The sequence below is a fragment of the Bos javanicus genome, chromosome 29 (genome assembly GCF_032452875.1).
Source record: "Bos javanicus breed banteng chromosome 29, ARS-OSU_banteng_1.0, whole genome shotgun sequence".
Classification (NCBI taxonomy): domain Eukaryota; kingdom Metazoa; phylum Chordata; class Mammalia; order Artiodactyla; family Bovidae; genus Bos; species Bos javanicus.
This window is the reverse complement of record NC_083896.1, coordinates 39,048,801-39,192,979: the sequence shown is the minus strand read 5'-3', so window position 1 is coordinate 39,192,979 and position 144,179 is coordinate 39,048,801. Positions and strand designations below refer to the sequence as shown.

The window sequence follows — 144,179 nt, the reverse complement described above, 5'->3', positions numbered from 1 at the left end:
ATACATTCTCAGACACATAGTCACACAGACATATACACCACCCTCAACAACATAGACAGGCACACAGACACATAGAAACACACAAGCAGGCACACAAAAACACACAGAGACACATATAAACATGCATAGCTAGTCAGAGACACACAAGCACTCACAGAGACACATACAAACACACATACAAACACATATACAAACTAAAACACAAGCAGATAGATATACAAACAACCCATGGGTTCATAATCCCCAGGCATTCTGACCAGGGCTCTGACATGGGTCCTAAAAGGGTCCGGAGAGGTCTGTGCAGCTGGGAAGGATTGCACTCACTGCACTGTGAGGCGTGGAGCATGGTTAGAGGACTCTACAGTGTGGTGAACAGAGGATCACGGAGAATTTCTCCACCCTGAGCAGAGGTATAAGATGACCAACTGTCCGGGGCTACCTGGGACATAGGAAGTTCTCAGTACAGATAAATGTCTGTTTAAAAACAGGGAAAGTCCTGAGCAAATGTGGAGAACTGATCTCTAAGGGAGAAACTACTGAGCAGTGTAGAGAGATTTGCTGAAGTCATAAGATGTGAAAGCAAATAATAAAAAAGACACCCCATGTTCATGGGCACACAGTGGGGCAGGGGTTATAACAGAGAATCAGGAAGGTGGGATCCAGGAGTGACCTGAGGACAAGAGGCATAATTGATAGGATTCTGTGTGATACCCTCAGACAAAAGCTGACCCGTCTTTTGGAGTTTCTGTGGATTAGTCATGTATTTCCTAGCCAGAGTCTCAGGGTCTGAGCTGGTTGTAGGACCAGTGCTGACAGACACCCTCTCCCAGAGGAGCCCCTCTCTCCTATCACTATGAGAATCTGCTGCCCCAGTGAATCTCTATCTTCACTCTGCGATTGACCCATTATTTGTTTCCCACCAGAAACAGCTCTCTGGATGTTTCTCATTCATTATTTTCACAGTCTTCATTCACTCACTCAACAGACAAGCCTTGGGCATCCACTGTGTGCAGGCACTTTAGGGAGGCAATGAGAATAAAACTTGCCCTCACATCTAAGAAGGCAGATGCACAGGAAATGAAATACACAATGCTAGACATGAGGAAGTGTCTACAGAGACTGTCAAGAAAGGAGACTGATAAACCCAGGGGAAACACTTCCCTAAAACCATGACAATTAAGCTGGAATCTGGAAGATGAGAAGAAATTTGCTAGTTAAAGGGGAGGGGGCTCCTCTAGGAAGGAAGACCAGCTTGTGTCAAGGTGGAAGAGAGCCTGCTGTATTCAAGTCCTGTATTTAAGAATGTCAAGGAAGGTGCCATGTCGAGAGCAAAGGAAAAGAAGGCAAGCGACAAAGGGCTGTTTAGAAGACAGTCGGGAAGGGGGCAGCTCTGGGGAGACTCAGAGTGACCTTGATCCCTGCTATTCATACTGTCTAGCAGCATCTCCATGAAAAGAAAGGTTATTGCTTGTTCTGGCGGCTACGAGGCCCTTGTGAATACCAGGACATCACTGATCCTTGGCCCAAGAAGACTGGTCAATAACATCCAGAAGCGCATCAGTGCCACGCCACGGGGTTCTGAGGTGAAGATCATGCCCCACGGTCACTCCCAGTCTCCACACACAAGAAGGATCTCCAGGGCCAATCTCTCTGCCTCTGTCTCTAACAGCACTACGTTTCATGTTTTGCAGTCAATACCCTGTCCTCTATTATCTTCACCATTGATGGCATTAACTACCCAGTCCCAGCTCAACCTACTTCCTCAAGGTGAGGGGAGAACCCTGAGGGGTGGTTCTCAAATAGGAACTTGCAGGAACCCTTGGGCTGCTGTGGGGATGAGGCTGCACTCTGCACTCCATCTATCACTATTGCAGATGCTGAGCCCTGGGGCTGGCCAGAGCCTCCCACAAAACAAACCACTTGAGAGTAAAGGGCCGTCTGGGACACTGATCATCCTGAAATAAATGTGGAGACACCACGCCATGCTGGCATGGTGGGAGTCACAAGGAGAGGGGAATGCTCAGGTCCTCAGTCCTCAAAGAGCTTAAATTCAATCTGAATCCTCAGATGGATGAACATGGAAAGTCAGCTCTAGCAGTCCTTGAAATATGTCATGTGACAAGGAGAATGACAGCACACACACCCCAGTGTGCTGTCCCACGATAGGGATTAACAGTCTCCCTTCCCTTCTTGCAGTTTTCCTGGCTTGGATGATAAATTACATGGTCACCTTAGTTCTCAGATGCATCTTCCCCTAGCTCTGGTTGGGTGCACCCTTTGTGAGTCAGGCTACCTGACCTGTCTGTGGGGAGGCTGGATCCTAATGTGAATAAAGGGTTCACAGTGACTGCTCAGCCCTGGCACAGGGTGGAGGATTCACGTCAGCTCCCTAGGGGAGGTCAGAGCTGGCTGATGGGCTCAAAGAACTTTGAGGTAGGGAGGGAATTTCAGGAATTCTAAAACTGTAAACTCATGGAGCCATATGGAGGGTTGCTTGGTTCTAGGCAAAACTGCACTGGATTCCATGCAAATGGCATCCCAAGGTGCTCTGCACTGGGGAATTGGGGACTTACTCAAAGTGATGAGGGCTACAGACTGACCAGTGGAGATGGGGAACCAGAGTATGTTACCCAACCAAGCCTGGAGTGGCCAAAGAGGGTGAGTGTGGGCTGAAGGAGGCTTCCTAGAGTACCTGAGTTAAGTCTTCAAGAAACTTTTGTGGGCAGTGCTGTATCTAAGATGGATAACCAACAACGAGTTACTGTGTAGCACAGGGAACTCCGCTTATTTATATAACAACCTGTATGGGAGGGGTATTTTGGGGACCAGGATTCATGGATACATATGTTTGAGACCATATACTGTCCACCTGAAACTCAGAATATTGTTAAACAGCTATACTCCAATACAAAATAAAGTTTTTTAATAAAGTATGAATTGTGGGGATGCAGGAGGAGAAGCAGCATTCTCCGCAGAGAAAAAAATGATCAGGAATCAGAAGGAAAGAAACAGGGAGAAAGAAGAACTATGGACACTCTTTTTGTTTTCTAAAATTTTTATTGAAGTGTGGCTAACCTTCAGTGTTGTGTTAGTTCTGCTGCACTGCAATTTGACTCAGTTATACACATAGAGAAATATATATTCTTTTTCTTATTCCTTTTCATGTGGTTTATGACTGGATAGTTAATATATTTCCTTATGATCTTCAGTAGGACTTGGTTGTTTATCATTCCTCAGTATCCCCAACTCCCAGTCCTCCCATCCCCCACACCCTACCTCATGGCAAATTCATGTCTTGGCCCTTTTTGGTTGTGGATGAACTCTCATATCCCCTGCTAATGAGAAAATCCCTTGACACTTACCAAAAGAGGGAAATAAAACCAAGAATTGTGCTGGGTCTGTATATTTGTGGGAGTCACAGATAAGGGCTCAGGCTGACTGGTGTGTGTCAGCCTCCCCCAGAATTCTAGAGGCCACTGCTATACCACCTTTATAGGGAACAGAGTGAGGACATCTAGAGAGACCTGGATCCTGGGTGATGTCTTCCTGAGGCTGTATTTCTGTCTTTGATTGAGGAAATGACAGGATTGGCCTGGCACAGGCAGTATAAATTCTTGGTGTGGTTCAGGAACCAGTAAGGCGGCTCCGAGCAAACAGTAAATCACACTTAGGGTACTCCTGCCCAGAATGCTGGTGAACTGTATTTGGTGGTCTGCACACTCTGTTCTCAATAAAGATTAAAGGGTTTCACTCGTAATGGGGGTGAAACAATCCAATGTCTCTGTTTCTGTCTGGGAGTTGTACTATGATTGAGAAGGATCTAGAACAAAGTCTGAATCACAGTTGAGAGGAGCCCACCTCCAACTGGCTTCAAGGAAAGGGGAGCCTCATTGAAATGATTCTGGGAATCCAGGACACAAGACTCAGAGCAAATACAAAGATCTCAGTGACTGGACACAAGAAATCAGAAGTCATCAGGTCTCTATTTCACACCTTTGCTCTTTCCCACCCCTCTTCTCTGATGGTCTTAGCCTGAAAACTTTCTTCCTTAAGGCATCTACACTTAGAGAGGGAGTCCAAGCTACCCACCCAAGGGTTTTACATCCTGAAGGCATCTCCAATAAGGAAAGAAAAGATTGAAGACCTCAGAGATCCAGGGTGTTCTCTGAATGACCCACCTCAGATCACATGTACAGTCCTAGATCAGCCATTCTGGCAGGGCCATAGGGTCCTATGTTTGGCTTTACATGGTCTTGTGGCCCTGACCCAGCAGCACACATGATTGTCAATTTCCTCCAGAACTACATTACTGAAGCTTGGGAGAGGCAGCCCTAAAGATAATGCCTGGTGGGTGGTCTAGGCCACGGAAGAGTTTATGATGACCCATCAACTCCACCACATCCTCATTCAGAGGAATTATAAGAGGCAATGAAATAGACTATCTTCATCCCATCTTATATGTACTTATCACTGGGCTTCTCCTCAGGGGAGTTTGGGTGAGGTACTTCATGGAGAGCTGGTTCCCTTTTGTCCCACACCCATTCACCAGCTCTCTGCCACATATGCCTGCTCTGTCCTTTCCAGTCTTACTTGGTAAGTGGTGGTCCCAGTGGATCCCTGAGCCAACCCCTCTTCCAGGGCCCATAATGTCCCTTCCTTGGCCACCATGCTGCTGGGGAGAATGCAATGCATGTGTCGAGAGACATAGGGTACACAAAGCCCTCAGCCTTTCTGAGCTTCTCCATGGGTGGGGCTACAAACTGTTTGATTGGAGCTGCCATGGTTAGGCACTTTTGCAGTGGAAGCATCCATTCTTTCCACCTGGAGGCCCTTAGTAGATGCCTCAGCTGAGACAGCAGGAATCAGAGGTTGATTTCCTTTCAGATTAACTGGTTTGATCTTGTTGTATATGGGACTCTCAAAAATCTTCTCAAGCACCACAGTTCAAAAGCTCAATTCTTTGGCATTCACCATGTCTTATGGTCCAGATAACACATCTGTATCTGATTACTGGAAAAACCATATCTTTGACACTACAGAACCCTGTAGCAAAGTGAGTCTCTGCTTTTTAATACACTGTGCAGATTTTTCATAGCCTTTCTTCCTTCCAATGAGCAAGTGTGTTTTAATTTTGTGGCTGCAGTCAAGGTCCACAGTTGTTTTGGAGCCCAAGAAAATAAAATCTGCCACTGTTTCCACTGCTCCCTCATCTATATGCCATGAAGTGGTGGGACTGGATGCCATGAATGTTGAGTGTCTTTCTGTGAATAGTTATTTGAATGTTGAGTTTATGCTGGGATTTTTTTTTTTCATCTCCTCTCCTCATCAAGAAGCTCTTTAGCTCTTTTTTGCTTTTTGCTATTAGGGCAGGGTCATATTCATATCTATGGATGTTGATACTTCTCCCAGCAATCTTTATTCCAGGTTGGGATTTATTCAGGCCAGCATATTGAATGATGTATCCTACATATAAGTTAAATAATCAAGTGACAATGTATACCTTGTCATTCTCCTTTCCCAGTTTTAAATCTTTCAGTTGTTCCATGTCTGATTCTAACTGCTGCTTTTTGACCTACATAAGAGACTTGTTAGGAGAAAGGTAAAGTGATCTTCAACTCCCATTTCTTTAAGAATTTTCTACAGTTTGTTGTGGTCTACGCAGTGAAAGGCTTTAGCATAGTCAGTGAAGCAGTTGGAAATGTTTTTCTGGGATTCCCTTATTTCTCCATGATACAATGGATGTTGGTAATTAGATCTCTGGTTCCTCAAACCAGTTTGTATATCTGGAAATTCTCAGTTCATGTACTGTTGAAACTTAGCTTGGAGGATTTTGAACATTACCTTGCTAGCAAGTGAGATGAGCACAATGACATGATAGGTTGAACATTATTTGGAATTGCCTTTCGTTTTGGATTGGAATGAAAACTGATCTTTTCCAGCACTGTGGCCACTGCTGAGTTTTCCAAATTTGCTGACATATTGAATGCAGCATATTTACATCCTCATTCTTTAGAAATTTTAAACAGCTCAGCTGGAATTTCATCGCCTTCCCTTTCTTTTCTTGTAGTGATGCTTCCTAAAGCCCACTTGACTTCATACTCCAGTATCTGGCTTTATGTGAGTGACCACAGCATCATCCGTATCCTGCTCATTATGGTGATTTTTGTATAGTTCTTCTGTGCTTTCTTGCCACCTCTTCTTAATCTCATCTGCTTCTGTTAGGTCCTTGACTTTTCTGTCCTTTATTGTGCCCATCTTTGCATGAAGTGTTCCTCTGGTATCTCCACTTTTCTTGAAGAGATCTATACTCTTTACAATTCTATTGTTTTCCTCTAATTCTTGTACTATTTACTTATGAAGACTTTCTTATTTCTCCTTGCTATTCTCTGGAAGTCTGCATTAATTGGGTATATCTTTCCCTTTCTCCTTTGCCTTTCACTTCTCTTATTTTCTCAGCTATTTTTAAGGCCTCCTCAGGCAGCCACCTTGCCTTGTCACCTTTGTTTTATTTGAGGATGATTTTGGATGACCACCTCCCGTACAATGTTACAAACCTCCATCCATATTTGTTCAGTCTAACAGACCTAATCCCTTGAATCTATTTTTCATCCCCACTATATAATCATAAGGGATTTGATTTAGGTCGTAGCTGAATGTTCTAGTGGTTTTCCTTACTTTCTTCAATTTAAACGTGAATATTGTTTACTTATGCCTAAACATTGCTTCCAGATCACCATCCACCACTCCGAGTGGGTGTGGAGCAAAAACACACAATTTTAGGACAGTAACCCTGGGTTTGTGCTTGGCTTTTCACATGCTTAGCTGTGTGGGCTTAATCAAGTCTCTTAACCTCAGTTTTCTCATCTGGAAAATGGGCACCATAATGATTATTACACCTTCTAGATTGCATGTGTGCCTGCTGAGAACAAGTGGCCCTGAGAGGGCTTTCTGGGTTCCTGAGTCTGGAACAAATATGAATTATTCTGCCACCTGGGGAGAAGGAAATCATCTGTTTAGAGGTTATGGCTGCCATCCACAAGGCTAAATATTGACCTGTTTCTGAACCCTGATCCAGAACTCTGACTGAGCCTATGCTTCTGTTTTCTGGGCTTACATAAGAGTTAATGATTACTGTCTCAGATTACTCCCTTCCTCAGCCTTACCAGTCAGCCTTTTCTTGTCAACTGCTTCTCCCCTGAAATCACACTGCAAGGAAAGTTGTAAAAACTCTTGCTCTCTTGTGAGTTTACCACATCTCCAGCATAGCAAGAAGTAGCTGTTATGGCTACTTTTCATAGCAACAACTATGGCAACCTGTACAGTCCAATCTCAGCCTGTTAAGTGAATCTTTCCCCATTTGGCCCCTCATGTTTAAATTACCTATAGTTGCCTTTGTAATCATCCTATGCTTGCTGTTTAATGTCAAAATATGTGTGGACCTGATGGAGTTTTCTTTCCCAAGCATAATTTCAACCATGCAATTAAGTAACCAAACATTTAGTCATCTAACTACACACAGGAACTGACAAAATCAAACCACCAATCATGCATTTCTTGCTTGCCCCAAAACACCATTGAACTGATCTACTGAAACAATGTGATACATTGGCATGCACACTCCAAAAGAGACACTTTTTCTCTGGATTTGTTTTCCACCTAGTGCAGAATGTCTGCCATAAGCCTGGCCTTCCAGCAGGTGGTCACCTAACTTTTGCAGACTCAGCCCACTCCAGATTCCTTCCACATCCCTCAGTAAAATCTAGAGAACAGACTCAGTCAAAGTTCTCACTCCTGCAGAAAGAAGTATTTTTAGGTTTTTTCTTTTTTTTTTTTTAGAAAACAATATTTGGCAACACATTCAAAATCTTGTGCTCCTTGCCTTGGATTCAAGGACCTGTACCAGAGGATGGGAAGCCTCCCCTTCCACCTAAATCTTACACCACTCCCACCAGGGCCACAGGCTTGACTGGACCCCAAAGACTTCTGCCTGCTCCCTGATGTCCTCTGTACATCAGTTCAGTTAAGTCTCTCAGTCATGTCCAACTCTTTTCTATATCATGTGGTGCAATATGCCAGGTTTCTCTGTCCAGCTCCCGGGGCTTGCTCAGACTCATGTTTATCAGGTTGGTGATGCCACCAAACAATTGCATCTTTTGTCTTCCTCTTTGCTTTTTGTCTTTAATCTTTCCCTTCATCAGAGTCTTTTCTAATGAGTCAGTTATTCCCATCAATTGGCCAAAGTATTGGAGGTTCAGCTTCAGCATTGGTCCTTCCAGTGAATATTCAGGACTTATTTCCTTTAGCATGGACTGGTTGAATCTCCTTGCAGTCCACGGGATTCTCAAGAGTCTTATCCAACACTACAGTTTAAAAGCATCAATTCTTTGGTACTCAGCTTTCTTTATGGTCCAACTCTCACATCCACTCACGATTTCTGGTAAAACCATAGCTTTGACTATACAGACCTTTGCTGGTAAAGTAATGTCTCTGCTTTTTAGTATGCTGCATGGTTTTTCATAGCTTTTCTTCCAAGGACCTAGCATCTTTTTTTTTTTTTTTTCACAAATGTGGTCACTATCCACAGTGATTTTGGAGCCCAGGAAAATAAAGCCTGTCACTGTTTTCATTGTTTTTCCAGGTATTTGCCATGAAGTCAGGGAACTGGATGCCATGATCTTCACTTATTGATCTGTACATACCACATCAAGACCATCCCAAAGAAAAAGAAGTGCAAAAAGGCTAAATGGTTGCCTGAGGAGGCCTTACAAATAACTTAGAAAAGAAGAGAAGCAAAAGGCAAAGGAGAAAAGAAAGACATATCCATCTGAATGCAGATTTCCAAAGAATAGCAAGAAGAGATTTTAAAAAAGCCTTCCTAAGTGATCAGTGCAAAGAAATAGAGGAAAACATTAGAATGGTAAAAACCAGAGATCTCTTCAAGAAAATTAGAGATATGGAGGGAATGTTTCAGGCAAAGATGGGCACAATAAAAGAGAGACATGGGATGGACCTAACAGAAGCAGAATATATTAAGAAGAGGTTGAAAGAATACATAGAAGAACTGGACAAATAGATATTAATGACCAGGATAACCATGATGGTGTGATCACTCACCTAGAGCTAGACAATCCTGAAATGCGAAGTCAAAGGCATCTTCGGAAGCATCACTAAGAGCAAATCTAATGGGTGTGATGGCATTGCAGTAGAGCTATATCAGATCCTAAAAGATGATGTTGTTAAAGTGCTGCACTCAATATGCCAGCACATGTGGAAAACTCAGCAGTGACCACCGGACTGGAAAGGTCGTTTTCATTGCAATCCTCATAAAAGGTGATTTTAAAGAATGTTCAACTACCACACAGTTGCCCTCATCTCACATGCTACCAGAGTAATTTCTCCAAGCAAATCTTCAACGATACATGAACTGTGAAATTCCATATGTTCAACCTGGATTTAGAAAAGACAGAGGAACCAGAGATCAAATTGTCAACATTAGTTGGATGATAGAAAAAGCAAGAGGATTCTAGAAAAACACCTACTTCTGCTTTACTGACCATGGAAAAGCCTTTGACTATGTGGATTACAACAAACTGTAGAAAACTTACAGAGATGGGAATAGCAGACTACCTTACCTGCCTTCTGAGAAATCTGTATGCAGACCAAGAAACAACAGTTAGAACTGAACACGGAACAACAGACTGGTTCCAATTCGGGAAAGGAGTACGTAAAGGCTGTATATTGTCACCTTGCTTATATAAATGGTATGCAGAGTACATCATGAGAAATGCCCAACTAGATGAAGTACAAGCTGGAATCAAGACTTCTGGGAGAAATATCAGTAACTTCAGATATGCAGAAGGCAACACGCTCACTGCAGAAATTGAAGAGGAACTAAAGAGCCTCTTGATGAAAGTGAAAGAGGAGAGTGAAACATCTGGTTTAAACTTCACATTCAGAAAATGAAGATCATGACATTTGGTCCCATCACTTCATGGCAAATAGATGGAGAAACAATGGAAACAGTGAGAGACTTTATTTTTGGGGGCTCCGAAATCACTGCAGATGATGACTGCAGCCATAAAATTAAAAGATGCTTGGTCGTTTGAAGAAAAACTATGACAAACCTATACAATTTTTTTTAAAATTAGAGACATGACTTTGCTGAAAAAGTTCAGTATAATCAAAGCTATGATTTTTCCAGTTGTCATGTATGAATGTGACAGTTGCACCATAAAGAATGGTGAGTGATGTACAATTCATGGCTTTGAACTGTGGCATTGGACAAGACTCTTAAGTGTCCCTTGGACTGCAAGGAGATCCACCCAATCATCCTAAAGGAAATCAATCCTGAATATTCATTGGAAGGACCAATCCTGAAATTGAACCTCCAATACTTTGGCCAACTGATGTGAAGAACTGACTCATTAGAAAAGACCTTGTTCCTGGGAAAGATTGAAGGCAGGAGAAAAAGAGGATGATGGAGGATGAGACGGTTGGATGGAATCACCAACTCGATGGACATGAGTTTGCCCAAGCTCCAGGAATTGGTGAAGAACAGCAAGCCCTGGCGTGCTGCAGTCCATGGGGTTTCAAAGAGTCGGACATGACTGAGCGACTCAACTTAACTGAACATATCACATAGCAAATACTATTTGTAATGGGCATGTTCCTCCAGCAAGACTGGGGGCTCCCTAAGGCCCCAACACATATCCCCAATCATTCAAGTTTGCACCCATGCACAGAAGTCAGTGCCTAGCATTCACAAGGCATTCAGTGAGTTCTGATTGCAGGGGGACCTCCATTTTAGTCAACATAAAGGAGTAAAGGACACATTTATCCTCCTGTCTCAAATAACTCCAAAGTAGAAAAGACAAATGAAAGAGCATTGTTTTATATCAAATATCTGGCAGCAGAGAATGGATTCCTGAGGCGGGGAGTAAACAAGGAGAGTTCTTCAATTGCCCCAACTCTAGAAATAGTTTCCAGCACATACATGGAAGGTGTACCTAGGCGGAGACAGACAGTCTCCCTGAGAAGAGAGATTTATGACTCTATATAGTTAGAGTTCACAGGAGAGAGCTACATACAGATAACTGTAGGAAGGTACAGGTGATACCCTTCCAGTTTTCTGCAGAGAGTTGATACTACTAGTCTGAATTATAGGGAAAAATCCTTCAGTCTCAAATTGCACAAGTCTATGCAATTTGTGGGTGGTGTCCCCATCCACCAGCATGGAAATTACTCATTTTTAAAACATAAATTTATTTATTTTAATTGGAGGCTAATTACTTTACAATATTGTATTGGTTTTGCCATACATTGACATGAATCTACCACGGGTGTACACGTGTTTCTCATCCTGAACCCCCCTCCCACCTCCCTCCCTACACCATCCCTCTGGGTCATTCCAGTGCACCAGCCCCAAGCATCCTGTATCATGCATTGAACCTGGACTGCTGATGCATTTCACATATGATAATATGCAGGTTTCAATGCCATTCTCCCCAATCATCCCACCCTCTCCCTCTCCCACAGAGTCCAAAAGACTGTTCTATACATCTGTGTCTCTTTTGCTGTCTCGCATACAGGGTTATTGTTACCATCTTTCTAAATATCGTATATATATGCATTAGTATACTGTATTGGTGTTTTTTCTTTCTGGCTTGCTTCACTCTGTATGAAACTTCACCCAGTTTCATCCACCTCATTAGAATGGATTCAAATATATTCTTTTTAATGGCTGAGTAATACTCCATTGTGTATATGTACCACAGCTTTCTTATCCGTTCATCTGCTGATGGACATCTAGGTTGCTTCCATGTCCTGGTATAAACAGCTGCGATGAATATTAGGGTAAACATGTCTCTTTCAATTCTAGTTTCCTCAGTGTGCATGCCCAGCAGTGGGATTGCTGGGTCACAAGGCAGTTCTATTTCCAGTTTTTTAAAGAATCTCCACACTGTTCCCCAGAGTGGGTGTACTAGTTTGCATTCCCACCAACAGTGTAAGAGGGTTCCCTTTTCTCCACACCCTCTCCAGCATTTACTGCTTGTAGACTTTTGGATAGCAGCCATTCTGACTGGCGTGAAATGGTACCTCATTGTGGTTTGGATTTGCATTTTTCTGATAATGAGAGATGTTGAGCATCTTTTCATGTGTTTGTTAGATTCAATGCAACCCCTATCAAGCTACCAATGGTATTTTTCACAGAACTAGACCAAATAATTTCACAATTTGTATGGAACTAAAATAAACCTCGAATAGCCAAAGCAATCTTGAGAAAGAAGAATGGAACTGGAGGAATCAACCTGCCTGACTTCAGGCTCTACTACAAAGCCATAGTCATCAAGACAGTATCGTACTTGCACAAAGCAGAAATATAGATCAATGGAACAAAATAGAAAGGCAAGAGATAAATCCACACACCTATGGACACCTTATCTTTGACAAAGGAGGCAAGAATATACAATGGAGAAAAGACAATCTCTTTAACAAGTGGTGCTGGGAAAACTGGTCAACCACTTGTAAAAGAATGAAACTAGAACACTTCCTAACACCATATACAAAAATAAACTGAAAATGGATTAAAGACCTAAACGTACAACCAGAAACTATAAAACACCTAGAGGAGAATATAGGCAAAACACTCTCTGACATAAATCACAGCAGGATCCTCTATGATCCACCTCCCAGAATATTGGAAATAAAAGCAAAAATAAGCAAATGGGACAAAATTAAAAGCTTCTTCACAACAAAGGAAACTATAAGCAAGGTGAAAGGACAGCCTTCAGAATTGGAGAAAATAATAAAAACTGATTCAACTGAAAACTATTCTCAAAAATATACAAGCAACTCGTGCAGCTCAATTACAGAAAAATAGATGACCCAATAAAAAAATGGGCCAAAGAACTAAACAGACATTTCTCCAATGAAGATATACAGATGGCTAACGAACACGTGTCTCTTTCAATTCTGGTTTCCTCGGTGTGTATGCCCAGCAGTGGGATTGCTGGGTCATATGGCAGTTCAATTTCCCGTTTTTTAAGGAATCTCCACACTGTTCTCCAGAGTGGGTGTACTAGTTTGCATTCCCACCAACAGTGTAAGAGGGTTTCCTTTTCCCCACACCCTCTCCAGCATTTATTGTTTGCACACTTTTGGATAGCAGCCATTCTGACTGGCGTGAAATGGTACCTCATTGTGGTTTTGATTTGCATTTCTCTGATAATGAGTGATGTTGAGCATCTTTTCATGTGTTTGTTAGCCATCTGTATGTCTTCTTTTGAGAAATGTCTGTTTAGTTCTTTGGCCCATTTTTTGAGTGGGTCATTTATTTTCCTGGAATTGAGCTGCAGGAGTTGCTTGTATATTTTTGAGATTAATTGTGAGATGCTTTATTTGCTATTATTTTCTCCCATTCTGAAGGCTGTATTTTCACCTGCTTATAGTTTCCTTTGTTGTGAAGAAGCTTTTAATTTTGATTAGGTACCTTTTGTTTTCTTTTTGCTTTTATTTCCAATATTCTGGGAGGTGGGTCATAGAGGATCCTGCTGTGATTTATGTCAGAGAGTGTTTTGCCTATGTTCTCCTCTAGGTGTTTTATAGTTTCTGGTTGTACATTTAGGTCTTTAATCCATTTTGAGTTTATTTCTGTGTATGGTGTTAGAAAGTGTTCTAGTTTCATTCTTTTACAAGTGGTTGACCAGTTTTCCCAGCACCACTTGTTAAAGAGATTGTCTTTTCTCCATTGTATATCCTTGCCTCCTTTGTCAAAGATAAGGTGTCCATAGAGGCATGGATTTACCTCTGGGCTTTCCATTTTGTTCCATTGATTTATATTTCTGTCTTTGTGACAGTACCATACTTTCTTGATGGCTGTGGCTTTGTAGTAGAGCCTGAAGTCAGGCAGGTTGATTCCTCCAGTTCCATTCTTCTTTCTCAAGATTGCTTTGGCTATTCGAGGTTTATTTTATTTCCATACAAATTGTGAAATTATTTGTTCTAGCTCTGTGAAGAATACTGTTGGTAGCTTGATAGGGATTGCATTCAATCTATAAATTGTTTTGAGTAGTATACTCATTTTCACTATATTGATATTTCCAATCCACGAACACAGTATATTTCTCCATCTATTAGTGTCCTCTTTGATTTCTTTCACCCGTGTTTTATAGTTTTATATATATATAGGTCTTTAGGTTCTTTTGGTAGATATAGTCCTAAGTATTTTATTCTTTCCGTTGCAATGGTGAATGGAATTGTTTCCTTAATTTCTCTTTCTGTTTTCTCATTATTAGTGTATAGGAATGCAAGGGATTTCTGTGTGTTGATTTTATTTCCTGCAACATTACTATATTCATTGATTGGCTCTAGTAATTTTCTGGTGGAGTCTTTAGGGTTTTCTATGTAGAGGATCATGTCATCTGCAAACAGTGAGAGTTTTACTTCTTTTCCAATTTGGATTCCTTTTATTTCTTTTTCTGTTCTGGTTGCTGTGGCTAATACTTCCCAAACTGTGTTGAATAGTAGTGGTGAGAATTAGCACCCTTGTCTTTTTCCTGACTTTAGGGGAAATGCTTTCAATTTTTCACCATTGAGGATAATGTTTGCTGTGGGTTTGTCATATATAGCTTTGATTATGTTGAGGTATGTTCCTTCTATTCCTGCTTTCTGGATAGTTTTTATCATAAATGGATGTTGAATTTTGTCCAAGGCTTTCTCTGCATCTATTGAGATAATCATATGGCTTTTATTTTTCAATTTTTAATATGATGTATTACATTTATTGATTTGCGGATATTGAAGAATCCTTGCATCCCTGGAATAAAACCCACTTGGTCATGATGTATGATCTTTTTAATGTGTTGTTGGAGTCTGATTGGTAGCATTTTGTTAAGGATTTTTGCATCTATGTTCATCAGTGATATTGGCCTGTAGTTTTCTTTTCTTTTCTTTTTTTGTGGCATCTTTGTCAGGTGTTGGTATTAAGGTGATGGTGGCTTCATAGAATGAGTTTGACAGTTTACCTTCCTCTGCAATTTTCTGGAAGAGTTTGAGTAGGATAGGTGTTAGCACTTCTCTAATTTTTTTTTTACATTTTATTTTTTAACTTTACAATATTGTATTGGTTTTGCCATATATCAAAATGAGTCCACCACAGGTATACATGTTCCCCATCCCGAACCCTCCTCCCTCCCCATACCATCCCTCTGGGTCGTCCCAGTGTAGTAGAATTCAGCTATGAAACCGTCTGGTCCTGAGCTTTTGTTTGCTGGAAGATTTCAGATTACAGTTTCAATTTCTGTGCTTGTGATGGGTCTATTAAGATCTTCTATTTCTTCCTGGTTGAGTTTTGGAAAGTTGTACTTTTCTAAGAATTTGTCCATTTCTTCCAAGTTGTCCATTTTATTGGCATATAATTGCTGATAGTAGTCTCTTATAATCCTTTGTATTTCTGTGTTGTCTGTTGTGATCTCTCCATTTTCATTTCTAATTTTATTGATTTGATTTTTCTCCCTTTGTTTCTTGATGAGACTGCCAATGGTTTGTCAATTTTATTTATCCTCTCAAAGAACCAGCTTTTGGCTTTCTTGATTTTTGCTATGCTCTCTTTTGTTTCTTTTGCATTTATTTCTGCCTGAATTTTGACATTTCTTTCCTTCTACTAACACTGGAGTTCTTCATTTCTTCCTTTTCTAGTTACTTTAGGTGTAGAGTTAGGTTATTTATTTGACTTTTTTCTTGTTTCTTGAGGTATGCCTGTATTGCTATGAACCTTCCCCTTAGCACTGCTTTTACAGCGTCTCACTGGGTTTGGGTTGTTTTGTTTTCATTTTTATTCGTTTCTATGCATATTTTGATTTTTTAAAAATTTCTTCTGTGCTTTGTTGATTATGCATCAGCGTGTTGTTCAGCCTCCATATGTTGGAATTTTTAATAGTTTTCCTTCTGTGACTAAGATCTAATTTTACTGCATTGTGGTCAGAAAAGATGCTGGGAATGATGTCAATTTTTTTTTCTTTTTCATTTACCAAGGCTAGATTTGTGGCCCAGATGTGATCTATCATGGAGAAGGTTCCATGTGCACTTGAGAAAAAGGTGAAATTCATTGTTTTGAGGTGAAATGTCCTATAGATATCAATTAGGTCTAACTGGTTTATTGTATCATTTAAAGTTTGTATTTCCTTGTTAATTTTCTGTTTAGTTCATCTAGCCATAGATGTGAATAGGGTATCAAAGTCTCCCATTATTATTGTGTTATTGTTAATTACCCCTTTCATACTTGTTAGCATTTGTCTTACATATTGTGGTGCTCTTATGTTGGATGCATTTATATTTATAATTGTTATATCATCTTCTTGGATTGATATTTTGATCATTATGTAGTGTCCTTCTTTGTCTCTATTCACAGCCTTTTTTTTAAAGTTTATTTCATCTGATATGAGGATTGCTACTCCTGCTTTCTTTTGGTTTCTATTTGCATGGAATATCTTTTTCCAGCCCTTCACTTTCAGTCTGTATGTGTCCCTTGTTTTGAGGTGGGTCTCTTGTAGACAACATATATAGGGGTTTTGTTTTTGGATCCATTCAGCCAGTTTTTGTCTTTTGTCTGGGGCATTCAATCCATTTACATTTAAGATAATTACTGTTAAGTATGATCCTGTTGTCATTTACTTTATTGTTTTGGGTTCGAGTTTATACACCACTTAAAGTTTATACACCATTTAAGTTTCTATGTTTCCTATCTAGAGAAGATCCTTTGGCATTTGTTTGAGAGCTGGTTTGGTGGTGCTGAATTCTCTCAGCTTTTGCTTGTCTGTAAAGCTTTTGATTTCTCCTTCATATTTGAATGAGATCCTTGCTGGGTACAGTAATCTGGGCTGTAGGTTTTTTTTTCTTTCATCACTTTAAGTATGCCCTGCCATTCCCTCCTGGCCTGAAGAGTTTCTATTCAAAGATCAGCTGTCATCCTTATGGGAATTCCCTTGTGTTCTATTTGTTGTTTTTCCCTTGCTGCTTTTAATATTTGTTCTTTGTTAACTTGATTAATACGTGTCTTGGGGTGTTTCACCTCGGTTTTATCCTGTTTTGGACTCTCTGGGTTTCTTGGACTTGTGTGATTATTTCCTTCCCCAATTTAGGGAAGTTTTCAACTATTATCTCAAGTATTTTCTCATGGTCTTTTTTTTCCCGTCTTCTTCTTCTGGGGCTCGTATGATTCAAATGTTGGGGCGTTTAACATTGTCCCAGAGGTCTCTGAGATTGTCCCATTTCTTTTAATTCGTTTTTTCCCCTCTCTGTTTCATTTACTTCTACCATTCTATCTTCTACCTCACTTATCCTATCTTCTGACTCCATTATCTACTGTTGGTTCCCTCCAGATTGTTTTTGATCTCATTTATTGCATTATTCATTATATATTGACTCTTTTTTTATTTCTTCCAAGTCCTTGTTAAACCTTTCTTTCATCTTCTCAATCCTTGTCTCCAGGCTATTTGTCTGTAATTCCTTTTTGTTTTCAAGATTTTGGATCATTTTCACGATCATTATTTGGAATACTTTATTAGGTAGATTCCCTATCTCTTCCTCTTTTGTTTGGTTTGGTGGACATTTATTCTGCTCCTTTACCTGCTGGGTGTTTCTCTGCCTCTTCATCTTCTTTATATTGCTGTGTTTTGGGTCGCCTTTCCATATTCCGGTAGTTTGTGGAGTTCTCTTTATTGTGGAGTTTCCTCATGGTGGGTGGGGTTGGATGGGTGGCTTGTGAAGGTTTCCTGATTAGGGGACCTTGTGTCAGTGTTCTGGGGGGTGGAGCTGGATTTCTTCTCTCTGAAGTGCAATGAAGTGTCCCGTAATGAGTTATGAGACGTCAGTGGGTTTGGAGTGACTTTGGGCAGCCTGAATATTGAAGCTCAGGGCTATGTTCCTGTGTTGCTGGAGAATTTGTGTGGTATGTCTTGCTCTAGAACTTGTTGGTCCTTGGGTGGTGCTTGGTTTCAGTGTAAGTATGGAGGCATTTAATGAGCTCCTATTGATTACTGTTCCCTGGAGTCAGGAGTTCTCTGTTATTCTCAGGATTTGGACTTAAGCCTCCTGCCTTTGATTTTCAGTCTTATTCTTACAGTAGCTTCAAGACTTCTCCATCTATACAGCATCAATGACAAAATATCTAGGTTAAAGATGAAAAGTTTCTCTACAGTGAGGGACACTCAGAGATTTTCACAGAGTTACCTGGAGAAGAAAAGAGGGATGAAGGAGATAGAAGTGACCAGGAGTAGAAGATGGGGAATCAAAAGGGGAGAGCGCAAGCTAGCCAGTAATCACTTCCCTATGTGCTCTGTGCAGTCTGGATCCTTCAGAGATGTTCACAGAGTTACACAGAGAAGAGAAGAGAGAGGAAGGAGACAGAGGTGGCCAGGGGGATAAAGGGGGGAATCAAACAGAGAGAGACAGTTCCAGCCAGTAATCAGTTCCCTAAGTGCTCTCCACAGTCCGGAACACACAAAGACACTCACAGAATTGGGCAGAGAAGGGGGAGCGAGGAGATAGAGGCCACCTGGTGGAGAAAAAGGATATCCAAAGGGGGAAAGAGCAATCAGGTCAGTGATCTCGCTCCCACGTAAAAATGGCTACTGAAGAGTGGGTTCTTAAAGGTACAAAATTGCTAACAAATACCAAAAAGCAAAGATTAAAAATCTAGAGTAGAGGTTGGAGTTTCAAAAATATAATATTAAAGAAAAAAGAAAGTCACAAAAATATAATATAATATATATTTATATATATATATTTCATATATATATGAAAAATATAATATATATATATGAAATTTGCTTTAAGAAATAGGGTCTTTTTTTTCCAAAGTAATAGTAGCTTATAAAAATGAAATTTAAAGGAGTAGTAGAGGACTTAAAAATAAAAAAAAAATAAATTTAAAGAATGAAAATAGTAAAAATATATATAAGTCTTTCTCTGATGTTGTTGTGGACTATGTGGGGTCAGTTCACTTTCAGATAGTTCCTTGATCCAGCTTATAATTCTCAAGATCTATAGGCCCCTTCCTATGTAATCAGTGCTAACTGGAGGGTTTTAATCTATTGCACCTGTTACTTCCGGGCCAGTTCCCTCTGTTTTAGCTTCTTATGTTTGCTGGTCTCTTCAGTTTCTAATTTCTTCCCTGACCGAAGTGGGTGGTGGACAATTTTTTAGGCTCACTTGTTCAGTCGTGCTGTGGGAAGGGAGGAAGGCTGCAAACAAATATCACTGGTGTGTGTGGGGAATGCTCCCAGTGTCTCGGGCACACTGGGTTTGCCCTGCTCATGAAGTGTGTGCTTTCCCTGTCTACACTGCTCAGGCTTTAGGTTGCTCTGCCGGGAACTGTCTGAGGCGGGCCCTGGGTTGCATGCACTTCCCAGGTCTAAGCCGCTCAGGTTCAGGTACTCGGGTACTCCTCAAAGGCTCAGACTTGGTTGGGCCTGCGTTTTGTGCCCTTCCCAGGTCTGAGCTGCTCAGGTGACCAGGTGTTTGGCAAGCATGGTTGCTCCTACTTATCGCCTCTCCCGTCCCTGCCAGTCGGTTTTCTGGGTTTACAACCGGTGCACCTTCTCAGGTGGATGTTGACCGTCCAGAATCCCAAGACGTCTTGGTTAGCAATGAAGCCTGCTTGCATTTTGGTAGATGATGCCTCTCTGGGGCTGTGATTGCCCCCTTCTGGCTCTGGCTGCCCTAGCTTTCCTCTCTCTGGCAGGTGATGGGCCGGTCTGCAGCCAGCTACCTCTGCTCACTCCTGTGTTCTGTGAGCACACCTGGCGGTGTCTTCATTTGGGGCTTTATCACCGGGGTAGCTACCCTGGGTCTGGTTTGTTATTTCAAGTTACTTCCCTCAGATTGCTCTCGGGGCATTCAGGCCCGATCCTTACTCTAAGCAATGAAGCCTGCACCTCCCTGCCCAGCCCCCACTTGCTAGTGGCAGATGCAGGCGTCTGCGCTGCTTCTCCACTGGGAGTTACATTTGGGCATGTAATCTGTGGGTTTAAATTATTTATTTATTTTTCCTCCCACTTATGTGCCCTCTGAGGTTCCAAGGCTCGCCACAGACTTACCAGTCAGAGTGTTTCCTGGTGTTTGGAAACTTCTCCCTTTTTTAAGACTCCCTTCCTGGGATGGATCTTTGTCCCTACCTCTTTTGCCTCTCTTTTTATCTTTTATATTTTTCCTACCTCCTTTCAAAGACAATGGGCTGCTTTTCTGGGTGCCTTATATCTTCTGCCTGCATTCAGAAGTTGTTTTGTGGCATTTACTCAGCTTTCAAATGTTCTTTTGATGAATTTCTTGGGATAAAGTGGTCTTCTTATCCTATTCCTCCACCATCTTGCAACTGCCCCTGAAATTACTCATAAGTACCATGAGATCAATAGGGCCCTGAAGACAATATTGCCTTGCTAGTGGGGAATAGTAAACCTGGTCTAAATGCTGGTTTCATCTCAGCTTAAAATATGTTACAGCAAGCCTTCAAAAAAGGCAATGGTTTCCAAGAAATTAACTGTTTTGCAAACAGTGAAAGGAATAAATTATAAAAATTTAAAAAATCCATCATCCACAGGTAAAGTGACCACATCCACAATCCAGTTTAAAATTTCCATATAAATTGTGAAAGTATTTGTCTTAGGTTCATCTCAATATTGTAAGGTTATTATCCTCTGATTAAGATAAATAAATAAATTTAAAAATAAAAAAATCCAGATGTGTAAAGAAGCAAGAAAATATCCATGACGAGGGAAAAATCAATTAGTAAAAACACATATTACATAATTAGCAGGGAAGGACATTAAAATGCTTACTACATCAATAATGCTTTTATTCATGAAGCTGAAGAATACTGAGTATGTTAACATGTAAAATAGAAATGCAAAGACTGTGGAAAAAATATTAATTGTGCATCAGAGTGCTTTGAAGTAAATTTAAATGTGCTAAAATATACGTAAATGGAATCCCCCAGGAAGTGAAAGACAAGAGAATAGAGAAAAGAACTTCATAATTACTGGCTGAAAAATTTCCAGGTCTGATGAAAGCTTGAAAACTGTTTATACAGAAGCTCAATTAATTCAAGGACAAGAAATATGACAACTATACAAAGGCACATCATAATGCATGGTTTAAGACAATCAACCAAAGAAATGTAACCAGAAGGAAAAACAGTCACAGTAGAACAAAAAATGGGAATGACAGCAGATTAGGCAAATGAAACAATGTTAGCCAGGGGACACTGGCACCACATCTTAAATGCTAAAAGAAATATAATTGACGCAGAATTCTATACCCAAGAAAAATACATATCAAAAACAAGATAGAGTACTTTCTCAGACATAGAACAACTACAAGAGTGCATCACCACCAACAGACCAATGTAATAAATGATTTTTAAAAGGTCTCAAGTCAGAAGGAATTTAAAACGAAGTGGAAATCTGTATCTACAGGGTGAATGAACAGTACCAAAATGATAAACATGTAATATGTATTAAAATGTTAATATAGGGACTTCCTTGGTGGTCCAGTGGTTAAGGATCTGCTTTGCAATGCAAAGCATTTGCAAATGGCAAAGGTTTGTTCCTTTGCCAGAAAACTAAGTTCCCACATGCCACTGAGCAACTAAGCCTGCATGTCTCAAATAGGGTTTACACGCTGCAATTACTGAGCTTTCCCTCCTCAAAAAGAGTCCCTACCAATAGGAAGATCCTACATGTCACACTAAGACCCAGTACGAAGAAATGATAAATGAATAAATAATTTAATAATTGTCATAGTTAATAATGATAGACTGGCAAGTTAAAGATGCATCCCATGGATCTTAAAACTACTTAAAAAACAGTTACAGTTAATAAAGTGACAAAGGATATAAAAGGGAATCAGAAAAATCACTCAATCACAAAGAAGTCAGGGATAAAAAGAGACATGAAAAGAAAGAACATGGGACAAACTGAAGACAAAGAGCAAGATGATAGAATTAAACCAACTAGAGTTAACCCTTCAGATGTGAACCCAGAGTTAAGATGTAACTCAGGGCCCAGACAATAGTAGATCCCCATACACTGCACTCTGCAGCTGAAACAGAGCCTACCAGGCCCCAGGGCACAGAACAGAACCAAAAGTTTATACTGGACGGTAAATAAGAAGACTTCAATCATACAGAGTACATTCTCTGTAAAGAAATGGCATTAGAAATCAATGTTCACTGGACAGAAGAAGAAGAAGGTGCTAGCATAGTGTGGACCTGCCCTCGTTTACAACTCTAATTAGGCCCAGGAAGGAGCAGATAAATTGACAGGACATATATCTCTTCAACACTAGACATACTTGACATACATAGACAATACTAGACATTCATGTTTGATTTTCATGGTTCAGTCTCCTCTCTCTTCTCCTCTCTTGCTCATCCTGGGCAACAGGCACTGCTCCTCTAAACCACAGCTCAATCACTACACAAAAAGCTGGATGATATTTGCCGAGTCTTTCACATAAACCAGTGAAATCTTGTTTCCTCCTATTTCACACTCTTGGCTCTTTTCAACCAACCACGACTCTTGTCCTACCTCCTGGGATCCTGGTCCTCTGTCACTTGCAGCCATGTTCCCATACACTGGGCCTCAATTACACCCAATGAAATTCCTATTCAGAGTGGCCATCAGATCAGATCAGTCGCTCAGTTGTGTCCGACTCTGCGACCCCATGAATGGCAGCGTGCCAGGCCTCCCTGTGCATCACCAACTCCCGGAGTTCACTCAGACTCACGTCCATTGAGGCAGTGATGCCATCCAGCCATCTCATTCTCTGTTGTCCCCTGCTCCTCCTGCCCCCAATCCCTCCCAGCATCAGAGTCTTTTCCAATGAGTCAATTCTTCGCATGAAGTGGCCAAAGTACTGGAGTTTGAGCTTTAGCATCATTCCTTCCAAAGAAATCCCAGGGCTGATCTTCAGAATGGACTGATTGGATCTCCTTGCAGTTCAAGGGACTCTCAAGAGTTTTCTCCAACACTACAGTTCAAAAGCATCAATTCTTCGGTGCTCAGCCTTTTAACAGTCCAACTCTCACATCCATACATGACCACAGGAAAAATCATAGCCTTGACTAGATGAACCTTTAGAGGTAAAAAGGGAAAGAACAAGCAACTCCTTACTCTCCTCTCTTGTTCCTTCATTACATACATTCACTGAAAACCTGTGTAGCAAGTTTGTTACATACAAACGTTCAAGTAGAAAACTTTCAAACATGTAAAAGTGCATTTGCATATGCCATCACATCAGTTAGTTCACAGATCTGACACACATTGTCGTGGGCACATCTAAGAAAAATTGGTGCGCATTTGTGTACTTTACTGCACAGAATGGTATGGAGTACAATAGTGCAGGACTTTTATTTCAAGCCTAAGCTGTCTGAAAGGAAGCATAAATGCAGTGGTAATGTAGATGGTACTACTATTCTATTTTTAAAGGTGTGCTTTGTTGCTCAGCCGTGTCTGAAATTTCAACATATTGACTGCAGTCTTCCAGGCTCCTCTTGCCATGGGGATTCTCCAGACAAGAATACTGGAGTGGGTTGCCATGCCCTATCCAGGTACTGCAAGATTAAAAATATTTGTTTTATTGTTTGTGTTTGTTTTTTATGTATTATTTGTGTGGAAAGTATCATAAAGCTATTAAACTACAGTACTACATAGCCAATTGTCTTAGTTTGCTACCTAAGTAACTTTGCTGGATTTAGGAAGAAATTGGGATTTTTGAACACCCTTTTCAAATGTAACTTGTTCATATACAGGGGACTTACTGTTCTTCTAAACCTGTGGATTCGAAAGTGAATGCATCCCCTCCAGGTCCAAGGAAGTCACATTCTTGGTTGGGATTTTAGAGGAAACATGAGATCTCCATAATTCTAGCCATTTCAGTCTTTTCAAAAGATCTTGATCAGGACAAACAAATAGTAAAGTAGAAATAGTCATTGTGTTTCTACCCACTTCTACAAAGTGTTGCTAAGTTCTCAATACTGGATCTTGTAATGCTGGTGAACTAGATGGAGAAGTGATGTGAACAGAAATAAGGAAGGTGAGACAGGTAGGTCAGAATATGGGGTAACACAGACAGGTATTTAGAAGCTGAAGAATTGAGAGAGATTTGGGACCTGAGTTGGAAAAGCAGTTTTCAAAACAAATTGGATGATGTGGTATGTGTAATCCTCACTTCATTCGTTAGAAGATCTCTACTGACCAGTCTGCTTCTATTTTCTGGAGCAAAGTTCAGATCCATCTATCTGTTTCTCATTGCTGGTCCTTTATCCTGGCTCCCACACTATGCCCAGCCATTCAGCCTATTCCATTCTTTTGTTGTTGTTTTTCTTTAAGGCAGACACTGCAGGCTACCTACAAAATGATCTATTGTCTGCTTCTCTTTCAAAACTGAAAATAGTTTGTATTATAGCCATGAGCCCAGTAGCTAAAGGGCTGCATTTCCTGCCCACCCGTGCTCTTAGTCATGAGTGGAGACTTAGAGATGCATACAGATCTGTAAGAGGGATTTCTTGGAAGATTGCTTTCAAGAAGCTGATTTAGCTGAGAGGTGTGACTCTTCCCTTCCATACTTTCTTCTTAACTGCTCCTTGGATTTTAGTTGTGATGGCTGAAACTCCTGCAGTTGTTTTGGGCAATTATGTATCCTTGGAGATAGATACCACCCAAGCTCTGGCTGGCCCACCTCCAGCTTTGTTTCAGTGGGAGAGCAAAATCAAGTTTATCTTGCTAAATTATAGTTGTTTTAGTTTTTTGCAATGTGCATCCAAACTAATCCTGATACTACTATGTGTTTAGTATGATATAGTCTTATTATTTTGTTGGGTTTAGTGAATATATTTATGTTTTATATTTCTCTAGTTTTTTATTTCATAAATTGATTCATCAATTTATTTTGAAGTTTTATACTTTCTTTTCTTTCCATTCTTGTTTACTCCATATTTGTACAGCCTGAGCCATGTCCTCTCTTATAACCTCATCCATATCTATATCTACAGGCCAAAACAGACCGAGAGCTGTGTAGAGGGACCAAAGAAGAATGAATACAGGGATATGAAAGAAGAGTGGTGGCCCTTGTTACTCATTGTGAATGCTCTTCAGTAGGATCACATTCTCCTGCCCTTCTGTGTGCCCACCACTGCCAGGTTTGCCATGACCATGGAAGATACTTTTGCCAGTAGATTTGAGTAGAGATGATATGTTACTTCTAAATGGAAGTATTATTTTCTGTCAGACTAGCTGGAATAAAGATATCATGACAGGTGCTGGAGCAGCCATGTAGACCAGAGGTAAGTAGCACAAGTGGAAGATGTGACAAGAAAGAAGTGGGCCCTCATCTCTATGGAGAGACCTGCACTAACATTATATGACAGAGAATTGAAATTGTATTGCATTTAAGACAGTGTTATTTAAGTTTTGATTACAGTCTTTGAACATGTAACCTAACATTCATAATAGAATAACTGATCTTTGTGTTAGCCTTGTCCTGATACTAGGGTCCAAATGAGACAATATCTACTGACGTATACCTACAAGTGAGTCAAGTGACAGCCCTGCCCTCTGGAAGCTGTGGTCTAGTGTGGGATTCAGAAACTCAAGCAAGAACAAAGCCACATGGCAGGACAGCTTCAAGATCCTGTAGGAATCCTTGGGAAGGGAACCTCAATCAGTCCTGATCTCAGGAGGTTGCTTAAAGCAGGGACAGTCTTCTTTCAGTCTCCTCATATATAGGCCATGTTGCCAAGTTTCATGTAAAAGTGATTTATTTCAAATTCCTTCCAGAGTGTTTTCCCTTTCGATCCATTGCTTAAGATATGCGTTTGAGACCTGGTTTGGGAAGACTGTAAATGCCCCAGGGCAACTAAGCCGGTGGGCCACAACTACTGAGCCTGAGTGCCCTAGAGCCTGTGATTTAATAAAGAGAAGCACAGGATTGAAAAGCCAGTGCACCAAATTACAGAGTAGCCCCTGCTCGCTGCAAATAGAGAAGTCCTGAGCAACAATGAAGACCTGCTGCTGCCGCGAAGTCACTTCAGTCATGTCCAACTCTGTGTGTCTCCATAGACGGCAACCCACCAGGCTCCCCTGTCCCTGGGATTCTCCAGTTAAGAACAGTGGAGTGGGTTGCCATTTCCTTCTCCAATGCGTAAAAGTGAAAAGTGAAAATGAAGTCGCTCAGTTGTGTCTGACCCTCAGTGACTCCATAGACGGCAACCCACCAGGCTCCCCTGTCCCTGGGATTCTCCAGTTAAGAACAGTGGAGTGGGTTGCCATTTCCTTCTCCAATGCGTAAAAGTGAAAAGTGAAAATGAAGTCGCTCAGTTGTGTCTGACCCTCAGTGACCCCATGCACTGCAGCCATCCAGGCTCCTCCGTTAATGGGTTTTTCCAGGCAAGATTAATGGAATGGGGTGCCATTGCTTTCTCTGCAATGAAGACCTAGTGCTGACAAAAAAAAAAAAAAATCTCCCAGAGAAACCAGTGAGGTCTCAGGGGAAGCAGGACATGAAAAAGGATCAAACAAGTCTGGGTCTTATATCATGCAAGTCATGGAGAGGGAAGCTACAGCCTGTTTTCATAGGGAACTTGGGATATAAGTTGTGCCTCAAACATGCCCCAACCTAAGGCTGGGAGCTGGGATTTCACTCTCCCACTAGTGCATCCCTCTCATCCTTAAACAAAATCCAGCTGGTGCCTCCAAGCCTTTGTATTAGATCCTCCAAAGACAAATCAAAGGTGACACTAGAAGCAAAAAACACCAAAGCTCAGGAAAATGCAACCTCAGATAATGTCTAGATTTCTGCACCCAGTCTGCCATCTTCAGCATCATATCTGAAATCCTGCGAGTCTAAAGAACTCCATGGGTCTATACATGTAAGCTTTGAAAAAAAAATTAAGTTTAATTTATATAGGGGTGTAGTTGATTTACAGCATTGTATTAATATTAGTTTTATGGGAAATTAATTTCCATACACATACACATGTACCCATTGTTTCTTAGATTCTTTTCCAATACAGGATATTATAGACTATTGAGCAGAATTCCTGTGCTGTACAGTAGGTCTTTGTTGATTATCTACTAAATAAAGTAGTATACATATATAAACTCAAACTCTCAATTTATCCCATTCCCACCTTTCCACTTTGGTAACTATAATTGTTTTGATACAGGGAAGGGTCTAGGCACTTTTTGGATGAGGGTCTGTGCTTGTGAGTGTGCAGTGGCCAGGGAAATCAAGCTTGAGAGAGACTCATTTGAGATGATGGTAAATGTTGAGAAAGACCTGGCCATGCAAAAAGCTGGGAGAAAAACATTCTAGATGTGGGACGTAGACCCCGCTAAGGACCAAGTTTAATGAATGGCTATCTTCCACTGTTAAACCTTCCTTCCATGCTTGGAACTTGGCCTATAGGTCAACCACCATGACCTCATCCCATGCTTCAGTTGTGAGTTAGCAGCAATGAGGCATTTCAGCCTTCCCAAGAAGGGAGAACCTGGGGCTATTACAAGGCTGAATATGCTCTGGACTCAGGGGCATGTCCACAAACTGGTTATCACCTGGAGCATCAGGTGCTGGGGCACCACCAATGCCTCTGACTATCTCCATATACTTGTTCTCAGGAGGAGAAACGCCAAGGAACAGATAGAGCAAGAAACAAGCAATGACTCTTTTTCATCTTGCCCTGTGTGATTCCCACAGCCCTTTGACCACACTGCTTTCTGCTTCAAACTCTTTCCTCTTTTGTTTCTTCAAAGGTGGCTTGTGAATAATATCAGCACCTTACTGTGAAGCCTGGTGGCCGGAAATGAACTCACAGTTATCTGGGACCCAGAGATGTCCAACCTTGTCCTGTGTTTCTGTCCTTTTTCTCCAACTAGATTCATAAAGCAAAGTCCTTACAAAATATAAAGGTGATTGTAATTCTCTCATGGCCTTTGAATCTCCAAGGTCTATTTGGAGCATCAAAGAGGGAACACATCCTGGCATCCAGGCTAATCTCAGACCCTGACCTCACTCAGCCAGTGGTTCCCTGAGGAAACATAAGGCACATATATAAGTTGCCAGAAGGCTGAGAAGAGACAACTTCTCGCTGTGAATGCAGGTTCATGTTACACAGTCAGCCAAGGATCTGTCTTGTGTGAATGAGGAGCAGGAGCTCTGGGGATCTGAGTTGGGAGTGAGTCAGTCACCACCTGCACGAGGGCATCCTAGGGTCACTACAGCTGGGCCTCTCCCACCGTGCCTGGAACCCAGAAGAAACAGCCCTGAATATTGCTTTCCTGCTGCTACATGGAGGTAGGTTTGCTGATATAATCAGAACCAGACTTGAGGGGCGACGGGAAAGAAACTTCCACTCTGGTGCTTGCAGACATCTGAGAGCTACCAAGCAGTGGATGCAATTGAGCTTTCTCTCATCTTTCCCTTCCTGGAAGTATCCTAGCCTGGGAACCAGAGCTCCTGGGTCCCAAGTCTTCACTAACTTACCTGCAGCCAAGGTGAGCCATACCCCCCAGGGTTTAGTTTCCCATCTCTTGGATGAGGGAGACTGGCCTTCCTCCAGAACACTTGTTCCAGACTGAGGCTCAAAGCCAATCAGTGGACAAGTGGATCAGAGGTGGGTGTTGCTGAGGATGCTGAGGTTTCCTCTGGTGGGCAGGGCGATGTAACTGTCTGGTGATGTTCGCGGGTCCTGGGCTCAGGACTGCGAGTGTTATACAACTTGGCACACAGCTGCTGTGACACCGAGGACCTTAGAGGCCTTGCCCGCTGGAACTTACCATCATTTGGGTTCTGTGGGATGAGATCAGGTACTTATAAGTCAGAAGTTACCAATGGGGAAGCTTGTAGATTCCTTAGCAGAAACCCAAATTAGGCTGATGAATCATCTCTCCAAAAAAATCTGGGACCTAGATATGCCAGAACTCTTAGACAAATTTTGTAGTATTATAAATATCATCCAAAGTAGGTCATCTTTTGGATGACCTGCCATTTACTCTCTGGCTTGGGATAATACCCACAGTTAGAGTGAAATCAAAGGGCCTTTGGGGGAGGCTGTCCCTCTCCCTGTGATTCATTAGCAGTGAGTACATCTCTCTCAACTCCACATCTGGAGCAGGGATTCCAGCAGGAAGGACATTACCTCCAATTTTAACCAGAAGACTCAAGAAGGTCTGGTCCTCAGGTGGGCCTTATTCTTTTCCCAGTGCTTCTTCCTTCCCTCCTGGGTTCTGTGCTAGCTGCCCACCTCCTGGCTACTGGGTTCTGCATTTCTTCTCCCTTCACTTGTAGATATCTAGGCAGTCCCACTTGTGGCTCCCTCCCTACCCAGGCCCAATCCCTCACCTGAAGATGGCACTAAAGAAGGGAGAACCTAGACTGGTCTTCCAAGTTCATTCTTTCTGAAAATGTCTGCATTCCTCCTGCTTCCGGACCCTGTCCTGAATCATCCACATCTCCAGCTAGATGACTCAGCTTAGCAGAGGAATGGAGATGCAGATAGGGGAGGGGGACGGTAACGGTGTCAGGTGTGGGGGACAGTTTTCAGATGACAATAGATGAGTTGGAATAAGGAGCATGTGGTCCTCCAACCATTCATACATTGGGGACCTGCCAGAATCTGTTATCTTGGGCTGCTCAGAGTATCAGTAAGACAGAAACTTCAAAATGGACTTTCTATAAACTTACTGCAAAACAATTTCAAACAACAAATACAAGAAAGAAGAGTGTCATGAACCCTATATTTCACCATTTGGCTACAATAACTACAAAACTAACCTCTTAGTCCCACAGGCTGTCATAGACTGGAGACTATGCACCATCAAGGTGGTGGGCAATAGAGTTCCCAGGGAAGACATTCTTGACTTGCGCATCAGTCTTTCTCTTCTTGCTATGTTCTCACATGTGGTGGCTGATGGGAAGGAAGAAGAGGGAGAATAAGAGGGAAAAATAAGGAGAGGCTGATCTCATCATGAGGGACCACCATCAACACCCCGTATCAACCTGAGTACCTCCCAAAGGCCCTACTTCCTAATACCATCACATTGGGAGTCAAGGGTAGACACAATTCAATCCAAAGCAGCTATGCAGATCTGTTTTTAAATCAAGACAGACATTCATTTCACCAAATGTACATAATGAGTATTTGTGGTAGAATAATTGGATATGAAAAAAATGCTCTTTTGTTCCCAAGAAAATGAACATTTTATATCCAGTCAATGTGCAAATTTCCATGATTCTCAAAAAGCAGATGTCTTTTCACAGTTTATTGAAGAATGTAGTCATATGTTGCACTTGGTTGTTCTCCTTTAAGACAAAATAGCTGTTCCTCTCCCAATTTTAATGCCATTTATTTGTTCAGAAACAAGGACGAAGTAGGGTGGTTTGTCTTACAGAATGTCCCACTATTGGGTTTAGAGCAGGAGTCCACAATACCAGCACAGTGGACCAGGACCAGTACCAGTTCTTAGTCTATTAGGAACCAGACCTCCACAACAGGATCTGAGCTGCAGGACAGTGAGTGAGGCTTCATCTGTATTATAGCTGCTCCCCATCACTCTCTCATCACCCCCAGAAGGGAGAGTCTAGCTTGTTTTCCTGGAATTCTTTGTAGTTACATAACATGTGCTTAATAGAAACAAAAACAGCTTAAATATTGTTGACTGTTTTCCTTTCTCAGTGCTCAGAATGGTAAGTTGGTGCCTTAGCAGTCTATCACAGTGACAAATTAGATGTTGCCTATTAACATTTGGACACATTCGGCCAGCTTAAAATTCAATATTAAAAACAAAAACAAAAAACAAAAAACTAATGCCATGGGATCCAGCCACATCCTTCATGGCAAATAGAAGGAGAAAAGGTAGAAGTAGTGACAGATTTATTCTCCTTAGCCTCTAAAACCACTGTGGATGGTGCCTGCAGCCATGAAATCAGAAGACATTTGCTTCTTGGCAGGAAAGCTATGAGAAACATAAACAGTTTGTTGAGAAGAAGAAACATCATTCTGCCCTACAAACTGGTAGATATTTGCCCTTATCATTTGGATTCCTAAACTTTCTGTACAGTCCCCATTGCTCTTTTAAGTCCCTCAGGTTTCTTTTCCTTCCTGATTTCCAAGATTATTTTGTGCACTTCTTTACCCAGTCTTGAAATCAGCAATCTCTTTAAGATTGTCAGATGGGAAATGTATTTAGAAGCTACATGTTAGACCTCAGAATAGTCACTGTTATCAAGTTGTTACTGTTTCTAGGTTTTACAGTGGTCAGAGGAGGAAATACACATTTTCATTAGAAATTAAAATAAAAAACAATATAATTAGTTGGTACAAACTTATGCTTTCAGTTCAAGATTTAAGCAGCAGAGTTTGAATTAAATACCTTTATGTTATGTGTGAACCTCTTTTTCTAGCCACTGAAAGGCTTACTTCAAAACATTAGTTTTAATTATTTTCTTACTTTTACCTGTTAACATACATACGATTCTGTCACAATAACAGAAACAATATGAGGAACAATAAGTTGTCGAATTATTGCTCGCCACAGCTGCGATGGCAGTGCAGATGCATGGCGGCTGCAATGGCAGTGCAGAAGCGTGACAGAGTGGAACTACCCCACGTCCAAATCAGGGGCAGCAGCCGAGTGGAACTACCCTAATTCCAAGGTAAGGAGCAGCGGCTGCACTTTGCTGGAGCAGCTGTGAAGAGATACCCCACAATGTAAGAGAAAGCCAAGTAAGATGATAGGCATTGAGAGAGGGCATCAGAGGGCAGTCAGACTGAAATCACACTCACAGACAACTAGCCAATCTGTCACATGGACTACAGCCTTGTCTAACTCAATGAAATTAAGCCGTGCCATGTGGGGCCACCCAAGATGGATCAGTCATGGTGGAGAGGTCTGACAGAATGTGGTTCCCTGGAGAAGGGAGTGGCAAACCACTTCAGTATTCTTGCCTTAAGAACATAATGAACAGTATGATAAGGCAAAAAGATAGGACACTGAAAGATGAACTCCCCAGGTCGGTAGTTGCCCAATATGCTACTGGAGATCAGTGGAGAAATAACTCCAGAAAGAATGAAGGGATGGGTCCAAAGTAAAGACGACACCCAGTTGAGGGTGGGACTGGTGATAGAAGCCATATTCAATGCTGTAGAGAGCAATATTGCATGTTAACTTGGATTGTTAAGTCCATGAATGAAGGCAAATTGGAAGTGGTCAAACAGGAGATGACAAGAGTGAACATAGACATTTGAGGATTCAGAGAACTAAGATAGACTGAAATGGGTGAATTTAACTCAAATGACCATTATATCTACTACAGTGGGCAGAAATCCCTTATAAGAAATGTAGTAGACATCATAGTCAACAAAAGAGTCTGAAATGCAGTACTTGGATGCAATCTCAAAAATGACAGTATGACTTCTGTTCGTTTCCAAGGCAAACCATTCAATACCATGGTAATACAAGTCTATGCCCCTATCAGTAAGGCTGAAGAAGCTGAAGTTGAACAGTTCTATGAAAACCTACAAGACCTTCTAGAACTAACACCCAAAAAAGATGTAATTTTCATTATAATGGACTGGAATGCAAAAGTAGGAATCAAGAAACATCAGGAATAACATGCAAATTTGGAATGGAATACAAAATGAAGCAGGGCAAAGGTTAATAGAGTTCTGCCAAGAGAATGCATTGGTCATAACAAACACCCAATTCCAACAACACAAGAGAAGACTCTACATATGGATATCACCAGATGGTCGGTATCAAAATCAGATTGATTATATACTTTGCAGCCAAAGATGGAGAAGCTCTATACAATCAGCAAAAACAAGACTGGGAGCTGACGGTGGCTCAGATCATGAACTGCTTATTTCCAAATTCAGATTGAAATTGAAGAAAGTGGAGAAAAGCACTAAACCATTCATGCATGACCTAAATCAAATCCCTTAGGACTATACAGAGAAAGTGAGAAATAGATTTAAGGGACTAGATCTAATAGACAGAGTGCCTGATGAACTATAGACGGAGGTTCATGACATTGTACAGAAGACAGGAATCAAGACCATCCCCAAGTTAAAGAAATGCAAAAAAGCAAAATGGCGGTCTGAGGAGGCCTAATAGATGGCTGTGAAAAGAAGGGAAGCAAAAATCAAAGGAGAAAAGCAAAGATATAACCATTTGAATGCAGAGTTCCAAAGAATAGCAAGGAGAGATAAGAAAGCCTTCCTCAGTGATCAATGCAAAGAAATAAGAGGAAAAAAATAGAATGGGAAAGACTAGAGATTTCTTCAAGAAAATTAGAGATACCAAGGGAATATTTCATGCAAAGATGAGTTCAATAAAGGACAGAAATAGTACAGACCCAACAGAAGAAGAAGATATTAAGAAGAGGTGCCAAGCATATACAGAGGAACTGTACCAAAAAGATCTTCATGACTCAGATAATCACGATGGTGTGATCACTCACCTAGAGCCAGACACCCTGGAATGTGAAGTCAAATGGGCCTTAGGAAGCATCGCTATGAACAAAGCTAGTGGAGGTGATGGGATTCAGGTGAGCTATTCAAACTCCTGATAGATGATGCTGTGAAAGTACTGCACTCAATATGCCAGCAAATTTGGAACACTCAGCAGTGGCCACAGGACTGGAAAAGTCCGTTTTCATTCCAATCCCAAAGAAAGGCAGTTCCAAATAATGCCCAATCTACAGCACAATTGCACTCGTCTCACATGCTAGTAAAGTAATGCTTAAAATTCTCCAAGCCAGGTTTCAGCAATATGTGACCCGTGAACATCCAGATGTTCAAGCTGGTTTTAGAAAGGCATAGGAACCAGAAATCAAATTACCAACATCCGCTGGATCATCAAAAAGGCAAGACAGTTCCAGAAAAACATCTATTTCTGCTTTATTGACTATGCCAAAGCATTAGACTGTGTGAATCACAATAAACTGGAAAATTCTGAGAGGTGGGAATACCAGACCACCTGACCTGCCTCTTGAGAAAGCTGTATGCAGGTCAGGAGGCAACAGTTAGAACTGAACATAGAACAACAGACTAGTTCCAAACAGGAAAGGAGTAGGTCAAGGCTGTATATTGTCACCCTGCTTATTTAACTTATATACAGAGTACATCATGAAAACGCTAGCCTGAAGGAAGCATAGGTGGGAATCAAGATTGCCAGGAGAAATATCAATAACCTCAGATATGCAAATGACACCACCCTATTGCAGAAATTGAAGAAGAGTAAAGAACTTCTTGATTAAGGTCAAAGTGCAGAGTTAAAAGTTGGCTTAAAACTCAACATTTAGAAAACTAAGATCATGGCATCCAGTCCCATCACTTCATGGCCAATAGATGGGGAAACAGTGGAGACAGTGGTTGACTTCACCATCACTGCAGATGGTGATTGCAGACATGAAATTAAATGACGCTTACACCTTGGAAGGAAAGTTGAGACTAATCTAGACAGCATATTGAAAAGCAGAGACATTACTATGTCAAAAAAGGTCCGTGTAGTCAAGGCTATTGTTTTTCCAGTGGTCATGTATGGAAGTGAGAGTTGTACTATAAAGAAAGCTGAGCCTTGAAGAATTGATGCTTTTGAACTGTGGTGTTGGAGAAGACTCTTGAGTGTCTCTTGGACTACAAGGAGATCCAACCAGCCCATCCTAAAGGAAATCAGTCCTGAATTTTCACTGGAAGGACTGACACTGAATCTGAAACTCCAATAATTTGGCCACCTGATGTGAAGAGCTGACCCATATGGTACAGGGAGGGAGGAGGAATGCGGGTTAATGATGGGGAACACGTGTATACCTGTGGCAGATACATGTTGATGTATGGCAAAACCAATACAATATTGTAAAGTAATTAACCTCCAATTAAAATAAATAAACTTATATTAAAAAAAGAAAAAAAAAGAAAATTCCCTAATGTTGGGAAAGATTGAGGGTAGGAGGAGAAGGGGATGACAGAAGATGAGATGGATGGATGGCATCACCAACTCAATGGACATGAGTACGTGTGGATTCTGGGAGTTGGTGATGGACAAGGAGGCCCTGCGTGCTGCCATTCATGGGCTCACAAAGAGTTGAACATGACTGAGCAACTGAACTGAACTGAAGTTGTTGAATATAGTGTCACATTTCTTTCCTTTTTTTTTCTTTGGTTTTGTTTTTGATGGGCAGTATTTTTGTTTTTATTCAGAAGATATTCCCCTCTGAATGTAGACTCTTAAGTCTGAATTTTAAAGCCACTTAAGTAGTGTGTTGTTACAGGTAACTAGTCAACAACTTAATGCAATTAGATTTATTAGTCTTTGTTCTCAATTTGTTCAGTTCAGTTCAGTCCTTTAGTTGTGTCCATCTCTTTGCATCGCCATAGACTGCAGCATGCTAGGCTTCCCTATCCATCACCAACTCCCGGAGCTTGCTCAAGCTCATGTCCTTCGACTTGGTGATGGTATCGAACCATCTCATCTGCTGTCTTCCAGTTCTCCTCTTGCCTTCAATCTTTCCTAATATCAGGGTCTTTTCCAGTGAGTCAGCATGTTTAGTATGCATTCAGTCTCTTTTAAAATCAACCAACATGAATTAAATTTCTCTCTGTCCCCACTGCACTCCCAACTCTAGGCCAGAAACAAAAAACTGCAGAGACTGAAGGCTGAAACCAGCACATCACTGTGGAGATTTGTTCCCACTTTCTTTTCAGGAAAAAAAGAATTAGTTGCTAACATTAAAATCAGTAGATTGTACACAAATATCCAAACTTCTGATTCTCTTGAAAACATGGCCAACTGGCCTGCTTTCCAGCATGACTGAAGTGGAGGAAAGGCTGCTTCCAGTGGTAAGGCCTGTGCTGCCGAGATTCCTACATGGCCACCTAGTCTTAGTATCATATCTCCTGCCTCCTGGGGCCATGAGTTTGTGAGAATTAGATTTCTAGATCTCTTAAGATAAAGACTACTTTTGTCTTGATCAACTTTGATTTTGAAGACTTTAGCCCAGAGCCTAGTACACATGTCTTCCTTGTACAGTTGTTGGATGATATAAAATATCTTGAGGATGCAAATGACATTTCTTCAAATACTGAAACCATGCAATTGAAGTACTGCTCTACCCTAAATTTTTGATGCAGACTGGCATCATAGGGGCCCCTGATGTCTGCCATTAGACCCACTACCTAAGGCAAGGTGTATTTCCCTGGGCTGTCCCTGAAGTCTTCACTTTGCCATTTGACAACTTATCCTCCTAGGAATCTCCTCTCCAATGAACACAGCAATGAATATCTCATGAAGTGGCTAGGAAGATGACATGAAACCACACGTGTCGAGCATGGCCCCTAGTATCCATTTTCGTGATGTTCTTAGCCATTTTTTCTCCAAGTAGGCAAGATTCTCCATCTTCTTAGATGTCCATGAGCATCAGTTTGACTTTCCAACAAAGCTTAAAGGAAGAGATTATGGTTCAATTCTCTGTATTCTGAAAAGTTTCAAAGTCCACTCACCAAGGCCACTGATGAAAGTAAAGATTTTATCAAGAGCTTTTTTTCTTTTTTCCAGAATTTTTAGTGGTCTAAAGGGGAAAACTAGGGTAGCGTAGAGCATGTATAATTAGGGGCTCCTGGTCACCACTACATGCTAAGAACCCAAACTTCCCTGAGTACTTGGAGCCAGGAAAGAAGCATGAAGTGGCTTGTGCTCCTCGGGCTGGTGGCCTTCTCAGAGTGCATAGTCAAGTAAGTATGGGGACTGTATGTCACATCATATTCTTTTCTCAGACTTTTCTTTTCATCTGATTATTCTTCCACCCATCAGGTTTAGAAGGGAATGGAATATTTCCCCAAGAGTCTTAAAGTTCAGCTCTTACTTACTGATAAGTAACTTACTATAGGAACTGTGGATCCCAAGGTCTTGGTGTAGATTTGCATGGTTGCACAAATCTTGGGGTCCAATCATGTCATGACCTATTGAAAATGCAACTCCTTGCAACTGTTCAGTGCACAGTCTAGGAATATATCAATGTGACCCTGCAGAATAGCACTTTTCTACATTTTATTCAACATGTCCTCTTTTTTCCCTGTCAACTTCAGTGTGTATATGCCTATGTCTGCATCTATGTATCACTGTCATTTATCTCTCCATCTCTTTGGAAGTCACTGGGAGTATATTTCTCTTTCTGTTGTTTCTTTTAATTTTTCATTTGACTTGTCCTTCCTTCTCAAGCCTCTGGATTTCCCTTACTTGTTCCCTATATCTTGGATTCTTCTTTCAACTCTCTCTTCTCTGACAACTTGGAGAAAGATACACTGTTTTATATCTGACAAGCAGTGTGACTACAGCCAACTCAGAAACCTCTTGCATTTCAAATTGCTCCCTTGTAAAAGAGAATAAGAGTTCCCCATCTACCTCCTTCCTTGAGGTTCTATGAGAAGGATAGTGTGGGATGGCAACAACAATGTTAATGGCTGTCATTGTTGAGACTTCTTATTTATCAGGTACCTTATATACATCACTTCTCTTATCCCCAAGATATTCTATTTGGAGGGTTTGTATTGTTACATTCCACCATTTTACCGAAGGGGAGACTGAGACACCACATGGTCATATGGCTTATCCAAAAGATAAGAACCTGTATTCAAATCTATGTCTTTGCCATGGTATAGGCATAAAATTCTGATAATAATGTACCTCATAAAAATGATTAGAAAATACACAGGGCCATTACAATGACAGTTATACCTTAACACTGACAGCTAATTGTAGCATCTTCTTTGTTTTCTTTGTCAAATGCTCGGTGAAACAATACCTCTAAGGCGAGTGAAGACCATGAGAAAAACCCTCAGTGGAAAAAACATGCTGAAGGATTTCTTGAAGGAGCATCCTTACAGACGGTCCCATATTTCTTTTCGTGGCTCAAAACTAACTATTTACCCGCTGAGAAACATCATGGATGTGAGGTATTTGGGGAGGATGGCGCTCCACAGCACCCCCTTGTTCTCTAGCCAGGGTGGGGCTCATTTGGAGGTGCCAGGTGGGATGTTGAGGTTGGGGTTCCTGCAGGAGGCAGAGATACTGGAAAACAGGGACCCCAAACAGAGGAGAAGGCACTCTCATCCTCAACTGTTGGTCTTGGTGACTGGACCTGGCAATTACCAGGTGGCAGGTAAATATTTATTTCTCTGTCAAACATGTGTCATTAGTTTGATGGCGATTGCTCCTTCTGAACTACATAAGCCACTCAGCTACAGATGAAGAGTGAGCCATCACTAATCAAAAGGTAGAACCAACTGCAAAGCAATTGTGACTCCACAGGCAGAGGAATTCAGTTTCCACAGATGCAAGAATGACAGCAGTAAAAAGTTACTGAATCTGTATTCCATGTATGGCCATAATGATCACTGTGGTCACTGTTTTGAGATTAGATAAAGGGCTTATTTTGTCTTCAAGAATGCCCATGCCAGCCTGAGACATAGGCAAAGGGTAAATACATGTCAAATGAAAGTGTCACCTGTGCAGTGTTGATTGGATGTGGTCTGAGTTTAGAGGGAGTGGCTGGGGTTGATCAAGAAGGAGCACCTGGAGAAGCAGGTGCTAAGGCTGGGTTTGAAGAGATTACAGAGCTTCTCAAATGAAGGCACCAGGACCTCCTTGGGTGTCCAGCAGTCCTAGAGGCCCAGTGGTTATGCCTCTGGGCTTCCCATGCAGGAGGTACCACTTCAACGCCTGGTCATAGAGTCAATATCCTACATACAATGTAGCACAGGAAAAATATATCAAATGTAGATACATCTGTGACCAAAGTCTGTGAGGTGCACAGTGGTTAGAAAGTGATCTCAAGAGATATGTGACTCCCAGAGGGAGGCATCAGTGTGGGAGTAGAGGGTAGCCAGTTCTGCACTAACCCACTCCCTCTTTCTCCCTGTAGTTGGTCTACATGGGTAACATCACCATTGGAACACCCCCTCAGGAATTCCAGGTTGTCTTTGACACAGCCTCATCTGACTTGTGGGTGCCCCCCATCTTTTGCACCAGTCCAGCTTGTTGTGAGTACAGATACCCGCTACCCAGACCATCCTTCACTTGCCCTGCTGCCCTGTTTTCCACCCTTGGCACCTGATGACACTCATCTCTTGTGTCTGCAGCTACACACATTAGGTTCAGACTTCTTCAGTCTTCCACCTTCCGGCCTACCCATAAGACCTTCACCATCAACTATGGATCTGGAAGAATGAACGGAGTTGTTGCTTATGACACGGTTTGGGTAACAGTGTAACAAATGCTGAGTGGGCACTGGCTATGGTGTGACCACAGCTTGCAAAACAGATGCAGGACCATCTGGCAGGACCCTTCCTAGCCTAATTCCCATATATATTGGCCATGATATCCATAGGATATGTTTCTGGGGAGGCAGTGCCTGTGGTGACACAGAAGTAAACAAATTAGCTAACCCAGAGAGTAGCTTGAGGTGTGGACTTGAAGCTCCTCTGCCCATGAGCAGTTCAAGGTTCATTTTGCTGGGAGTGAGAAGAAAGGATAAAAGCACCCACTTTTATATTAACAGACTGTTCCAGGCAATTTCAGGTGGTAACTAGTTTAATCCTGCAACAACCCCACACAGCAGTTACTCTGATTAGCTCATGAGACATATGAGGAAACTGAAGTACAGACTGCAAGGGCCTTGCTGAGGGCACACATGTGGTAAAATGTGGAGTTAGGCTGGCTTTTCAGGGCTGAAGTTGCTGTGGGGTGTTTGGGGACAGGACAAAACTGATCTGGGGACCCTGGGGGCAGTCAAGGGCTTCAGGTATCCAGATTGGGAAACTGGGGGCCTGAGAAGTCAAGGGGCCTGATAAATGAGTTCTTACTCTAGAGGACCCTTGAGAGTCTAATAAACCTATGGCATGCCTCCCCCAAAATACCTGAGTAGTTCCCCTCTCTCTCTTTCTTTCTCGTACACATTCACAGAAATATACATGTATCCCCAAAAGTGAATTCCTCAGGCGGTAATTTCATAGATCCCGGAAGCAAGATTGTGTTTTCAGCTTCTGTCTTCCTGGACAGATGCAGAATCCACAGTACATTACAGAGAATGCAGTCTATTCCTGTCATTATGTCACAGTGATGCCAAAGAGAAGGCTACCTTGCCCTCATTCATTTTATCCATAAGGTGGCACCAATGGGACCTGGCCTGACTCTTGGTTGCCCCACTTGTACAGAAGCCACGAGGCCAATTTGACTCACTCAGGTGGTGTTTTTCAGAGGGTCGGATGTTTTAAAATTCATAGCCTCTCTCAAGTGGAACCCAGATTCCCCTCCCAGCTTTGTCTAACCGTCTGTGGGTCACCAAAGATAGAGCCCAGCCTCAATTCTTCTCTGAGGATCTAATGGCAAAGCATCCCAGGCCAGTCCTAGCCCCACTTCACATATCTTTAAGTGGGATCACTCTTCTCTCCCACAGGTTGGGGACCTTGTAAGTCCTGACCAGCCATTCGGTCTAAGCGTGGCGGAATATGGGTTTGAAGGCAGAACTTATGATGGCATCTTGGGCTTGAACTACCCCAACATATCCTTCTCTGGAGCCATCCCCATCTTTGACAAGCTAAAGAATCAAGGTGCCATTTCTGAGCCTGTTTTTGCCTTCTACTTGAGCAAGTAAGTCTGAGATGGACAATCACTTTCTCTAAATAAGCTGTAAGTTGCTTTCAGTTGCATGAAAATTATAGAACACTTGCTAAAGAAGTATCCTGAGAGATAATCTAACCCAGGATAACTATGGCCCCTGGGCCCTACCTGGCATCACTACTGGCTTTTATAAATAAAATTTTATTGGAACACAACCCTACTCCTGGGCTCAAGATCAGTAAATTGGTCTCCAGGGGTGAGTGAGGAGGAAGGCTAATGGAAGGCAACAGGAAACAAGTTGAAGGAAAAGGCACTAGGATTTGCTTATAAATTTGATAAGGAAGGAAGGAGAAGGATGGTGGATATCTTTCCTTCCTCATTAGCATTTCACTGGGAGCCCAGGACCAGCTACCCAATTTGTGGAGCCAGTGCGAAATGAAAGTGTGGGACACAAAAGTGTGGGACCCCTTGAAGTGTTTCAAGACAGGGAGAACAGAGTTGGGGTCCCTTCTGAGTGTGGGACCCTCTGGACAGTAGAGGTCACAGGTCAGTAGAGCCAAATCTGGGTGACCTGAAGCCACACCCTTAGAACTCCCAGGCCTTGATTTTACTGAAAAATGACAAGGTGGACAAGGGGAAAGCCAAAACACTTCAGCACCCTGTCCTCTGAGGGTGTCTGAGTACTCAGGTCACAGGAGATCCAGGGCATCTTCAGAAGACATAGTGGGTGGAGCCCAGCCAAGTGATTTAACTTCTAACCTCCTCTGTGCCACTCCTTAGTCAGTAACAGACCTCAATCTGGATCTCAATCTCTCCTAAATGCTATTTCTGCATCTGTACATGGGGACCTTATTAGGGCCTTGATGAGTGGACAAGCACAGCTCTCAGACTGTGCTGTTGTTACTGTCCTCCAAGGATCCCAGCCTGTCTTCTCTACAGAGACAAGCAGGAGGGCAGTGTGGTGATGTTTGGTGGGGTGGACCACCGCTACTATAAGGGAGAGCTCAACTGGGTACCATTGATCGAAGCAGGTGGTGGAGTGTACACATGGACCGGTAAGCCTCTCCCTCTGAGGGTCAGCCCAAGTGGTGTTCCCACTACTGTACATGGACACAGGCAGACACACACAAATACATTCTTAAACATACAGTCACACAGACATATACACCACCCACAACGACACAGACAGACACACAGACACATGGAAACACACTAGCAGACACATATAAACCTTCACAGAGACACATAAGAACATGCATAGCTAGTCAGAGACACACAGCACTCACAGAGACACATACAAACACACATACAAACAAACACACAAGCACATAAATACACAAAAAAACCATGGGTTCATAATACCCAGGCCTTCTGAGAAAGGCTCTGACCACGGTCCTAAAAGGGTCCAGAGAGGTCTGTGCAGCTGGGAGAGGGCTGCACCCACTGCCCTGTGAAACATGGAGCATGGTTAGAGGACTCTACAGTGTGGTAAATAGAGGATCAGGGAGAATTTCTCCAGCCTGAACAGAGTTATGATAAGATGACCAACTGTCCAGGGCTACTTAGGACATAGGAAGTTCTCAGTACAGATAAATGTCATTTTAAAAACAGGGACAGTGAGAAAATGGGGAAAACTGGTCTTCTTAGGGAGCAACTACCCAGCAGTGGAGAGAGGTTGGCTGTAGGCTTAAGACGTGAAAGCAACTAATAAAAAAACATTCTATGTTCTTGGGCACACAGTGGGACAGGGGCTATTACAGAGAATCAGGAAGGTGGGATCCAGGAGTGACATGAGGATAAGAGGCATAATTGATAGGATTCTGTGTGATACACTCAGACAAAAGCTGACCTGTCCTTTGGAATTTCCGTGGGCTAGTCATGTATTTCCTGGCCAGGGTCTCAGGGTCTGAGCTGGTTGTAGGAGCAGTGCTGGCAGGCACCCTCTCCCAGAGGAGCCCCTCTCTCCTACTATGAGAATCTGCTGCCCTTGCGAATCTCCATCTCCACTCTGTGTGCGACCCGTTATTTGTTCCCCATCACATACAGCTCTCTTGATGTTTCTTATTGTTTTCTAAGTCTTCATTCACTCATTGAACAGACCAGCATTGGGCATCCACTGTGTGCCAGGCACTTTAGGGAGGCAAGGAGAATAAAACTCGCCATCACATCTAAGAAGGCAGATGTACATGAAGTGACTCACCTACATAGTGAATTGTGACTTTGGTACATGCTAGACATTTGGAGGAGAAGGCAATGTCAACCCAGTCCAGTACTCTTGCCTGGAAAATCCCAGGGACGGTGGAGCCTCATGGGCTGCCCTCTATGAGTTCTCCGAGAGTCAGACACGACTGAAGTGAGTCAGCAGCAGCAACAGCAGCAGACATAAGGAAGGGTCTACAGAGAGACCAAGACAGGAGACTGATAAACACCAGGGGAAAGACTTCCCAAAAACAATACAATTAAGGTGGAATCTGGAAGATGAGAAGAAATTTGCTAGTTAAAGTGGAGTGGAGTCTTCTAGGAAGGAAGACCAACTTGTGTCATGGTACAATATATCCTGGTGCATTCAAGTACTGTATTCGAGGATGTCAAGAAAGGTGCTGTGTCGAGAGCAAAGGAAAAGAGGGCAAGAGACGAAGGGCTGTTTAGGAGACAGTCGGGAAGGGAGCAACTCTGGGGAGAATCTGAGTGACCTTGATGCCCTCTTTCTTCCATTGTCTCTCAGCATCTCCATGAAAAGAAAGTTTATTGCTTTTTCTGATGGCTGTGAGGCCCTTGTGGACACTGGGACATCACAAGTGAAGCCCCAGGAAGACTGGTCAATAATATACAGAAGCTCATCGGCGCCAGGCTACAGGCTTCTAAGGTGAAGGGTCATGCCCCAGGGTTACTTCCAGTCTCCAAACACAACAAGGAACTCCAGGGCCAACCTCTCACCCTCTCTCTCTAACTGCACTACGTTTATTGTTCTGTGGTCAATACCCTTCCCTCTATAATCTTCACCATCAACAGCGTCAACTACCCAGTGCCAGCTCGAGCCCTCATCCTCAAGGTGAGGGAACAATATTGAGGGTTGGTTCTCAAACCGGAGCTTGTAGGAACCCTTGGGCTACTGCTGGGAGGAGGGCCCCCTCTGCAGGCCATGTCACACCATTGCAGATGCTGCTGAGCCCTGTGGCTGGGCCAGTGCCTCCCACAAAACCAATCACTTGAAAGTAAAGGGCAGTGTGGGACACTGATCTTCCTGAAATAAATGTGGAGATACAACACCATATGGCATAGTGGGAGTCAGGCAGAGGGGAATACTAAGGTCCTCAGTCCTCAAAGAGCTTCAATTCAATCTGAACTCAGAGGTGCATGAACATGAAACTCAGCACTAGCAGTCCCTGAAATAGGCCATGTTACAAGGAGACTGGCTGGGGACAGTCCCAGTGTGATGTCCCAGCATAAGTTAACAGGCTCCTTTCCCTTCTCAAAGTTTTCCTGGTTTGAATGATAAATTACATGGTCAGCCTAGTTCTCGGCTGCATCTTCCCCTTGCTCTGGCCAGGTGCCTCCTTTGTGAGTTGGGGTACCCGACCCCTCTGTGGGGAGGTTGGATGCTAATGTGAATAAAGGGTGCACAGTGGCTGCTCAGCCCCAACAGAGGGTGGAGGCTTCATGTCAGCTCCCTGTGAGAGTTCAGAGCAGGTTGATGGGCTCAAAGAAGGCTTTGAGGAAGAGAGGGAATTTCAGGAATTCTAAAACCACAAACTCATTGAGCCATGTGGAGAGTTGCTTGGTTCTAGGCAAAACTGCACTGGATGCTATGCAAATGGCATCTCAAGGTGGTCTGCACTGGGACACTGGGTACTTACTAGGGGTGATGAGGGCTACGGACTGACCCGTGGGGCTGGGGAACCAGAGTACCTTACCCACCCAAGCCTGGAGTGGCCAAAGAGGGTGAGTGTGGGCCGAAGGCAGCTTCTCAGATTTCCTGAGTTAAGCCTTCAAGAACGTGCTGTGGGCACTGCTCTATTTAAGATGGATAACCAACAACGAGTTTCTTTGTAGCACAGGGAACTCCCCTCAGTTATATGACAGCCTGGATGGAAGGGGTGTCTTTGGGACCAAGATACCTGGATACATACGGTTGAGCCCCTTTACTATCCACCTGAAACTCAGACTATTGTTAATCAGCTATACTCCAATACAAAATAGAGTTTGATAATAAAGTACGGATTGTGGGGACGCAGGAGGAGAACCAGCAGTCTCTGCAGAGAAAAAAAAGAGCAGGAGTCAGAAGGAAAGAAACAGGGAGTGAGGAGAGCTATGGACACACTTGTTCTTTTCTAAATAATTATATTGAAGTGTGGCTAATCTGCTGCTGCTGCTGCTAAGTCGCTTCAGTCGTGTCCAAAGTTGCATAGTGGTCGACTCTGTGCGACCCCATAGATGGCAGCCCACCAGACTCCCCCTTCCCGGGATTCTGCAGGCAAGAACACTGGAGTGGGTTGCCATTTCCTTCTCCGATGCATGAAAGTGAAAAGTGAAAGTGAAGTCGTTCAGTCGTGTCCAACTCTCAGCGACCCCATGGACTGCAGCCTACCAGGCTCCTCCCTCCATGGGATTTTCCAGCAGGAGTACTGGAGTGGGGTGCCACTGCCTTCAGTGTTGCATTAAGTTCTGCTGCAGAGCAATGTGACTCAGTTATACACATAAAATTATATTTTTTTTTATTCTTTTTGATGTGGTTTATCACTGAATATTGAATATATTTCCTTACGCTCTACAGTAGGACTTTGTTGTTTCTCATTCCTCTGTTTCCCAAACTTCCAGTCCTCCCCTCCCCCAAACCCTTCCTCATGGCAACCTCATGTCTTGGCCCTCTTTGGTTTTAGATAAACTCTCATATCCCCTGATGCTGAGAAAATCCCTTGATGCTTACCAAAAGAGGGAAATAAAACAAAGAATTGAGCTGGGTCTGGATAGTGGGGGGAGTCACCGGTAAGGCCTCATGCTGACTGGTGTGTGTCTCTGACTCCCCCAGGATTCTAGAGGCCACTGCTATACCACCTTTAAAGAGAGCAAATTGAGTCCATCTACAGAGACCTGGATCCTGGGTGATGTCTTCCTGAGGCAGTACTTCTCAGTTTATGATCGAGGAAATGACAGGATTGGCCTGGCACAAGCAGTGTAAATGCTTGGAGTGGTTCAGGAATCTGTAAGGCTGCTCCTAACACACACTCACTCACACTTTGGCCACTCCTGCCCAGGATGCTGGTGAACTGTATTTGGTGGTCTGTACACCCTATTCTCAGTAAAGAATAAAGGGTTTCACTCTTAATGGTGCTGAAATAAATGTTGCCTCTGTTTGTGTCAGGGAGTGAAATCTGAATCAAAATTGAGAGTAGCCCTACTCCAACTGGCTTCAAGGAAAAGGGAGACTCATTGAAATGATTCTGAGAATCCAGGATACAAGAATCAGAGCAAATACAAATATCTCAGTGACTGGACCCAAGAAATCAGAAGTCATCAATTCTCTCTCACCCTGACTCTTTCCCTTCACTCTTCTTTGATGGTCTTAGCCTGGCAACTTTCTTCCTTAAGGCTTCTACACCTAGTGAGGGAGTTCAAGCTACCTGCCCTAGGGTTTTAAATCCCGAAGGCATCACCTAGTAAGGAAAGAAGATTGCAGACATCAGAATTCAAGGATGTTCTATGAATGACCCACCTCAGATCACTTGTACAGCATTAGATCAGCCATCCTGGCAGGGAAATAGGGTATTATGACTGGCTTTACATGGTCTTTGGCCCTGACCCCTCAGGACATGATTGTCAATTTCCTCCAAAACTACATGACTGAAGCTGGGGAGAGGCAGACCCAAGGATAACAGCTAGCAGATGGTCTAGGCCATGGAAGAACTTGTGATGACCCACCAACTCAACCACCTCCTCATTCAGAGGAATTATAAGGGATAATTAAATAGACCCTCTTTGTCCCATCTCAGATATTCTTATCACTGGGCATGTCCTCCAGGGGATTTTGGGTGAGGTACTTCATTGAGAGCTGGTTCCCTTTTGCCCCACATCCAGTCACCAGCTCTCTGCCACATATGCCTGCTCTGTCCTTTCCAGTCCTACTTGGTAAGTGGTAGCCCCAGTGGATCCCAGAGCCATCCCCATCCTCCATGGCCCAGAATGCCCCTTCCTTGCCTCCAATGCTGCTGGGGAGAATGCAATTCATGCATCGGGGGACCCAGGGTACACAGAGCCTTCAGCATTTCTGAGCTTCTTTCAGGGATGGAGCTATAAACTATTTGCTTGGAACTTCCATGGTTAGGCACTTTTTCAGTGGAAGCATCCGTTCTTTCCACCTGGAGGCCCTTAGTAGATGCCTCAGCTGAGCCAGCAGGGGTCACAGGTTGATTTCCTTTCAGATTGACTGGTTCGATCTCCTTGTTGTATAGGGGACTCTCAAGAATCTTTTCAAGCACCACGTTCAAAAGCTCAATTCTTTGGCATTCACCATTTCTTATGGTCCAGATCGCACATCTGTACATGATTACTGGAAAATCATGGTTTTGACACTACAGACCTCTGTAGCAAAGTGAGTCTGCTTTTTAATACACAGTGCAGGTTTTTCATAGCCTTTCTTCCTTCCAAGGAGCAAGTGTGTTTTAATTTTGTGGCTGCAGTCAAGGTCCACAGTTGTTTTGGAGCCCAAGAAAATAAAATCTGCCACTGTTTCCACTTTTCCCTCATCTATATGCCATGATGTGGTGGGACCAGATGCCCTGAATGTTGAGTATATTTTTGTGAATAGTTTTTTTGAATGTTGAGTTTTAACCAGTTTTTGCATCTCCTCTCCTCATGAAGAGGCTCTTTAGTTCTTTGCTCTCTGCCACTAGGGCAGTGTCATCTTCAGATCTGTGAATGTTGATATTTCTCCCAGCAATCTTCATTCCAGCTTGGGATTTATGCAGTCCTGCATATCGAATGGTGTATCCTATATAGAAGTTAAGTAACCAGAGTGACAATGTACACGTTGTCACACTTCTTTCCCACTTTTAAATCTTTCAGTTTTTCTGTATATGATTCTAACTGCCGCATTTTGACCTACATACAGACTTTTCAGGAGACAGGTAAGGTGATCTGGTACTCCCATTTCCTTAAGAATTTTCCACAGTTTGTTGTGGTCCACACAGTGAAAGGCTTTAGCATAGTCAGTGAAGCAGATGGAAATGTTTTCTGGGATTCCCTTGCTTTCTCTATGATCCAATGGATGTTGAAATTTTATCTCTGGTTCCTCAAACCAGTTTGTATATCTCGAAGTTCTCAGTTCATGTAGCACTGAAGCTTAACTTGAAGGGTTTTGAGCATTACCTGGTTAGCAAGTGGGATGGGTGCAGTTGCATAAGTTGAACATTCTTTGGAATTGCCTTTCTTTTTTTTAAATTTAATTTAATTTTATATTTTAACTACAATATTGTATTGGTTTTGCCGTATATCAACATGAATCCGCCACAGGTATACATGTGTTCCCCATCCTGAACCCTCCTCCCTCCTCCCTCCCCGTACCATCCCTCTGGGTCATCCCGGTGCAGCAGCCCCAAGCATCCCGTATCATGCATCGAACCTGGACTGGTGACTCGTTTCATATATGATATTATACATGTTAGTGTGGCCACTGCAGTTTTCCAAATTTGCTGACGTTTTGAATGCAGCACTTTTACAGCCTCTTTCTTTAGGATTTTTAAATAGCTCATCTGGAATTCAATCAGCTCTCCTAACATTGTTTGTAGTGATGCTTCCTAAGGCCCACTGACTTCATACTCCAGGATATCTGGCTTTACATGAGTGACCCAAGCATCATCCCTATCCCAGTCATTATGACCATTTTTGCACAGTTATTCTGTGCATTCTTCCTACCTCTTCTTTATCTCATCTACTTCTGTTAGGTCTTTGACTTTTCTGTCCTTTATTGTGCCCATCTTTGCATGAAGTGTTCCTCTGGTAGCTCCAATTTTCCTTAAGTGATCTATAATCTTTACAATTCTATTATTTTCCTCTAATTCTTGCAGTGTGCACTTATGAAGACTTTCTTCTCTCTCCTTGCTATTCTCTGGAAGTCTACATGCCACTGAGTATATCTTTCCCTTTCTCCTTTGCCTTTCACTTCTCTTATTTTCTCAGCTGTGTTTAAGCCTCCTCAGGCAACCCCTTTTCCTTCTCACATTGTTTTCCTGGGGATGGTTTTGGTGACCACCTCCTGTGCAATGTAACAAACCTCCATCCTAGTTCTTCAGGCTACCAGACCTAATCCCTTGAATCTACTTTTAATCTCCACTATAAAATCATAAGGGATTTGATTTAGGTCATAGCTTAATGGTCTAGTGGTTTTCCTTAGTTACTTCAATTAAACCTGAATACTGCTTGCTTCTGCCTAAGCATTGGTGCCAGATGACCCTCACCACTCCCAGTGGGTGTGGAGCAAAAACACACAATTTGAGGACTGTTACCCTGGGTTTGTGCTTGGCCTTTCACGTACTTAGCTGTGTGAGCTTGATCAAGTCACTTAACCTCAGTTTTCTCATCTGGAAAATGGGCACCATGATGATAGTTCCACCTTCTAGATTGCGTGTGTGCCTGCACAGAGCAAGTGGCCCCAAGAGGGCTTTCTGGGTTCCTGAGTCTGGAACAAATATGAATTATTCTGCCACCTGGGGAGAAGGAAATCTTCTGTTTAGAGGTTATGGCTGCCATCCCCAAGGCTAACTATTGATTCAAGCCAAATGACATCTCTCTCTGAACCATGACACAGAACTCTGACTGAGCTGATGCTCCCACAGAGCTAATGATTACTGGCTCAGATTACTCCCATCCTCAGCCTTACCAGTCAGCCTTTCTTTGTTAACTACTTCTAGTCTGAAATCACTCTGCAAGGAGAGTTGTAAGGCTTTTGGTCTCTTTTCAGTTTCCCACATCTCCAGCATAGCAACAAGTAGCTGTGATGGCTTCTTGTCATAGCAACAACTATGGCAACCGGTACAGTCCAGTCTCAGCCTGTTAAATGAAACTGTCCGCATGAAAGGTTGTTGTTGAATAATGACACCAGGATTCTTGGCCCCAAAGGAGAAGAATTCCATCCGGGCCAGAGACGAGGCTTGATCGCTCAGAGCTTTTGTGTAATAAAGTTTTATTAAAGTATAAAGGAGATAGAGAAAGCTTCTGACATAGGCATCAGAAGGGGACAGAAAGAGTGTCCCCCTGCTAGTCTTCAGCTGGATGTTATATAGTCACTAGCAGTCTGTTAATGACAGAAAGGAATGTCTTATAACTCTGAATGGCACCAGGCCCCTCATCCATAAGATGCATTCTGTGATAACTTGGCACCAAATGGTTCATCTTGGGCCATAAAATGATGAACTTGAAGAAGGGCAGATCACCATACAAATAGTTTCATTTACACAGATTGGAGGAACAATATCTGAGTATAACATACTGGTTTGTCAAGTAGGTTCTGAGCCAAAAGGTGGAACCGACTTGAAGACAGAGTTTGCGGTAAATGTACAGTATATTAGCATATCTTAAGACAAACATTTCCATAAGAAAAAGGCATTGGTTATCTCTAGGTTTGAGAATAGTTAATTTCAGGTGATACCTGGTGTCATTATGGCAACACAGTATTTTAAGAGAAACCTCCTTTTATTTATTTATAATTTTATTTTATTTTTAAACTTTACATAATTGTATTAGTTTTGCCAAATATCAAAATGAATCCACCACAGGTATACATGTGTTCCCCATCCTGAACCCTCCTCCCTCCTCCCTCCCCATACCATCCCTCTGGGTCATCCCAGTGCATTAGCCCCAAGCATCCAGTATCGTGCATCGAACCTGGACTGGCAACTCGTTTCTTACATGATATTTTACATGTTTCAATGTCATTCTCCCAAATCTTCCCACCCTCTCCCTCTCCCACAGACTCCATAAGACTGTTCTATACATCAGTGTCTCTTTTGCTGTCTCGTACACCGGGTTATCCAGAGAAACCTCCTTTTAAATTTGTATAGAGAAGGAAAAAATATCATTAGTTTGTTTCCCTCTGTTGCTTAAGACAGATAAAAATGTCTGACACTTGCAGGCTATTTCCTCCCTTTGGAGACCCCTGGCCTTCCTGCCTGTTACCCTTTCACCCATTTATCCCCTCACGTTTAAAGTAACTACCATTGCCTTAGAAACCTTCCTATGATTGCTGTTTAAGGACAAATATGTGTGGAGTTGATCTAGTTTTCTTTCCCAAGCATGATTCCAACTATGCAATAAAGTAACCTGACATTTAGTCATCTAAATACCAACGGGAATGGAGAAAAGCAATCCACCCATCCTACATTTCTAACTTGCCCCAAAACAACATTAAAGTGATCTGCTGAAATAATGTGATACATTGGCATTCACACGCCAGAAGGGACACTTTTTCTGAATTCATTTCCCACCTAGTGCAAAATACCTACAACAAGCCTCGCACTCCAGCAGCTGGTCACCTGGTTTTTGCAGTCTCAGCCTGACCCCAATCCCTTTTAAATCCCTCAGTAAAATCTAGAGAACAAACTCAGTCAAAGCTCTCTCTCCCGCAGAAAACAGTTTTTTTGTTTTGTTTTTGGTTTTTGTTTTTTTTTTAGAAAACAATGTTTGGTAACACATTCAAAATCTTGTTCGCCTTGCCTTGGATTCAAGGACCTGCACCAGAGGATGGGAAGCCTCCCCTTCCACCTAAATCTTTCTCCACTCCAACCAGGACCAGAGCCTTCAGTGGTCTCTGTGTCTTCATTGGTATTGTTCAGATGCTAAGTCATGTCTGACTCTTTGTGATTACATGTTCAGCAAAAAAGCAGGCTTCCCTGTCTTTCACTAATTTGTGGAGTTTCTTCAAAGTCATGTCCTTTGAGTTTGTCATGTCATCTCACAATCTCATTCTTTTATTCCCTCTCCTTCTGCCCACAGTCTTTCCCAGCATCAGGGTCCTTCCAATTAGCTGGATCTTCACATCAGATGGCCTAAGTGTTGGAGCTTCATCTTCAGCATCAGTCCTTCCATTGAATATTGCTCTACCACTTCCAAAACAAAACTCTTTTTTCCAAACACTTAACAATATTGAGCATTGATAAAGTTTAGTAGAGCAAAGATCTTGTCCTCTGGGAAATCCCAGCACTGCTGCCCTGCCTTTCTCTTACCATTCTCTCCACCTGGCATAGACTTGTTTCCCTAAAGATTCTCCAGCTTGAAACGGCCTGCTGACCCAAAATTGTCAGCTATCCAGAAATTGTTCTTTCCTCCTTCCTTAAAGACTTCTGCCTGCTCCCTGATTGTCCTCTGTACATCAGTTCAGTTCAGTCTCTCAGTCATGTCCAACTCTTTGCTATATCATGGAGTGCAGCATGCCAGGTTTCCCTGTCCATCACCAACTCCTGGAGCTTGCTCAAACTCATGTTCATCAAGTTGATGATGCCACCCAACAATTTTGTCTTCTGTTTTCCCCTTTATCTCCTGCCTTTAATTTTTCCCAGCATCGGGGTCTTTTATAATGAGTTAGTTCTACCCATCAATTGGCCAAAGTAATGGAGGTTAAGCTTCAGCATCAGTCCTTCCAATGAATATTCAGGACTGATTTCCTTTAGGATGGACTGATTGGATCTCCATTGCAGTCCAAGGAACTCTCAAGAATCTTGTCCAACACCACAGTTCAAAAGCATAAATTCTTTGGTGCTCAACGTTCTTTATGGTCCAACTCTTACATCCACTCATGACTTCTGGAAAAAACATAGGTTTGACGATACAGACCTTTGTTGGTAAAGTAATGTCTCTGCTTTTTAGTATGATGTCAAGGTTTTTCATAGCTTTTCTTCCAAGGACCAAGTGTCTTTTTTTTTTTTTTTTCCCACAGCTGCAGTCACCATCTGCAGTGATTTTGGAGTCCAGGGAAATAAAGTCTGTCACTGCTTTCATTGTTTATCCATGTATTTTCTATGAAATAATGGATCTGGATGCAGTGATCTTTGTTTTTTGATCTGTATGTACCTCATGAAGACCATCCTCAAGAGAATGAAATGGAAAAAGGCAAAATGGTTGTCTGAGGATGCCTTAGAAATAAATTAGAAAAGAAGAGAAGCAAAAGGCAAAAGAGAAAAGAAACACATACCAATCTGAATGCAGAGTTCCAAAGATAGCAACAACAGATAAAAAAAAAAAAAAGCCTTCCTAAGTGATCAGTGCAAAGATATAGAGGAAAACAATAGAATGGAAAAGACCAGAGATCTGCTCAAGAAATTTAGAGGTAGCGAAGGATCATTTCATGCAAAGATGGGCCAAATAAAAGACAAAAATGGCATGGAAATAATAGAAGCAGAATATATTAAGAAGAATTTGAAAGAATATATAGAAGAACTATAAAAAAGGATATTAATGACCCAGATAACCATGATGGTGTGATCACTCACATAGAGCTAGACATCCTGAAATGTGAAGTCAAGAGGGCCTTAAGAAGCATCACTACTAGTAAAGCTAGTGGAGCTGATGGAACTGTAATTGAGCCATTTCAAACCCTAAAAGATGATGCTGTTAAGGTGCTGCACTTAATATGCTAGCCAATTTGGAAAACTCAGCAGTGGCAATCCCAAAGAAAGGCTATTTCAAAGAATGTTCAATTACTACACAGTTGCACTCATATCACATACTACCAAAGTAATTTCTCCAAGCAAGTCTTCAACAGTACATGAACTGTGAATTTCCATATGTTCAAGCTGGAATTAGAAAAGGCAGAGGAACCAGAGATCAAATTGCCATCATTCTTTGGATCATAGAAAAAGCAAGAGAATTCCAGAAATATACCTACTTCTGCTTTATTGACCATGCAAAAACCTTTGACAGTATGGATAACAACAAACTGTGAAAAACTTACTGAGATTGGAATACCAGACCATCTTACCTGCCTTCTGAGAAATCTGTATGCAGGTCAAGAAGCAACAGTTAGAGCTGAACATGGAACAGCAGACTGGTTCCAAATCAGGAAAGGAGTAATTAAAGGCTGTATACTGTCACCCTGCTTATTTAAATTATATGCTGATCACATCCTGCAAAATGTCCAACTGGATGAAGCACAAACTGGAATCATTGTTGCTGGGAGAAATATCAATAACCTCAGATATGCAGATGACACCACCCTCGTGGCATAACATGAAGAGATACTAAAGAGCCTCTTGATGAAAGTGAAAGAGGAGAGTGAAACATCTGGCTTAAACTCCACATTCACAAAATGAAGATCATGGCATTTGGTCCTGTCACTTCATGGCAAATAGACAGGGAAACAATGGAAACAGTGAGAGACTTTATTTTTGGGAGCTCCAAAACCACTGCAAATGATGACTGCAGCCATGAAATTAAAACTTGCTTGCTTGTTTGAAGAAAATCTATGACAAGCCTAGCAGCATTTTTAAAAGCAGAGACATTACTTTGTTGAAAAAGTTCAGTATAAACAAAGCTATGATTTTTTTTCCAGTTGTCATATATGGATGTGACAGTTGTAGCATAAAGAATGGTGAGAAATGAAGAACTGAAGGTTTTGAACTGTGGTGTTGGACAAGAATCTTGAGTGTCCCTTGGACTACAAGGAGATCCACCCAGTCATGCTAAAGGAAATCAATCCTAAATATTAATTGGAAGGACCGATGCTGAAGCTGAAACTCCAATACTTTAGCCAACTGATGTGAAGAACTTACTCATTAGAAAAGACCCTATTACTGGGAAAGATTGAAGGCAGCAGGAAAAGAGGATGACAGAGAGTGAGATGGTTGGATGGCATCACTGACTCAATGACATGAGTTTGAGCAAGATCAAGGAGTTGGTGAAGGACAGAGAAGCCTGGCGTGCTGCAGTCCATGGGGTTGCAAAGAGTTGGATATGACTGAGTGACTGAACTGAGCTGAACATACCCCATAGCAAATGCTAGTTGTAATTGTCAAGTTTCTCCAGCAAGACAGGGCTCCCCAAAGCCCCAAAACATATCCCTAGTTAGTCTGCACCCATGCACAGAAGTCACTGCTTAGCATTCACAAGGCATTCAATGAGTTCTGATTTCAGGGGGACCTCCATTTTTGTAGACATAGAGGAGCAAAGGACACATTTATTCTCCTGTCATAAACAACTTGAAAGTAGAAGACATAAATGAAAGAGCAGTTTTTTACTTCAAATGTCAGACAGCAGAAAGTGGATTCCTGAGGCAGAGAGCAAGCAAGGTGAGTTCTACAATTGCCCCAACTCTAGAAATAGTTTCCAACACATACATGGATGGGCTATCTAAGCAGAGACAAACGGTCTCCACAAGAAGAGAGATTTGAGACTCTAGATAGTTAGAGTTCATAGGAGAGAGTTACACACAGAGAACTGTGCGAGTGTATAGTGATACACTTCCAGTTTTCAGCAGAGAGTTGATAGTACTGGTCAGGATTATAGGGAACAATACTTGAGTCTCAAATTGTGCCAAGTCTAATGGTGTCCCCAGTCACCAGCATGGAAATTACTCATAATTCACATGATGTCAGTATAGTCCTGAAGAAAATATTGCTTTACTAGTGGGGAACACTAAACATGGTCTAAAGGCTGGTATTATATCAGCTAAAAAACGTGAACAGCAAGCCTTCAAAAAATACCATTGTTCCCAAGAAATTAACAGTGTTTGCAAACAGTGCCAGGAATAGTTTTTAAAAATTAAGAATATACAGCATCCAAAGGGAAAAAATTGCCATATCTAATATCCATTTAAAATTTCCATATGAATTGTGAAAATATTTGTCCTAGGTAAATAAAAATATTGTAAAGTAATTATCCTCTAATTAAGGTAAATACATAAAATTCAAAAGAAAAAAAGTTTCCAATGTGTAAAGAAGCAAGAAAATGTCCATAATGAGGGAAAAATCAATTAGTAAAAACACAGTTAAAATATACATCACACAAATAGCAGGAAGAACATTAAAATGCTTCCTAGAATAATAATCTTTACATTCATGAAGCTGAAGAATATTGAGTATGTTAAATAGAGACATGGAAAATAGGAATGAAAAGACTGTGGGAAAAATTAATTGTGCATCACAGAAATTTGAAACAACTTTAAGAATACTGAAATATATGTAAATGGAATCCCACAGGAAGTGAAAGAAGGAGAATAGAGAAAAAAACTTCATAATTACTGGCTGAAAATGTTCCAGATATGATGAAAGCTTTAAACCCACTAACACAGAAGTTCAATTAATTCAAAGACAAGAAATAGGACAACTATTCAAAGGTGCATGATAAGTCATTGTTTAAAACAATCAACCAAAGAAATGTAACCAGAATGAAAAGCAGACACAGTAGAACAAAAAATGGGTAAGAGAGCAGATTAGGCATATGAAACAATGTTAGCCAGAGGACACTGGCACCACATCTTAAAATGCTGAGAGAAATATAATTGACTCAGAATTCTATACCCAAGAAAAATATATATTAAAAACAAGATAAAATACTTTCTCAGACTTGAACAACTATGAGACTGCATCACCACCAACAGGCCAATGTAAAAAGAAATGTTTTTTAAAAGGTCTCAAATGTGAGATCTCCATAATTCTAGCCATATCAGTCCTTCAAAAGACCTTGATCAGGAGAAACTAATGTTAAAGTAGAAATAGTCATTGTGTTTGTACCCACTTCTAGAAACTATTGCTAACTCCTTCAGTACTGGATCTTACAATGCTGGTGGACTAGATGGAGAAGTGATGTGAACAGAAATAAGGAAGGTGAGACAGGTAGGTCAGAATGTGAGATAACAAAGACAAGATATTTAGAAGCTGAAGAATTGAGAGAGATTTGGGACCTGAGTTGGAAAAGCAGTTTTCAAAGCAAATTGCATCATGTGGTATGTATAATCCTCACTTCAGTCCTTAGAAGATCTCTACTGACCAGTCTGCCTCTTTTTTCTGGAGCACAGTTCAGGTCCATATAGTTGTTTCTCATTGCTGTTCCTTCCACACTGTGCCCAGCCTAATCCATTCAGAAAATTCAGCATAATCCATTCAGAAAAGGTTTGTTCTTTAAGGCAGGTGCTGCAGGCTACCTACAAAATGATCTATTCTCTGCTTCTCTTTCAAAACTGAAAATAGTTTGTTATATAGCCATGAGCCCAATAGCTGTTGCTGCTGCTGCTAAGTCACTTCAGTCGTGTCTGACTCTTTGCAACTCCATAGAAGGCAGCCCACCAGGCTCCCCCATCCTTGGGATTCTCCAGGCAAGAACACTGGAGTGGGTTGCCATTTCCTTCTCCAATGGGTGAAAGTGAAGTCACTCAGTTGTGTCCAACTCTTAGCAACCCCATGGACTACAGCCCTCCAGGTCCTCCATCCATGGGATTTTCCAGGCAAGAGTGCTGGAATAGGGTGCCATTGCCTCAGGACTGCATTTCCTGCACACCTGTGGTCTTAGTCATGACTGGTGACTGAGATGTAAGCAGATCTGTAAGAGGGATTTCTTGGAAGACTGGTTTCAAGGAGCTGATTTAGCAGAGAGATGGGACTCTTCCCTTACCTACTTTCATCCTAACTGTTGCCTGGATTTCAGTTGTGATGGTGGAACTCTTGCAGTTGTATTTGACAATCATGTAACTTTGGAGATGGATACCACCCAAGCTCTGGCTGACCCACCTCCAGCTTTGTTCCAGTGGGAGAGAAAAATCAAGTTTGTCTTGCTAAAGTTATAGTTGTATTAGATGTTTACAATGTGCATCCAAACTTAATCCTGATACTGCTATGTGTTTAATATAATATAGTCTTATTATTTTGTTGGGTTTGGTGAATATATATGTTTTACATTTCTTTATTTTTTTTATTTTATAAATTGATTCATCAACCATTATACCTAAATTGTATAAATGCAAAATTATGATTATAAGCATGTTTTCCTTTAGATTTTGTATTTTTATACTTTCTTATCTGCTTTCCTTTCTTGTTTTCTCCATACTTTACAGCCTGGACCATGTCCTCTCTTATAACCTCATCCATATCCATATTTGCAGGCCAAAACAGACCGAGAGCTGTGTGCGGAGAACCAAAGAAGAATGAATACAGGGGATATGAATGAAGGGTGGTGACCCTTGTTACTTATCATGAATGTTCAGAAATGGGATCACATTCCTCTGCCCTTCTGTGTGCCCACCACCCGCAGTTTTGCCATGAACATGGAAGATACTTCCGCCAGTGGAATTTGAATAGAGGTGATATGTCACTTCCAAATGGAACTATTATTTCTGTCACACTAGCTGGAATGCAGATGTAATGACAGGAGCTGGAACAGGCATGTTAGACCAGAGGTAAGTAGCACAGGCGGAAGATGTGACAATAAAGAAGTGGGCCCTCATCTCTGTGGAGAGACCTGCACTAACATATGAAAGACAATTGGAATTGTATTGTATTTAAGATAATGTTATTTAGGGTTTGATACAGTCATTGAACCTGTAATCTAACACTCATAATAGAATAACTGACCTTTCTGTTACCTTTGTCTTAACATCAGGGTCTGAATGAGACAATATCTGACATGTACTTAGAAGTGAGTCAAGTGACAGCCCTGCCTTCTGGAAGCTGTGCTCTAGTGTGGGATTCAGAAACTGAATCAAGAACAAAGCCACATGGCAGGACAGCTTCAAGATTCTGTAGGAACCCTTGGGAGGGGAACCTCAATCAGTCCTGATCTCAGGAGGTTGCTTGAAGTAGGGACAATCCTCTATCTTTCTCCTCATAAATAAGCCATGGTGCCAAGTTTCATATAAAAGTGACTTATTTCAAATTCCTTCCAAAGTGCTTTCCCTTTTGATCCAGTGCTTAAGATATGTGCTAGAGACCTGGATTGGGAAGACTGCAAATGCCCCAGGGGAACTAAGCTGGTGGGCCACAGCTACTGAGCCTGAGTGCCCTAGAGCCTGTGATCTACATTAAGAGAAGCACAGGATTGAAAAGTCAGTGCACTGCCATAACAGAGCAGCCCCCACTTGCTGCAAAAATTAAAAAAATAAAAATTCTCCCAGAGAAAACAGTGAGGGCTAAGTGGAAGCAGAACACGAAAAAGGATGAAACCTGTCTGGGTATGATATCATGCAAGGCATGCAAAGGGAAGATACAGCCTGTTTTCACAGGGAATGTGGGATATAAGTTGTGCCTCAAACCAAGGCTAGGGAGCTGGGATTTCACTCTCCCACTAGCGCCTCCTTCTCATCCTTCAACTAACACCCAGCTGGTGTCTCCAAGCCCTTGTATTAGATCCTTCAAAGACAAATGAAAGTTGACACTAGAAGGAAAAGACACCAAAGCTCAGGAAAATGCAACCCCAGATAATGTCTAGATTTCTTCACCCAGTCTGCCATCTCCAGCATCATATCTGAAATCCTGTGAGTCTAAAAAACTCCATGGTTCTCTACATGTAAGTATTTTTTTTTAAAATCAGGTTTTAAATTATATATGAGTGTAGTTGATTTACAGCATTGTATTAATATTAGTTGTATGTGAAATTAATTCCCTTATACATACACATGTACCCATTGTTTCTTAGATTCTTTTCCCATACAGGATATTATAGACTACTGATCAGAATTCCTGTGCTGTACAGTAGGTCATTGTTGGTTATCTATTAAATAAAGTAGTATACATATATTAATCTCAAACTCTCAATTTATCCCTCTCCCACCTTTCCACTTTAGTAACTATAATTATTGTTTTGATGGAGGGATGTGTCTAAGCATTTTTTGGATCAGGGTTTGTGCTCATGAGAGTGCAGTGGCCAGGGAAAACAAGCCTGAGAGACTCATTTGAAATTATGGTAAATGTTTAGAAGGACACGGCCATGCAAAAAGCTGGGAGAAAAACATTCTAGATGTGGGAATTACCCCTGCTAAGGACCAAGGTAACCGAGCTTAATAAATGGCTACCCTTCCACTGCCAACCTTCCTTCCATGTTTGGAACTTAGCTACAGGACAACCACCATACCTCATCCCATGCTTCAGTTGTGAGTTAGAAACAATGAGGCATGTCAGCCTTCCCAAGAAGGGAGAACCTGGGGCTATCACGAGGCTGAATATGCTCTGGTTCAGGGACATTTACACAAACTGGTTATCACCAGGAGCAACAGGTGCCAGGGGCAGCACCAATGCCTCTGACTATCTCCATGTACTTGTTTTCAGGAGTAGAAATGCCAAGGAACAGATAGAGAGAAGAAATAAGTAATCACTCTTGTTTCATCTTGCCCCATCTGATTCCCATGGCTCTTTGACCACACTGCTCTCTGCCCCAAAATTCTTTCCTTTATTCTGTCTTCAAAGGTGGCTTGTGAATTACATCAGCACCTAACAGTGAAGCCTGGTGGCTGAAACTCAACTCACAGTCAGCTGGGACCAAGAGATGTCCGGCCTTGTCCTGTGTTTCTGTCCTTTTTCTCCAACCAGATTCATAAAGCAAAGTCCCTATAAAATATAAGGGTGATTGTAATTCTCTCAAGGCTATTGAATCTCCAAGGTCTATTTGAAGCATCAAAGAGGGAACACATCCTCTGCATTCAGGCTAGACTCAGACCCCAACCTCACTCAGGCAGGTGTTCCCTGAGGAAACATAAGGCACTTATCTAAGTTTCCAGAATGCTAAGAAGAGAACGCTTCTTGCTCTGAATGCAGGTTCATGTTATCCAGTCAGCCAAGGGTCTGTCTTGTGTGAAGATGTAGTGGGAGCTCTGGGGATCTGAATTGATAGTGAGTCACTCAGCACCTTCTCAACTACCTCCTAGGGTCACCACAGCTGGCCTTTCCACTGTCCCTGGAACCCAGAAGAAACAGCCCTGAATATTGCTTTCCTGCTGTTACATGGAGGCAGGTCTGCTAATAAAATCGGAACCAGACTTGAAGGGCAATGGGAAAGAAACTTCCACTCTGGTGCTTGCAGACATCTAAGAGCTACCCAGCAGTGGATGCAATTGATCTTTCTCTCATCTTTCCGTTCTTGGAAGTTTCCTAGCCTGGGAACCAGAGTTCCTGGGTCCAAGTCTTCACTAACTTACCTGCAGCTTTAAGGTGAGTCATACACCCCAGGGTTCAGTTTCCCATCTCTTGGATGAGGGAGACTGGACTTGCTGCAGAACACTTGTTCCAGTCTGAGGCTCAATGCCAATCAGTGGACAAGTGGATCAGAGGTGCATGTTTCTGAGAATGCTGAGGCTGCCTCTGGTGGGCAGGGGGCTGTAACTGTCTATTGATGTTCATGGGTTCTGGGCTCAGGACTGGGAGTGGCAGACCGCTTGGCACACAACTGCTGTGACACCAAGGATCTTAGAGGCCTTGCCCACTGGAACTTACCATCATTTGGGTTCTGTGGGATGAGATCAGGTATTTATAAGTCAGAGTTACCAATGGGGAAGCTTGTGTATTCCTCAGCAGAAACCCAAATTAGGCTAATGAATCATCTCTCCTAAAAAACTCTGGGAACTAGATATGTCAGGACTCTTAAACAAAATTTGTAATATTTTAAATACTATTTAAAGTAGGTCATTTTTTGGATGATCTGCCATTTGCTCTCTGCCTTGGGATGATACCCACAGTTAGAGTTGAATCAAAGGGTCTCTGGGGGAGGCCCTCTCCTTGTGAGTCATTAGGAATGAGTACATCTCTCTCCCCTCCACCTCTGGAGCAGGAATTCCAGCAGGAAGGACGTGACCTCCAAGTTTAACTGAAAGACTCAAGAAGGTCTGGCCCTCAAGTAGGCATTATTCTTTCCCCAGTGCTTCTTCTTTCCCTCCTGGGTCCTGTGCAAGCTGCCCACCTCCTGGTTACTGGGTTCTGAATTCCTACTCCCTTCACTTGTAGATATCTATGTAGTCCCACTTGTGGCTCCCTCCCTACCCAGCCCCAATCCCTCACCTGCAGATTGCACTAAAGAAGGGAAAACCAAGATGGGTCTGCCCAGTTTTTCTTTCTAAAAATATCTGTATTCTGTCTGTTTCCAGACCCTGTCCTGAGTCATCAACATCTCCAGCTAGATGACTCAGCTTAGCAGAGGAATGGCGATGCAGATGGTGGTGGTGGTGTGGGGGGGGGGTGCGGGGAGCGTTAAGGGTGTCAGGTGTGGGGACAGTTTTCAGATGACAAGAGATGAGTTGGGGTAAGGAGCATGTGGTCCTCCAACCACTCATTCATTGGGGACCTGCCTGAATCTGCTATCTTGGGCTCCTAAGGGTATCACTAAGACAGAAACTTCAAAATGGACTCTTTATAAACTTCTTACTGCAAAACAACTTAAAACATAACAAATATAAGAAAGACGGGTGTCATGAACCCTATATTTCATCATTTGGCATCAATAACTACAAAACTAACCTCCTAGTCTCACAGGTTGTCATAGACTGGAGACTATGCAACATCAAGGTGGTGGCCAATTGAGTTCCCAGGGAAGACATTCTTGACTTGCATCCGTCTTTCTCTTCTTGCTATGTTCTCACATGTGGTGGCTGAAGGGAAGGAAGAAGAGGGAGAATAAGAGAGAAAAATAGGGAGAGGCTAATCCCATCATTAGGGACTACCATCAAAATACCATGTCAACCTGGGTACCTCCCAGAGGCCCTAATTCCTAATACCATCACACTGGGAGTCAAGGATGGACACAATTCATCCATAGCAGCTATGCATCGTGTAGGAGGTATCTCTTTTTAATTCAAGAGAGACCATCATTTCATTCTCTCTTTTACCCCTTATTCATTTTTCCTGAAGTATTTTGGGAAAAGATGAACATTTCACAAAATATATATAATGAGTATTTTTGGTAGAATGATAGGATATGAAAAAAAATGCTCTTTTGTTCCCAATAAAATGAACATTTTATATCCAGTCCATGTGCAAATTTCCCTATTCTCAAAAAGCAGATGTCTTTTCACAGTTTATTGAAGAATGTAGTCATATGTTGCACTTGGTTGTTCTCTCTTAAGATGAAATAAACAGGGCAAAGACTAATAGAGTTTTGCCAAGAAAATGCACTGGTCATAGCAAACACCCTCTTCCAATAACACAAGAGAAGACTCTACACATGGACATCACCAGATGGTCAACACCAAAATGAGATTGATTATATTCTTTGCAGCCAAAGATGGAGAAGCTCTATACAATCAACAAAAACAAGACCAGGAGCTGACTGTGACTCAGATCATGAACTCCTTATTGCCAAGTTCAGACTTAAATTGAAGAAAGTAGGGAAAACCACTAGACCATTAAGGTATGACCTAAATCAAATCCCTTATGATTATACAGTGGAAGTGAGAAATAGATTTAAGGGCCTAAATCTGATAGATAGAGTGCCTGATGAACTATGGAATGAGGTTCGTGACATTGTACAGGAGACAGGAATCAAGACCATCCCCATGGAAAAGAAAGGTAAAAAAGCAATGGCTGTCCAGGGAGGCCTTACAAATAGCTGTAAAAAGAAGAGAAGTGAAAAGCAAAGGAGAAAAGGAAAGATATAAGCATGTGAATGCAGAGTTCCAAAGAATAGCAAGAAGAGATACGAAAACCTTCCTCAGCAATCAATGCAAAGAAATAGAGGAAAACAACAGAATGGGAAAGACTAGAGATATCTTAAAGAAAATTAGAGATACCAAGGGAACATTTCATGCAAAGATAGACTCGATAAAGGACAGAAATGGCATGGACCTAACAGAAGCAGAAGATATTAAGAAGAGGTGGAAAGAATACACAGAAGAACTGTACAAAACAGATCTTCATGACCCAGATAAGCACGATGGTGTGATCACTGACCTAGAGCCAGACATCCTGGAATGTGAAGTCAAGTGGGTCTTAGAAAGCATCACTACGAACAAAGCTAGTGGAGGTGATGGAAATCCACTTGAGCTATTTCAAATCCTAAAAGATGATGCTGTGGAAGTGCTGTACTCACTGTGCCAGTAAATTTGGAAGACTCAGCAGTGGCCACAGGACTGGAAAAGTTCAGTTTTCATTCTGATCCCAAAGAAAGGCAATGCCAAAGAATGCTCAAACTACCGCACAATTGCACTCATCTCACATGCTAGTAAAGTATTGCTCAAAATTCTCCAAGCTAGTCTTCAGCAATACTTGAACCGCGAACTTCCTGATGTTTAAGCTGGTTTTAGAAAAGGCAGAGGAACCAGAGATCAAATTGCCAACATCCTCTGGGTCATCAAAAAAGCAAGAGAGTTCCAGAAAAACATCTATTTCTGCTTTATTGACTATGCCAGAGCCTTTGACTGTGTGGATCACAATAAACTGTGGAAAATTCTGAAAGAGATGGGAATACCAGACCACCTGATCTGCCTCTTGAGAAACCTGTATGCAAGTCAGGAAGGAACGGTTAGAACTGGACATGGAATAACAGACTGGTTCCAAATAGGAAAAGGGGTACGTCAAGGCTGTATATTATCACCCTGCTTATTTAACTTATATGCAGAGTACATCATGAGAAACACTGGGCTGGAAGAAACACAAGCTGGAATCAAGATTGCTGGGAGAAATATCAATAACCTCAGATATGCAGATGACACCACCCTTATGGCAGAATGTGAAGAGGAACTCAAAAGCCTCTTGATGAAAGTGAAAGAGGAGAGTGAAAAAGTTGGCTTAAAACTCAACATTCAGAAAACAAAGATCATGGCATCCAATCCCATCACTTCATGGGAAATAGATGGGGAAACAGTGGAAACAATGTCAGATTTTATTTTGGGGGGCTCCAAAATCACTGTAGATAGTGAGTGCAGCCATGAAATTAAAAGATGCTTACTCTTTGGAAGGAAAGTTTTGGCCAAGTTGTATAGCATATTCAAAAGCAGAGACATTACTTTGCCAACAAAGGTCCTTCTAGTCAAGGCTACGGTTTTACCAGTGGTCATGTATGGATGTGAGAGTTGGACTGTGAAGAAGGTTGAGAGCCGATGAATTGATGGTTTTGAACTATGGTGTTGCAGAAGACTCTTGAGAGTTCCTTTGACTGCAAGGAGATCCAACCAGTCCATTTTGAAGGAGATCAGCCCTGGGATTTCTTTGGAGGGAATGATGCTGAAGCTGAAACTCCAGTACTTTGGCCACCTCATGCAAAGAGTTAACTCATTGGAAAAGACTGATGCTGGGAGGGATTGGGGGCAGGAGGAGAAGGGGACGACAGAGGATGAGATGGCTGGATGGCATCACTGACTCGATGGACGTGAGTCTGAGTGAACTCTGGGAGTTGGTGATGGACAGGGAGGCCTGGCGTGCTGCGATTCATGGGGTTGCAAAGAGTCGGACACGACTGTGACTGAACTGAAATGATCTGAACTGAACTGTTCCTCTCCCAATTATAATGTCATTTATCTGTTCAGAAACAGGGAGGAAGCAGGGTGGTTTGTCTTACAGAATGTCCCACTATGGGGTTTAGAGCAGGAGTCCACAATACCAGCACAGTGGGTCAGGACCAGTACCAGTCCTTGGTCTATTAGAAACCAGACCTCCACAGCAGGAGATGAGCTGCAGGTCAGTGAGTGAGGCTCATCTGTATTATAGCAGCTCTCCATCACTGTCTCATCACCCCCAGAAGGGTCAGTCTAGCTTGTTTTCGTGGAACTGTTTGTAGTTATATAATCTATGCTTAATAGAAACAAAAATAGCATAAATATTGTTGACTGTTTTCCTTTCTTGGTGCTGAGAATGGTGAGTTGGTGCCCTAGCCATGTATCACAGTGACAAATAAGATGTTGCCTGTTAACATTTGGACACATTCAGCCAGCTTAAAATTAAATATTAAATAAACTAAAATCATGAGATCCAGCCCCATCCTTCATGGCAAATAGAAGAAGAAAGGGTGGAAGCAGTGACAGATTTCTTCATCTTAGCCTCTAAAACCACTGTGGATGGTGCCTGCAGCCATGAAATCAGAGGGTGATTGCTTCTTGGCAGGAAAGCTATGACAAACAGTGTGTTGAGAAGCAGAAACATCATTCTGCCCAACAAACTGGTAGATGTTTGGCCTTTTCATTTAGATTCCTCAACTTTCTGTCCAGGTCCCATTGGTCTTTGAAGTCCCTCAGCTTTCTGGTCCTTCAAGATTCCCAAGATTAATCTGTGCATTTCTTTACCCAGTCCTAAAATCAGCCATCTCTAAGAAACCATGCATTGTCTGATGGGAAATGCATTTAGAAGCTACATGTTAGACCTCAGAATAGTCACTGTTATCAAGTTGTCATTGCTTCTAGGCTTTATAGTGGTCAGAGTAGGAAGCACACATTTTCCTTAAAAATTAAATAAAAAGGAATATAATTAGTTGGTAGAAACTTATGCTTTCAGTTCCAGATTTAAGACAGCACGGTTTGAATTAAACTTCTTTATGTTATGTGTGAACCTCTTTTTCTAGCCACTGAAAGTCTTACTTCTGAACATTAGTTTTAATTCTTGTCTTGCTTTTACTTGTTAACATATATATGACTAAGTCACAATAACAGAAACAATATTGGGAACAATAAGTTGTTGAAATATTGCTCTCCTCAGCTCTGATGGTGGTGCAGATGCATGGCAGCTGCAATGGCAATGCAGAAGCCTGGTGAAGAAGAACTACCCCACATCCAAATCAGGGCCAGCAGCCGAGAGGAGCTACCCTACATCCAAGGTATGGTGCAGTGGCTACACTTTGCAGGAGCAGCCATGAAGAGATACCCCACGTCCAAGGTAAGAGAAAACCAAATAAGAGGGTAGGCACTGAGAGAGGGAATCAGAGGGCAGACAGACTGAAACCACAATCACCGACAACCAGCCAATCTGTCACACGGATCATAGCCTTGTCTAACTCAATGAAACTAAGCCATGCCCTGTGGGGACACCCAAGACGGACGGGTCATGGTGGAGTGTATGTGGTCCACTGGAGAAGGGAATGGCAAACCACTTCAATATTCTTGCCTTGAGAACCCCATGAACAGTATGATAAGGCAAAAAGATAGAACACTGAAAGATGAACTCCCCAGGTCAGTAGGTGCCCAATATGCTACTGGAGATCAGTGGAGAAATAACTTCAGAAAGAATGAAGGGATGGAGCCAAAACAAAGACAACACCCAGTTGAGGGTGGGACTGGTGATAGAAGCAAGATAAGATGCTATAGAGAGCAATATTGCACAGGAACCTGGATTGTACGGTCCATGAATCAAGGCAAATTGGGATTCCCTAGTGGCTCCCAATTTGCCTTGATTCATGGACCTTACAATCCAGGTTCCTATGCAATATTGCTCTCTACAAGGGAAATTAGAAGTAGTCAAACAGGAGATGACAAGAGTGAACATAGACATTCGAGGAATCCGAGAACTAAGATGGACTGGAATCGGTGAATTTAACTCAGATGACCATTATATCTACTACTGTGGGCAGGAATCCCTTAGAAGAAATGGAGTAGATAACATAGTTAACAAAAGAGTCTCAAATACAGTACTTGGATGCAATCTCAAAAATGACAGTATGATCTCTGTTCGTTTCCAAGGCAAACCATTCAATGTGATGGTAATCCAAGTCTATGCCCTGATCAGTAATGCTGAAGAAGCTGAAGTTGAACAGTTCTATGAAGACCTAAAAGACCTTCTAGAACTAAAACTCCTAAAAGATGTCATTTTCATTATAGGGGACTGGAATGCAAAAGTAGGAGTCAAGAAACACCAGGAGTAACACAAAAATTTGGCCTTGGAGTACAGAATGAAGCAGGGCAAAGGCTAATAGAGTTCTGCAAAGAGAATGCACTGGTCATAACCAACACCCTCTTCCAACAACACAAGAGAAGACTCTACACATGGACATCACCAGATGGTCGACACGAAAATCAGATTTAGTATATTCTTTGCAGCCAAAAATGGAGAAGCTCTATACAGTCAGCAGAAACAAGACTGGGAGCTGACGGTGGCTCAGAACATGAACACACTTACTTCCAAATTCAGACTGAAAGTGAAGAAAGTGGAGAAAAGCACTAAAACATTCATGTATGACCTAAATCAAATTCCTTATGACTATACAGAGGAAGTGAGAAATAGATTTAAGGGACTAGATCTAATAGACAGAATGCCTGATGAACTATGGACAGAGGTTCATGACATTGTACAGGAGACAGGAATCAAGACCATCCCCAGAAAAAGAAATGCAAAATAACAAAATGGCTGTCTGAGGAGTCCTTACAGATAGCTGTGAAAAGAAGGGAAGCAAAAATCAAAGAAGAAAAGCAAAGATATACCCATTTGAATGCAGAGTTCCCACGAATAGCAAGGAGAGATAAGAAAGCCTTCCTCAGCAATCAATGCAAAGAAATAGAGGAAAACAATAGAATGGGAAAGACTAGAGATCTCTTCTAGAAAATTAGAGATACCAAGGGAATATTCCATGCAAAGATGGGCTCAATAAAGGACAGAAATGGTATGGACCTAACAGAAGCAGAAGATATTAAGAAGAGCTGGAAAGAATACACAGAAGAACTGTACAAAACAGATCTTCATGACCCAGATAATCACGATGGTGTGATCACTCACCTATAGCCAGACATCCTGGAATGTGAAGTCAAATGGGCCATAGATAGCATCATTATGAACAAAGCTAGTGGAGGTGATGGAATTCCAGTTGAGCTCTTTCAAATCCTGAAAGATGATGCTGTGAAAGTGCTGTACTCACTACGCCAGCAAATTTGGAAACTCAGCAGTGGCCGCAGGATTGGAAAAGGTCAGTTTTCATTCCAATCCCAAAGAAAGGCAGTACCAAAGAATGCTCAAACTACAGCACAATTGCACTCATCTCACACGCTAGTAAAGTAATGCTCAAAATTATCCAAGCCAGTCTTCAGCAGTACATGAACCATGAACTTCCAAATGATCAAGCTGGTTTTAGAAAAGTCAGAGGAACCAGACATCATATTGACAACATCTGATGGATTATCAAAACAGCAAGAGAATTCCAGAAAATCACCTTCTTCTGCTTTACTGACTATGCCAAAGCCTTTGACTGTATGGATCACAATAAAATGTGGAAAATTCTGAAAGGGATGGGAATACCAGACCAATGGACCTCCCTCTTGAGAAACCTATATGCAGACCAGGTATCAACAGTTAGAACTGGACATTTAACAACAGACTGGTTCCAAATAGGAAAGGAGTATGTCATGGTTGTATAGTGTCACCCTGTTTATTTAAGTTGTATGCAGAGTACATCATGAAAACACTGTCCTGGAGGAAGCACAGGTTGGAATCAAGATTGCCGGGAGAAATTTCAATAACCTCAGATATGCAGATGACACCGCCTTTATGGCAGAAAGTGAAGAAGAACTAAAGAACCTCTTGATAAAGGTGAAAGAGGAGAGTGAAAAAATTGGCTTAAAGCTCAACATTTAGAAAACTAAGATCATGGCATCCAATCCCATCACTTTATGGCCAATAGATGGGGAAATAGTGGAGACAGTGGTTGACTTCATTTTTCTGGGCTCAAAAATCACTGCAGATGTTGATTGCAGCCATGAAATTAAAGCACATTTACACCTTGGAAGGAAAGTTGTAACCAACCTATAAAGCATATTGAAAAGCAGAGACGTTACTATGTCAACAAACGTCCATGTAGTCAAGGCTATGGTTTTTCCAGTGGTCATGTATGGATGTGAGAGTTAGGCTATAAAGAAAGCTGAGCCCCAAAGAACTGATGCTTTTGAACTGTAGTGTTGGAAAAGACTCTTGAGCATCCGTTGTACTGCAAGGAGATCCAACCAGTCCATCCTAAAGGAAATCAGTCCAAATGTTCACTGGAAGGACTGATGCTTAAGCTGAAACTCCAATATTTTGGCCACCTGATGTGAAGAGCTGACTCATTTGAAAAGACCCTGATGTTGGGAAAGATTGAGGGCAGGAGGAGAAGGGGATGACAGAGGATGAGATGGTTGGATGGCATCACCAACTCAATGGACATGAGTATATGTGGACTCCGGAAGTTCGTGATGGACAGGGAGGCCTTGTGTGCTGCCGTTTATGCGCTCACAAAGAGTTGGACACGACTGAGCAACGGAACTGAACTGAAGTTGTTGAATATAGTGTCACATTTCTTTCCTTTTTTTCTTTTGGTTTTCTTTGTTTTTGTTTTTGATGTGATGTATTTTTTGTTTTTCCTTGAAAGATATTCTACTCTGAATGTAGAGTCATGAGTCTGAATTATAAAGCCAATTAAGTAATGTGTTGTTATAGGTAGCTAGTCAACAACAAGTTGATGAAAATAGATTTATTAGTCTTGTTCTCAATTTGTTCAGTTCAGTTCAGTCCTTCAGTTGTGTCTATCTCTTTGCAATGCCATAGACTGCAGCATGCCAGGCTTCCCTATCCATCACCAACTCCCGGTAGCTTGCTGAAGCTCATGTCCATTGACTTGGTGATGCCATCCAACCATCTCATTCTCTGTCTTCCACTTCTCCTCCTGCCTTCAATCTTTTTGAATATCAGGGTTTTTTTCCAATGAGTCAGAATGTTTAGTATGCATTCAGTCTCTTTTTAAATCAACCAACATGAATTAAATTCCTCTCTGTCCCTACTGCACTCCCAACTCTAGGCCGGAAACAAAGACCTACAGAGACTGAAGGCTAATTTCAGCACATCACTGTGGAGATTTAGTTCCCACTGTTTTTTTTGGGGAAAAAAATATTAGTTGCTAACATTAAAATCAATAGATTGTACATAAATATCCAAACTTCTGATTCTCCTGAAAACATAGGCAACTGGCATGCTTTGCAGCATGGGTGGATTGGAGGAAAGGCTGCTCCCAGTGGTAAGGCCTGTGCTGCCCAGATTCCAAATGGCCACCTAGTCCTATTATCATATCTACTGCCTCCAGGGGCCATGAGTTTGTGAGAACTAGACTGCTAGCTCTCTTAAGATAAACAGTGCTTTTGTCTTGATCAACTTTGACTTCAAAGCCTTTAACCCAGAACCTAGCACACAGTTCTTCCTTGTATGTTTGCTGGATGATGTAAAACATCTTGTGGATGTATATGACATTTCTTCCAATACTGAAACTAAGCAATTGAAGTACTGCTCTGTCCTAATTCTTTGATGCAGACTGGCATCATAAGTGACCCTGTTGTCTGCCAATAGACCCACTACCTAAAGCCAGTTGTATGTCCCTGGGCTGCCCCTGAAGTCTTGACTTTGCCATTTGACAACTTATTCTCCTAGCAATCTCATCTCCAATGAAGATAGGAATGCATATCTCATGAAGTGGCTAGGAAGATGACCTGAAACCACACATGTCGAGCATGGCCCCTAGTATCCATTTTCATGATGTTCTTACCCGTTTATTTCTCCAAGTAGGCAAGGTTCTCCATCTTCTTAGATGTCCATGCAGATCAGTCTGATTTTCCATCCAAGCTTCAAGGAAGAGATTACAGTTCAATTCTCTGTATTCTGAGAAGCTTCAAAGGCCACTCGCAAAGGAGACTGATGAAGGTAAAGATTTTATTGAGACCTTTGTGGGTTTTTTAGATCTTTTAGTGGCCTACAGGGGAAAACTAGGGTAGGTCAGAGCATATATAACTAGGGGCTCCTGGTCACCACTACATGCTAAGAACCAAAACTTCCCTGAGTACCTGGAGCCAGGAGAGAAGCATGAAGTGGCTTGTGCTCCTCTGGCTGGTGGCCTTCTCAGAGTGCATAGTCAAGTAAGTATGGGGACTGTAAGCCACATCATGTTCCTTTCTCGGATTTTTCTTTTCATCTGTTTATTCCACCCATCAGGTTTAGAAGGGAATGGAATATTTCCCTAAGAGTCTTAAAGTTCAAATCTTTATTATTGATAAGTAACTTGCTCTAGGAACTGTAGATGCCAAGGTCTTATGTAGATTTGCATGGTTGCACAATTCTTGGGGTCCAGTCATGTCATGACCTATTGAAAATGCAACTCCTTGCAACTGTTCAGTGCACAGTCTATGCAGATGTCGATGTGGTCCTGTGGAATAGCACTTTTCTGCATTTTATTCAACATGTCCTCTTTTTTCCCTGTCTACTTAAGTGTGTATATGTCTATGTCTGCATCTCTATATCACTGTCATTTATCTCTCCATCTCTTTGGAAGGCACTGGGAATGTATTTCTCTCTGTGTTGTTTTCTTTTAAGTTTTCATTTGACACATACTTCCTTCTCAAGCCTCTGAATTTCCCTTACTTGTTCCCTACATGTTGGATTCTTTTTTCAACTCTCACTTCTCTTTCAAAGTGGAGAAAGATACATTGTTTTATATACACTGTTTTATATCTGACAAGCAGTGTGACCACAGTCAACTCAGAAACCTCTTGCATTTCAAATTGCTCCCTTGTAAAAGAGGATAAGAATCCCCCTTCTACTTCCTTCCCTGAGGTTCTATGAGAAGGATAGTGTGGGATGGCAACAGCAATGCTAATAACTGTCATGTTGAGACTTCCTATTTATCAGGTACCTTATATCCATCACTTCACTTATCCCCAAGATATTCTATTTTGAGGGTTTGTATTGTTACATTCCACCATTTTACTGAAGGGGAAACTGAGACACCACACAGTCATATGGCTTACTCAAGATTACAGAACAGAGCCTGTATTCAAAGTGATGTCTTTGCCATGGTATATGCATAAAATTCTGATAATAATGTGCCTCATAAAAATGATTAGAAAATACACAGGGCCATTACAATGACAATTATACCTTAACACTGACAGCTAATTGTAGCATCCTCTTTGTTTTTTTTTTTTTTGTCAAATGTTCTGTGAAAGAATACCTCTAAGGTGAGTGAAGACCATGAGAAAAACCCTCAGTGGAAAAAACACGCTGAACAATTTCCTGAAGGAACACGCTTACAGTCTGTCCCAGATTTCTTCTCGTGATTCAAATCTAACTATTCACCCACTGAGAAACATCATGGATGTGAGTATTTTGGGGGGATGGTGCTCCATAGAGCCCCCTGGTGCTCTAGCCTAGCACTGAGGCTCATCTGGAGGTGCCTGGTGGGATGTTGGGGTTGGGGTTCCTGCAGGAGGCAGACACACTGGAAAACAGGGACCCCACCCAGAGGAGAAAGTACTCTCATCCTCAACTGTTGGTCTTGGTGACTGGGCCTGGCAATTACCAGGTGGCAGGTAAACATCCCTTTCTGTGTCAAAGATGTGTCATTACTTTGAGGGCGATTGTTCCTTAGGAACTGTGTGAGCCACTCAGTTACAGATGAAGAGTGAGCCACCACTGATCAAAAGGTAGAACCAACTGCAAAGCAACTGTGACTCCCCCGGCAGAGGAATTCAGTTTCCACAGATGCAAGAACTACAGCAGTAAAATGTTACTGAACTCGTATTCCGTGTAAGGCCATAAGGATTTAACAGTGTGGTTACTGTTTTTAGATTAGACAAAGGGCTTATTTTGTCTTCAAGAATGCCCATGCCAGCCTGAGAGATAGGCAAAGGATATATACATGTCGAATGAAAGGGTCATCTGTGTGGAGTTGATTGGATGTGGTCTGATAGAGGGAGTGGCTGGGGTTGATCCAGAACGACCTCCTGGAGAAGGGGGCACTGAGGCTCGGATTGAAGGGACTACAGACCTTCTCAAATGAAGGCACCAGGACTTTCCTGGGTGTCCAGTGGTCCTGGAGGCCCAGTGATTATGCCTCTGTGCTTCCAATGCAGGAGGTACCACTTCAATGCCTGGTCATAGAATCAATATACTGCATACAACGCAGCACAGGAAAAATATATCAAATGCAGACATCTCTGTGACCAAAGTCTGTGAGCTGCATGGTGGTGAGAAAGTGATCTCAAGAGATATGTGACACCCCGAGGGAGGCAGTAGTGTGGGAATAGAGGGTAGCCAGTTCTGCACTAACCTACTCCCTCCTTTTCACCGTAGATGCTCTACGTGGGTAATATCACCATTGGAACACCCCCTCAGGAATTCCAGGTTGTTTTTGACACAGGCTCATCTGACTTGTGGGTGCCCTCTGTCTTTTGCCAAAGTCTAGCCTGTGGTGAGTACAGACACCCCCTACCCGGACCATCCTTCACTTGCCCTGTTGCCCTGTTTCCACCCTTGGCACCTGATGACACTCATCTCTTGTGTCTGCAGCTACAAAGTCTATGTTCATACACCTTCAGTCTTCCACCTTCCGGCATACCCAAAAGGTCTTCAACATCAAGTACAATACTGGAAGGATGAAAGGACTTCTTGTTTATGACACAGTTTGGGTAACAAATGCTGAGTCAGGACTGGCTATGGAATGACCCCTGCTTGCAAAACAGATGCAGGACCCTTCCTAGCCTAATTCCTATAGATATTGGCCATCTTACCCACAGGATCCTGCATCTGGGGAGATAGTGTGTGTGGTGACACATGAGCAGATGAGCTAATCCAGAGAGTGACTTGAAGTGTGGACTTGCAGCTCCTCAGCCCATGAGCAGTTCAAGTCATTTTGCTGGGAGTGAGAAAATGGGAAAAAAGCACCCAATTTTATATTCACAGACTGTTCCAGGCACTTTCAGCTGATAATTGGCTTAATCCTGCAACAACCCCACACAGCAGTTACTCTGATTAGCTCATGAGACATATGAAGAAACTGAGGTGCAGACAGAAAGGGCCTTGCTGAGGGCACACATGTGGTAAAAGGTGGAGTTAGCCTGGCTTTTCAGGACTGAAGTTGCTGTGGGGTGTTTGGGGACAGGATAAAACTGATCTGGGGACCCTGGGGACAGTCAAGGGCTTCAGATATCCAGAGTGGGAAACTGGAGGCCTGAGAAGTCAAGGGGCCTGATAAATGAGTTGTCACTCTAGAGGATCCTTGAGAGTCTAATTAACCTATGGCCTGCCTCCCCCAAATTATTTGAGTAGTTCTGCTCTCTCACTTTCTCTCTCATACACACTCACACAAATACACACATATCCCCAAAGGTGAATTCCCCAGGCAGTAATTTCATAGAACCCTGCAAGTAAGATTGTGTTTTTGGCTTCTGTCTTCCTGGACAGATGCAGAATCCACAGTACCTTACAGAGAATGCAGTCCATTCTTGTCATTAGGTCACAGTGATGCCAAAGAGAAGGCTATCTTTTTCTCCACTCAGTTTGCCATAAGGTGGCACCAATGGGTCCTGGCCTGACTTGGTTGCCACACCTGTGCAGAAGCCACGAGGCCAATTTGACTCACTCAGGAGATGTTTTTCAGAGGGTCAGATGTTTTAAAATTCACAGCCTCTCTCAAGTGGAACCCAAATTCCCCTCCCAGCTTGGTCTAATCATTTGAGTGCCACTGAAGACAGAGCCCAGCCTTAATTCCTCTCTGAGGATCTAATGGCAATGTACCCTAGCCCAGTCCTAGCCCACTTCATGTATCTGTAAGTGGGAACACTCTTCTCTCCCACAGATTGGGGACCTTGTAAGTACTGACCAGCCATTCTGTATAAGCCTGGCAGAAGTCGGGTTTGATGGTATACCTTTTGATGGCATCTCGGGCTTGAACTATCCAAACATGTCCTTCTCTGGAGCCATCCCCATCTTTGACAACCTGAAGAATGAAGGTGCCATTTCTGAGCCTGTTTTTGCCTTCTATTTGAGCAAGTAAGTCTGAGATGGACAATCACTTTATCCAAATTAGCTGTAAGATGCTTTCAGTTGCATGAAAATTATAGAACACTTGATAAAGAAGTATCCTGAGAGATAATCTAACCCAGGATAACTATGGCCCAAGGGCCCTATCTGGCTTCACCAGTGGGTTTTATAAATAACGTTTTATTCGAACACACCCTGATCCTGGGCTCAAGATCAGTAAATTGGTCTCCTGGGGTGAGTAAGGAGGAAGGCTAATGGAAGGCAACAGGAAGCACGTTGAATAAAAAGCATTAGGATTTGCTTATGTATTTGATAAGGAAGTAAGGAGAAGGATAGTGGATATCTTTCTTTCCTCATTAGCATTTCACTGGGAGCCCAGGACCAGCTACCCAATTTGTAGGTTCCAGTGAAAAATGAAAGTGTGGGACACAAAACTCTGGAACCCTTGTTCAAGAAATATTAGGCATTTCAAGACAGGGAGATCAGAGGTGGGGTCCCTTCTGAGTGTGGGGCCCTTTGGACAGTAGAGGTCACAGGCCAGTGGAGCCAACTCTTGGTGACCTGAACCCACATCCTTAGAACTCCCAGGCCTTGATTTTCCTGAAAAATGACAAGGTGGATAAGGCAAAGCCAAAAGCTTCAGCACCGTGTCCTCTGAGGGTGTCTGATCACTCAGGTCCCTGGAGGCCCAGGGCGTCTTCAGAAGACATAGTGGGTGGAGCCCAGCCAAGTGATTCAGCTTCTAACCTCCTCTGTGCCACTCACTAACCACTTACAGACCTCAGTCTGGATCTCAATACTTCCCAGACACTATTTCTGCATCTCTACGTGGGGACCTTATTAGAGCTTTGATGGGTGACAAGCACAGCTCTCAGACAGTGCTGTTTTTACTGTCCTCCAAGGATCCCCCCTCACTTCTCTCTACAGAGACAAGCAGGAGGGCAGTGTGGTGATGTTTGGTGGGGTGGACCACCGCTACTACAAGGGAGAGCTCAACTGGGTGCCATTGATCCAAGCGGGCGGCTGGAGTGTACACATGGACCAGTAAGCCTCTTCCTCTGAGGGTCACCCCAAGTGATGCTCCCACTACTGTACATGGACACAGGCAGACACACACAAATGCATTCTCAGACACACAGTCACACAGACTATACACTACCCACAATGACTCAGACAGACACACAGACACATGGAAACACATAAGCAGACACATATAAACATACACAGAGGCACATATAAACATGCATAGGTAGTCAGAGACACACAAGCACACACAGAGACACATACAAACACACATACAAATAAACACACAAGCACACAGATACACAAACAATCCATGGGTTCATAATCCCCAGGCCTTCTGAGCATGGCTCTGATCAGGGTCCTAAAAGGGTACAGAGAGGTCTGTGCAACTGGGAGAGAGCTGCATCCACTGCCCTTTGAGGTGGGGAGCAGGGTTAGAGGACTCTACATTGTGGTGAACAGACCATCACGGAGAATTTTAGCAGCCTGAACAGAGTTATGATAAGATGACCAACAGTCCAGGGCTACCTTGGACATAGGAAGTTCTCAGTACAGATAAACGTCTGTTTAAGAACAGGGAAAGTTCTGAGCAAATGGGGAAAACTGGTCTCCTTAGGGAGCAGCTACCCAGCACTGGAGAGAGGTTGGCTGCAGTCTTAAGACATGAAAGCAACTAATAAAAAAGACACCCCACGTACCTGGGCACACAGTGGGGGGGGGTCTATAAGAGAATCAGAAAGGTGGGATCCAGGAGTGACCTGAGGACAAGAGGCATAATTGATTGGGTTCTGTGTGAGACCCTAGGACAAATGCTGGCCTGTCCTTTGGAGTTTCTGTGGGCTAGTTATATATTTCCTGGTCAGGGTCTCAGGGTCTGAGCTGGTTGTAAGAGCAGTGCTGGGAGAAACCCTCTCCCAGAGGAGCCCCTTTCTCCCTCTACTATGAGAATCTGCTACCCTGGTGAATCTTCATCTTCACTCTGTGTGCTACCCGTTATTTGTTCCCCACCAGGTACAGCTCTCTGGATGTTTCTTATTGTTTTCTCAGTCTTCATTCAGTCATTGAACAGACCAGCATTGGGCATCCACTGTGTGCCAGGCACTTTAGGGAGGCAAGGAGAATAAAACTTGCCCTCACATCTAAGAAGGCAGATGTACATGAAGGGACTCACCCACATAGTGAATTGTGCCTTTGGTACATGCTAGACATGAGGAGGAGGAGGCAATGGCAACCCACTCCGGTACTCTTGCCTGGAAAATTCCAGGGATGGTGGAGCCTGGTGGGCTGCTGTCTATGGGGTCACACAGAGTCAGACACGACTGAAGTGAGTTAGCAGCATCAGCAGCAGCAGACATGAGGAAGGGTCTACAGAGAGTGACCAAGACAGGAGACTTATAAACATGGGGGAAAGACTTCCCGAAAACAATACAATTAAGGTGGAATCTGGAAGATGAGAAGAAATTTGCTAGTCAAAGTGGAGTGGAGTCTTCTAGGAAGGAAGACCAGCCTGTGTCAAGGTGCAAAATATCCTGGTGTATTCAAGTACTGCATTCGAGGATGTCAAGAAAGGTGCTGTGTCAAGAGCAAAGGAAAAGAGGCCAATAGACGAAGCGCTGTTTAGGAGACAGTCAGGAAGGGGGCAGCTCTGGTGAGACTCAGAGTGACCTTGATGCCCTCTTTCTTCCACTATTTCTCAGCATCTCCATGAAAAGAAAGATTATTGCTTGTTCTGGAGGCTGTGAGGCCCTTGTGGACACCAGAACAGCACTGATCAAAGGCCCAAGAAGACTGGTCAATAATATACAGAAGCTCATGGGTGCCACGGCACGGGGTTCCAAGGTGAAGGGTCATGCCTCAGGTTCACTCCCAGTCTCCACACACAACAAGGATCTCCAGGGCCAACCTCTCTCCCTCTCTCTCTAAAAGCACTGCGTTTCATGTTCTGCGGTCAATACCCTGCCCTCTATTATCTTCACCATCAACGGCATCAGCTACCCGGTGCCAGCACGAGCCTACATCCTCAAGGTGAGGGGACAATACTGAGAGGTGTTCTCAAATTGGGACTTGCAGCAACCCACGGGCTGCGGTTGGGAGGAGCGCGCCCTCTACTGGCCATCTCACACCATTGCAGATGCTGATGAGCCCTGTGGCCGGGTCAGTGACGGCCAGAAAACCAAACATTTGAGATTAAAGGGCCGTCTGGGACACTGATCTTCCTGAAATAAATATGGAGAGGCCACACCATGCTGGCATGGTGGGAGTCACAAGGAGAGGGGGACACTAAGGTCCTCAGTCCTCAAAGAGCTTCAGTTAAATCTGAACCCTTAGCTGTATGAACATGGAAGTCAGCTCTAGCAGTCCCTGTTACAAGGAGAATGGCTGGGGCCATGTTACAAGGAGAATGGCTGGGGGCATTTCCAGTGTGATGTCCCAGCATAAGTTAACAGTCTGCCTTCCCTTCTCAAGTTTTTTCTGGTTTGGATGATAAATTACATGGTCAGCTTAGTACTCGGCTGCATCTTCCCCTTGCTGTGGCCAGGTGCCTCCTTTGTGATTTGGGATACCCGACCCTCTGTGGGGAGGTTGGATACTAAGGTGAATAAAGGGTGCACAGTGACTGCTCAGCCCTGGATAGGGTGGAGGCTTCATGTCAGCTCCCTGTGGGAGTTCAGAGCAGGCTGATGGGCTCAAAGAAGGCTTTGAGGAAGAGAGGGAATTTCAGGAATTCTAATCCACAAACTCATTGAGCCATATGCAGGTTTGCTTGGTTCCAGGCAAAACTGCACTGCATTCCATGTAAATGGCATCTCAAGGTAGTCTGCACTGGGCACTGGGGACTTACTAAGGGTGATAAAGGCTACAGGTTGACCAGTGGGGAAGGGGAACCAGAGTACGTTGCCCAACCAAGCCTGGAGTGGCCAAGGAGGGTGAGTGCGGACCAAAGGAGGCTTTGTAGATTTCCTGAGTTAAGTCTTCAGGAACGTGTTGTGGGCACTGATCTATTTAAGATGGATAACCAACAACAAGTTACTGTGTAGCACAGGGAACTCCCCTCAGTTATATGACAGCCTGGATGGGAGGGGTATCTTTGGCACCAGGATGCACGGATACATATGGCTGAGTCCCTTTACTGTCCACTTGAAACTCAGAACATTTTTAATCAGCTATACTCCAATATAAAAAAAAAAAAAAGGTTTTTTTTTTTTTTTGATAAAGTATGGATTGTGGGCATGCAGGAGGAGAACCAGCATTCTCTACAGAGAAAACAAGGAGCAGGAGTCATAAGGAGGAAACAGGGAGTGAGGAGAACTATGGACACACTTGTTCTTTTCTAAAAAATTATATTGAAGTGTGGCTGATCTTCAGTTTTGCATTAAATTCTGCTGCATTGCAATGTGATACAGATAAAAAGTGTGCTATACACATAAAATTTCTTTTCTTATTCTTTTTCATGTGGTTTATCACTGAATATTGAATATAATTCCTTACACTCTACAGTAGGACTTTGTTGTTTTTTATTCCTCTGTTTCCCCAATTCCAAATCTTCCACTCACCACACCCTTCCTCATTGCAACCTCATGTCTTGGTCCTCTTTGGTTTTGGTTGAACTCTCATATCCCCTGATGCTGAGAAAACCCCTTGATACTTACCAAAAGAGGGAAATAAATTGTGCTGGTTCTGGGTATTGGGGGGAGGTGCCGGTAAGGGCTCATGCAGACTGGAGTGTGTCTCTGACTCCCCCAGGATTCTAGAAGCCACTGCTATACAACCTTTAAAGAGAACACAGTGAGGACATCTAGAGAGACCTGGATCCTGGGTGACGTCTTCCTGAGGCTGGATTTCTCAGTCTTTGATTGAAGAAATGACAGGATTGGCCTGGCACGGGCAGTATAAATGCTAGGAGTGGTTCAGGAATCAGTAAGGCCTCTCCTAACATACACTCACTCACCCTTTGAGCACTCCTTCCCAGGATGTGGGTGAACTGTATTTGGTGGTCTGCACACCCTATTCTCAGTAAAGAATAAAGGGTTTCACTCGTAATGGTGCTGAAACAAATTGGTGTGTCTGTTTGTGTCTGGCAGGTATACAATGATCAGGAAGGTTCTAGAACCAAGTCTGAATCAAAATTGAGAGGAGCCCTACTCCAACTGGCTTCAAGGAAATGGGAGACTCATTGAAATGATTCTGGGAATCCAGGACACAAGAATCAGAGCAAATACAAAGATTTCAGTGACTGGACCCAAGAAATCAGAAGTCATCAATTCTCTCTCACTCTCGCTCTTTCGCTTCACACTTCTTTGATGGTTTTAGCCTGGCAACTTTCTTCCTTAAGGCTTCTACACCTAGTGAGGGAGTCCAAGCTACCTGCCCTAGGGTTTTAAATCCCGAAGGCATCACCTAGTAAGGAAAGAAGATTGCAGACATCAGAGTTCAAGGGTGTTCTCTGAATGACCCACCTCAGATCACATGTACAGCCCCAGATTAGGCATTCTGGCAGGGACATGGGGACTTTTCACTGGCTTTACATGGTTTTTGGCCCTGACCCAGCAGCACACATTATTGTCAATTTCCTCCCGAACTACATGACTGAAGCTGGGGACAAGCAGCCCAAAGGATAGCGACTGGCAGATGGTCTAGACCATAGAAGAGTTTGTGATGACCCACCTACTCCACCACCTCCTCATTCAGAGGAATTATAAGAGGTAATGAAACAGACTCTCTTCATCCCATCTCAGATGATCTTATCACTGGGCTTCTCCTCCAGGGGATTTTGGGTGAGGTAATTCATGCAGAGCTGGTTCCCTCTTGTTGCCACACCCCTGTCACCAGCTCTCTGCCACAAATGCCTGCTCTGTCCTTTCCAGTCCTACTTGGTAAGTGGTGGCCCCAGTGGATCCCTGAGCCATCCCCTTCCTCCAAGGCCCAGAATGCCCCTTGCTTGGCCTCCAATGCTGGGGAGAATGCAACACATGTATCGGGGGACCCAGGGTACACATTGACTTCAGCCTCTCTGAGCTTCCTCCAGGTGTGGAGCTACAAAATATTTTCTTGGAGCTGCCATGGTTAGGCACTTTTGCAGTGGAAGCATCCATTCTTTCCACCTTGAGGCCCTCAGTAGATGGCTCAGCTAAGACAGCAGGGGTTAGAGGTTGACTTCCTTTCAGGTTGACTGGTTTGATCTCTTTGTTGTATAAGGGACTCTCAAGAATCTTCTCAAGCACCACAGTTCAAAAGCTCGATTTTTTGCCATTCCCCCTTTCTTATTGTCCAGATTGCATATCTGTACCTGGTTACTGGAAAAACCATAGTTTTGACACTACAGACCTCTGTAGCAAAGTGAGTCTCTTCTTTTTAATACACTGTGCAGGTTTTTCATAGCCTTTCTTCCTTCCAAGCAGCAAGTGTCTTTTAATTTTGTGGCTGCAGTCAAGGCCCATAGTGGTTTTGGGGCCCAAGAAAATAAGATCTGCCACTGTTTTCACTTTTCCCTCATCCATAAGCCATGAAGTGGTGTGACAGGATGCCATGAATGTTGAGTATATTTTTGTGAGTAGTTTTTTAATCTTGTGTTTTAAGCCAGTTTTTGCATCTCCTCTCCTCATCAAGAAGCTCTTTAGTTCTGTCTTGCTTTCTGCTATTAGGGCAGTGTTGTCTTCATATCTGTGGATGTTGATATTTCTCCCAGCAATCTTTATTCCATCTTGGGAATTATGCAGCCCAGCATATCAAATGATGTATTCTATATAGAAGTTAAATAACCAGAGTGAGAATATACACATTGTCACAGTGCTTTCCCACTTTTAAATCTTTCAGTTGTTCTGTGTCTTATTCCAACTGCTGCTTTTTGAGCTACATACAGGCTTTTCAGGAGACATGTAAGGTGATCTGGTACTCCTATTTCCTTAAGAATTTCCACAGTTTGTTGTGGTCTACACAGTGAAAGGCTTTAGCATAATCAGTGAAGCATACGGAAATATTTTCTGGGATTCCCTTTCTCTATGATCCACTGGATGTTGGCAATTTGATCTCTTGTTCCTCAAACCAGTATGTACATCTGGAATTTTTCAGTTCATGTATTGTTGAAGCTTAGATTGAAGGATTTTGAACACTACCTTGCTAGCAAGTGAGATAAGAGCAATTGCATGATAGTTTGAACATTCTTTGGAATTGCATTTCTTTTGGATTGGAATGAAAGCTGACCTTTTCCAGCACTGTGGCCACTGCTGAGTATTAAAAATTTGCTGACATATTGAATGCAGCACTTTTACAGTCTCATCTTTAGGATGTTTAAAACAGCTCAGCTGGAATTCCATCACCTCTCCTAACATTGTTTGTAGTGATGCTTCCTAAGGCCCACTTGACTTCATATTCCAGTATATCTGGATTTACATGAGTGATGAGTGCTTTACCCAAGCATCGTCACTATCCCAGTCATTATGATGGTTGCATACAGTTCTTCTGTGCATTCTTGCTACCTCTTCTTAATCTCATCTGCTTCTGTGCCTTTTCTGTCCTTTATTGTGCCCACCTTTTTATGAAGTGTTCCTCTGGCAGCTCCAGTATTCCTGAAGCAATCTATACTCTTTACAATTCTATTATTTTCCTCTAATTCTTACAATGTTCACTTATTAAGACTTTCTTATCTTTCCTTGCTATTCTCCAGAACTCTGCATTCCGTTGTGCATATCTTTCCTTTTCTCCTTTGCCTTTCACTTCTCTTATTTTCTCAGCTGTTTTAAGGCCTCCTCAGGCAACCCCTTTTTTTCTCACATTTATTTTTCTTGGGAATGGTTTTGGTGACCACCTCCCATACAATGTTACAAACCTCCATCCATAGTTCTTCAGGCTACCAGACCTAATCCCTTGAATCTATTTTTCTACTCCACTATAAATTCATAAGGGCATTGATTTAGGTCATAGCTTATTGGACTAGTGGTTTTCCTCACTTACTTCAATTTAAGTCTGAATACTGCTTGTTTCTGCCTAAGTTTGGTGCCAGACCACCACCCAGCACTCCCAGTGGGTGTGGAGCAAAAACACACAATTTGAAGACTGTTACCCTGGTTTTGTGCTTGGCTTTTCATGTGCTTAGCTGTGTGACTTTGATCAAGTCCCTTAATCTCAGTTTTCTCATCTGGAAATTGGGCACCATGATGATAGTTCCACCTTATAGATTGCATGTGTGCCTGCTGAGAACAAGTGGCCCTGAGAGGGCTTTCTGGGTTCCTGAGTCTGGAACAAATATGAATTATTCTGCCACCTGGGGAGAAGGAAATCTTCCGTTTGGAGGTTATGGCTGCCATTTCCAAGGTTAAATACTGATTCAAGCCAAATGACATCTATCTCTGAAACATGACACAGAACTCTGAATGAGACAATGCGTCTGTTTCCTGGGCTCCCAAAAGAGCTAAAGATTACTGGCTCAGATTACTCCCTTCCTCATCCTTACCAGTCAGCCTTTCCTTGTCAACTACTTTTAGCCTGAAATCACACTGCAAGGAAAGTTGTAAGGCTTTTGGTCTCTTTTCTGTTTCCCACATCTCCAGCATGACAACAAGTAGCTGAGATGACTTCTTGTATAACAACAACTATGCAACCTGTACAGTCCAAACTCAGCCTGCTAAATGAAACTTTCCCCATTTGGCCCTTCATGTTTAAATTACCTGCAGTTGCCTTAGAAACCTTACTATGCTTGCTGTTTAACAACCAAACATGTGTGGACTTGATCTAGTTTTCTTTCCCAAGCATGATTTGAACCATGCAATGAAGTAACCATACATTTAGTCATCTAACTACTCACAGGAATTGACAAAAGCACACCATCCATCGTCCATTTCTAGCTTGATCCAAAATGACATTGAAGTGATCTGCTGAAATAATGTGATACATTGGCATGTACACGCCAGAAGGGGCACTTTTTCTGGATTCGTTTTCCACCTAGTGCAGAATGTCTACCACAAGCCTCGCCCTCCAGCAGCTGTTCACCTGGTTTTTGCAGACTCAGCCCGCCCCCGATCCCTTTCAAATCCCTCAGTAAAATCTAGAGAACAAACTCAGTCAAAGCTCTCTCCTGCAGAAAACAGTTTTGTTTTTTTTTAGAAAACAATGTTTGGTAACACATTCAAAATATTTTGCTCCTTGCCTTGGATTCAAGGATCTGCACCAGAGGAGGGGAAGCCTCCCCTCCCACCCAAGTCTTTCTCCACTTCAACCAGGACCAGAGCCCTTAGTGGACTCTGTGTCCTTATTGGTATTGTTCAGCTGCTAAGTCATGTCTGACTCTTTGTGATTACATGTTCGGCAACAAAGCAGGCTTCCTTGTCTTTCACTAATTTGTGGAGTTTCTTCAAAGTCATGTCCTTTGAGTTTGTGATGCCATCTCACAATCTCATTCTTTTATTCCCTCTCCTTCTGCCCACAATCTTTCCCAGCATGAGGGTCTCTTCCAATGAGCTGGGTTTTCACATCAGATGGCCTAAGTGTTGGAGCTTCATCTTCAGCATCAGTCCTTCCACTGAATATTGCTCTACCACTTCCAAAACAAAACTCATGTTTCCAAACACCTAATATTATTGAGCATTGATAAAGTTTAGTAGAACAGGGATCTAGTCCTCTGGGAAATCCCAGCATTGCCACCCTGCCTTTCTCTTACCATTCTCTCCACCTGGCATAGAATTGGTTCCCTACAGTTTCTCCAGCTTGAAACTGCTTGCCGACCGATCATTGTCAGCTGTCCAGGGATAGTTCCTTCCTCCTTCCTTAATGACTTCTGCCTGCTCCCTGATTGTCCTGTGTACATCAGTTCAGTTCAGTCTCTCAGTAATATCCAACTCTTTGCTATATCATAGGGTGCAGCACACCAGGCTTCCCTGTCCATCACTAGCTCCCAGAACTTGCTCAAACCCATGTTCATCAAGTTGGTGATGCCATCAAACAATTTGGTCTTCTTTCTTCCCCTTTGCCTCCTGCCTTTAATCTTTACCAGCATCGGGGTCTTTTATAATGAGTCAGTTCTACCCATCAATTGGCCAAAGTACTGGAGGTTCAGCCTCAGCATTGGTCCTTCCAATGAATATTCAGGACTGATTTCCTTTAGGATGGACTGGTTGGATCTCCATTGCAGTCCAAGGGACTCTCAAGAATCTTGTCCAACACCACAGTTCAAAAGCATCAATTCTTTGGTGCTCAGCTTTCTTTATGGTCCAACTCTCATATCCTCTCACCACTTCTGGAAAAACCATGGCTTTGACTATACAGACTTTTGATGGTAAAGTAATGTCTCTACTTTTTAGTATGCTGTCAAGATTTTTCATAGCTTTTCTTCCAAGGAGCAAGCGTCATTTTTTCCCCAGTTGCCGTCACTATCTGCAGTGACTTTGGAGCCCAGGAAAACAAAGTCTGTCACTGTTTTCATTGTTTCTCCATGTATTTGCCATGAAATAATGAGACTGGATGCAGTGATCTTCGTTTTTTGATCTGTACATACCTCATCAAGACCATCCCCAAGAAAATGAAATGCAAAAATGCAAAATGGTTGTCTGAGGATGCCTTAGAACTAACTTAGAAAAGAACAGAAGCAAAGGCAAATGGTAAAAGAAAGATATACCCATCTGAATGCAGAGTTCCAAAGAATAGCAAGAAGAGATTTTTAAAAAGCCTTCCTACCTGATCAGTGCAAAGAAATAGAAGAAAACAATAGAATGGGAAAGACCAGAGATCTACTCAAGAAAATTAGAGGTAGGGAAAGATCATTTCATGCAAAAATGGGCCAAATAAAAGACAGAAATGGTGTGGACCTAAAAGAAGCAGAATATATTAAGAAGAGGTTGAAAGAATATATAGAAGAACTATACAAAAAAGATATTAATGACCCAGATAACCATGATGGTGTTTCACTTACAGCTGCTGCTGCTGCTAAGTCACTTTAGTCGTGTCTGACTCTGTGCGACCCCATAGATGGCAACCCAGTAGGCTCCCCTATCCCTGGGATTCTCCAGGCAAGAACACTGCAGTGGGTTGCCATTTCCTTCTCCAATGCATGAAAGTGAAAATTTAAAGTGAAGTCACTCACTCGTGTCCAACCCTCAGCGAGCCCATGGACTGCAACCTTCCAGGCTCCTCCATCAATGGAATTTTCTAGGTAAGAGTACTGGAGTGGGGTGCCATTGGCTTCTCCACATTTAGAGCTAGACATCCTGAAATGTGAAGTCCAGACAGCCTTAAGAAGCATAACTACATCAAAACTAGTGGGGGTGATGGAATTGCCATTGAGCTATTTCAAATCCTAAAAGATGAAGCTGTTAAAGTGATGCACTAAATATGCTAGCAAATTTGGATAACTCAGCAGTGGCCACAGAAATGGAAAGGTCATTTTCTTAAAAAAAAAAAAAAGGAAAGGTCATTTTCATTGCAATCCCAAAGAGAGTCAATTTCAAAGAATATTCAACTGCCACAAAGTTGCACTCATCTCACATGGTACCAAAGTAATTTCTCCAAGCAAGTCTTCAAAAGTACATGAACTGTGAAATTCCATATGTTCCAGCTGCATTTAGAAAAGGCAGAGGAACCACAGATCAAATTGCCATCACCTGTTGGATCTTTGAAAAAGCAAGAGAATTCCAAAAATATACCTACTTCTGCTTTATTGACCATGCAAAAGGCTTTGACTGTGTGGATCACAACAAACTGTGGAAAACTTACAGAGATGGGAATACCAGACCATCTTACCTGCCTTCTGAGAAATCTGTATGCAGGTCAAGAAGCAACAGTTAGAACTGAACTTGGAGCAGCATATTGGCTCCAAATCAGGAAAGGAGTACGTAAAGGCTGTGTATTGTCACCCTGCTTATTTAAATTATATGCTGATTAAGTTATGCAAAATGCCCAACTGGCTGAAGCACAAGCTGGAATCACAGTTGCTGGGAGAAATATCAATAATCACAGATATGCAGAAGACACGTGTCAGAACGCGAAGAGAAACTAAAGAGCCTCTTGATGAAAGTGAAAGAGGAGAGTGAAACATTTGGCTTAAACTCCACATTCAGAAAATGAAGATCATAGCATTTCGTCCCATCACTTCACGGCAAATAGATGGGGAACAATAGAAACAGTGAGAGACTTTATTTTGGGAGGCTCCAAAATCACTGCAGATGATGACTGCAGCCATGAAATTAAAACTTGCTTGCTTATTTGAAGAAAAGCTATGACAAACCTAGCAGCATTTTTAAAAGCAGAGGTATTACTTTGCAGAAAAAGTTCAGTATAATCAAAGCTATGATGTTTCCAGTTGTCATGCATTGATGTGAGAGTTGGACCATCAAGAATGGTGAGCGATGAAGAACTGATGGTTTTGAACTGTGGTGTTGGACAAGACTCTTGAGAGTCCCTTGGACTACAAGGAGATCCAACAAGTCAATGCTAAAGGAAATAAATCTTGACTATTCATTGGACAGACCGATGCTGAAACTGAAGCTCCAATACTTTGGCCAACTGATGTGAAGAACTTACTCATTAGAAAAGACCTTATTACTGGGAAAGATTGAAGGCAGGAGGAGAAGAGGACGATAGAGGATCAGAAGACTGGATGGCATCACTGACTTGATAAACATGAATTTGAGCAAGCTCCAGGAGTTGGTGAAGGACAGGGAAGCCTGGCGTGCTGTAGTCCATGGGGTTGAAAACAGTCGGACATGACTGAACGACTGAACTGAACTGAACATACCCCATAGCAAATGCTAGTTGTAATTGTCATGTTTCTCCCTCAAACCAGGGCTCCCCAAGGCCCCAACACATATCCCTAGTCAAGTCTGCACCCATGCACAGTGCCTAAAATCCACAAGGCATTCAGTGAGTTCTGATTGCAGGGGGACCTCCATTTTGGTAGACATAGAGGAGCAAAGGACACATTTATCCTCCTGTCCCAAAAAACTTGAAAGTAGAAGAGATAAAAGAAAGATCTTTTTTTTTACATCAAAAGTCAGGCAGCAGAGTATGGATTCCTGAATCAGGGAACAAGCAAGGTGAGCTGTACAATTGCCCCAACTCTAGAAACAGTTTCCAACACATACATGGAAGGGGTATCTAGGCAGAGACAAACAGTCTCCTCAAGAAGAGAGATTTGAGACTCTAGATAGTTAGGGTTCACAGGACAGAGCTACACACAGAGAACTCTGGGAGTGTGCAGGTGATACCCCTTCAGTTTTCAGCAGAGAGTTGATAATACTGGTCAGTATTACAGAGAACAATCCTTGAGTCTCAAATTGAGCCAAGTCTAATGGTGTCCCCACCCACCAGCATGGAAATTACTCATAATTCCCATGACATCAGTATGGGCCTGAAGACAATATTGCCTTACTAGTGGGGGATAGTATACCTGGGCTAATTGCTGGTCTTTTATCAGTTAAACAAAAAACTGAACAACAAGCCTTCAAAAAATAAACTGTTTCCAAGATATTAACAGTGTTTGCAAACAGTGCCAGGAATAATTTATAAAAATTAAAAAATATCCAGCATCCAAAAGGTAAAATTTACCATATCCAATTTAAAATTTCCATATGAATTGTGAAAATATTTATCCTAGTTCAATCATAATATTGTAAAGAAATTATCCTCTAATTAAGATACATACATAAATTTAAAACGAAAAACATTTCTGATGTATAAAGAAGCAAGAAAATATCCATAATGAGGGAAAAATCAATTAGTAAAAACACAGTTAAAATATACATTACATCATTAGCAGGGAAGGACATTAAAATGCTTACTACATCAATAATCCTTATATTCATGAAGCTGAAGAAAACTGAGTATGTTAAATACAGACATGGAAAATAGGAATGGAAAGACTGTGGGAAAAAATTAATTGTGCATCACAGAAATTTGAAACAATTTTAAGAATACTAAAATATATGTAAATGGAATCCCACAGGAAGTGAAAGGAGGAGACTAGAGAACAGAACTTCATAATTATTGGCTGAAAAATTACCAGATATGATGAAAGCTTTAAACCCATTAACACAGAAGCTCAATTAATTCAAGGACAAGAAATATGACAGCTATTCAAAGGTGCATGGTAATTCATTGTTTAAAACCATCAACCAAGGAAATGTAACCAGAAGGAAAAAGAGACACAGTAGAACAAAAAAATAGGAAAGATAGCAGATTAGGCATATGAAACAATGTTAGCCAGAGTACATTGGCACCACATCTTAAAATGCTGAGAGAAATATAATTGACTCAGAATTCTATACCCAAGAAAAATACATATTAAAAACAAGATGAAATACTTTCTCAGACTTAGAACAACTATGAGACTGCATCACCACCAACAGACCACTGTAACAAGAAATGTTTTTTAAAAGGCCTCAAATGTGAGATCTCCATAATTCTAGCCATCTTAATCCTTCAGAAGACCTTGATAAAGACAAACAAATACTAAAGTAGAAATAGTCATTATGTTTCTACCCACTTCTAGAAAGTGTTGCTAACTCCTCAGTACTGGATCTTGCAATGCTGGTGGACTAGCTGCAGAAGTGATGTGAACAGAAATAAGGAAGGTGAGACAGGTAGGTCAGAGTGTGAGGTAATAAAGACAATGTATTTAGAAGCTGAAGAATTGAGAGAAATTTGGGACCTGGGTTGGAAAAGCAGTTTTCAAAAAAAATTGGGTCATGTGGTATTTATAATCCTCACTTCAGTCCTTAGAAGATCTCTACTGACCAGTCTGCCTCTTTTATCTTGAGCACAGTTCAGGTCCATCTAGCTGTTTTTCATTACTGTTCCTTCCTCCTGGCTCCCACACTGTGCCCAGCCATTCAACCTAATCCATTCAGAAAAGGTTTGTTCTTTAAGGCAGACCCTGAAGGCTACCTACAAAATGATCTATTATCTGCTTCTCTTTCAAAACTGAAAATAGTTTGCATATAGCCATGAGCCCAGTAGCTACAGGACTGCATTTTCTGCCCACCCATGCTCTTAGTCATGACAGGTAACTTAGAGATGCAAGCAGATCAGTAAGAGGGATTTCTTGGAAGCCTGCTTTCAAGGAGCTGATTTAGCTGAGAGATGGTACTCTTCCCTTCCCCACCTACTTCCTAACTGTTGTCTGGATTTTAGTTTTGATGGTTGGAACTCCTGCAGTTGTATTAGACAATCGTGTAACCTTGGAGATGGATAGCACCCAAGCTCTGGCTGGCCCACCTCCAACTTTGTTCCAGTGGGAGAGAAAAATCAAGTTTATCTTTCTAAAGTTATAGTTGTTTTAGTTTTTTGCAATGTGCATCCAAACTTAATCCTGATACTATTCTGTGTTTAATACGATACAGCCTTATTATTTTGTTGGGTTTAGTGAATATATTTATATTTTACATTTCTCTAATTTTTATTTTATAAATTGATTCATCAACCATTATACCTAAATTGTATAAATGCAAAATTATTATTTTAACCATGCTTTCTTTTAGATTTTGCATTTTTATAATTTCTTTTTTTATTTTTTATTTATTTTATTATTTTTTTAAAATTTTACTTTATTTTACTTACAATACTGTATTGGTTTTGCCATACAACAACATGAATCTGCCACGGGTGTACATGTGTTCCCAATCCTGAAACCCCCCTCCCACCTCCCTCCGCATACCATCTCTCTGGGTCATCCCAGTGCACCAGCCCCAAGCATCCTGAATCCTGCATCGAATCTAGACTGGCAATTCATTTCTTATATGATATTATACATGTTTCAATGCCATTCTCCCAAATCATCCCACCCTCTCCTTCTCCAACAGAGTCCAAAAGACTGTTCTATACATCTGTGTCCCTTTTGCTGTCCCACAATAATAGTGGGAGACTTTAATACCCCACTCACACCTATGGATAGATCAACTAAACAGAAAATTAACAAAGAAACATAAACTTTAAATGATACAATAGACCAGTTAGACCTAATTGATATCTACAGGACGTTTCACCCCAAGACAATGAATTTCACCTTTTTCTCAAGGGCACACGGAACCTTCTCCAGGATAGATCACATCCTGGGCCATAAATCTAGCCTTGGTAAATTCAAAAAAATTTAAATCATTCCAAGCATCTTTTCTGACCATAATGCAGTAAGATTAGATCTCATTTTTATACTTTCTTATCTTCTTTCCTTTCTTGTTTTCTCCATATTTGTACAGCCTGGGCCATCTCCTCTCATAACCTCATCTATATCCATATCTGCAGGCCAAAACATACCAAGAGCTGTGTGGGGAGAACCAAAGAAGAATGAATTAAAGGGACATGAATGAAGGTTGATGGCCCTTGCTACTCATCATGAATGTTCTTCAGTAGGATCACATCCCCCTACCCTTCTGTGTGTCCACCACCCCCAGGTTTGCCATGACCATGGAAGATTCTTTAGCCAGTGGAATTTTAGTAGAGGTGATATGTTAGTTCCAAATGGAAGTATTATTTTCTGTCCCACTAGCTGGAATGCACATGTAATGAGAGGAGCCTGGAACAGCCATGTTACACCAGAGGTAAGTAGCACAGGTAGAAGATGTGACAAGAAAGAAGTGGGCCTTCATCTCTGTGGAGAGACCTGCACTAAGATTATATGAAAGATAATTGAAATTGTATTGTATTTAAGACAATGTTATTTAGGGTTTGATTGCAGTCGTTGTTGAACCTGTAACCTAACACTCAGAATAACTGATCTTTGTGTTAGCATTTTCTTGACATTAGGGTCTGAATGAGACAATATCTACTAACGTATACTTAGAAGTGAGTCAAGTGACAGCCCTGCCCTCTGGAAGCTGCAGTCTAGTGTGGGATTCAGAAACTGAAGCAAGAACAAAGCCACATGGCAGGACAGCTTCAAGATCCTGTAGGAACCCTTGGGAGGGGAACCTCAATCAGTCCTGAACTCAGGAGGTTGCTTGAAGCAGGGACAATCTTCTATGTTTCTCCTCATAAATAGGCCATGGTACCAAGTTTCATGTAAAAGTGATTTATTTCAAATTCCTTCCAGAGTATTTTCCCTTTTGATCCAGTGCTTAAGATATGCGTTTGAGTCCTGGTTTGGGAAGATTGTAAATGCCCCAAGGCAACTAAGCCGGTGGGCCACAACTACTGAGCCTGAGTGCCTAGAGCCTGTGATTTACATCAAGAGAAGCACAGGATTGAAAAGACAGTGCACTGCAATTACAGAGTAGCCCCTGCTTGCTGATAATAGAGAAGTCCTGAGCAGCAATGAAAACTTAGTGAAGCGAAAATGTTTTTAAAAAAATTCCTCCAATTAAAATAAATAAATATATATTAAAATATTCTCCCAGAGAAACCAGTGAGGTCTCAGGGGAAGCAGGACATGAAAAAGGATGGAACCAGTCTGGGTCTGATATCATGCAAGTCATCGAGAGGGAAGCTACAGCCTGTTTTCATAGGGAAATTGGGATGTAAGTTTTGCCTCAAACGTGCCCCAACGCAGGCTGCTGCTGCTGCTGCTAAATCACTGCAGTCGTGTCCGACTCTGTGCGACCCCATGGACGGCAGCCCATCAGGCTCCCCCGTCCCTGGGATTCTCCAGGCAAGAACACTGCAGCGGGTTGCCATTTCCTTCTCTAATGCATAAAAGTGAAAAGTGAAAGTGAAGTTGCTCAGTCATGTCTGACTTTTAGCGACCCCATGGACTGCAGCCTACCAGGCTCCTCCATCCATCGGATTTTACAGGCAAGTGTACTGGAGTGGGGTGCCATTGCCTTCTCCGCAATGCAGGCTAGGGAGCTGGGATTTCACTCTCCCACTAGCGCCTCCCTCTCATCCTTCAACTAACACCCAGCTGGTGTCTCCAAGCCCTCGTATTAGATCCTCCAAAGACAAATCAAAGGTGACACTAGAAGTAAAAGACAGCAAAGCTCAGGAAAATGTAACCTCAGAAAATGTCTAGATTTCTGCACCCGTTCTGCCATATCCAGCATCATATCTGAAATCCTGAGAGGCTAAGGAACTCCATTGGTCTCTACATGTAAGCATTAAAAAAAAAAATCAACTTTTAATCTATATAGGAGTATAGTTTATTTACAGAATTATATTAATGTTAATTGTATGATAAATTAATTCCCTTATACATAGACATGTATCCATTTTTTCCTAGATTCTTTTCCCATGCAGGATATTACAGACTATTGAGCAGAATTCTTGTGCTGTACAGTATGTCTTTGTTGATTATCTGTTAAATAAAGTAGTATACATATATTAATCTCAAACTCTCAATTTATCCCTCTTCCACCTTTCCACATTGGTAACTATAATTACTGTTTTGATAGAGGGGGTGTCTAGGCACTTGTTGGATCAGGGTCTGTTTTTGTGAGAGTGCAGTGGCCAGGTAAAGCAAGCCTGAGAGAGATTCATTTGAGATAATGCTAAAAGTTGTGAAGGACCTGGCCATGCAAAATCCTGGGAGAAAAACATTCTAGATGTGGGAAGTAACCCCTGCTAAGGACCAAGGTAACCAAGCTTAATGAATGACTACTCTTCCACTGTCAACCTTTATTCCATGCTTGGAACTTGGCCTACAGGTCAACCACCATGAACTCATCCCATGCTTTAGTTGTGAGTTAGCAGAAATGAGGCATTTCAGCCTTCCCAAGAAGGGAGAATCTGGTTCTATCACGAGGCTGAATATGCTTTGGCCTCAGTGACGTGTCCACAAACTGGTTATCACCAGGAGCATCAGGTGCCAGGGGCACCACCAATGCCTCTGACTATCTCCATGTACTTGTTCTTAGGAGTAGAAATGCCAAGGAAATGATAGAGCAAAGAAACAAGTAATGACTCTTGTTTCATCTTGCCCTGTGTGAATCCCATGGCCCTTTGACCACACTACTTTCTGCCCAAAAACTCTTTCCTCTTTTGTTTCCTCAAAAGTGGCTTGTGAATTACATCAGCCCCTGACTGTGAAGCCTGGTGGATGGAACTCAACTCACAATCATCTGGGACCCAGAGATGTCCAGCCTTGTCCTGAGTTTGTGTCCTTTTTCTCCAACCAGATTCATAAACCAAAGTCCCTACAAAATATAAGGGTGATTGTAATTCTTTCAAGGCTTTTGAATCTCCAAGGTCTATTTGGAGCATCAAAGAGGGAACACATTCCCCTGCATCCAGGCTAGTCTCAGACCTTAGCCTCCCTCAGCCAGGGGTTCCCTGAGGAAACATAAGACATTTATCTAAGATGCCCGAAGGCTGAGAAGAGAATCCTTCTCACTCTTAATGCAGGTTTATGTTATCCAGTCACCCAAAGGTCTGTGTTGTCTGAATGAGGAGTGGGAGCTCTGGGGATTCTGAGTTGCGAGTGAGTCAGTCACCACATCAGTACTGCCCCCTGGGGTCACTACAGCTGGGGCTCCCCCACTGTGCCTGGAATCCAAAACAAATTGCCCTGAATATTGCTTTCCTGCTGCTACATGGAGGCAGGTCTGCTGATAAAATGGGAACCAGAGTTGAGAGGCAATGGGAAAGGAACTTCCACTTTGGTGCCTGCAGATATCTGAGAAGTGCCCATCAGTGGATGCAATGGAGTTTTCTCTCATTTTCCCCTTTCTGGAAGTCTCCTGGTCTGAGAACCAGAGTTCCTGGGTCCCAAGTATTCACTAACTTACCTGCAGCTTTAGAGTCAGTCATACCACCCAGTTCAGTTTCCCATCTCTTGGATGACAAAGACTGGACTTGCTCCAGAATACTTGTTCCAGACTGAAGCCCAGTGTCAATCAGTGGACAAGAGGCTCAGAGGTGCGTGTTGCTGAGGATGCTGAGGTTGCCTATGGTGGGCAGGGGGCTGTAACTATCTGGTGATGTTCATGGGTCCTGGGATCAGAACTGAGAGTGGTAGACCACTTGGCACACAGCTGCTGTGACACCGAGGACCTTACAGACCTTGCCCCCTCAAAATTACCATCATTTGGATTCTGTGGGATGAGGTCAGGTACTTAAAAGTCAGATGTTACCCATGGGGAAGTTTGTAGATTCCTCAGCAGAAACCCAAATTAGGCTGATGAATCATCTCTGCTAAAAAACTCAGAGAACTATATATGCCAGGACTCTTAGACAAATTTTGTAGTATTTTAAATACCATTAAAGTAGGTCATCTTTTGGATGACCTGCCGTTTGCTCTCTGGCTTGGGATGATACCCACAGTTAGAGTGGAATCAACGGGCTCTGGGTGATGTGGTCCCTCTCCCTGTGACTCAGTAGGAGTGAGTGCAGCTCTCTCCCCTCCATATCTGGTGCAGGAATTTCAGCAGGAAGGACATGACCTCCAAGTTTAACGAGAAGACTTAGGTAGGTATGGCCCTCAGGTAGGTGCTATTCTTTTCCCAGTGCTTCTTCCTTCCCTCCTGGGTCCTGTGAAAGCTGCCCACCTCCTGGTTATTGGGTTCTGAATTCCTCCTCCCTTCTCTTGCAAATATCCATGCAGTCCCACTTGTGGCTTCCTCCCTACCCAGACCCAATCCCTCACATGCAGATGGCACTAAAGAAGGGAAAACCAAAATGGGTCTGCCCAGTTCATTCTTTCTAAAAATGTCTGCATTCCTTCTGCTTCCAGACCCTGTCCTGAATCATTAACATCTCCATCTAGATGACTCAGCCTAGCAGGGTAATGTAATGCAGATGGTGGGGGATGGTAAAGTTGTCAGGTGTGTGGGACAGTGTTCAGATGACAAGAGATGAGTTGGAATAAGGAACATGTTGTCCTCCAAACACTCATTCATTGGGGACCTGCCTGAATCTGCTATCTTGGGCTCCTCAGGGTATCTCTAAGACAGAAATTTTAAAAAAGACTTTCTCTAAACTTCTTACTACAAAACGGTTTCAAACATAACAAATATAATAAAGAAGAGTATCATAAATGTTATATTTTATCATTTGGCATCAGTAACTACAAAACTAACCTCCTGGATGAGACTATGCAACATCAAGGTGATGGCCAATTGATATCCCAGTGAAGACATTCTTGACTTGAATCAGTCTTTCTCTTCTTGCTATCTTCTCACATGTGGTGGTTGAAGAGAACAAGAAGAAGGAGAATAAGAGAGAAAAATAGGGAGAGGCTAATCCCATCATGAGGGACCACCATCAAAACCCCATGTCAACCTGGATACCTCCCAAAGGCCCTACTTCCTAATACCATCACATTGGGAGTCAAGGGTGGACACAATTCAATCCACAGCAGCTATGCAGATCTGTTTTTAAATCAAGACAGACACTCATTTCATTCTCTCTTTTACTTCTTATTCATTTTTCCTGAAGTATTTTAGGGACAAGATGAATAATTCACAAAATGTACATAATGAGTATTTGGGGTAAACTAATAGGATATTAAAAAAATGCTGTTTGTTCCCAAAAAATTAACATTTAATATGCAGTCCATTTGCAAATTTTCCTGATTCTCAAAAAGCAGATGTCTTTTCACAGTTTATTGAAAGAATGTACTCATATGTTGCACTTGGTTGTTCTCGTTTAAGATGAAATAACTGTTCCTCTCACAATTTTAATGCCATTCATTTGTTCAGAAACTGGGAGGAAGCAGGGTGGTTTATCTTATAGAATATCCCACTATTGGGTTTAGAGCAGGAGTTCACAATACCAGCACAGTGGGTCAGGACCAGTACCAGTCCTTGGTCTATTAGGAACCAGACCTGCACAGCAGGAGGTGAGCTGCAGGGCAGTGAGTGAGGCTTCATCTATATTATAGCTGCTCCCCATCACTCTCTCATCACCCCCAGAAGAGACAGTCTAGCTTGTTTTCCTGGAACTGTTTGTAGTTACATAACCTATGCTTAATAAACAAAAATAGCTTAAATATTTATGATTATTTTCCTTTCTCAGTGCTCAGAATGGTGAGTTGGTGCCCTAGCCATGTATCACAGTGACAAATTGGATGTTGCCTGTTAATATTTGGACACATTTGGCCAGCTTAAAATTGAATATTGAAAAACTAAGATCATGGGATTCAGCCCCATCCTTCATGGCAAATAGAAGGAGAAAGGGTGGAAGCAGTGACAGATTTCTTCATCTTAGCCTCTAAAACCACTGTGGATGGTGACTGCAGCCATGAAATCAGAAGGCATTTGCTTCCTGGCAGGAAAGCTATGAGAAACATAAACAGTGTGTTGAGAAGTAGAAACATCATTCTGCCCAACAAACTGGTAGATGTTTGGCTTTTCATTTGGGGACCTAAACTTTCTGTCCATTCTGCATTGGTCTTTGAAGTCCCTTAGCTTTCTGTTCCTTCACGATTCCCAAGATTACTTTGTGCATTTCTATACCCAGTCCTGAAATCAGCCATCTCTTTAAGATCGTCTGATGAGAAATGTATTTAGAAGCTAGATGTTAGACCTCAGAATAGTCCCTGTTATCAAGTTGTCATTCCTTTTAGGCTTTACAGTGGTCAGAGGAGGAAGTACACATTTTCCTTAAAAATTAAAATAAAAAGGAATATAATTAGTTGGTACAAAATTACACTTTCAGTTCAATATGTAAGACAGGAGGGTTTGAATTAAACTTATATATGTTATGTATGAACCTCTTTTTATAGCCACTGAAAGGCTTACTTCAGAACATTAATTTTAATTGTTGTCTTGCTTTTACCTGTTAACATACATACGATTCTGTCACAATAATAGAAACAATATGAGGAACAATAAGTTGTTGAATTATTGCTTGCCACAGCTGCGATGGTGGTGCAGATGCATGGCAGCTGCAACAGGAGCGCAGACGCATGGCAGAGAGGAACTACCCCACATCCACATCAGGGGCAGCAGCCGAGAGGAGCTACCCTACTTCCAAGGTAAGGAGCAGCAGCTGTACTTTGCTGGAGCAGCCGTGAAGAGATACCCTACGTCCAACGTAAGAGAAACCCAAGTAAGACTGTAGGCACTGAGAGAGGGCATCAGAGGGCAGACAGACTGAAACCACAATCACAGACAATCAGCCAATCTATCACACGGACCACAGCCTTGTCTAACTCAGTGGAACTAAGCCATATCATGTAGGCCCACCCAAGAAGGACGGGTCATGTTGGAGAGATCTTACAGAATTTGATCCACTGGAGAAGGGAATGGCAAACTGCTTCCGTATTCTTGCCTTGAGAACCCCATGAACCGTATGCTAAGGCAAAAAGATATGACAATGAAAGATGAACTGCCCAGGTAGGTAGGTACCCAATATGCTACTGGAGATCAGTGGAGAAATAACTCCAGAAAGAATGAAAGGATGGAGCCAAAGCAAAGACAACACCCAGTTGTGTATGGGACTGGTGATAGAAGCAAGATAAGGTTCTGTAGAGAGCAATATTGCATAGGAACCTGGATTGTTAGGTCCATGAATCAAGGCAAATTGGAAGTGGTCAAACAGGAGATGACAAGAGTGAACATAGACATTCTAGGAATCAGCGAACTAAAATGGACTGAAATGGGTGAATTTAACTCGGATGACCATAATATTTACTTCTGTGTGCAGGAATCCCTTAGAAGAAATGGAGTAGACATCACAGTCAACAAAAGAGTCTGAAATGCAGTACTTGGATGCAATCTCAAAAATGAGAGTATGATCTCTGTTCGTTTCCAAGGCAAAACCATTCAATATTACGGTAATCCAAGTCTATTCCATGATCAGTAATACCAAAGAAGCTGAAGTTGAACAGTTCTATGAAGACCTACAAGACCTTCTAGAGAACACCCCCAAAACGTGTCATTTTCATTATAGGGGACTGGAATGCAAAAGTAGGAGTCAAGAAACACCAGGAATACACACAAATTTGGACTTGGGGTACAGAATGAAGCTGGGTAATGGCTAATAGTTCTGCCAAGAGAACACACTGATCATAGCAAACACCCTCTTCCAACAACACAAGAGAAGACTCTACACATGGACATCACCAGATGATCTACACCAAAATCAGATTGATTATATTCTTTTCAGCCAAAGATGGAGAAGTTCTATACAGTCAGCAAAAACAAGACTGGGAGCTGACAATGGATCGGATCATGAAATCCTTATTGCCTAATTCAGACTGAAATTGAAGAAAGTGGAGGAAAGCACTAGACCATTCAGGTATGACCTAAATCAAATCTCCTAGGACTACACAGTGGAAGTGAGACATAGATTTAAGAGACTAGATCTAATAGACAGAGTGCCTGACGAACTATGGACAGAGGTTCATGACATTGTACAGGAGACAGGAATCAAGAACATTCCCAAGAAAAATAAATTCCAAAAAGGAAAATGGCTGTCTGAGGAGGCCTTACAAAGAGCTGTGAAAGGAAGGGAAGCAAAAAGCAAAGGAGAAAAGCAAAGATATACCGATTTGAATGCAGAGTTCCCACGAATAGCAAGGAGAGATAAGAAAGCCTTCCTCAGAAATCAATGCAAAGAAATAGAGGGAAACAACAGAATGGGAAAGACTACAGATCTCTTCAGGAAAAATAGAGATACGAAGGGAATATTCCATGCAAAGATGAGCTCAATAAAGGACAAAAATGGTATGGACCTAACAGAAGCAGAAGATATTAAAAAGAGGTGGCAAGAATACACAGAGGAACTGTACAAAAAGGATCTTCACGACCCAGATAATCACGATGGTGTGATCACTCACCTAGAACTAGACATCCTGGAGTATGAAGTCAAATGGGCCTTAGGAAGCATCACTACGAACAAAGCTACTGGAGGTGATGGAATTCCAGTTGAGTTATTTCAAATCCTGAAAGATGCTGCTGTGAAAGTGCTATACTCAATATGGCAGAAAATTTCAAAACCTCAGCAGTGCCCACAGGACTGGAAAAGGTCAGTTTTCATTCCAATTCCAAAGAAAGGCAGTGCCAAAAAATGCTCAAACTACAGCACAATTGCACTCATCTCACACACTAGTAAAGTAATGCTTAAAATTCCTCAAGCCAGGCTTCAGCAATAAGTGAACCATGAACTTCTATATGATTAAGCTGGTTTTAGAAAAGACAGAGGAACCATAGATCGTATTGGCAACATCTAGTGCATTATCAAAAAAGCAAGAAATTCCAGAAAAACACCTCCTTCTTCTTTACTGTCTGTGCCAAAGCCTTTGATTGTGTGGATCACAATAAAATGTGGAAATTTCTTAAAGGGATGGGAGTACCAGACCACCTAACTTGCCTCTTGAGAAACGTGTACGCAGATCAGGAACCAACTGTTAGAACCGGACATGAAACAGCAGACTGGTTCCAAATAGGAAAGGAGAACGTCAAGGATGTATATTGTCACCCTGCTTATTGAACTTTTATGTAGAGTACATCATGAAGACTCTGGGCTGGAGGAAGCACAGGCTGGAATCAAGATTGCCAGGAGAAATATCCATAGCCTCAGATATGCAGATGACACCACCCTATTGCAGAAAGTTAAGAAGAATAACGAACCTCTTGATAAAGGTTAAAGAGGAGAGTGAAAAAGTTGGCTTAAAGCTCAAAATTCAGAAAACGAAGACCATGGCATCTGGTCCCATCACTTCATGCCCAGTAGATGGGTAAATAGTGATGACAGTGGTTGATTTCATCTTTCTGGGTATCAAAATCACCGCAGATGGTGATTGCAGCCATGGAATTAAAAGACGCTTACATCTTGAAAGGAAAGTTGACACCAATCTAGACAGCATATTGAAAAGCAGAGACTTTACTATGTCAACAAAGGTCCGTGTAGTCAAGGCTATGGTTTTTCCAGTGGTCATGGATGGATGTGAGAATTGGACTATAAAGAAAGCTGAACCCCAAAGAATTGATGCTTTTGAACTGTGGTGTTGGAGAAGACTCTTGAGTCTTCCTTGGACTACAAGGAGATCCAACCTGTCCATCCTAAAGGAAATCAGTCCTGAATGTTCACTGGAAAGACTGATGCTGAAGCTGAAACTCCAATGCTTTGGCCACCTCTTGCAAAGAGCTGACTCATTTGAAAAGACCCTGATGTTGGGAAAGATGGAGGACAAGAGGAGAAGGGGATGACAGAGGATGAGATGGTTGGATGGCATCACCAACTCAATGGACCTGAGTATGTGTGGACTTTGGGGATTGGTGATGGACAAGGAGGCCTTGTGTGCTGCTGTTCAAGGGCTCACAAATAGTCGGACATAACTGAGCAACTGAACTGAACTGAAATTGTTGAATATAGTTTCAGATTTCTTTCCTTTTTTTCTTTTTTTTTTAATTTAAATTTATTTATTTTAATTGGAGGCTAACTACTTTACAATATTGTATTGGTTTTGCCATACATCAACATGAACCTGCCATCGGTGTACATGTGTTCCCCATCCTGAATCCCCCTCCCACCTCCCTCCCTGTACCATCCCTCTGGGTCATCCCAGTGCACCAGCTCCAAGCATTCTGTATCCTGCATCAAACCTGGACTGGTGATTAGTTTCTTATATGATATTATACATGTTTCAATGCCATTCTCCCAAATCATCCCACCCTCGCCCTCTCCCTCAGAGTCCAAAAGACCGTTCTATATATCTGTGTCTCTTTTGCTGTCTCACATACAGGGTTATCGTTACCATCTTTCTAAATTCCATATATATGCGTTAGTATACTGCATTGGTGTTTTTCTTTCTGGCTTACTTCACTCTGTATAATAGGCTCCAGTTCCATCCACCTCATTAGAACTGATTCAAATGTATTCTTTTTAATGGCTGAGTAATACTCCATTGTGTATATGTACCACACCTTTCTTATCCATTGATCTGCTGATGGACATCTAGGTTGCTTCCATCTCCTGGCTATAATAAACAGTCCTGTGGTGAACATTGGGGCACACGTGTCTCTTTCAATTCTGGTTTCCTTGGTGTGTATGCCCAGCAGTGGGATTGCTGGGTCGTAAGGCAGTTCTATTTCCAGTTTTTTAAGGAATCTCCACACTGTTCTCCAGAGTGACTGTATTTGTCTGCTTTCCTACAAACAGTAAAGAGGGTACACTTTTCTCCACACCCTGTCCGGCATTTATTGCTTGTAGACTTTTGGATCACAGCCATTCTGCCTGGTGTGAAATGGTACCTCATTGTGGTTTTGATTTGCATTTCTCTGATAATGAGTAATGTTGAGCATCTTTTCATGTGTTTGTTAGCCATCTGTATGTTTGGAGAAATGTCTGTTTAGTTCTTGGGCCCATTTTTTGATTGGGTTGTTTATTTTTCTGGAATTGAGCTGCATGAGTTGCTTGTATATTTTTGAGATTAGTTGTTTGTCAGCTGCTTCATTTGCTATTATTATCTCCCATTCCAAAGGCTGTCTTTTCACCTTGCTTATAGTTTCCTTTGTTGTGCAGAAGCTTTAATTTTAATTAGATTGCATTTGTTTATTTTTGCTTTTATTTCCAGTATTCTCAGAGGTGGGTCATAGATGATCCTGTTGTGATTTATGTCGGAGAGTGTTTTGCCTATGTTCTCCTCTAGGAGTTTTATGGTTTCTGGTCTTACATTTAGGTCTTTAATGCATTTTGAGTTTATTTTTGTGTATGGCATTAGAAAGTGTTCTATTTTCATTCTTTTACACGTGGTGACCATTTTTCCCAGCACCATTTGTTAAAGAGATTGTCTTTTCTCCATTGTATATTTTTGCCTCCTTTGTCAAAGATAAGGTGCCCATAGGTGTGTGGATTTATATCTGGGCTTTCTATTTTTTCCATTGATCTATATTTCTGTCTTTGTGCCAGTACCATACTGTCTTGATGACTGTGGCTTTGTAGTAGATCCTGAAGTCAGGCAGGTTGATTCCTCCAGTTCCATTCTTCTTTCTCAAGATTTCTTTGGTTTTGAGGTTTTTTGTATTTCCATACACATTCTGAAACTATTTGTTGTAGCTCTTTGGAAAATACTGTTGGTAGCTTGATAGGGATTGCATTAAATCTATAGATTGCTTTGTTTAGTATACTCATTTTCACTATATGGATTATTCCAATCCATGAACATGGTATATTTCCCCATCTATTAGTGTCCTCTTTGATTTCTTTCACCAGTGTTTTATAGTTTTCTATATATAGGTCTTTAGTTTCTTTAAGCAGATATATTCCTAAGTATTTTATTCTTTTCATTGCAATGGTGAATGGAATTGTTTCCTTAATTTCTCTTTCGGTTTTCTCATTATTAGTGTATAGGAATGCAAGGGATTTTTGTGTGTTGATTTTATATCCTGAAACTTTACTATAGTCATTGATTATTTCTAGTAATTTTCTGGTGGAGTCTTTAGGGTTTTCTATGTAGAGGATCATGTCATCTGCAAACAGTGAGAGTTTTACGTCTTCTTTTCCAATATGGATTCCTTTTATTTCTTTTTCTGCTCTGATTGCTGTGGCCAAAGCTTCCAAAACTATGTTGAATAGTAGTGGTGAGAATTAGCACCCTTGTCTTGTTCCTGACCTTAGGGGAAATGCTTTCAGTTTTTCACCATTGAGGATAATGTTTGCTGTGGGTTTGTCATATATAGCTTTTATTATATTGAGGTATGTTCCTTCTATTCCTGCTTTCTGGAGAGTTTTATCATAAATGGATGTTGAATTTTGTCAAAGGCTTTCTCTGCATCTATTGAGATAATCATATGGCTTTTATTTTTCAAATTGTTAATGTGGTGTATTACATTGATTGATTTTTGGATATTGAAGAATCCTTGCATAACTAGGATAAAGCCCACTTGGTCATGGTGTATGAACTTTTTAATGTGTTGTTGAATTCTTATTGGTATATTTTTGTTAAAGATTTTTGCATCTATGTTCATCAGTGATATTGGCCTGTAGTTTTCTTTTTTTGTGGGATCATTGTCAGGTTTTGGTATTAGGGTGATGGTGGCCTCACAAAGTTTGTTTGGAGGTTTACCTGCCTCTGCAATTTTCTGGAAGAGTTTAAGTAGGATAGGTGTTAGCTCTTCTCTAAATTTTTGATAGAATTCAGCTGTGAAGCCGTCTGGACTTTGGCTTTTTTTTTTTTGCTGGAAGATTTCTGATTACAGTTTCAATTTCTTGGTCTGATGGGTCTGTTAAGATTTTCTATTTCTTCCTGGTTCAGCTTTGGAAAGTTGTACTTTTCTAAGAATTTGTCCATTTCTTCCATGTTGTCCATTTTCTTGGCATATAATTGCTGATGGCAGTCTCTTATGATCCTTTGTATTTCTGTGTTGTCTGTTGTGATCTCTCCATTTTCATTTCTAATTTTATTGATTTGATTTTTCTCCCTTTGTTTCTTGATCAGTCTGGCTAATGGTTTATCAATTTTATTTATCCTTTCAAAGAAACAGCTTTTGGCTTAGTTCATTTTTGCTATGTGGTCTCTTTTGTTTCTTTTGCATTTATTTCTACCAGAATTTTGAAGATTTCTATCCTTCTACTAACCCTAGGGTTCTTCATTTCTTCCTTTTCTAGTTGCTTTAGGTGTAGAGTTAGGTTATTTATTTGACCTTTTTCTTGTTTCTTGAGGTATGCCTGTATTGCGATGAACTTTCCCCTTAGCACTGCTTTTATAGTGTCCCACAGGTTTTGGGTTCTTGTGTTTTCATTTCATTTGTTTCTGTGCATATTTTGATTTCTTTTTTGATTTCTTCTGCGATTTGTGGTTATTCAGCATCGTGTTGTTCAGCCTCCATATGTTGGAATTTTTAATAGTTTTTCTCTTGCAATTGAGATCTAATCTTACTGCATTGTGGTCAGAAATAAAATAAAATTAAAAAAGAAAAGAAAAAAAGAAAAGATGCTTGGAATGATTTCAATATTTTTGCATTTACAAAGGCTAGATTTATGGCCCAGGATGTGTTCTATCCTGGAGAAGTTTCCATGTGCACTTGATAAAAAGGTGAAATTCATTGTTTTAGGATGAAATGTCCTATAGATATCAACTAGGTCTAACTGGTCTATTATATCATTTAAAGTTTGTGTTTCCTAGTTAATTTTCTGTTTAGTTGATCTACCCATAGGTGTGAGTGGGGTATTAAAGTCTCCCACTATTAATGTGTTATTGTTAATTTCCCCTTTCATACCTGTTAGTATTTGTCTTACATATTGTGGTGCTCCTATGTTGGGTGCATTTATATTTATAATTGTCATATCTTCCTCTTGGATTGATATTTTGATCATTATGTAGTATCCTTCTTTGTCTCCATTCACAGACTTTGTTTTAAAGTCTATTTTATTTGATATGAGTATTGCTACTCCTGCTTTCTTTTGGTTTCTATTTGCATGAGATATCTTTTTCCAGCTCTTTACTTTCAGTCTGAATGTTTCGCTTTTTTTTTTTTTTTTGAGGTCAGTCTCTTGTAGACAACATATATAGGAGTCTTGTTTTTGTATCCATTCCACCAGTCTTTGTCTCCTGTTTGGGGAGTTCAACCCATCTACACTTAAGGTCATTATTGATAAGTATGATTTCATTGCCATTTACTTTATTGTCTTGGGTTTGAGATTATACAACCTTTCTCTGTTTCCTCTCTAGAGAATATCCTTTAGTATTTGTTGGAGATCTGGTTTGGTGGTGCTGAATTCTCTCAGCTTTTGCTTTTCTGTAAACCTTTTGATTTCTCCTACATATTTGAATGAGATCCTTGCTGGGTACAGTAATCTGGGCTGTATTTTTTTTTTTTTTTTAATTACATCACTTTAAGTATGCCCTGACATTCCCTCCTGGCCTGAAGAGTTTCTATTGAAAGATCAGCTGTTATCCTTATGGGAATCCGCTTGTGTGCTATTTGCTGTTTTCCCCTTGCTGCTTTTAATATTTCTTCTTTGTATTTGATCTTTGTTAATTTGATTACTATGTGTTTTGGGTGTTTCACCTTGGGTTTATCCTGTTTGAGACTCTCTTGGTTTCTTGGACTTGTGTGATTATTTCCTTCCCCAATTTAAGGACGTTTTCAACTGTTATCTCAAGTATTTTCTCATGGTCTTTCTTTTGGTCTTCTTCTTTTGAGACTCCTATGATTCGAATGTTTGGGAATTTAATATTGTCCCAGATGTCTTCTGAGATTGTCCTCATATCTTTTAATTTTTTGTTTGTTTGTTTTCACTCTCTGTTTCATTGATTTCTACCATTCTATCATCTACCTCACTTATCCTATCTTCTGCCTCTTTTATCCTACTCTTGGTTCCCTCCAGCATGTTTTTTTTTTTTTTATCTTATTTATTGCCTTATTTGTTATATATTGACTCTTTTTTATTTCTTCTAGGTCCTTGTTAAACCTTTCTTGCATCTTCTCAATCCTTGTCTCCAGGCTATTTATCTGTAATTCCTTTTTGTTTTCAATTTTTTGGATCATTTTCACTATCATTATTTGGAAGTCTTTATTAGGTAGATTCCCTATCTCTTCTTTTGTTTTGTTTGGTGGACATTTGTCCTGTTCCTTTGCCTTCTGGGTATTTTTCTGCCTCTTCTTCTTGTTTATATGGCTGTATTTGGGGTCGTCTTTCCGTATTCTGGCAGTTTGTAGAGTTCTCTTTATTGTGGTGTTTCCTCTCTGTGGGTGGTGTTGGACGGGTGGCTTGTCAAGGTTTCCTGGTTAGGGAAGCTTGTGTCGGTGTTCTGGGGGGCGGAGCTGTATTCTCTCTGAAGTGCAATGAAGTGTCCAGTAATGAGTTATGAGATGTCAATGGGTTTGGAGTGACTTTGGACAGCCTGTATATTGAAGCTCAGGGCTATGCTTCTGTGTTGTTGGAGAATTTGTGTGGTATGTCTTGCTCTGGAACTTGTTGGCCCTTGGGTGGTACTTGGTTTAAGTGTAGGTATGGAGGCATTTGATGAGCTCCTATTGATTAATGTTCCCTGAAGTCAGGAGTTCTCTGTTGTTCTCAGGATTTGGACTTAAGCCTCCTGCCTCTGGTTTTCAGTATTATTCTTACAGTAGTCTCAAGACTTCTCCATCTATAGAGCACCGATGATAAAACATCTAGGTTAAAGATGAAAAATTTCTCCACAGTGAGGGACACCCAGAGAGGTTCACAGAGTTACATGGAGAAGAGAAGAGGGAGTAGAGAGACAGAGGTGACCAGGAGCAGAAGAGGAAAAATCAAAAGAGGATAGAGCAAGCTAGCCAGTAATCATTCCTTATGAGCTCTCCACAGTCTGGATCCCTCAGAGATGTTCACAGAGTTATACAGAGAAGAGAAGAGGGAAGATGGAGATAGAGGTGAGCAGGAGGAGAAGATGGGGAATCAAAAGGGGAGAGAGAAGCTAGCCAGTAATCACTTCCCTAAAAAAGGACCATGCCAATGCCAAAGCTGTACATTGTCACCCTGCTTATTTAACTTATATGCAGAGTACATCATGAGAAACACTGGGCTGTAAGAAGCATAATCTGGAAATAACATTGCTGGGAGAAATATCAATAACCTCAGATATGCAGATGACACCACCCTTATGGCAGAAAGTGAAGAGGAACTAAAAAGCCTCTTGATGAAAGTGATAGAGGAGAGTGAAAAAGTTGGCTTAAAGTTCAACATTCAGAAAACTAAAATCATGGTATCTGGTCCCATAACTTCATGGGAAATAGATGGGGAAACAGTAGAAACAGTGTCAGAGTTTATTTATTCAGGCTCCAAAATCACTGTAGATAGTGATTGCAGTCATGACATTAAAAGATGTTTACTCCTTGGAAGGAAAATTATGACAAAAATAGATAGCATATTGAAAAGCAGAGATATTACTTGGCCAACAAAGATCCATCTATCAAGGCTATGGTTTTTACAGTGGTCATGTATGGATGTGAGAGTTGGACTGTGAGGAAAGCTGAGTGCTGAAGAATTGATGCTTTTGAACAGTGATGTTGGAGAAGACAATTGAGAGTCCCTTGGACTGCAAGGAAATATAACCAGTCCATTGTAAAGTAGATCAGTCCTGGGTGTTCTTTGGAAGGAATGATGCTAAAGCTGAAACCCCAGTACTTTGGCCACCTCATGCGAAGAGTTGACTCACTGGAAAAGACTCTCATGCTGGGAGAGATTTGGGGCAGGAGGAGAAGGGGAAGACAGAGGATGAGGTGGCTGGATAGCATTACTGACTCGATGGACATGGGTTTGAGCGATTTCCGGAAGTTGGTGATTGACAGGGAAGCCTGGTGTGCTGCAATTCATTGGGTCGCAAAGAGTTGGACACAGCTAAGTGACTGAATGAACTGAACTAATGTGCTGTTCATAGTCTGGATCCCTCAGAGATGTTCACAGAGTTACACAGAGAAGAGAAGAGGAAGGAAGGAGACAGAGGTGGCCAGGGGGATAAAGGTTGGAATCAAAAGAGAGAGACAGATCCAGCCAGTAATCAGTTCCCTAAGTGTTCTCCACAGTCTGGAACACACAAAGAGATTTGCAGAGTTGGGTAGAGAAGAGAAAGGGGCAGGGAGGAGATAGAGGCCACCTGGTGGAGAAAAAGGAGATCCAAATTGGAAGAGAGCAATCAGGCCAGTGATCTCTCTCCCAAGTAAAAATGGTTACTGATGATTGGATTCTTAAAGGAACAAAATTGATACCAAATACTAAAAAGCAAAATTTGAAAATCTAAAGTAGAATTTGGATTCTCAAAAATACAATATTTAAGGAAAAAAAGAAAGTCACAAAAATTATATATCAGATCAGTCGCTCAGTCGTGTCCGACTCTTTGCGACCCCATGAATCACAGCACGCCAGGCCTCCCTGTCCATCACCAACTCCCAGAGTTCACTGAGACTCACGTCCATCGAGTCAATGATGCCATCCAGCCATCTCATCCTCTGTCGTCCCCTTCTCCTCCTGCCCCCAATCCCTCCCAGCATCAGAGTCTTTTCCAATGAGTCAACTCTTCGCATGAGGTGGCCAAAGTACTGGAGTTTCAGCTTCAGCATCATTCCTTTCAAAGAAATCCCAGGGCTGATCTCCTTCAGAATGGACTGGTTGGATCTCCTTTCAGTCCAAGGGACTCTCAAGAGTCTTCTCCAACACCACAGTTTAAAAGCATCAATTCTTCGGCTCTCAGCCTTTTTCACAGTCCAACTCTCACATCCATACATGACCATAAGAAAAACCATAGCCTTGACTAGATGAACCTTTGTTGGCAAAATAATGTCTCTGCTTTTGAATATGCTATCTAGGTTGGTTATAACTTTCCTTCCAAGGAGTAAGTGTTTTTAATTTCATGGCTGCTGTCACCATCTGTAGAAATTTTGGAGCCCAGAAAAATAAAGTCTGACACTGTTTCCACTCTTTCCCCATCTATTTCCCATGAAGTGATGGGACCGGATGCCATGATCTTCGTTTTCTGAATGTTGAGCTTTAAGCCAACTCTTTCACTCTCTGCGTTCACTTTCATCAAGAGGCTTTTGAGTTACTCTTCACTTTCTGCCATAAGGGTGGTGTCATCTACATATATGAGGTAATTGATATTTCTCCCCGCAATCTTAATTACAGCTTGTGTTTCTTCCAGTCCAGCGTTTCTCATGATGTACTCTGCATATAAGTTAAATAAGCAGGGTGACAATATACAACCTTAACAAACTCCTTTTCCTATTTGGAACCAGTCTGTTGTTTCATGTCCAGTTCTAACTGTTACTTCCTGACCTGCATACAAATTTCTCAAGAGGCAGATCAGGTGGTCTGGTATTCCCATCTCTTTCAGAATTTTCCACAGTTTATTGTGATCCACACAGTCAAAGGCTTTGGCATGGTCAATAAAGCAGAAATAGATGTTTTTCTGGTACTGTCTTGCTTTTTCTATGATCCAGCGGATGTTGGCAATTTGACCTCTTGTTCCTCTGCCTTTTCTAAAACCAGCTTGAACATCAGGAAGTTCATGGTTCACATATTGCTGATGCCTGGCTTGGATAATTTTGAGCATTACTTTACTAGCGTGTGAGATGAGTGCAATTGTGCGGTAGTTTGAACATTCTTTGGCATTTCCTTTCTTTGGGATTGGAATGAAAACTGACCTTTTCCAGTCCTGTGGCCACTGCTGAGTTTTCCAAATTTGCTGGCATATTGAGTGCAGCACTTTCACAGCATCATCTTTCAGGATTGGAATAGCTCAACTGGAATTCCATCACCTCCACTAGCTTTGTTAGTAGTGATGCTTTCTAAGGCCCACTTGACTTCACATTCCAGGATGTCTGAAGTTTGCTTTAAGAAATAGGGTCTTTTTTTCCCCAAAGTAATAGTAGGTTATAAAAATGAAAATCAAAGGAGTTGTAGAGGATGTAAAAATTAAAAAAAAAATTTAAATAATGAAAATAGTAAAAAAAAAAAAAAATATATATATATATATATATATATATATACACACACACACCTAGGACTTTCTCTGGTGTTGTTGTGAACAGTGTGGGGTCAGTTCGCTTTCAGATAGTTCCTTCATCCAGCTTATACTTCTCAAGATCTATAGTCTCCTCCCTATGTAGTCAGTGCTAACTGCAGGGTTTTAATCTATTGCACCTGTCACTTCCAGGGCGGTTCCCTCAGTTTTAGCTTCTTCTGTTTACTGGTCTCTTCAGTGTCTAATTTCCGCCCTAATCCAGGGGGGTGGTGGTGGAGAAATTTTAGGCTCATTTGTTCAGTCGTGCTGTGGGGAGGGAGGAATGCTGCAAACAAATATCACTGGTGTGTGTGGGGAGTGCTCCCAGTGTCACGGGCAAACTAGGTTTGCCCTCGCTCACGGTGTGTGTGCTTTCACAGTCTACACTGCTCAGATTCTAGGTTGCTCTGTCAGGAACTGTCTGAGGCAAGCCCTGGGTTGCATGCACTTCCCAGGTCTAAGCTGCTCAGGTTCAGGTACTCGGGTACTCCTCAAAGGCACAGACTTGGTTGGGCCTGCGTTTTATGCTCTTCCCAGGTCCGAGTCGCTCAGTTGACTAGGTGTTTGGAGAGCGCAGTCACTGAGACTTATTGCCTCTCCCATCCCTGCCACTCATTTTTCTGGGTGTACAACTGGCGCACCTTCTCAGGTGGATGTTGACTGTCCAGAATCCCAAGAAGTCTTGGTTAGCAACAAACTCTGCTTGCAGTTTGGTAGATGATGCCTCTCTGGGGCTACAATCTCCCCCTTCTGCTCTGGCTGCCCTCACCTCCCTGTTTCTGGCAGGGGATGGGCCTGTCTGCAGCTGGCTAGCTCTGCTCAGTCCTTTGCTCTGTGAGAAGGCCTGGCGGTGTCTTAGTTTATGGCTTTTCGCTGGGGTAACTATCCCAGGGTCTGGTCTGCTATTTCAAGTTAATTCCCTCAGATTTCCCTCGGGGCATTCAGGCCCGGTCCTTATTTTAAGCAATGCAGCCTGCACCTCCCTGCCAAGTCCCTGCTTGCTAGTGGCGGATGCAGGTGTCTGCACTGCTTCTCCACTGGGAGTTACCATGGGGCATGTAATCTGTGGGTTTAAATTATTTATTTATTTTTCCTCCCAGTTATGTTGCCCTCTGAGGTTCCAAGGCTCACCACAGACTCGCCAGTGAGAGTGTTTCCTGGCGTGTGAAATCTTCTGTCTTTTTTAAGACTCCCTTACCAGTAAGGATCTTTATCCCTATCTCTTTTGTCTCTCTTTTTATCTTTTACAATTTTTCCTACCTTCTCTTGAATATAATGGGCTGCTTTTCTGGGTGCCTGATGTCCTCTGCCTGCATTCAGAAGTTCTTCTGTGGCATTTACTCAGCGTTCAAATGTTCTTTTGATGATTTTTTTGGGGGAAAAACTGGTCTCCCTGTCTTATTCCTCTGCCATCTTAGGAGTGCCCTCAAAATTACTCCTATTTCCCATGAGATCAATAGGGCCCTGAAGACAATATTGCCTTCCTAGTGGGGAATAGTAAACATGGTCTAAAGGCTGGTTTCATCTCAGCTTAAAGAACTTTACAGCAAGCCTTCAAATAATGCAGTTGTTTCCAAGAAATTAACAGTGTTTGCAAACAGTGAAAGTAATACTTTAAAAATTAAAAAAAAAAAAAAATCCAGCATCCAAAGGTAAAGTGAACACATCCACAATCCAGTTTAAAATTTCCATATAAATTGTGAAAGTATTTGTCCTAGTTTCATCTCAATGTTGTAAGGTAATTATATTCTGATTAAGACAAACAATTAAATTTAAAAAGAAAAAAAAATTCCAGATGTGTAAAGAAGAAAGAAAATATCCATAATGAGGGAAAAATTAATTAGTAAAAATACAAGTAAAATATATATGACATAATTAGCAGAGAAGGACATTAAAATGCTTACTACATCAATAATCCTTATATTCATGAAGCTGAAGAATATTGAGTATGTTAAATAGAGACATGTAAGATAGACATGCAAAGACTGTGGGAAAAGTTAATTGTGTATCAGAGATTTGAAGTAATTTTAAGAGTGTTAAAATATGTGTAAATGGAATCCCACAGGAAGTGAATGGCAGGAGAAATGTAACAAGAAGGAGAAACAGACACAGTAAAACAAAAAATGGGGATGAGAGCAGATTAGGCAAATGAAACAATGTTAGCCAGAGGACACTGGCACCTCATCTTAAATGCTGAGAGAAATATAATTGACTCAGAATTCTATACCCAAGAAAAGTACATATCAAAAACAAGATAAAATACTTTCTCAGACATACAACAACTACAAGACTGCATCACCACCAACAGACTTTTTATAAAAGGTTCAAGTCAGAAGGAATTTAAAACGAAGTGAAAATCTGGATCTACAGGGGGAATGAACAGTACTCAAAATGATAAACATGTAATATATATTAAAAGGTAAATATATGGACTTCCTTGGTGGATCAGTGGTTAAGAATCTGCTCCGCAATGCAAAGCATTTGCAAATGGCAAAGGTTTGTTCCTTTGCCAGAGAACTAAGATCCCACATGCCACTGAACAACTAAGCCTGCATGTCTCAAATAGAGTTTACATGCTGCAAGTACTGAGCTTTCCCTCCTCAAATAGAGAGTCCTTACCACAAGGTAGATTCTGCATGCCACACTAGGACCCAGTACAGACAAAGAAATGATAAATAAATAATGATTTAATAATTATCATAATAATGGTATACTGGCAAATTAAAGATGAATACTATGGATCTTAAAACTATTTAAAAACAGTTACACTTAATAAAGTGACAAAGGATATAAAAGGGAACCATAAAAACTACTCAGTCACAAAGAAGTCAGGGATAAAAAGAGACATAGAAAGAAAGAATATGGGACAAACTGAAGATAAAGAGCAAGATGATCGAAATAAACCCAACTAGAATTAACCTCATTAGTGAAGGAAATGGCAACCCTCTCCAGTATTCTTGCCTGGAGAATCCCATGGACAGAGGAGCCTGGTAGGCTACAGTCCATGGGGTTGCAAAGAGTTGGACACGACTGAACAACTTCACTCACTTTCGGAGTTAACCCCTCAGATGTGAACCCAGACTGAAGATATAACCCAGGGCCCAGATGACAGCAGATCCCCATACACTGCACTGTGCAGCCAAAACAGAGCCTGCCACGCCCCTGGGCCACACGTGCTTAGGGACAGAACAGCACCAGAAGATTATATGGAACAGTAAATTATAAGACTTCAATCATACAAAGTACATCCTCTGTTTATAAAAAAATGGCGTTAGAAATCAATGTTCACTGGACAGAGGAAGAATAAGGTGCTAGCATAATGCAGACCTTCCATCTTTTAGAACTCTAATTCTTCTCAGGAGGGAGCAGATAAGTTGACAGGACTTACATCTCTTCAATACTAGACATACTTGATATACATAGACAATACTAGACATGCATGTTTGATTTTCACGGTTCAGTCTCCTCTCTCTTCTCTTTTGCTCATCCTGGGCAACAGGGAATGCTCCTCTAAACCACAGCTCAATCACTACATACAAATCCAGATGATATTTGCCGAGTCTTTCACATAAACCAGTGAAAACTTGTTTCCTCATATTTTGCATTCTTGGCTTTTTTGAACCAACCACGGCTCTTGTCCTACCTCCTGGGATCCTGGTCCTCTGTTACTTGCAGTCATGTTCCCATCCATGGGCCTCAAATACATGCAGTGAAATTCCTATGCAGAGTGGCCATAATACATGCAGAAAGGGAAAGGACAGGCAGCTCATTACTCTCCTCTATTGTTCTTTCACTACATACATTCACTGAAAACCTGTGTAGCAAGTTTGTTACATACAAACGTTCAAGTTGAAAACTTTCAAACATGTAAAAGTTCATTTGCATGTACCATCACATCAGTTAGTTCACAGATCTGACACACACTGTCGTGGAAACATCCAAGACAAGTTGGTGTGCATTTGTGTACTTTACTGTACAGAATGTTATGGAGTACAATAGTGCAAGACTTATGTCAAGCCTGCTGCTTCTGCTGTTAAGTCACTTCAGTCCTGTCCGACTCTGTGCGACCCCATAGATGGCAGCCCACCAGGCTTCCCCGTCCCTGGGATTCTCCAGGCAAGAACACTGGAGTGGGTAGCCACTTCCTTCTCCAATGCATGAAAATGAAAAGTGAAAGTGAAGTCGCTCAGTCGTGTCCAACTCTTAGCGACCCCATGGACTGCGGCCCACCAGCCTCCTCCGTCCATGGGATTTTCCAGGCAAGAGTGCTGGAGTGGGGTGCCATTGTCTTCTACGCTTTCTGAAAGGAAGCATAAATTAAGTGGTGATGTAGATGGTCAGATCAGACCAAATCAGTCGCTCAGTCCTGTCCAACTCTTTGTGACCCTATGAATTGCAGCACGGCAGGGCTCCCTGTCCATCACCAACTCCCAGAGTTCACTGAGACTCACGTCCATTGAGTCAGTGATGCCATCCAGCCATCTTATCCTCTGTCGTCCCCTTCTCCTCCTGCCCCCAATCCCTCCCAGCATCAGAGTCTTTTCCAATGAGTCAACTCTTCGCATGAGGTGACCAAAGTACTGGAGTTTCAGCTTTAGCATCATTCCTTCCAAAGAAATCCTAGGGCTGATCTCCTTCAGAATGGACTGGTTGGATATCCTTTCAGTCCAAGGGACTCTCAAGAGTCTTCTCCAACACCGTAGTTCAAAAGCATAAATTCTTCAGCGCTCAGCCTTCTTCACAGTCCAACTCTCACATCCATACATGACCACAGGAAAAACCATAGCCTTGACTAGACGAACCTTTGTTGGCAAAGTAATGTCTGGTACTACTATTCTATTTTTAAAGGTGTGCTTAGTTGCTCAGCTGTGTTTGAATTTTCAACATACGGACTGTAGTCTGCCAGGCTCCTCTTTCCATGGGGATTCTCCAGACAAGAATACTGGAGTGGGTTGCCATGCCCTATATGCACGATACTGGATGCTTGGGGCTAGTGCACTGGGACGACACAGAGGGATGGTATGGGGAGGGAGGAGGGAGGAGGGTTCAGGATGGGGAGCACATGTATACCCGTGATGGATTCATTTTGATATTTGGCAAAACTAATACAATTATGTAAAGTTTAAAAATAAAATAAAAAAATAAAATTAAATTAAAAAAAATTTTTTTATTGTTTGTGTTTGTTTTTTTAATGTATTATTAGTGTGAAAAGTATCATAAAGCTATCAACTACACTAATATATAGCCAAATGTCTTAGTTGTCTACCTAAGTAACTTTGCTGGATTTATGAAGAAATTCGGACTTTGAACCCCCTTTTCAAAAGTAGTTTGTTCATATACAGGGGACTTACTGTTCTGCTAAACCTGTGGATCCAAAAGTAAACGCATGCCCTCAAGGTCCAAGGAAGTCACATTTTTGGTTGGGATTTTAGATAAAATGTCAGATCTCCATAATTCTAGCAATTTCAGTATTTTCAAAAGACCGTGACCAAGACAAACAAATACTAACCATGATACTGGATGCTTGGGGCTGGTTCACTGGGACGACCCAGAGGGATGGTATGGGGAGGGAGGAGGGAGGAGAGAGGAGGGTTCAGGATGGGGAACACATGTATGCCTGTGGCGGATTCATTTTGATATATGGCAGAACCAATACAATATTGTAAAGTTTAAAAATAAAATAAATTTTAAAAAATAAGAATTAAAAAAAATAAAAAATAAATAAAGTATAAATAGTCATTGTGGTTCTACCCACTTCTAGAAAGTGTTGCTACATTCTCAATACTGGATCTTGTAATGCTGGTGGATTAGATGGAGAAGTGATGTGAACAGAAATAAGGAATGTGAGACAGATAGGTCAGAATGTGAGGTAAGAAAGACAAGGTATTTAGAAGCTGAAGAATTGGGAGAGATTTGGGACCTGGGTTGGAAAAGCAGTTTGCAAAACAAATTGGGTCATGTGGTATGTTTAATCCTCATTCCAGTTCTTAGAAGATCTCTACTGACCAGTCTGCTTCTATTTTCTGGAGCACAGTTCAGATCCATCTAGCTGTTTCTCATTGCTGCTCCTTTCTCCTGGCTCCCACAGTGTGTCCAGACATTCAGCCTACTCCGTTCTTTTGTTGTTGTTGTTGTTGTTCTTTAAGGCAGGCCCTGCAGGCTACCTACAAAATGATCTATTTTCTGTTTCTTTTTCAAAACTGAAAATAGTTTGTTATATAGCCATGAGCCCAGTAGCTACAGGACTGCATTTCCTGCCCACCCATGCTCTTAGTAATGACAGGTGACTTAGAGATACAAGCAGATCTGTAAGAAGGATTTCTTGGACAACTGCTTTCAAGGAGCTGATTTAGCTGAGAGTGGGACTCTTCCCTTCCCTACTTTCTTACTAACTGTTGTCTGGATTTTAGTTGTGATGGCTGAAAGTCCTGCAGTTGTATTGGACAATCATGTAACCTTGGAGATGGATAGCACCCAAGCTCTGGCTGGACCACCTCCAGCTTTGTTTCAGTGGGAAAGAAAAATCAAGTTTATCTTGCTAAAGTTATAGTTGTTTTAGTTTTTTGCAATGTGCATCCACACTTAATCCTTATACTACTATGTGTTTAATACATTATAGTTTTAATATTTTGGGGGGTTTAGTGAATATATTTATATTTTACATTTCTCTAGTTTTTTATTTTATAAATTTACTCATTAACCTTTAACCTAAATTGTATAAATGCAAAATTATGATTATAAGCATGCTTTTCTTTGGATTTTGAATTTTTATACTATCCTATCTTCTTTCCATTCTTTTTCTCTCCATATTTGTACAGCCTGTGCCACGTCCTCTCTTATAACCTCATCCATATCCATATCTGCAGGCCAAAACAGACAGAGAACTGTGTGGGGAGAACCAAAGAAGAATGAATATAGGGATATGAATGAAGGATGGTGGCCCTTGTAACTCATCATGAATGTTCTGAAGTATGATCACATTCCCCTGCCCTTCTGTGTGCCCACCACTCCCAGGTTTGCCATGACTATGGAAGATACTTCGGCCAGTGGAATTTGAGTACAGGTTATGTGTCACTTCCAAATGGAAGTATTATTTTCTGTCCCACTAGCTGGAATGCAGATGTAATGACAGGAGCTGGAGCAGCCATGTTAGACCAGAGGTAAGTAGCACTGGTGGAAGATGTGACAAGAAAGAAGTGGGTCCCCATTTCTGTGGAGAGACCTGCGCTAACATTATATGACAGAGAATTGAAATTGTATTGTATTTAAGATAATGTTATTTAGGGTTTGATTACAGTCATTGAACCTGTAACCTAACACTCATAATAGAATAACTGATGTTTGTGTTAGCCTTGACTTGACATTAGGGTCTGAATGAGACAATATCTACTAATGTATACTTAGAAGTGAGTCAAGTGGCAGCCCTGCCCTCTGGAAGCTGCAGTCTAGTGTGGGATTCAGAAACTGAAGCAAGAACAAAGCCACATAGCAGGACAGTTTCAATATCCTGTAGGAACCCTTGGGAGGGGAACCTCAATCAGTCCTGATCTCAGGAGGTTGCTTGAAGCAGGGACAATCCTCTCTCAGTCTCCTCATAAATAGGCCATGATGCCAAGTTTCATGTAAAAGTTATGCATTTCAGATTCCTTCCAGAGTGTTTTCCCTTTGATCCAGTGCTTAAGATTTGCGTTTGGACCTGATTTGGGAAGATTGCAAATGCCCCAGGGCAACTAAGCCATTGGGCCACAACTACTGAGCCTGAATGCCCTAGAGCCTGTGATCAACATTAAGAGAAGCACAGGACTGAAAAGCTAGTGCACTGCCATTACAGAGTAGCCCCTGCTCGCTGAAAATAGAGAATTCCTGAGCAGCAGTGAAGACCTGCTGCTGCTGTTAAGTCACTTCAGTTGTGTCCGACTCTGTGCGTCCTCATAGACGTCAGCCCGCCAGGGTCCAAGATCCCTAGGATTCTCCAGGAAGAACAGTGAAGAACAGCCGTTTCTTTCTCCAATACATGAAAGTGAAAAGTGAAAGTGAAGTCACTCAGTCATATCCGAATCTCAGCGACCCCATGGACTGCAGCCTTCCAGGCTTCTCTGTTCATGGGATTTTACAGGCAAGAGTACTGGAGTGGGGTGCCATTGCCTTCTCTGAAATGAAGACCTAGTGCTGCCAAAATTAAAAGAAAAAAATAAGCTATCCCAGAGAAACCAGTGAGGTCTCAGGGGAAGCAGGACATGTAAAATGATGAAACCAATTTGGGTCTGATATCATGCAAGTCATGGAGAGGGAAGCTACAGCCTGTTTTCACAGGGAACTTGGGATATAAGTTGTGCCTCAAACGTGCCCCAACCCAAGGCTAGGGAGTTGGGATTTCACTCTCTCACTAGCGCCTCCCTCTCATCCTTCAACTAACACTCAGCTAATGTCTCCAAGCCCTTGTATTAGAGCCTCCAAAGACAAATCAAAGGTGACACTAGAAGAAAAAGACACCACAGCTCAGGAAAATGCAAACTCAGATAATGTCTAGATTTCTGCACCCGTTCTGCCATCTCCAGCACCATATCTGAAATCCTAAAAGTCTAAAGAACTCCATGGGTCTCTACATGAAAGCATTTTTTAAAACAATTTCAGGTTTTGATTTATATAGGAATGTAGTTGATTTACAGAATTGTATTAATATCAGTTGTATGGGAAATTAATTCCATTATACATACACATATCCATTGATTCTTAGATTCTTTTCCCATACAGGATATTACAAACTATTGATCAGAATTCCTGTGCTGTATTGTAGGTCGTTGTTATCTATTAAATAAAGTAGTATACATATATTAATCTCAAACTCTCAATTTATCTATCTCGCACCTCTCCACTTTGTTAAATATGTTTATTGTTTTGACAGAAGGAGGGGTCTAGGCACTTTTTGAATGAAGGTCTGTGCTTGTGAGAATGCAGTGGCCAGGGAAAGCAAGCCTGAGAGAGACTCATTTGAGATGATGCTAAATGTTGAAAAGGACCCGGCCATACAAAAAGCTGGGAGAAAAATATTCTAGACGTGGGAAGTAGCCCCTGCTAAGGACCAAGGTAACCAAGTTTAATAAATGGCTACCCTTCCACTGCCAATCTTCCTTGCATGCTTGGAACTTGGCCTACAGGTCAACCACCATGACCTCATCCCATGCTTCAGTTGTGAGTTAGCAGCCATGAGGCATATCAGCCTTCCCAAGAAGGGAGAACCTGGGGCTATCATGAGGCTGAATATGTTCTGGACAATCAAGTTATCACCAGGAACATCAGGTGCCAGGGGCACCACCAATACCTCTGACTATCTCCATGTACTTGTTCTCAGGAGTAGAAACGCAAAAGAACCAATAGAGCAAAGAAACAAACAATGGCTGCTGTTTCACCTTGCCCCAAGTGATTCCCGTGGCCCTTTGACCACACTGCTCTCTGGCCAAAAACTCTTTCCTCTATTCCTCCTTCAAAGGTGGCTTGTGAATAACATCAACACCTGACTGTGAAGCCTGGTGGCTGGAACTCATCTCCCAGTCAGCTGGGACCCAGAGATGTCCAGCCTTGTCCTGTGTTTCTGTCCTTTTTCTCCAACCGGATTCATAAAGCAAAGTCCCTACAAAATATAAGAGTGATTATAATTCTCTCAAGGCCTTTGAATCTCCAAGGTCTATTTGGAGCATCAAAGAGGGAACACATCCCCTGCATCAAGGCTAGTCTCAGACCCCAACCTCGCTTAGCTGGTGGTTCCCTGAGGAAACATAAGGCATATATATAAGTTGCCAGAAGGCTGAGAAGAGAATGCTTCTCGCTGTGAATGCAGGTTGATGCTACCCAGTCAGCCAAGGGTCTGTCTTGTGTGAATAAAGAGCAGGAGCTCTGGGGATCTGAGTTGGCAGTGAGTCAGTCACCACCTTCATGACTGACTCCAAGGGTGGGGCTCTGCCACGGTGCCTGGAACCCAGAAGAAATGGCACTGAACACTGCTTTGCTGCTGCTACATGCAGGCGGGTCTGCTGATAAAATCGGAACCAGACTTGAAAGGCAATGGGAAAGAAATTTCCATTCTGGTGCTTGCAGAAATCTGAGAGCTTACCCGGGAGTGGATGCAATTGGGCTTTCTCTCATCTTCCCCTTACTGGAAGTCTCCTAGCCTGGGAACCAGAGTTTCTGGGTCCCAAGTCTTCACTAACTTACCTGCAGCTAAGGCTAGTCATACACCCCAGGGTTCAGTTTCCCATCTCTTGGATGATGGAGACTGGATTTGCTCCAGAACATTTGTTCCAGACTGAGGTTCAACACCAATCAGTGGACAAGTGGCCCAGAGGTGCATGTTGCTGAGGAAGCTGAGGCTTCCTCTGGTGGGCAGGGGACTGTAACTGTCTGGTGATGTTCATGTGTCCTGGGCTTAGGACTGGGAGTGGTAGACCACTTGGCACACAGCTTCTGTGACACCAAGGACCTTAGAGGCCTTGCCCACTTGAACTTACCATCATTTGGGTTCTATGGGATGAGATCCGGTAGTTATAAATCAGAAGTTACCACTGGGTAAGCGTGTAGATTCCTCAGCAGAAGCCCAAATTAGGATGATGAATCATCTCTTAAAAAAAAAAAAAAAAAAAACCCTGAGAACTAGATATGCTAGAATTCTTAGACAAATTTTGTAGTATTTTAAATACCATTTTAAGTAGATCATGTTTTAGATGACCTGCCATTGCCTCTCTTGCTTGGGTTGATACCCCCAGTTAGATTGGAGTGCCCCTGGGGCAGGCCGTCCCTCTCTCTGTGACTCATTAGCAGTGAGTACAGCTCTCTTCCCTCCACATCTGGAGCAGGATTTCCAGGAGGAAAGACATGACCTCCGAGTTTAACCGGAAGACTCAAGAAGATCTGGCCCTCAGGGAGGCCCTTTTCTTTTCCCAGTGCTTCTTCCTTCCCTCCTAGGTCCTGTGCAAGCTGCCCACCTCCTGGTTACTGCACTCTGAATTCCTGCTCACTTCACTTCCAGATATCTATGCAGTCCCACTTGTGCCTTCCTCCCTACCCAGGCCCAATCCCTCACCTGCAGATGGCACTTAAGAAAAGCCAAGACGGGTCCTCCCAGTTCATTCTTTCTAAAAATGTATGCATTCCTTCTGCTTCCAGACCCTGTCCTGAATCATCAATATCTCTACTAGATTACTCAGCTTAGCAGAGGAATGGAGATTCAGATGGGAGAGGGGGCCAGTAAGGGTGTCAGATGTGGGGGAGAGTTTTCAGATGACAAGAGATGAGGTGGAGTAAAGAGAATATGGTCTTCCAACCACTCATTCATTGGGGACCAGCCTGAATCTGTTATCTTGGGCTCCTCAGGATATCACTAAGACAGAAGCTTCAAAATGGACTTTCTATAAACTTCTTACTGCAAAACAATTTCAAACATAACAAATATAAGAACAAAGAGTGTCATGCACCCTATATTTCATCATTTGGCATCAGTAACTACAAAACTAACCTCTTAGTTCCACAGGTTGTCATAGACTGGAGACTATGCAACATCAAAGTGGTAGCCAATTTAGTTCACAGGAAGACATTCTTGACTTGCATCAGTCTTTCTCTTCTTGCTATGTTCTCACATGTGGTGTTGAAAGGAAGGGAGAAGAGGGAGAATAAGAGAGAAAAAGAGGGAGAGGCTAATCCCATCATGAGGGACCACCATCAAAACCCCATGTCAACCAGGGTACCTCCCAAAGGTCCTACTTCTTAATGCCATCACATTGGGAGTCAAGGGTAGATACAATTCAATCCATAGCAGCTATGCATAGCATAGCAGCTATCTGTTTTTAAATCAAGACAGACCCTCATTTCATTCTCTCTTTTACTCCTTATTCATTTTTCCTGAAGTATTTTAGAAACAAATGAACATTTTACCAAATGTACATAATGAGTATTTGTGGTAGAATAATAGGATATGAAAAAAATGCTCTTTTGTTCCCAATAAAAGGAACATTTAATATCCAGTCCATGTGCAAAATTCCCTGATTCTCAAAAAGCAGATGTCTTCTCACAGTTATTGAAGGATGTATTCATATATTGTACTTGGTTGTTCTCCTTTAGGACAAAATAACTGTTCATCTACCAATTTTAATGCCATTTGTTTGTTCAGAAATATGGAGGAAGCAGGGTGGTTTGTCCTACAGAATGTCCCACTATTGGGTTTAGATCAGGAGTCCACAATACCGGCACAGTGGGTCAGAACCAGTACCAGTCCTTGGTCTATTAGGAAACAGACCTCCACAGCAGGAGGTGAGCTGCAGGCCAGTGAGTGAGGCTTCATCTGTATTATCGCTGCTCCCCATCACTGTCTCATCACCCCCAGAAGGGACAGTCTAGCTTGTTTTCAGGGAACTGTTTGCAGTTACATAACCTATGCTTAATAGAAACAAAAATAGCATAAATATTGATGATTATTTTCCTTCCTCAGTGCTCAGAATGGTGAGTTGGTGCCCTAGCAATGTATCACAGTGACAAATTAGATGTTGCCTATTAACATTTGGACACATTGAGCCAGCTTAAAATTAAATATTAAATAAAACACTAAGATCATGGGATTCAGCCCCATCCTTCATGGCAAATAGAAAGAGAAAACGTGGAAAAAGTGACAGATTTCTTCATCTTAGCTTGTAAAACCACTGTGGATGCTGCATGCAGCCATGAAATCACAAGGCGTTTGCTTCTTGGCAGGAAAGCTATGACAAACATAAACAGTGTGTTGAGAAACAGAAACATCATTCTGCCCAACAATCTGGTAGATGTTTGGCCTTTTCATTTGGATTCCTAAACTTTCTGTTCAATCCCCATTGGTCTTTGAATTCCCTCAGCTTTCTGGTCTTTCAAGATTCCCAGATTATTTTGAGCATTTCTTTACCCAGTCTTGAAATTAGCCATCCCTTTAAGATCGTCTGATGAGAAATGTATTTGGAAGCTAGATGTTAGACCTCAGAATAGTCACTGTTATCAAGTTGTCACTAATTCTAGGCTTTACAGTGGTCGGAGGAGGAAGTACACATTTTCCTTAAAAATTAAAATATAAAGGAATATAATTAGTTGGTACAAACATGCTTTCAGTTCAAGATGTAAGACAGCAAGGTTTGAATTAAACTTATATATGTTATGTGTGAGCCTCTTTTTCTAGGCACTGAAAGGCTTAGTTCAAAATATTAGTTTCAATTACTATCTTGCTTTTACCTGTTAACATACATACGATTCTGTCACAATATCAGGCACAATATGAGGAATAATAAGTTGTTGAATTATTTTCACCGCAGCTGCAATGGTGGTGCAGATGCATGGCAGCTGCAACAGAAGCGCAGACGTGCGGTGGAGAAGAACTACCTCACATCCACATCAGGGGCGGCAGCCGAGAGGACCTACCCTAATTCCAAGGTAAGGAGTAGGGGCTGCACTTTGCTGGAGCAACCGTGAAGAGATACCCCAAGTCCAAGGTAAGAGAAACCCAAGTAAGACAGTAGGCACTGAGAGAGGGCATCAGAGGGCAAATGGACTGAAACCACAATCATAGACAACTAGCCAATCTGTCACACGGACCACAGCCTTGTCTAACTCAATGGAACCAAGCCATGCCCTGTAGGCCCACCCAAGATGGACGGGTCATGTTGGAGAGATCTGACAGGATGTGGTCCACTGGAGAAGGGAATGGAAAACCAGTTCAGTATTCTTGCCTTGAGAACCTCATGAACAGTATGATAAGGCAAAAAGATAGGACACTGCAAGATGAACTCCCCAGGTCAGTACGCACCCAATATGCTGCTGGAGATCAGTGGAGAAACAACTCCAGAAAGAATGAAGGGATGGAGCCAAAGCAAAGACAACACCCAGTTGTGGGTGGGACTTTGATAGAAGCAAGATTAGATGCTGTAGAGAGCAATATTGCATAGGAACCTGGATTGTTAGGTCCACAAATCAAGGCAAATTGGAAGTGGTCAAACAGGAGATGACAAGCATGAATATAGACATTCTAGGAATCAGCGAACTAAGATGGACTGGAATGGGTGTGTTTAACTCAGATGACCATAATATTTACTTATCTGTGCAGGAATCCCTTAGAAGAATTGGAGTGGACATCATAGTCAACAAAAGATTCTGAAATGCAGTACTTGGATACAATCTCAAAAATGATAGTATGATCTCTGTTTCCAAGGCAATCCATTCAATATCACAGTAATCCAAGTCTATGCCACGATCAGTAATGCCAAAGAAGCTGAAGTTGAACAGTTCTATGAAGACCTACAAGAGCTTTTATAAAACACCCAAAAAAGGTGTAATTTTCATTATAGGGGACTAGAATGCAAAAGTAGAAGTCAAGAATCACCAGGAGTAGCACACAAATTTGTCTTTGGAGTACAGAATGAAGCAGGGCAAAGGCTAATAGAGTTCTGCCAAGAGAACACACTGGTCATAGCAAACACCCTCTTTCAACAACCCAAAAGAAGACTCTACACATGAACATAACCAAATGGTCGACACCAAAATCAGATTCATTATATTCTTTGCAGCCAAAGATGGAGAAGCTCTATACAGTCAGGAAAAACAAGACCAGGAGCTGACTGTGGCTCAAATCTTGAACTCCTTATTGCCAAATTCAGACTGAAATTTAAGAAAGTGGGGAAAAGCACTAGACCATCAGGTATGACCTAAATTAAATCCCTTATGATTATACAGTGGAAGTAAGAAATAGATTTAAGGGACTAGATCTAACAGACAGAGTGCCTGATGAACAATAGACGGAGGTTCATAACATTGTACAGGACACAGGGATCAAGACCATCCCCAAGAAAAAGAAATGAAAAAAAGCAAAATGGCTGTCTGAGGAGGCCTTACAGATAGCTGTGCAAAGAAGGGAAGAAAAAAGCAAAGGACAAAAGCAAAGATATACCTATTTGAATGCAGAGTTACAATGAATAGCAAGGAGAGATAAGAAAGCCTTTCTCAGTGATCAGTGCAAAGAAATAGAGGAAAAAAATAGAATGGGAAAGACTAGAGATCACTTCATGAAAATTAGAGATACCAAGGGAATATTCCATGCAAAGATGAGCTCAATAAAGGTCAGAAATGATATGGACCTAACAGAGGCAGAAGATATTAAGCAGAGGTGGCAAGAGTACAAAGAACTGTACAAAAAAGATCTTCATGACCAAGATAATCACGATTGTGTGATCACTCACCTAGAGCCAGACATCCTGGAATGTGAAGTTAAACGGGCCTTAGGAAGCATCACTATGAACAAAGCTAGTGGAGGTGATGGAATTCCAGTTGAGCTCTTTCAAATCCTGAAAGATGATGCTGTAAAAGTGCTGCACTCAATATGCTAGCAAATTTGGAAACTCAGCAGTGGCCAGAGGACTGGAAAAGGTCAGTTTTCATTCCAATCCCAAAGAAAGGCAATGCCAAAGAATGCTCAAACTACCGCACAATTGCACTCATCTCACACACTAGTAAAGTAATGCTCAAAATTCTCCAAGCCAGGCTGCAGCAGTACATGATCCATGAACTTCCTGATGATCAAGCTGGTTTTAGAAAAGGCAGAGGAACCAGAAATCGTATTGGCAACATCCAGTGGATTACCAAAAAGGCAAGAAATTCCAGGAAAACACCTAGGTCTGCTTTAGTGACTATGCTAAAGACTGTGTGGAACACAATACTATGCGGAAATTTCTTAAAGTGTTGGGAATACCAGGCTACCTGACTTGCCTCTTGAGAAACCTGTAAGCAGGTAAGGAATCAACAGTTATAACTGGACATGGAACAACAGACTGGTTCCAAATAGGAAAGGAGTATGTCAAGACTGTATATTTTCACCCTGCTTATTTAAGTTATATACAGAGTTCATCATGAAAACCCTAGGCTGGAGGAAGCACAGGCTGGAATCAAGATTGCTGGGAGTAATATCCATAGCCTCAGATATGCAGATGACACCACCCTATTGCATAAAGTGAAGAAGAATAAAGAACCTCTTCATGAAGGTGAAAGAGGAGAGTGAAAAAGTTGGCTTAAAGCTCAACATTTAGAAAACTAAGATCACGGCATCCGGTCCCATCACTTCATGGCCAATAGATAGGTAAACAGTGAAGACAGTGGTTGATTTCATTTTTCTGGGCTCCAAAATCACTGCAAATGGTGATTTCAGCCATGAAATTAAAAAACGCTTACATCTTGAAAGGAAAGTTGACACCAATCTAGACAGCATATTTAAAAGCAGAGACATTACTATGTCAACAAAGGTCCGTGTAGTCAAGGCTATGGTTTTTCCAGTGGTCATGTATGGATGTGTGAGTTGGACTATAAAGAAAGCTGAGCCCCAAAGATTGATGCTTTTGAACTGTGGTGTTGGAGAAGACTCTTGAGTCTTCCTTGGACTACAAGGAGATCCAACCAGTCCATCCTAAGGGAAATCAGTCCTGAATGTTCACTGTAAGGACTGATGCTGAAGCTGAAACTCCAATGCTTTGGCCACCTCTTGCAAAGAGCTGACTCATTTGAAAAGACCCTGATGTTGGGAAAGATGGAGGACAAGAGGAGAAGGGGATGACAGAGGATGAGATGGTTGGATGGCATCACCAACTCAATGGAACTGAGTATGTGTGGACTTTGGGAGTTGGTGATGGATGAGGAGGCCTTGTGTGTTGCCGTTCATGGGCTCACAAAGAGTTGAATACGACTGAGCAACTGAACTGAACTGAAGTTGTTGAATATAGTTTCAGATTTCTTTCCTTGTTTTCTTTTTTTTAATTTAAATTTATTTATTTTAATTGGAGGCTAATTACTTTACAATATTGTATTGGTTTTGCCATACATCAACATGAATCCACCATGGGTGTACACGTGTTCCCATCCTAAACCCCCCTCCCACATCCCTCCCCATACCATCCCTCTTGGTCATCCCAGTGCACCAGCCCCAAGCATCCTGTATCCTGAATCGAACCTGGACTGGTGATTAGTTCTTATATGATATTATACATGTTTCAATGACATTCTCACAAATCATCCCACCCTCTCCCTCTCCCAAAGAGTCCAAAAGATTGTTCTAAACATCTGTGTCTCTTTCGCTGTCTCGCATACAGGGTTATCATTACCATCTTTATAAATTCCATATATATGTGTTAGTATACTGTCTTGGTGTTTTTCTTTCTGGCTTACTTCACTCTGTATAACAGGCTCCAGTTTCATCCACCTCATTAGAACTGTTTCAAATGTATTCTTTTTAATGGCTGAGTAATACTCCATTGTGTATATGTACCACAGCTTTCTTATCCATTCATCTGCTGATGAACATCTAGGTTGCTTCCATGTCCTGGCTATTATATACAGTGCTGTGATGAACACTGGGGTACACGTGTCTCTTTCAATTCTGTTTTCCTCGGTGTGTATGCCCAGCAGTGGGATTTCAGGGTCATAAGGCAGTTCTATTTCCAGTTTTTTTAAAGAATCTCCACACTGTTCTCCTGAGTGGCTGTACTAGTTTGCATTCCCACCAACAGTGTAAGAGGATTCCCTTTTGTCCACACCCTCCCTAGCATTTATTGCTTGTAGACTTTTGGATTGCAGCCAATCTGACTGGTGTGAAATGGTACCTCATTGTGGTTTTGATTTGCATTTCTGTGATAATGAACTTTTTTTTTTTTTTTCATGTGTTTGTTAGCCATCTGTATTCTTCTTTGGAGAAATGTCTATTTATTTCTTTGGCCCATTTTTTGATTGGGTCATTTATTTTTCTGGAATTGAGCTGCATGTGTTGCATGTATATTTTTGAGATTAGTTGTTTGTCAGTTCCTTCTTTTGCTATTATTTTCTCCCATTCCGAATGCTCTCTTTTCACCTTGCTTATAGTTTCCTTTGTTGTGAAGAAGCTTTTAATTTTAATTAGGTCCCATTTGTTTATTTTTGCTTTTATTTCCAGTATACTGGGAGGTGGGTCATAGAGGATCCTGTTGTGATTTATGTCAGAGAGTGTTTTGCTTATGTTCTCCTCTAGGAGTTTTCTAGTTTCTGGTCTAACATTTAGATCTTTAATCCATTTTGAGTTTAATTTTGTGTACGGTGTTAGAAAGTGTTCTAGTCTCAATCTTTTACAAGTGGTTGACCAGTTTTTCCAAGACCACTTGTTAAAAAGATTGTCTTTTCTCCATTGTATATCTTGCCTCCTTTGTCAAAGATAAAGTGTCCATAGGTGTGTGTATTTATCTCTGGCCTTTCTATTTTGTTCCATTGATCTATATTTCTGTCTTTGTGCCAGTACCATACTCTCTTGATGACTGTGGCTTTGAAGTAGGACTTTTAGTCAGGCTGTGATTCTTCCAGTTCCATTCTTCCTTCTCAAGATTTCTTTGGCTATTCGAGGTTTTTTTGTACTTCCATACAAATTGTGAAATTATTTGTTCCAGCTCTGTGATAAATACCGTTGGTAGTTTGATAGGGATTGCATTGAATCTATAGACTGGTTTGGGTGGTATACTCATTTTCACTATATTGATTTTTCTGATCCATGAACCCGGTATATTTCTCCATCTATTAGTGTCCTCTTTGATTTATTTCACCAGTGATTTATAGTTTTCTATATATAAGTCTTTAATTTCTTTAGGTAGGTATATTCCTAAGTATTTTATTCTTTTCGTTGCAATGGTGAATGGAATTGTTTCCTTAATTTCTTTTTCGATTTTCTGATTATTAGTGTATAGGAATGCAAGGGATTTCTGTGTGTTGATTTTATATCATACAACTTTACTATATTCATTGATTATCTGTAGTAATTTTCTGGTGGAGTCTTTAGGGTTTTCTATGTAGAGGATCAAGTCATCTGCAAACAATGAGAGTTTTACTTCTTCTTTTCCAATATGGATTCATTTTATTTCTTTTTCTGCTCTGGTTGCTGTGGCCAAAACTTCCAAAACTATATTGAACAGTAGTGGTGAAAGTGGGTACCCTTGTCTTGTTCCTGACCTTAGGGTAAATGCTTTCTATTTTTCACTATTGATGGTATTGTTTGCTGTGGGTTTGTCATGTATAGCTTTTATTATGTTGAGGTACGTTCCTTCTCTTCCTATTTTGTGGAGAGTTTTTATCATAAATGGATGCTGAATATTGTCAAAGGCTTTCTCTGCATCTATTGAGATAATCATATGGCTTTTATTTTTCAATTTTTTAATGTGGTGTATTACACTGATTGACTTGCTGATATTGAAGAATCCTTGCATCCCTGGCATAAAGCCCACTTGGCCATGATGTATGATCTTTTTAATGTGTTGTTGGATTCTAATTGCTAGAATTCTGTTAAGGATTTTTGCATGTATGTTCATCAGTGATATTGGTCTGTAGTTTTCTTTTTTTGTGTCATCTTTGTCAGGTTTTCATATTAGGGTGATGGTGGCCTCATAGAATTAGAGTAGAGATGTACCTTCCTCTGCAATTTTCTGAAAGAGTTTAAGTAATATAGGTGTTAGCTCTTCTCTAAATTTTTGGTAGAATTCAGCTGTGAAGCCGTCTGGACCTGGGCTTTTTTTTTTTTTTTTGCTGGAAGATTTCTGATTACAGTTTCAATTTCTGTGCTTGTGATGGGTCTGTTAAGATTTTCTATTTCTTCCCGGTTCAGTTTTGGAAAGTTGTACTTTTTTAAGAATTTGTGCATTTCTACCAATTTGTCCATTTTATTGGCATATAATTGCTGATAGTAGTCTCTTATGATCCTTTGTATTTCTGTGTTGTCTGTGTGATCTCTCCATTTTCATTTCTAGTTTATTGATTTGATTTCTCTCCTGTTGTTTCTTGATGAGTCTGGCTAATGGTTTGTCAATTTCATTTATCCTTTCAAAGAACCAGCTTTTGGCTTTGTTGATTTTTGCTATGGTCTCTTTTGTTTCTTTTGCATTTATTTCTGCCCTAATTTTTAAGATTTCTTTCCTTATACTCACCCTGGGGTTCTTCATTTCTTCCTTTTCTAGTTGCTTTAGGTTTAGAGTTAGGTTATTTGTTTGCTTTTTTTCTTGTTTCTTGAGGTATGCCCGCACTGCTATGAACTTTCCCCTTAGCACTGATTTCAGTGTCCCACAGGTTTTGGGTTGTTGTGTTTTCATTTTCATTTGTTTCTATACATGTTTTGATTTCTTTTTTGATTTCTTCTGTGAATTGTTGGTTGTTCAGCAGCGTGTTGTTCAGCCTCTATATGTGGAATTTTTAATATTTTTTCTCCTGTAATTGAGATCTAATCTTACTGCATTGTGGTCAGAAAAGATTTTTGGAGTAATTTCATTTTTTTTGAATTTACCAAGGCTAGATTTATGGCCCAGGATGTGATCTAACCTGGAGAAGGTTCCGTGTGTGCTTCAGAAAAAGTGAAATTCAGTGTTTTGGGGTGAAATGTCCTATAGATATCAATTAGATCTAACTGGTCTATTGTATCATTTAAAGTTTGTATTTCCTTGTTAATTTTCTGTTTAGTTGATCTATCCATAGGTGTCTCCCACTATTGTGTTATTGTTAATTTCCCCTTTTATACTTGTTAGCATTTGTCTTACATTTTGTGGTGCTCCTATGTTGGGTGCATATATATTTATAATTGGTATATCTTCTTCTTGGATTGATCCTTTGATCATTATGTAGTGTCCTTCTTTGGCTCTTTTCACAGCCTTTGTTTTATCGTCTATTTTATCTGATACGAAGATTGCTACTCCTGCTTTCTTTTGGTCTCTATTTGCATAGAATATCTTTTTCCAGCCCTTCAGTTTCAATCTGAATGTGTCTCTTGTTTCGAGGTGAGTCTCTTGTAGACAATATATATAGGGGTCTTGTTTTTGTATCCATTCAGCCAGTCTTTGTCTTTTGGTTGGGGCATTCAACCCATTTACGTTTAAGGTAATTATTGATAAGTACAATCCCGTTGCCATTTACTTTATTGTTTTGGGTTTGAGTGTATACACCCTTTTTGTATTTCCTGTCTAGATAATATCCTTTAGCATTTGTTGGAGAGCTGGTTTGGTGGTTCTGAATTCTCTCAGCTTTTGCTTGTCTGTAAAGCTTTTGATTTCTCCTTCATATTTGAATGAGATCCCTGCTGGGTACAGTAATCTGGGCTGTAGGTTATTTTCTTTCATCCCGTTAAGTTTGTTTTGCCATTCCCTCCTGGTCTGAGGACTTTCTATTGAAAGATCAGCTGTTATCCTTTGGGAATCCCCTTGTGTGTTATTTGTTGTTTTTCCTTTACTGCTTTTAATATTTGTTATTTGTGTTTGATATTTGTTAAATTGATTAATATGTGTTTTGGGGGTGTTTCACCTTGGGTTTATCCTATTTGGGACTCTGGATTTCTTGGACTTGAGTGATTATTTCCTTCCCAATTTTAGGGAAGTTTTCAACTATTATCTCCTCAAGTATTTTCTCATGGTCTTTCTTTTTATCTTCTTCTTCTGGGACACCTATGCTTTGAATGTTGGAGCGTTTAATATTCTCCTGAAGGTCTCTGAGATTGTCCTCATTTCTTTTAATTCTATTTTCTTTTTTCCTCCCTGATTCATTTATTTCTACCATTCTATCTTCTACTTCACTAATCCTATCTTCTGCCTCCATTGTTCTACTATTTCTTGCCTCTAGAGAGTTTTTGATCACACTTATTCTATTATTTATTATATATTGACTCTTTTTTATTTCTTCTAGGTCCTTGTTAAACCTTTCTTGAATCTTCTCAGTCTTTGTCTCCAGGCTACTTATCTGTGATTCCATTATGATTTAAAGATTTGGGATCATTTTCACTATCATTATTCAGAATTCTTTATCAGGTAGATTCCCCATCTCTTCCTCTTTTGTTTGGTTTGATGGACATTTCTCCTTTTCCTGTACCTGGTGGGTATTCGTCCGTCTCTTCATCTTGTTTATATTGTTGAATTTAGGATGGCCTTTCTGTATTCTGGCAGTTTGTGGAGTTCTCTTTATTGTGGAGTTTCCTCACTGTGGGTGGGGTTGTACAGGTGGCTTGTCAAGGTTTCCTGATTAGGGAAGGTTGTGTCAGTGTTCTGGGGCGGGGGAGGTGGAGCTGGATTTCTTCTCTCTGGAGTACAATGAAGTGTCCAGTAATGAATTATGAGATGTCAATGGTTTAGGAGTAACTTTGGGCAGCCTGTATACTGAAGCTCAGGGCTATGTTCCTGTGTTGCTGGAGAATTTGTGTGGTATGTCTTGCTCTGGAACTTGTTGGCCCTTGAGTGGTGCTTGGTTTCAGTGTAGGTATGGAAGTGATTGATGAGTTCCTGTCGATTAGTGTTCCCTAGAGTCAGGAATTCTCTGGTTTTCTCAGGATTTGGACTTAAGCCTCCTGCTTCTGGTTTTCAGTCTTATTCTTACAGTAGTCTCAAGACTTCTCCTTCTATACAGCACCATTGATAAAACATCTGTTAAAGATGAAAAGTTTCTCCACAGTGAGGGACACCCAGAGAAGTTCACAGAGTTACATGGAGAAGACAAGAGGTAGGAGGGATTTAGAGGTGACCTGAATGAGATGAGGTGGAATCAAAAGAGGAGAGAGCAAGCAAGCCAGTAATCACTTCCTTATGTGCACTCTGCAATCTGGACTGCTTAGAGATATTCACGGAGTTATACAGAGAAGAGGGAGGAAGGAGAAAGAGGTGGCCAGGAGGATAAAAGGTGGGGAATCAAAAGGAGAGAGAAAGACCCAGCTAGTAATCAGTTCCCTAAGTGTTCTCCACCGTCCGGAACACTACGCTGATTGACAGAGTTGAGTAGACAAGAGAAGGGGGAGGGAGGAGACAGAGGAGGCCTGGTGGAGAAAAAGGAGAGTTCAAAGGGAGAGAGAGCAGTCAAGCCAGTAATCTCGCTCCCAAGTAAAAATGGGGACTGAAGATTTGGTTCTCAAAGGTACAAAATTGATAACAAATACCAAAAAGCAAAGATTAAAACTCTAGACTAGAGGTTGGATTTTCAAAAATACAATAATAAAGAAAAGAAGAAGAAGAAGAAAAAAAAATAAAACAAGACAAATTCACAAAAATTATAAATATATATATGAAGTTTGCTTTAAAAAATAGGGTCTTTTTTTTGGAAAGTAATAGTAGGTTATAAAAATGAAAATTAAAGGAGTAATAGAGGACTAAAAATTTTAAAAAATTAAAAAAAATAAAAGAATGATCAAAAAAATAGTAAAAATATATCTAGGACTTTCTCTGCTGTTGTTGTGGACAGTGTGGGGTCAGTTCATTTTTGGATAGTTCCTTGGTCTGGCTTATATTTCTCAAGATCTATAGGCCCCTTCTTATGTAGTCGGTACTAACTACAGGATTTTAATCTATTGCACCTGTCACTTCCAAGGTGGTTCCTTCTGTTATAGCTTCTTCTGTTTGCTGGTCCCTTCAGTGTCTGATTTCTGCCCTGGCACAAGGAGGGAGGTGGTGGACACTTTTTTTAGGTTCACTTGTTCAGTCGCACTGTGGGGAGGGAGGGATGCTGCAAACAAATAACACTGGCATGTGTTTGCAGTGCCTCAGCCACTCTGGGCCTGCCCCTGCTCATGGCGCATATGCCCTCCATTCCCATACTGCTCAGGCTGTAGAATGCTCCGCTGGGAACCATTTGAGGCCAGCCCTGGGCTGCATGCACCTCCCAGGTCTAAGCCACTCAAGTTCAGGCACTCGGGTAGTTCTCAGAGGCACAGACTCAGTTGGGACTGTGTTTTGTGCCCTTCCCAGGTTGGAGCAGCTCAGGTGATGAGGTGTTTGTTGAATGCAGTCACCGTGACTTATCACCTCCCCTGTACCTGCAGCTCAGTTTTCTGGGTGTACAACCGGTGCACCTTCTCAGGCGGATGTTGACCGTCCAGAACCCCAAGAAGTCTTAGTTAGCAAAGAAGGCTGTTTGCAGTTTGGCAGATAATGCATTTCTGGGGCTGCGATTGGTCCCTTCCAGCTCTGGCTGCCTGTCACTCGAACGGGATGGTCTGCAGTGGGGCTAGTTCTGTTCAGTCCTTTGTTCTGTGTGCGGGCCTGGTGGAGTCTCAGGTTAGGGCTTTGAGCGTGGTAGCTATCCCGCAGTCTGGTTTGCTAGCCTAAGTTAGTTTGCTCAGATTGCCCTCGGGGCATTCAGGCCCTGTCCTTACTCTAAGCAATGCAGCCTGTGCCTCCCTGCCCAGTCCCTGCTTGCTAGTGGCGGGTGCAGACGTCTGCTCTGCTTCTCCACTGGGGGAGTTACCATTGAACTCACAACTTGTGGGTTTTAAATATTTATTTATTTTTCCTCCCTGTTATGTTGCCCTCTGTGCATCCAAGGCTTGCCACGGACTCGGCAGTGAGAGTGTTTCCTGGTGTTTGGAAACTTCTCTCTTTTTAAGACTCCCTTCCAGGGACGGAGCTCTGTCCCTACCTCTTTTGTCTCTTTTTGGTCTTCTATATTTTTTCCTACCTTCTTTCGAAGACAATGGACTGCTTTTCTGGGTGCCTGATGTCCTCTGCCGGCATTCAGAAGTTGTTTTGTGGAATTTACTCAGCGTTTAAATGTTCTTTTGATGAATTAGTGGGGGAGAAAGTGGTTTCCCCATCCTATTCCTCCAACATCTTAAGACCACCCCCCTCTCCTTTTTTTCTTTTGGTTTTCTTTGGTTTTGTTTTAGATGGGCAGTATTCTTGTTTTTCCTTAGAAGATATTCCACTCTGAATGTAGAGTCCTAAGTCTGAATTTTAAAGCCACTTAAGTAATGTGTTGTTATAGGTAGCTAGTCAACAACCTGATGCAATTAGATTTATTAGTCTTTGTTCTCAGTTTGTTCAGTTCAGTTCAGTCCTTCAGTTGTGTCCATCTCTTTTTAATGCCATAGACTGCAGCATGCCAGGCTTCCCTCTCCATCACCAACTCCCACAGCTTGGTCAAGCTCATGTACATCGACTTGGTGATGCTATCCAAGCATCTCATCCTCTGTCTTCTGCTTCTCCTCATGCCTTCCATCTTTCCTAATATCAGGACCTTTTCCAATGAGTCAGCATGTTTAGTGTGCATTCAGTCTTTAAATCAACCAACATGAATTAAATTTCTCTCTGTCCCTACTGCACTCCCAACTCTAGGCCAGAAACAAAAAATTTCAGAGACTGAAGGCTGATTCCAGAACATCACTGTGGAGATTTCGTTCCCATTTTTTTTTGTTTTGGGGGGGTGGGGGACAAAAAAAATTAGTTGCTAACATTAAAATCAGTAGATTGTACATAAATATCCAAACTTGTATTCTCTTGAAAACATGGCCAACTTGCCTGATTTCTGGCATGGGTGAAGTGGAGGAAAGGCTGTTCCCAGTGGTAAGGCCTGTGCTGCCCAAATTCCAACATGGCCACCTAGTCCTAGTATCATATCTCCTGCCTCCTGGGGACATGAGCTTGTGAGAACTAGACTTCTAGATCTCTTAAAACAAAGACTACTTTTGTCTTGATCAACTTTGACTTTGAAGCCTTTAACCCAGAACCTAGCACACATTTCTTCCTTGTACAGTTGTTATATGATATAAAATATTTTGTGGATGTGTATGACATTTCTTCCAGTACTGAAACCATGCAAGTGAAGTATTGCTCTGCCCTAAATCTTTGATGCAGACTGGCATCATAGGTGACCCTGATGTCTGCCAATAGACCCACTACCTTAAGTCAGTTGCATGTCCCTGGGCTGTCACTGAAGACTTCACTTTGTCATTTGACAACTTATCCTCCTAGAAATTTCCTCTCCAGTGAAGACAGCAATGCATATCTCATGAAGTGGCTAGGAATATGACATAAAACCATGAATGCTGAGCATGGCCCCTAGTATCCATTTTCATGGTGTTCTCAGCAGTTTTTTCTCCATGTAGGCAAGGTTCTCTGTCTTCTTAGATGTCCATGAAGATCAGTTTGATTTTCCAGCCAAGCTTCAAGGAAGAGATTACAGTTCAATTCCCTGTATTCTGAGAAGCTTCAAAGGCCACTGACCAAGGACTCTGATGAAGGTAAAGATTTAATCAAGAGCTGTGTGTGTGTGTGTGTGTGTGTGTGTGTTTTTCAGATCTTTTAGTGGCCTAAAGGGGAATACTAGGGTAGGTCAGAGCATATATAACTAGGGGCTCCTGGTCACCACTACATTCTAAGAACCCAAACTTCCCTGAGTACTTGGATGCAGGAAAGAAGCATGAAGTGGCTTGTGGTCCTCGGACTTGTGGCCTTCTCAGAGTGCATAGTCAAGTAAGTATGGGGACTGTAAGTTGCATCATATTCCTTTTTCAGGTTTTACTTTTCATCTGATTATTCTTCCACTGATCAGGTTTAGAAGGGAATGGAATATTTCCCTAAGAGTCTTAAAGCTCAACTCTTACTTATTGATAAGTAACTTTCTATAGGAACTGTGGATCCCAAGGTCTTCGTTGGGTTGCAAAAATCTTACAGTCCAGTCATGTCAAGACCTATTGAAAATGCAACTCCTTGTAACAGTTCAGTGCACAGTCTATGCAGATGTCGATGTGGTCCTGTGGAATAGCACTTTTCTGCATTTTATTCAACATGTCCTCTTTTTTCCTTATCTACTTCAGTGTGTATATGCCTATGTCTGCATCTCTGTATCACTGTCATTTATCTCTCCATCTCTTTGGAAGTCACTGGGAGTGTATTTCTCTTTGTGTTGTTTTCTTTTAACTTTTCATTTGACTCTTACTTCTTTCTCAAGCCTCTGAATTTCCCTTACTTTTTCCCTATATCTTGGATTCTTCTTTCAACTCTCTCTTCTCTGACAACTTGGAGAAAGATACACTGTTTTATATACACTGTTTTATATCTGACAAGCAGTGTGACCACAGCCAACTCACCAAACCTCTTGCATTTCAAATTGCTCCCTTGTAAAAGAGGATGAGCCCCCCTTCTACCTCCTTCTTTGAGATTCTATGAGAAGGAATGAGTGAGATGGCAATAGCAATGCTAATGGGTGTCATTGTTGAGACTGGAAGATCCCCTGGAGAAGGAAATGGCAATGCACTCCAGTATTCTTGCCTGGAAAATCCCATGGATGGAGGAGCCTAGTAGGCTATAGTCCATGTGGTTTCAAGAAGTCAGACACGACTGAATGACTTCACTTTCACTTTCACTTTATATACATCACTTCACTTATCCCCAAGATATCCTATTTGGAGGGTTTGTATTGTTACATTCTACCCTTTTACCAAAGGGGAGACTGAGACACCACATGGTCCTATGGCTTACCTAAGATTGCAGAACAGAACCTGTATTGAAATCTATGTCTTTGCCATGGTATATGCATAAAATTCTGATAATAATGTGCTTCATAAAAATGATTAGAAAATACACAGGGCCATTACAATGACAGTTATATCTTAACACTGACAGCTAATTGTAGCATCTTCTTTGTTTTCTGTGTCAAATGCTCGGTGAAAGAATACCTCTAAGGAGAGTGAAGACCATGAGAAAAGCCCTCAGTGGAAAAAACATGCTGAACAATTTCCTGAAGGAGCATGCTTACAGACTGTCCCAGATTTCTTTTCGTGGCTCAAATCTAACTAGTCACCCGCTGAGAAACATCAAGGATGTGAGTATTTGGGGAGGATGGTGCTCCACAGTGCCCCCTGGTGCTCTAGCCTAGCACTGGGGCTTATCTGGAGGTGCCAGGTGGGATGATGTGGATGAGGTTCCTGCAGGAGGCAGAGACACTGGAAAACAGGGACCCCCAACCAGAGGAGAAGGCACTCTCATCCTAAACTCTTGGTCTTTGTGACTGGGCATGGCAATTACCAGGTGGCAGGTAAATATCCATTTCTGTGTCAAAAATGTGTCATTTGTTTGAGGGTGATTGTTCCTTCTGAACTAAGTGAGCCACTCAGTTACAGATGAAGAGTGAACCATCACTGATCAAAAGGTAGAACCAACTGCAGAGCAACTGTGAATCCCCAGGCAGAGGAATTCAGTTTCCACAGATGCAAGAATGACAGCACTAAAAAGTTACTGAACCTGAATTCCGTGTATGGACATAAGAATCACTGCGGTTACTGTTTTTAGATTAGACAAAGGGCTTATTTTAACTTCAAGAATGCCCATGCCAACCTGAGAGATAGACAAAGAGTAAATACATGTCAAATGAAAGGGTCACCTGTGTGGTGTTGATTGGATGTGGTCTGAGTTTGGAGGGAGTGACTGGGGTTGATCAAGAAGGACCTCCTGGAGACGCGGGTGCTAAGGCTGGGTTTGAAGAGACTACAGAGCTGCTCAAATGAAGGCACCAGGACTTCCCTGGGTGTCCAGCTGTCGTGGAGGCCCAGTGTTTATGCCTATGGGATTCCCATGCAGGCGGAACCACTTCAAAGTCTGGTCATAGAGTCAATATCCTGCATACAATGTAGCACAGGAAAAAATATATCAAATGCAGATACCACTGTGACCAAAGCCTGTGACCTGCACGGTGGTTAGAAAGTGATCTTAAGAGATATGTGACACCCAGAGGGAGGCAGCAGTTAGGGAATAGAGGGTAGCCAGTTCTGCACTAACCCCCTCCCTCCTTCTCCCTGTAGTTGGTCTACCTGGCTAATATCACCATTGGAACACCCCCTCAGGAGTTCCAGGTTTTCCTTGACACTGGCTCATCTGACTTGTGGGTGCCCTCTGACTTTTGCACCAGCCCAGCCTGTTGTGAGTACAGACACCCCCTACCCGGACCATCCTTCACTTGTGCTGCCACCCTGTTTCCATCCTTGGCACCTGATGACACTCATCTCTTGTGTCTACAGCTAAACACGTTAGATTCAAACATCTTCAGTCTTCCACCTTCCGGCTTACCAGTAAGACCTTCAGCATCACCTATGGATCTGGGAGAATTAAAGGAGTTGTTGCTCATGACACAGTTCGGGTAACAGTGTAACATATGCTGAGTCAGGACTGGCTAGGGAGTGACCACTGCTTGAAAAACAGATGCAGGACCATCTGATAGGACCCTTCCTAGCCTAACTCCCATAGATATTGGCCATCTTATCCACAGGATCATGCCTCTGGGGAGGCAGTGCCCATGGTGACACACAAGCAGATTAGCTAATCCAGAGAGTGGTTTGAGGTGTGGATTTGCAGCTCCTCTGCCCATGAGCAGTTCAAGGTTCATTTTGCTGGGAGCGAGAAAAAAGGATAAAAGCACCCACTTTTATATTCACAGACTGTTCCAGGCACTTTCAGGTGATAACTGGTTTAATCTGCAACAATGCCACACAGCAGTTACTCTGATTAGCTCACGAGACATATGAGGAAACTGAGGTGCAGACAGCAAGGTCTTCCTGATGGTACATGTGTGGTAAAAGTTGGAGTTAGGCTGGCTTTTCAGGACTGAATTTGCTGTGGGGTGTTTGTGGACAGGATAAAACTCATCTGAGGACCCTCAGTGTGGTCAATGGCTTCAGGTATCCAGAGTGGGAAACTGGTGGCCTGAGAAGTCAAGGGATCTGATAAATGATTTCTCACTCTAGAGGACCTTTGAGAGTCTAAAAAACCTATGGCCTGCCTCCCCCAAAATACTTGAATAGTTGTGCTCTCTCTTTTCTCTCTCATACACACTCAGATAAATATACACATATCCCCAAAAGTGATTTCTGCAGGCAGTAATTTCATAGAACCTTGCAAGCAAGATTGTGTTTTCAGCTTCTGTCTTCCTGGACAGATGCAGAATCCACAGTACATTACAGAAAATGCAGTCCATTCCTGTCCTTAGGTCACAGTGATGTCAAAGAGAAGGCTATCTTGCTCTCAATTGTTTTGTCCATAATGTGTCACCAATGGGACCTGGCGTGACTCTTGGTTGCCCCACCTGTACAGAAGCCACGAGGCCAAAATGACTCACTCAAGTGGCATTTTTCAGAGGGGCAGATGTTATAAAATTCACAGCCTCTCTCAAATGGAACCCCAACTATCCTCCCAGCTTGATCTCGCTGTCTGTCAGGCACTGAAGACAGAGCCCAGCCTCAATTCTTCTCTGAGGATCTAATGGCAATGCATCCCAGCCCAGTCCTAGCCCCACTTTATGTATCTGTAAGTGGGAACACTCTTCTTTCCCACAGATTGGGGACCTTGTAAGCACTGACCAGCCGTTCAGTCTAAGCACGGCAGAATACGGGCTTGAGCATATACCTTTTGATGGCATCTTGGGCTTGAACTACCCCAACGTATCTTCTTCTGGAGCAATCCCTATCTTTGACAAGCTGAAGAATCAAGGTGCCATTTCTGAGCCTGTTTTTGCCTTCTACTTGAGCAAGTAAGTGTGAGATGGACAATCCCTTTCACCAAATTAGCTGTAGGATGCTTTCAGTTACACAAAAATTATAGAACACTCGATAAAGAAGTATCCTGAGAGATAATCTAACCCAGGATAACTATGGACCCAGGACCCTACCTGGCTTCACCCCTGGCTTTTAGAAATAAAAGTTTATTGGAACACAAGCCTACTCCTAGGCTCAAGACCAGTAACTTGGTCTAGGGGGGTGAGTGAGGAGACAGGCTAATGGAAGGCAACAGGAAACAAGTTTAAGTAAAAGGCATTAGGATTTGCTTATGAATTATAGAAGGAAGAAAGGAGAAGGATGGTGGATATCTTTCCTTCCTCATTAGCATTTCACTGGGAGCCCAGGACCAGCTACCAGATTTGTGGGAGCCAGTGAGAAACGAAAGTGTGGGACAGAAAAATGTGGGACCCCTTGTTCAAGAAATATGAGGCATTTCAAGACAGGGAGAGCAGAGGTTGTGTCCCTTCTGAGTTTGGGGCCCTTTAGAAAGTAGAAATCACAGGCCATTGGAGCCAATGACGCTGGGTGACCTGAACACATACCCTTAGAACTCCCAGGCCTGATTTTCCTGAAAAATGACAAGGTGGACAAGGGGAAAGCCAAAACACTTCAGCACCCTGTCCTCTGAGGGTGTCTGAGCACTCAGGTCACTGGAGGTCCAGGGCGTCTTCAGAAGGCAGAGTGGGTGGAGCCCAGCCAAGTGATTCACTTTTTAACCTCCTCTGTGCCACTCATTAGCCAGTAACAGACTTCATTCTGGATCTCAATCTCTCCTAGACTCGATTTCTGCATCTGTACATGGGGACCTTATTAGGGCCTTGGTGGGTGGACAAGCACAGCTCTCAGGCAGTGCTGTTGTTACTGTCCTCCAAGGATCGCCCCCTTTTTTCTCTCTACAGAGATGAGCAGGAGGGCAGTGTGGTGATGTTTGGTGGGGTGGACCACCGCTATTACAAGGGAAAGCTCAACTGGGTACCATTGATCCAAGCGGGAAACTGGATTATACACATGGACAGGTAAGCCTCTCCCTCTGAGGGTCAGCCCAAGTGATGCTCCCACTACTGTACATGGACACAGGCAGACACACACAAATGCATTCTCAGACACACAGTCACACAGATATATACACCACCCACAACGATACAGACAGACACACAGAAACATGGAAACACACAAACAGATGCATAAAAACATACACAACAACACATAAAATCATGCATAGCTAGTCAGAGACACATAAGCACACACAAAGAAACATGCACACACACATACAAACAAACACACAAGCACAGAGATACACAAACAACCCATGGGTTCATAATCCCCAGGCCTTCTGGGCATCACTCAGATCAGGGTCCTAAAAGGCACCAGAGAGGTCTGTGTAGCTGGGAGAAAGCTGCACCCACTGCCCTTTGAGGTGGGGAGCATGGTTAGAGGACTCTGCAGTGTGGTGAACAGAGGATCAGGGAGAATATCTCCAGCCTGAACAGAGTTATGGTAAGATGACTGACTGTCCATGGCTACCTAGGACATAGGAAATTCTCAGTACAGATCCATTCTCAGTACAGATAAATGTCAATTAAAAAACAGGGACTGTCCTGAGAAAATGGGGAAAATTGGTCTTCTTAGGGAGCAGCTACCCAGCAGTGGAGAGAGGTTGCCTGCAGTCTTAAGACGTGAAAGCAATTAATAGAAAAGACACGTCAAGTTCTTGGGCACACAGTGGGACAGGGGCTATTACAGAGGATCAGAAAGGTTGGATCCAGGAGTGACCTGAGGACAAGAGGCATAACTGATAGGATTCTGTGTGATACCCTCAGACAAAAGTTGACCTGTCCTTTGGAGTTTCTATGGGCTAGTCATGTATTTCCTGGCCAGGATCTCAGGGTCTGAGCTGGTTGTAGGAACAGTGCTGGTAGACACCCTCTCCAAGAGGAGCCCCTCTCTGCCCCTACTATGAGAATCTGCTGCCCCTGTGAATCTCCATCTTCACTCTGTGTGCGACCCATTATTTGTTCCCCACCAGATACAGCTCTCTAGAAGTTACTTATTGTTTTCTAAGTTTTCATTCACTCATTTAACAGAAAAGCATTGGACATCCAATGTGTGACAGGCACTTTAGGGAGGAAAGGAGAATAAAACTCGCCCTCACATCTAAGAAGGCAGATGTACATGAAGTGACTCACCCACGTAGTGAATTGTGACTTTGGTACGTGCTAGACATGAGGAGGAGAAGGCAATAACAACTCACTCCAGTACTCTTGCCTGGACAATCCCAGGGACGGCAGAGCCTGGTATACTGCCCTCTCTGAGGTCGCACAGAGTTGGATATGACTGAAGTGAGTTAGCAGCAATAACAGCATCAGACATGAGGAAGGGTCTACAGAGAGTGACTAAGACAGGAGACTTATAAACACCAGGGCAAAGGCTTCCTGAAAACAATAAAATTAAGCTGGAATCTGGAAGATGAGAAGAAATTTCCTAGTCAAAGTGCAGTGGTCTTCTAGGAAAGAAGACCAGCTTGTGTCAAGGTACAAAAGATCCTGGTGTATTCAAGTACTACATTCAAGGATGTCAAGAAAGGTGCTGTGTCGATAGCAAAGGAAAAGAGGGCAAGAGATGAAGGGCTGTTTAGGAGACAGTAGGGAAGGGAACAACTCTGGGGAGGCTCAGAGTGACCTTGTTGCCCACTTTATTCCTTTGTCTCTCAGCATCTCCATTGAAAGAAAGGTTATTGCTTGTTCTGGAGGCTGCGTGGCCTTTGTTGACATCGGGACAGCATTCATCGAAGGCCCAAAACCACTGGTCGATAACATGCAGAAGCTCATCAGGGCCAAGCCATGGCGTTCCAAGGTGAAGGGTCATGCCCCAGGGTCACTCCCAGTCTCCACACACAACAAGGATCACCAGGGCCAACCTCTTACCCTCTCTCTCTAACAGCACTATGTTTCATGTTCTGCGGTCAATACACTGCCCTCTATTACCTTCACCATCAACGGCATCAACTACCCAGTGCCAGGTCGAGCCTACATCCTCAAGGTGAGGGGACAATACTGAGGGTTGGTTCTCAAACTGGAGCTTGCAGGAACCCTTGGGCTACTGCTGGGAGGTGGGTACCCTCTGGAGGCCATGTCAAACCATTGCAAATGCTGCTGAGCCCTGTGGCTGGGCCAGTGCCTCCCACAAAACCAAACACTTGAAAGTAAAGGGCCGTTTGGGACACTGATCTTCCT

The 144,179-nt window shown here is 42.0% G+C and overlaps 2 protein-coding genes, 1 long non-coding RNA gene and 2 pseudogenes across 3 annotated transcripts in view; 4 read left to right on the top strand and 1 right to left on the bottom strand.

Moving 5' to 3' along the window:
* LOC133241713 (pregnancy-associated glycoprotein 1-like) overlaps positions 1-3,610 on the top strand; it is an 8,345-nt pseudogene extending 4,735 nt beyond the window's left edge.
* Positions 3,611-36,676: 33,066 nt separating this feature from the next.
* Positions 36,677-45,849, top strand: LOC133241269 (pregnancy-associated glycoprotein 1-like; annotated as a pseudogene).
* A 16,186-nt stretch (positions 45,850-62,035) lies between these two features.
* On the bottom strand, positions 62,036-121,220 carry LOC133241862 (uncharacterized). Its single transcript, XR_009734686.1, has 4 exons — positions 121,115-121,220; positions 96,259-96,352; positions 71,043-71,119; positions 62,036-62,217 (listed from the first exon to the last, which is right to left on the bottom strand). It is a non-coding gene; the product is annotated as an uncharacterized LOC133241862 (long non-coding RNA).
* LOC133241861 (pregnancy-associated glycoprotein 1-like) lies at positions 72,521-80,191 on the top strand. The gene is made up of 8 exons (XM_061407776.1): positions 72,521-72,646; positions 73,622-73,739; positions 73,838-73,956; positions 75,126-75,319; positions 76,238-76,354; positions 78,031-78,172; positions 78,260-78,358; positions 80,078-80,191. Exons 1-8 carry the CDS (start codon positions 72,521-72,523, stop codon positions 80,189-80,191), a joined length of 1,029 nt encoding a protein of 342 aa, XP_061263760.1.
* Positions 121,221-136,802: 15,582 nt separating the features above from the next.
* LOC133241860 (pregnancy-associated glycoprotein 1-like) overlaps positions 136,803-144,179 on the top strand; it is a 9,172-nt gene continuing 1,795 nt past the window's right edge. The window contains exons 1-8 of the mRNA XM_061407775.1: positions 136,803-136,870; positions 138,071-138,221; positions 139,198-139,315; positions 139,414-139,532; positions 140,725-140,918; positions 141,846-141,962; positions 143,658-143,799; positions 143,887-143,985. Coding sequence (XP_061263759.1) covers positions 136,803-136,870; positions 138,071-138,221; positions 139,198-139,315; positions 139,414-139,532; positions 140,725-140,918; positions 141,846-141,962; positions 143,658-143,799; positions 143,887-143,985 — 1,008 coding nt within the window. The remainder of the gene's footprint in view (positions 136,871-138,070; positions 138,222-139,197; positions 139,316-139,413; positions 139,533-140,724; positions 140,919-141,845; positions 141,963-143,657; positions 143,800-143,886; positions 143,986-144,179) is intronic.

Coding starts and splice junctions, on each gene's coding strand:
- LOC133241861 (XM_061407776.1), top strand. CDS start 72,521: ATGAGAAAAACCCTCAGTGGAAAAAACACGCTGAACAATTTCCTGAAG. Junction 72,647..73,621: donor CACTGAGAAACATCATGGAT/GTGAGTATTTTG, acceptor TTTTCACCGTAG/ATGCTCTACGTGGGTAATAT. Junction 75,320..76,237: donor TTTGCCTTCTATTTGAGCAA/GTAAGTCTGAGA, acceptor TTCTCTCTACAG/AGACAAGCAGGAGGGCAGTG.